Source organism: Phalacrocorax aristotelis, chromosome 1, assembly GCF_949628215.1.
Source record: "Phalacrocorax aristotelis chromosome 1, bGulAri2.1, whole genome shotgun sequence".
In the NCBI taxonomy this organism is placed as follows: domain Eukaryota; kingdom Metazoa; phylum Chordata; class Aves; order Suliformes; family Phalacrocoracidae; genus Phalacrocorax; species Phalacrocorax aristotelis.
Window position 1 is genome coordinate 117,206,466 of NC_134276.1, and position 144,179 is coordinate 117,350,644.

At 45.8% G+C, this 144,179-nt stretch overlaps 2 protein-coding genes across 3 annotated transcripts; both read right to left on the reverse strand.

The window, feature by feature from the left end:
- Positions 1 to 10,811: 10,811 nt before the first annotated feature.
- Positions 10,812 to 27,509, reverse strand: LOC142061584 (immunoglobulin superfamily member 2-like). Of its 2 annotated transcripts, none has more exons than XM_075102888.1 (8): positions 27,374 to 27,509; positions 25,741 to 26,118; positions 24,412 to 24,831; positions 21,323 to 21,706; positions 19,820 to 20,224; positions 15,455 to 15,862; positions 14,236 to 14,601; positions 10,812 to 11,655 (listed from the first exon to the last, which is right to left on the reverse strand). In XM_075102888.1, the coding sequence occupies exons 1-8, from the start codon at positions 27,420 to 27,422 to the stop codon at positions 11,492 to 11,494; spliced, it is 2,574 nt and encodes an 857-aa protein (XP_074958989.1). In that variant the 5' UTR covers positions 27,423 to 27,509; the 3' UTR covers positions 10,812 to 11,491. The 2 variants fall into 2 exon arrangements, with proteins under 2 accessions (XP_074958989.1, XP_074958997.1); XM_075102896.1 differs by having other exon boundaries at positions 11,331 to 11,655; positions 15,455 to 15,718; positions 27,374 to 27,491.
- A 10,705-nt stretch (positions 27,510 to 38,214) lies between these two features.
- Positions 38,215 to 110,673, reverse strand: PTGFRN (prostaglandin F2 receptor inhibitor). The gene is made up of 9 exons (XM_075102906.1): positions 110,468 to 110,673; positions 78,857 to 79,222; positions 77,585 to 78,004; positions 73,804 to 74,187; positions 69,047 to 69,472; positions 61,701 to 62,120; positions 50,152 to 50,259; positions 43,103 to 43,408; positions 38,215 to 41,854 (listed from the first exon to the last, which is right to left on the reverse strand). Exons 1-9 carry the CDS (start codon positions 110,529 to 110,531, stop codon positions 41,688 to 41,690), a joined length of 2,661 nt encoding a protein of 886 aa, XP_074959007.1. The 5' UTR covers positions 110,532 to 110,673; the 3' UTR covers positions 38,215 to 41,687.
- Positions 110,674 to 144,179: the final 33,506 nt, after the last annotated feature.

Here is a 144,179-nt window from a genome sequence, read left to right on the forward strand (position 1 = left end):
CAAATCATTAGCAGAAAACAGAACCAATTATGAAAAAAATAGCCAAGAGTAAAAGATCTCACACTGGATTAAAAATAGATTTTTAAATTTTTTTTATTCATTCTCATGACTTCAATTTGGCATGAAAACAGCAGACTTTGCAAGCTCAGAAGGGAACTGTGCCTGGCTAGAAGACCGGCAGAGATGGCCCACATGGGGATGTACCCCACCGGCTCACGCCTGCAGTGTGGAAGGAGATGTGCCCAGCACCACGGCTTGTTTTGCGGGCCTGGGACACCTCTGAGGGGAGACCTAGACAAGACCAGCTGGGCAGTGGGCAGGTTACCTTCTGCACTGGGTGGTGGTTGCTGCCAGGCACGTGGGATCAGAGGCCCCACTTGGACCAAAAGGGTGACAAAAGCTACTCTTCCCCTGCAAATCTGTTCAACATTTTGTATGCTGACATAGGGCACGGGCCTCCTCAAGGATTTGAAAGCATCCAGGGAGAAAGACTATCAGGGACCTGCAGCTCCCCTCATTGGTCTTGCTGGCGAGAGGTAATTTCCTCTGACAGCATCCTTTCCATAGACCTTGAAAATCTTGGAGCTGAAAACCACCACCAAATGAGAGACGTAACTGCTGCCATCGGAGTGTGTGCTTTTGATGGTAACAAAGTAAAAACTCTGCCCCAAAGTGGGGAGGAGGAGGGGAGGATGCCTGCAAAACTAGTGTGGCTCTCCGCAAGCACTAAGAAACAACTGAATCTCCCTCCAGGAGATGAAACATGTCTTCCATCTCCTTGTCAGAGAACATTTTGAGAAAGAATAGTTTCCAGCTGTAAGGGAAAACCAAAGCCTAGCAGTGCTAAGGGGCAGTTTCGGCTGCTGGTGCCCCTTTGCTAATGACCTGGGCTCCAGCACCAGGTTCGCCGTCGGTGACCATCACCATCCCACTGCATGGAAGAGCCCAGTGCAGTGACAGCATCGGTGGCCTGATGGGTGACAAGCAGAGGAGATTGTTCATATGGCTCAACAGCAAGTCAGCAGCTTCCATGTTGAACATTACATTAAGATGGATTGTTTGAATGCCTTGAGAGTTTATTTTGGCTGGGACAGGCACAGGGGCTCAGGGGAGGGAAGAAGAAAACTAGATAGAATTTCCATGAGGATTATTTGTTCTTCAGCCTCTGAACAGAGTCCCAAAGTGCTGTCATCAGTAGGCTTAAATTCATTATATGGGGCTCTGTAGTGCTGTTGGGAAGTGCTTAGAGGGGGGGTTCTACAAATAGACGCCTCAGCAGATAAAAAGTTGAATGCCAGTGTGAAATAAGAAGGAATAAGAAGATGGAAAGTTTGTGTGTAGAAGAGTAGATGCAGCCTGGCTACACAAAAGCTTTGTCTATTCCAAGTATAGCAAATGGAAATAAAAATGTGAGTCAGACCTTATTTGTCCTATTTGGCTGAGCACAAAGTCACAACAGAGGGAAGAAAAAGATACACAAAACAGCCTTAAATAGCTTAAACTAAACCCAATCATTTGCCAGCCCACAGTCACAACAAAAGCAATTAGCATGCAAGATATTAAGAACCTATCCTGTCTTTAAAATGTCTACGGGCAACAAATAGAGGTGCACAAACGATAGATCAGGAATAAATCTTAACCTCTTATGCCATCAGTTCTGAACGTAATTATCTGATAATCATCATGGCATTCATTTACAGAATAAATATCCCATGTAAATTTAAACCTGCATGTAAATAGAAAAAGAGTTACTTAATGAAACAATAAAGTGCCTAGCAATGTAAACACTGTGCTGTCTCCACTCCCCATTAGCAGGAAGAGTGTGCTGGAACTTTGTGCTGAACTCCCAGACTGAAGCACTGGGGTCTATGCACTGGGGTCTGTATTTTTAGCAGCAAAGCAACATGTGCTGTCATAAAAAATAAGTTGCAAGTTTGTTAGCGGTGAGGAAGCACAAGAAAGCCCAGATCCCAATTCAACACAGCTTGTCCTTATTTATACCTCCATCAAATAAAGCACGTAAGCCTCCATGGAAATCACATGCTTGCATCCTGAGCTGAATAGGGATAAGCAAAGAACATGCTTAAATATTTTTCAGAATTAGATCTGCAATCTTCATTTCGTACTGCAGTAATTCATTTTCAGAAAAACCTGTTTCTATGGAAACTTATTTTGGGTCCAGCAGAGATATTTTTCTCTTTGATTCTCACTTTTGGAGTCAGTCTTTCCTCCTGTCTCCTCCTCTAGAGACGTTCTAAAAAAGCAGATTTCTGACTTCTTTGCCTGTTTCACAGCAAACTACTGTGTCTAAGTTCCCTCATTTGTTAAGCAGAGAAAAATTCTCAACTATGCTATTGTGAGGGTGTGAAGTCCTTGAATAGGAGATGTGGAAAAAGAAAGGATAACCTAAAAACTTCATCTTGCCTAGTGGCCTAAAGATTAATGTGATTTACTCTACTGAAAGAGGATTCTAATGGTTTTGGAAGCATTTTTAGAAAAAAAAATATGCCCTGATAGGCAGTATAAAAGGAAAAGAAAAATATGCCCTTTTTTTCATCTTATACAGTTATATGTACAGCTACAAAGTAAACATAGAATAAGAACATTAAAAAAGACTATATGGTCAGACTCTACCTCCTCACTTTGTCTGAGCAATGGCCAAAAGCACAGACCGAAAGCAGAAGATAAAAGCAGAGCGGTCATATGTGATACTTCCTCAAAACCTCTACCAATCCACAGCTCAGGACTTACCAGGATGGCCACTTCATGGTTAGCAATGCTCAGCAGATTCCCTTCTTCTTTGTTTTCTCCTGGAAAACACAAAATTACAGCACAACATCCCATAAAAAGAGCTTTCCAACTTTCCAACAAGGGCCACAAAAATGACCCGAGGGCTGGAGCACCTCTCCTATGAAGAAAGGCTGAGAGGGTTGGGGTTTTTCATCCTGGAGAAGAGAAGGCTGCAGGGAGACCTTGCTGCAGCCTTTCAGTACTTAAAGGGGGACTATAGGAAAGATGGGGGCAATCTCTTTAGCAAGGCCTGCGGTGACAGGACAAGGGGTAACGGTTTTAAACTAAAGAAGGTAGATTTAGACTGGACATAAGGAAAAAAATTTTCACAATGAGGGTGGTGAAACACTGGAACAGGTTGCCCAGAGAGGTGGTCGATGCCCCATCCCTGGAAACATTCAAGGTCAGGCTGGACGGGGCTCTGAGCAACCTGATCTAGTTGAAGATGTCCCTGCTCACTGCAGGGGGGGTTGGAGTAGATGACCTCTAAACGTCCCTTCCAACCTAACCCATTCTATGATTCTATGATTCAATGAACTTCATGTTGTGTGAAAACCTTGTTCCTTTTCATTCCTTTCATTTTGAGGCTGCTGTGGGCTAGCTTCCTCAGTGTCTCAGTGCTCTCATGCAGGGAGAGGATGAAAGACTGTCAGTCCTTTCCTTGCCATTTGACACCTCTCTCAGCCTGGGGTCATCCACCCTGGCCCAGGTGGTTCAGCTGTTCCCCACCTGGAAGCTGCACCATGGATTTCATCAGTCACTCCAGCCTTCCCTTGCCCTTGCCAGGTCTGCTGTCCTCTCTGGGGGTGGAGGAATGGCACTACACAGAAGGTATGGGCGCACCACAGGTGCACACAGCAGCAAAATTATGTTCTCTGTTTTGGTCTATATTTCTTTCCTCACAACTTTCTGTTTGCTCTTTGGCTGCTCTGAACATCAGGAAGATGTTACATATACCTGGCTACTCTTACATAAAATCTTTCTTCTGAATGATAATGGTCAGCTCAGAGTCCATTGTTTTATATGTGAAGCTGAGAATTATTTTTTTTTTGCCACCATGTCTCACTTTACAGTCACCTACACAAAATGTCATCTGCTGTTCCATTGCCTGGTCACTCAATCTCATAACAGCCTTGTGCATTTCATCAGAGACACAGCCCTTGCTCCTAATGCCTTGACTAACTTAATATTATCTTTCTTCTTTGAGTAGTCATCCTCTTTTTTGGGCCATTTAGGTGTCCATTGAGCATCACAGGTCTCATAACTGGTGACCTCCCTTTTCTGTCAGAACTGTTTACTTTCTTTTCTGCCTTGTATTTTTAACAAATAGTTTATCCATGCAAGGACCTGCCAGTCTTATCCCATCATTACTTAGTTTCTGTAAGATCCTTTGATGATGGACATGAGATTTTTCCCATCCAGATGCTCACTGACTCCTTCAAAGAACCTAAAAGATTTATGAGCACACCTGCCTTTTCCAATAGGCAGATAATTTCTTCCTTGCTTGGTGCAAAGGTCAAGCTTTCCAGCTGTCTTCAGGTCCCCCAGCCTTGCCATGTCTGGCTAGTCTAATGTAGCAGCTTGCAGAGCCATCCAAGTACCCACACGAGATATACAACAAACTCTGGCCTGATTCTAGGGCCCAAGTGACTTTTGTTAGTGAAGAGCGTAATAAATATCCCTTTAGACATTCATTCTTCAAAACAGGTCAGATCTTTGCATGTAACAGAGACTCAGGAAGATGCAGTTGTCCAGTGTGAGCTACCAGGCTCCCAGCTCACTGCTTCTGGCTTGGTGACTCCATTCCCAGGAGCCTCTGGGTCTGCCCCAGCCTCATCACTCGAGTCACAAGTTTTGTCATGCTCAAGCCCAATTAAAGGTCCAAGTGATAGCACAAAATAAACTACTTAGCCTCCCATACCTTTTCTTTACCTGGGGAACACACCAAATTGATGTTCACACTCTGAGACCAAAGAGCAGGATGACCTTGCATTGCCTTTACAGGATGCACAGCTTAAAATATTGATGCCTAATAGCAGGACAGTATGTTCATAGCTTTGTCTCTAGGCACAGAGGGGCTAGGGGCTTAGCCACAGGCATAGCTTCCCAGGGGCAGAAAGCTGGGGACTTTGTGCCACACCAATGGTGGCGAGAGTTGCCGTGTGACATCCCCATCCTTCCTCCCCGGCTCTTTAGACCTTCAGTAATTCCTCTCTGAATTGCCTGCCTCTCCTAACGTTATCAGGCAGAAGTGTACGTCCCACTTCATTAAGCCTGTAAGCCACTGGCTGGATGATATCTGACTTGCATCCGTTTGCAATTTAAAATGGGCATTTGCTTCAGATCAAAGCGGCAGCAGCAGCAGGAACAGAAATTAGCATCTCACGGTCTCTCTCTCTCTCCGGTTTCATTGCCACAGTGTGTCTCCCTCATTACCAGGGAAATGAAATGTCTTTACAGTTCAGGCTGCCTCTGCCTTTTATCCCAACCACTATGTGAGGCATTACTGCCACATTTAACAGCCATTGGTCATGGCCTTTCTCTTTCAAATGGGACAGTGGGCCTCTCCTCCCTATTAGCATCACATGAGGGGGCTGTGAAGTCACAGCCCCTCATGGTTTGCCATACTGCTCCCAGCAATCACCCATTCATTCCCTCATGCTTAAAATAATGATGAAACCAGTATTTCCGCCACCCCTGCCAGTGAATTTTCACACTTAGTCGGCAGTCCCAGAAACATATGGTCCCCCATCCCTACAAGCACCAGGTACAGCACACACAAGGCCACAGACTAGGCCACCCCCTGCTCCACAGCCACCCCCATCATGCTTTGCTTTTGTGATGGTCCGCAAGGAGGGGTCTGACAATGGCACCCATCGTGAGAGCAGTCTCCAGGGACGCCAGCATAACATCTCCCTCCCTCTCCCCTCGCTTTCCCCAGCAGCCCAGGCACAGGACCTGCTCCCAGTGCTTGCATGGAATATGAGCACAGTGTCAATTAAAAGACAAAATACCTCCTGCTCAGATCATTCTTTTTAAGTAAAGCTGCTGATGGAGGCAAGTGGTTTGTAATGGCAGTAGCGAGCTTGCACCCAGACGTCCCTGGAGAGCTCTCTGGCACTGGCTGTAGAAGAGGGCTCAGTTCCCTGCCAGCGTCATTTATAAAGATATAATTCTCCTTAGAAACATACAGGGGAAAAAAAATGTAATGAATGAATGAAAGCAAGAAAGCCCAGATGAGCACATGCTCAAATTTGTTTCCTGTGGTATTCTGTTTCCTGTCCAGATTGCAGAAGCAAGTAAGCCTTGCTTTCCTGTTTGCATTTCTATATCAGAGCTGTTAGAGAAACATGCCTATATTTGGTTTAAATAATGTCCATTAAAGGACATTTTTTTTTTTTTTTTTAAGATTCCCAAGCAGGGAGGCGGCCATTAATCTTGTCAGTCCCACACCACCACAACCAGCCTCTTTGCCGGTGAGTGCAGTTGGCTGAAAGGAGGCTGAGCTGGGCCCTCCTGCTTGCTGCGGTAGCAAAGAGAGCCAGATACCACATTACCACTTTCACATCCTTCCCACGTCAACCCCCACAGTTTATACTGCTTCTGCCTTGGAAAGCACCACTCTAGGGCAAGGGGCTGCCTTTTCCTGCCCTGTGCAACAGGACTATTAAAACAGCAAAGGACTGTTATCAGCTGGAAGAAAAGAGGGAGGAGGCAGAGGATGGGAGGAGAAGGACCAAAGAATCTGCAGTAGGCAGATACAATGCAGCAGTTTCTTAGTGGTTATGGAAGGTTTAGAGTCCTAGGAGCAGTTCTGCTTCGTCTTAGGTGCCAAAGACCAAGGCCAAAGGACACGTGAAACAAGCAAGGCTGATGGAATATAAAATGGTATCAAGTGAGATCAAAGTACATATAAAAACTGCATCTTTTATTTCCATTTTTTAAATCTTTTATCACAGGAAGAAAACTGAATGTCAAATTTCAAAACCAACTCAGAGGTAATAGGAAGGAATGAAGAGATGCTACTTGAGATGGGACATCCCAGGACAACTCCAAGTCATCTGGTTGGAAGCATTTCTTGAAAGTTTGGCATCCTTCCTGAGTAACCTTGCCCTGGCAGTACAGGACAGCATGTTGCTGCTGTGCCCTGTGCTCCCAGCGAAGGCCAGGAAACCCTGAGCCATTGGCTGCCAGAGGATGCAAAGTAACTCCTTGATTGCAAGCCACTTCCCACTACTCCTGCACAGCAACTAACTCATCACGCCCACCCTCCCCCCTCACAGGATAGAGGAGCCCTGCAGTGAAAGGTCCTCAGTGCACCCATCTTCAGGTGAGAGAGTCACTGGTGTGACCCTTTGTCCCACTGCACGACGGGTGAGCCACCCCGGCAGTCACTGAGCACTGGCCTTGCTCCTGCCCAAAGGCAGGTGCCATAAAAGCATTCCAGGAAGGCAATGCAATGCAGGGGTTATATTCCCACCTGTCCCACCTTCACATCATCCATCTTTGGAACAGTGAGGGTCTGCCAAGCTGCAGGGTTGTGCTCGCTTGCCTAGGAGGCAACGCTGCTCTCCCCTTGCCTTACAGTTTCCATACCTTCCTATGGAAAAACAAGAGCACAACACAGCTCTTGTGTTTCTACAGCCCCATGCAGCTGCTTCCCAGTGGATTAATTCCTCTTGAACCCAGCTCTGCTTTGCCCTGTAGCCCCTTCAAGCTACTTTAAAGTCTAGGAAAGGACCCTGGACCTTCCCAGTACATGCTGCCCTCATGCAGGACATTCCCTGGGCAAGGGCGCATCTGGGGGACGGGGTGCAACAGGGGCACTCCTGTGCTGCAGGGTCTGCACTGTTGCACTGTTTTGCCTCACGGGATTATAACAGCTAAATATATATTTTTATCAGCTGTTCTAATCTACATCAGAGGCTGGCCTTGGAAAAAAAGTCATGATGGGGGTGGGTAAAGGTGGCCAAGAGCCCCAGCATCAAAATCAACACCATCCCCTGACCCACCATGCACGCATGTCTCTCTCCCTCTCATACATTTACCTCAGCTGAGTTAAATGTTCTCTTTAAAAATAGGACTGTTTTGAAGCTTTTGCTGTGATAAGTTAAAACTCTTTCTAAGTTCACTCATGGAAAAAAATACATCTTAAAAATATATAGCCGAAAGGTTTGGCAGTGATCCAGAAAAGCCAGAAAAAAATAAAGAGGAAAAAACCCCACCAGTGCAAAACCACACACTCTTCTTGCAGGCCCTTTCATCAAGGCCCTAGACACACTTTACAAACTTAAAACCTCTAAACCTCTGTGAAAAGAAAGCTGATACCTACATAGGCCTCTGGTTAACTGAGTGAAAACAGAACAGAAGAAGAAAGTGCCCCATTGGTGGAGAAACCTCCCTCTCTCTGCCCACCTTCTTCCCCCGGTCCACCAGACACAAAATATCTCATGTTGCAGTAGAACCTGTAGCTTTTTACATGAAGATCAGATGGCAGCAAAGAAACCTCCACAGACCTGCAATGGAGTGCTGAGGTTTCCGAGCAAGGGGCCAGCATGGGCTTGGGGGATGCACCAAACCCAGCCAGGTCACTCATAGGGCTTGCACAGCTTATGGAGATTGACCCACACATGCGACTGCTGCATCAGGGTAGGAGCTGTCCCACGCCACCACCCCAGCAACCTGGTCACGAGTAGCAACCTAAATAAGTTAGATTTTTGAGCAGAAGGCTGGTCCTGATGAGGTTCATCCTAAGATACATGAAGAATGGGCCGTCAAGCTGTCTGTTAGTGGTTTGCTGCGGTAACACCTGAGGAGGTGTGAAAGAACAAGTGGCAAAATTGTTTTTAAAAAGAAGGGGAAACTGAACGCCCGCATATTCTTAAATGCAATGCTCTGTGAGGTACAGGGACAAAGTACTTACAAGCACCTAAAAGAATGCAAGAAAAAAGTAACTTTTTGGGGTTTGTTTTAAACAAGAACAGAGCATATCAGACCTGTCTAATCTCCCCTGCAAGACGGCTGCAAGCATAGTGGGAAGGTGTAAGCAGTAAGCGTCATATATTCTTGACTTTACCAAGGTTTGTGAAGTATGCTCCCAAGGTACTCTCATGGGCAAGCTAAGGAAACAATCCAAATGAAAACACAGAGGGACAACACAAAATCGGCAGATAAACTATGCGTACAGATTAATTGTTAATAGCTTATGGTTAAAAATTGTTCCTTCTTTCCTCTCCCATGCCCTGACACACCTACACCTCCTTCCTGTATCCCCTAATTACGAGCTGGGCACCAGGCAGCCAGCATACGGCTGGCTGTCAGGCAACTCACACTGCAGCCTTCCCTTCGTGGGACAACTCGCCTGACTCCTCTCCTTCATCCAGCTACCACTTTTCTTGAAACTTCTAGGCGTTTAATGTTCTGGGAGCATCTGCTTCTCTGTCAAAACAGACTGAAACTGGTCCATGAGTTAATGCGTTATCAAGACAGGACTAAGACAAACAGACAGCAGGATCCTTCGCAAACTGGTGCGGAAAGCTGTTCAACAGACCCATGCAAACGTTGCTTCAGTTAGATAGGAAAAGTCAACAGCCTGAACGCACAGTGGAGAAACAACTTGCTAGACAGCAAGCCTGCAGGAGAGGAGCCTGCCAATTGCTAGCCAAGTGCAAACAGTGCCATGCTGTCACATGCACACAGACAATCAAACATCCTACTGGGATGTGTAAATGGGACGTAACCTACAAGGCAGAGAAACCTCTGCAGAGCACCCCATGTGCGGCTCTGAGCACTCATGCCATGGGAGAGACAACTGGGGTTCAGGGCAGGAAAGGGAAAAGCTGCATGAGGTCCAGAAAACATAACCTGCAGGCTGAACAAGCTGGAGCCAACCAGTACAGACAGAGGAGGTGGCTGAACAGGGAAACGGGAGCAGTAAGTCTTCAAACTTGCACAAAAAGCACTTCTTCAAGGAGAAAGGGGCTGAAGCACATCCCAGTTCCTTGGGACACAGGGCAGACAGCTTTTTCTAGTTGTAAGGAATGTGAAGGTCTTGAACAGATCATCTAGAGGGACTGTGGTGTCTCCAACCCCTACTCTAATCAAAGGAAGCAGGTCTATAATCTCTGCTGTGATTTCCATATGGCTGCTTTTGTCTGAGGATGGTGCTTCGAGTGTTGCCCTGGCACCTGACCTTACAACTCAATGGAACCATGGAACGCTTTGCACAGTTAGGGGTTGAGTACCTTTCCCCTAAAGCATCAGCCAGCCAGCCTTCAGGTAGCAGAGCTCTTCAGCCTTGAAAAGGTGAGTCAGAGCTGGATCCCAGGGCAGAGAGCAGCTGCCCCACAACATCCACATGGCTTTGCCAGGACAAACAGACCCCTTAGTGCCCTACTGGCTTCTTGTGTCAAATTTCTGGGGCATAGCCTGTGTATGACTCAGTGGCAGCTAGGAGGATGACTCGGGTGGTTTTGCAGCTAGCATAAGGGGCACATGCTCAGGAAGGCCCCTCTCCAAGAGTGAGGGCACAGGGGTTCATCATCCATCCAGCACACAGACCAGTAAGACCTCTATATGCAGGTGAGAGCCTTGGGGATTTACATATTCTCTCCATACTGCCCTAAGACACAGTTGGGAGTCTGCCAGGATGTCTCTCAAGGCAATGGGGGGCTTGGCACCAGCTCTGCAGTGGCTCAGCTCCAGAAGTACCCCTATTACACGCATAACTCTTTACAGATATAGGCTGCCCCTGTGCTGTAAGCTGCTGGTGGCTGATCCCATTTGAATCCCAATACATTACATGGTATAACCTGGAGGTGTCTAATACCAGGTCCCAGCTGTGCAGCTTCCAGACCCACACACAGGGCTGGGTGCTGCCTTCTCCTACAACAGTCCCAGCAAAGGAAGGAACTGGAAGATCTTTGTGCAGGCATCTCCAAGATGGCTTGGTGTCTGCTTCTTCCTTCTGGAATCTAAGACTCCATGTGAGTCCCTTATTGGGTCAATAGGATTCCTTTTTTGTGGATGGTTGTGGTGCTCCTGCTACGGACTTTCTTCAACCCCAGCCAGCCTTACTCAGTCCTCATCTTCCTGTGACAGGTTTTATGATGAAGAACCATTTTCTTTTGGAGAAGGTGCTCTTTGGGTACTGGTGCTCTCAGAATGAGGGGACAGTGTCTGAAAGCTTCCCCAGCAAGGGATGGGGAAAGGCAAATGCAATGCCTTAAATGGGACGCCAACTTTCCATTTCAGACTCTGCCACTGTTTTTTAGCCTGCACACCAAATAGATTTTGTCAAGTCACCTAAAATAAGCAGCAGTTTAATACTTCTGTGTCACAGTGCAAGAAGAGCTGGTGTTTCCCTTAAACCTGTAGGGTAATACCACCACTTCCATCCATACTGGGAGACACATACTGCAAAGACCTCAAATATACTACAATGAACATAGTGTGAATGGGTGGGTACCTAACCTAAGAGACAGGAACATCCGTTTATGAAAACCCTGTTTGGTTAGTATTTAAAGCTGCTTTGTTCCATTGAAGGTAAACACTCAATTTCAAGGATTTATTGCAAGAGCTGCTGCAAAACAATAAAAAGCCCTGCTGCAAGTACTCAGTTCTCCTCAGCCGTCCAGCTCTGCTCCTTCAAGTTACATCTGCCATTATAGACCAGCTAGGTTTTCTTGACCTCTCCAGCCCCTTAAAGTTCCATTGCTTGGTCTCCTGGGATGTTGCCCTTTTTGTGGAATTTTAAGTACCAGCAGAAGCCAGCAAGGGCCAGGAGAAGAAACAAAACCAGTGGTAAGTATAGGATGAAGTTCAGCAGTGATGGGGATGAGCAGATCCTAGAAAAAACAGTTGACTCTGGAGGAAAAAAAGAAAGAAAAAAAAAAGTAAAAAAAGTGAGGCCCCAAGCTAGTTTGAGTTTCTCTTTCCTACTGTTTCTATACATTATCTTCTTATCACTTTTCCCTCAATCCTCAACACCTACCAATTTTTAAGAATTCATACTGGCTACCTGAGGAGCAGGGGGAGAGAAACCAGGTAATTTGCCTCGATTTATTCTTTTGGGAGGTCAGATAGGGCCCCAGCTCATTCAGCTGAAGCATCCCAACAAACAGCATGGCTCTTCAGCTAACCCATTCCAGACTGGGCTCAGCAAGGAGAAGCCATGTACCCTTCACCTCCTGGGTCCTTGCCTGACACCAGTGACAGCAGGGTGAGGCAAAGGTCTGCCAGAGGCTGCACCACAGAACAAGGAGGGACAAGAGGAAAGCAAAGAAACCAGATCAAGGAGGTCCCTGTGTCCACCAGACACCTGCCCTTCCTTGCTTCTGCCACTCTGCTATCCTATTTCAGCGTAGAGCTGCAGGCAGCTGCTGCAGAACAGCTCACCGGTTGAGGTGGAGGCTGCCTGTACTGCTGGCAGACCTTCCGAGTACTGCAAAACACTAGGTTTGGCCAGCTCCATGCTAGCTAAAAAGCTCTTGCTTGCAGCCTCTCCATTTTTGTCCCAGGCTCCTTACAGCCACTGGCCATCAAAATCTCCTCACTTGGCACACAGCTTCAACATCACAGACTGACCTCAGATTCACCTAGCCTGCCATGAAGGGTCATGCCAATTCCTTTGGGACTGTTTTATCCATCTCAAAGCATTGTTCCTCAGTTCTCCTCCTCACCTAACACCCATGCGCAGATGCTTTACACTTGCTCTGCAGAACCATGCTGATCACACAGGTCTGCTGGGTTGAAGTTGTCCACGGGGGACCCACACAGCCTGGTGGGTTAGGTGTGACCCTAGGGGTGAACCACCCTGGGGGCTACTCCTGGCTGTAAGACTGGCTTTTACCTCTTTACCTCTGAAGCTCTGTGCCCCATCCATTAGACGGAAGCAGCATTTACTCTGCCATATAAAAACAAGGTGAAGACTCCACTACATTAATGCCTCTGTAGTACTAGGGAAGTATCCTAAAGGGCAGCATCAGGGATTATAGATTAGATTACTCCTGATTATGGGTACACTTGCACATGGCTGTGTCCTTACCCCTCAGAAAACTCTGAAACGTTGCAACTGTGAACCAGAGGGGCACTTTGAGATACCTGCATCGCATCACTGGAGAAATGCGCGTGCGCACGTGCGCGCGCACACACACACAGACACACACAAAAAGAAAAAACACCCAGCTAATCTCTTGGATTTTGTGAAAACCATGAAAACTACTTGGCCAAAACACTTATACAAAAATTGGAGGAGAAATTTCCAGCAGTTACTAAGCAATTTTAGCAATGGTAACCCCACCAGTACCGGGTAACAAGAAACAGAGGGAGCCAATGAAAGAGAAATCTGAGTGTTAGAGGGAGCTGTGATGAACAACAGCAGGAACATAACAGCACTGTCAGTCCTTCCCTGTGCAATTAAATCCAGATTAGCTCTGCTGTAGGTGCAGAGTCATGTGAGTGGGCTCTGTGAGAGCCTGTGCCAGTGGCAGGCACAAGGGAGGGTACTACAGGGTCCCCCTGAGTTCTTCCAGGTCGGTCAGAACTGGTAATTGCTACAGAAGTTTTAACCATGTGTGGGCACCCAGGCTTTGGGCATGGCAACTCCAGGGCTGAAGGCACGAGAAGAACCGCAGGATCCTCTCAGCTGGGTGCAACATGGCTGATTTCACAGTTCATATTTTTTCTTCCACATTTTTTCATCCAAGCCTCCTATTTCCCCAAAGGGGCAACAAGAGAGTACTTTTTTCTTGCCTGTTACCTCTCTAAAAATACTGTGTATGGCTGACTGAAACCTTTGCTTTTATTTATTTGAAATACTGTATGCAGAACCCACCTCTATTTTTGCATCCAGCATGAACCCCAACTCACCCCAAGAGGACAGAGGCTGTTTCTAGAGACCTCAATGGAGATGGACTTGCCAGAAAAATCATACCAAGAATTTTTTCCCCAAAACAGTTACTATTCTGGCCCTAATGGCATGACTGAGAGCAGGGGTTTGTGCCCATCGTCCCGCAGAGAGCCCACAAGCCAGCGAAGCACTGCAGACATAAGTGCACTCAGTGGTATCCTCTGGGCCACATGCCTCTGTTGGAGTTCTTGGTGTCTCATCTGACCACCACCTCCAATGTTTACTATACCAAGCACCTGGGTTGCAGCCCTGGTAGATCGATGGGACTGGGATCTCACTGCCTTCCCCTGCCAGGCCCATAGCACGTGTCCCTTGAAGGGCTCCCCTCCCTCCCCTGGCTCCCAGGGCAACTCTGGGGTCTCCCCAGCACTGACCCCTGCTGCGATCCCTTAGCAAGTCCTCCCGGTCCTGCTGCATCCTTGCCATTGCAGCCATCTTCACCAGCAGAGAGCTGCCATTACCCCTGCCACACACCCCAGCACAGCTAAAGGGGAACTGGAGCAGGGTGTGCAGCCCCTCGTGCCCAGCAGCATTACCTGGCAGGACGGTGGTGAGCTGAGTGTACCCTGTGTGTGTCGGGGCTTGCAGACCCCAGTCCTTCCCCTCACTCTGCAGCTGACATTCCTGCACCTGGCAGTGGTACACCCCAGCATCGCCTTTCTCCATGCTGCGCAGCATCAGGCTGAAGTTGCCAGAGGTGGAGGTGCAGGCAGTGGTACTCAATGGTGCTGCTGTGGTGCAGGGTGAGCAGGGGCCTGGCGCAGCCGCTCTCCTCCCCCTGAAACCAGGTGGCCAAGAGGTGGGTGGCAGGTGGGCACCCCGCAGCAGGCAGTGCAGTGTCACCTCTTCGCCCTCCCTCGATGAGATGCTGTGGTTCATTTTCTCCAGGTGCAGTTTGTGCTCTAGGGCAGGAGGTAAGCAGAGATGTTGCAGTGTTGTGCTTCCAGAGAAATGCTCCTGTCTGTGCCTGCAGGCCAATGGAAATCTTCCAGAGTGAACCATGGGGGATTGGGATGGCCTCTTGGGAGAGCCTCTGGCAGGACACCCACACCCCCCTTTGCCCCTGTGACATATTATCCCTTGGGTGATTTTCCCCCTCATCATCTCTGTTCATGACCCTCTGCTGTAATACTTCCTTCCCCATCCAAATAAGTGCTAAGGCATCCTTTGGACCAAAAGCTATTCAGGAAGCTGGAATTCTCTGATTCATTTTATTTAGGGCTGCAACCATAAGCCAGGTCATGCTGAGAGAGAGGGAAGAACCGAGCCATGGAGACCAACTGTGCACCCCAGCAGTGCAGTGGACAAGGTGGGGGCAGCTGATCATTCAGCCTTGTTCTCTGTGGCTATGTGCAGCAGCCAAAAGACAAAACTTTGTCTCTTGCTTCAGGATGCTTGGGAGTACCAGGAAAGGACTACTTCTCTATTCACAGCACTGTACAACTGACCAAATCCACCATGTGTTGGAGGGAAAATAAAATACCACGATTCACTTTGTTATGAAGCATTGGACATGATCTGCCAGTGGCAAAAATACCAGCTTGGTTGGTTTGGGAGGATGTGGTAAATCCTCCTAATTCGCTATTTCCCTTTGAGAAGCACTGAGGCCTCCCGCATCCCTAAGTCTCAGATCCAACACTGGAGCCACTGGTTCTCCTAAGCCCTACCAGCTTAGGAGAGGCCTGGCAGGGACCCCATCATGAATAGGCCCAACCTTCTCCAGCAGCACCTATGCGAGAGATAACTGCGGCTCACCTGGAAGTTTGAACTCCAGCGTGGTCATTCCCGATGCTCCCTCTCCGAGTTTGTACCAGCTGTCCACCAGCCAGAGCCATTCCTCTACCACACAGTAGTACCTGCCCTGGTCCCTGGGGTCTGCAGAGAGTATGCGCAGCCAGAAAATGTTGCTGGACACCCTCTGGCTCAGGAACCGGGACTTTTGTGCAGGAGAGCTGAACTCAGCCCCGTATTCCAGTATGCTGCTGTAGTTGGCCCTTACGATTTTCAGGGGGGTTGCATCTGCCGGAGGAGAAGGTAGGAGGTACCAAGTAACTGCGAACTGAGAATTATTCTGGGCAAACATGATGCTGCACTCGATGGCTGTGTCAGCACCGTTGGCAATCTCCACAGAGCTCTCTTTCGTAGATACCTGAAGCTTGCTTTCTAAAATGGAGAAACAAAATAATCACGCGGGCTGCAGCTGCCAATACAGGGATGCTGGCAAGGAGAGGAATAAGGCTGGTCTGAGAGACCCATCAAAAGAGGAGGGAGGAAGAAGGTACGCAGAGGATGAAGACTTGCTAGGGGATGCTGGAGCAGGATCGCTAACGCAGGTGCGGGAAGGAGGGGAAGAGGAAATCCACACACCCTTACTTGAACGGTGGAGGGGAATCTCTGGCGGCTACTGGTCAGGGGAGTAGCAGAGCAGGCACCTGGGGGACCACAGGGCAGGAATGGGGGAATGGAGGCAGCCACTGTGTTGGAGCTTAGAGGCAAAGACTCTGTCTGAAGCAAAACCATCCATCTACCACTACTCCTATTGGCAGGTTCACATAAGTGACAAAAGCAGCCCATGGCTTTGGAGACTGTGAACGAGTGCCTTTTATCTTCAGAGAGACTACAGAGCCTGCATGGGTTTTGCTAACAGTTGCCATCTCAGGTGTTTGCTGTGGTTATTAACTGGAAACCACATAACATGGTCCTGTGATTATACTCGGCAATCGTTCAGTTTAGTGCTGAGCAGCTCAGGAGAGGAGAGCTCCGGTGCTGCCTGCAGTTCTGCTCCCCTGACAGGGTACACAGTCGCTCCTGGCCGATGCACCTGTGCTGCTCCTGGTTTGAGGGACCCCCTTCCTGCCACACTGCACCCATTGCTGGCACCTTTCCTTCTCCTCCAGCAGTGGAATGGCTGCAAACTAGTATCTTTGAAGGGCCTCCGACTGCTTGCGTTTTCCCTCAGCCCTCCCCTCTGTGCTGAGACACCACCTCTGTCAGATGGGGCCAGCAGTCACGTGAAAGGGTACCCACAGGTATCTACCCAAGGGTAGACAGAAATTACTCTACCTGAGACGTCATCAGGGTTTTAAGGGACTGTAGGCAGAGTTTTCATTCTCAGGATTTTCCTTGCGTATGAGCTGAGCAGCGGGATGCCCTGTGCCACGGAGGCTGGGGGCAACCGAGCTCCTTAAGCTCAGCCCCTGGGTGCTGGTTTGGGGACAGGCTGCAGAGGACACGCTGAGATGAGCCCACAGAGTCTCAGACCCATGCCCTCGGCTGCAGGCTCAGCAGGGTGCTGTTCTCCGTGGCACCTCCCCAAGGCATGCGACAGCAGCTCTGCCAAAGGGAAAACTAAAAACACTCCCAGGTATTTTAACTGGATGCTTTGCCCCCATTTCAAAGGCCACAGGAGAGGAGCAGGCCGTACCAGGGGAGGTGGTGGACATCAAGGACGGCCTTCCCATGTCAGACACATGGATGGTCCTTCCCCCGCTCCAGCTGTCGGCGAGAGTGTGCCAGCAGAGCAGCCCCACTGCTCATTGCAAGCAGCTCTGCCACCTCTCCCAGCAAAAGGGAGCTCCAAAAAGTCAGCTATGGGGCCATGCTGGGCCAAAACGTGTGCCTACCTCTAAGTGAACTTCTCCTGGCAGTGCTGCTGTGGTCAGGGGTGGCTGGGTAAAACCCAGGACCTTTTCCCAAATCCAGAGAGGCTGAGAGCACAGAAGCCAGCAAACTGGGGGGGGGCTCTCACTTAGGTACGGCCCAGCTTCACACCCACTGGGGCAGAAAATACTCCAGAGAAGCAAAAACTACTAGAGCTCAGAGAGGAGTCATGGGAACTGCTGCTGTGAGCCCTTGATTTTGATGAGAAAAATTGCTGTTATGCTCTCAGAGAAAATCACCTCAAGAGGAAGCATAGCACTTGCTGCAAAACCCCTTTCTTTCAACTGCAAGTCTCCTCTCATTCCTCTTGCTCACGCTAAAGATCAATTACTGAAAAGGGCAGAGCAGCTGCCTGCCTTTTCCTTTGGCACAGAAAGACGTAGTGCTATTTTCCCTTTCAATTTCAATTTAATTAAGCAAGCCGAGCCTCTCACTGCCCATCTCGCAGTGAACCCTGCCTGAGGATACGGTGCTTTCTGCCCAGCCCAGGAGCGGCAGGACACACAGAAGGGTACGGCTGCTGCAGTGACCTGTGCAGGCCAGCCGGCTGGAGGGGCAGCTGGTGCAAAGGCCCCCACGGCTCACTCTGGAGCCAGGGGAAGCTACTGAACGGTTGTGCTGAGAGGCTGGTGGGAGCATCCCCACTAGGGTTGGGCAGCACCTGCCTGACCAAGGCACTAATCATGTGACCCCACCAAGGGTCGGATGCTGAACTACCTGACATGACAGAGATGGAAAGGACCTGTCCTCTTTCTCCTCCTGTTACGACCTTTCAGGCATGTTGCTCCTATCTAAAGCTACAGGCCAGACCCACAGTGGCATTTAAACTCCCCTAAAGCGTTGACTGATGCCGAATGGTAAATAAAGTGCCAAAGAAAAAGTCAAGAACTGGAGTATCTCTGCAGGCTCCAGCTATGAGATTTTATATGCAAAGAAACACACTGGTGATTTTCATAATTTGCAGCTTTGTTTTCTGCAGCTTCACCTCATCCCATTGCTGCTTGAGTCGGCTTCCTTCCCAGACTTACTCTCTACCTTCCCAAATATCCTTTGCTGGCTCATGCTGCCTTTCTCAGAGACACAGTACTAGAGCCAGCAGCCACCTCCCACTGTGCATCTCCCCCTCCCAGTTCCCACCATCTTTACAACATCACAGTATCCACTAACAGCTGCAATACATTTGGAGCCAAATGTTGTAATATCTTGCTGCTCCGCTGCTACCATCTCCTCTGTGTAGACAATCCACAATTACACCTGCTCATCTTAATGCCATTTATGCTACTAACATATGCTGACAGCCGCTGTTATCACCCCTACCCGGGCTGGCTGTAGCTCAGGTGTGACATGGAGCACCCCAGCACCCAGCTCCGCAGGGGTGAGGAAAGAGCAACAGCGGAGCAGGAGGCAGAGCACCATGGAAACGAGCCCAAATGGGGAAGGGAATGTATCAGCCTGTTTTACAGCAAACCCATCAGTTAAACGCAGAAAATGCATAATTTCAGTTCACTGGGTTGTAATCCCAAAAATCCAAAGATAAGAGAAAGGAGCACTTAATGCATTAAAAAAAGAGCAAGAACTCTCCTTTGCTGGCAGAACAGACACTAGGAAAAAAACCCAAACATATTCTCATGCCTGCCTCCACAGGCTCAGAGGTTTTGGCCATCACAATCCCTTCAATTCCCCCAGAAGCCCCAGCCATGAGCAGGGCAAGCTGACACCGTGCTGCTGCCGGGGTTGGTGGGGAGCAGGCACACAGCAGGCCGGTTGAGGGGCTGTGGAGCATTTGCAACATCTCTCTTCCATAAGAGGATGAGGATCCCTGCACAATGCAGGCGCAGCAGTGGCACAGCCCCTGCCTGCAGAGGTGGCCATAAAAGGGAACTCTGGGCAGGGCCCCTAGCCGCGCAGCCCAACCGTGCCCGAGAGGAGGTACCTCTGCCCACAACTGCAGTTCAGCGCTGGCCCCCAGTCTGGCAGAGTCCTGGTTCTTTCTCAGTACCTCTACTACACAAAGGGAAACTCAGGGGGACACAGACATCTTCCAGCACCAGCTTTGGTGGCCAGTCTCTCTTCACTGCCCTCCAGCCCCCCAGAAGCCCACACCATGGGAGGCACCTCACACCCCTGGCATTCAGCTGGGCTCCTTGGGGGAACTACTTCTTCCTAGAAACAAGGTTTAAAATCCTAGTGGCAAGGCTGATCCCTATATGCTTGGCATAATCTGAAAACAAATAGACATTGCCACTCCCCAACACCAAATTTGCCTCCAAGAGTGTTGTCAGGAGCTGTGGGTGCTGAGGAAGGAACAGGACAGGCAGCACTGTCTCATGAAGCCCTGGGAGATGACCTGGCTGGGGACACCCCAGCCATCAGTGGTCCCAGTTGCCCCGACATATTTGACAGATTTAAAGTTGCATAAGGACAAATCTCTGCTGAAGAAGCGCCCATGGCGCTGCTTACCTGGCAGCACCACCTTTATCCCCACGACATTGGACCTGGTGGTGGCTGCTGACGGCCCCATCGTCAGGGTCTTCTTCCTCCAGACCTCCACCTCACACTGGTACATCCCCTCATTGGCAGCCACAGCATTGTGGATGCGCAGCCTGAAGGAGGTGGCAGCCTTCGTCAGCTGGGCTTTCTCCTGAAAGTGTGGCTGTGCTGCCCCCCAGGCCATGGTGCCGTTGGGAAGAACACGGACCAGCTCATGGTAGTGGCCTGTGGGTGGGCTGGGCCGGAACAGCCACCCCACAGACACTGGCACTTCCTTGAGGGTGTAGCTAGAGCTCACTTGGCAGACGAGTTCAAAACTCTGCCCATATGTGACGGTAGCAATTCGGGTTCTCAGCGTGGCGTGCAGACCGAGACCTGCTTGGGAAGAGAGAGCCCTTGGTGCCGGGACAGAAATCCTGCCCCATGCCACCTCACTGCCACCCTTCCCATGCGACACCGTCCCCACTGCGCCAGCCACCACAGTCCTGCTGTTCCTCTGCCAGTGCTGCTCTCCCCTGAGTCTCACTGTGCTCTGTGCTCTTGCAGCCCCACGCAGTCCCTGGCCTCTCCTACCTCACCCACTGCACAGACACGGGGCTGGTCGCTCCTTGTACCTCGCAAAGGAGGATCAAGGCATCTCCCACCATGACCTGCGGTGTGCTGGTTGGTACAGACAGGCTCATGCAGCTCTCTGCAAACAACAGTCACTGCATGGCAGAAGACAGCGTTGTGCCCCTCAAAGCCAGAGACACTGTGGCATTAAATGGAGAGACTAGCTAAATCTTGACACTGGAAAAGGAAAGGAATTGTCTGAAATCTTCAACTAGCCTTTTCTTATAACTTTGGAGAGGGCTTTTTGAAGTTTTTTTTTTTTTTCTTGTCCTTTAATGTCTTTCCTAGGACATGGATATATAAAGAAATACTTAAGAAATAGAGTCCCAACAGGCAGCTCCTGCTACATCAGAATAGCCACTGCCAAGCTAGGTTTCCACAAGGAAACCAAGAGTCTCCTACACATCTTTCTTAGAGTGGTTTCTCACAAGTCATCTCTCCGAAACAGAGAGAGCACCCTGATGGAAATGGCAATGATCTCTCCCATACAGAAGTACCTGTTCTGCTGGGTCATCCTGTGATCCTCAGGAGTAGCAACAGGCGTTGCTCACTATTTTCTGTACCAAAGACACAGGAGGACCCAACCTCCCCAGAATTCTGCCTGTTTGCCTCAAAACTTTTTGCAAAGAGACTGAGCTAAAGGTTTACACTTTGGTGACAGCTGCTGCATCTGTCATGCTAATGTTTGCCAGAGCAAGTGTTTTTCACATTATTATCTACCAAAATCTATGGCACATTTATGCTTTTACTGCAAAGAGCAGGTGTGGTGCCCCTGCCAAAATAAGGCCAGACTTAAAGCATTCCCCAGTCAGGGATCACTGCAGGTCTTACCCAGAAGAGCAGCCATTGGGATTTACTAACCTATCGGCTTCACGTCAATTTGGATGCCTGACGACAGTTTGGTTTGGATGCTGTGAAAGTCTCCAGGAGTCTTCATCTCCGAAACAGAGCAGTGGTATGTACCATTGTCCTTCAGTCCCACCTCGTAGATGGTGAGGACATAAACCGTGTTGCTTTGTTTGAATGCTCGGAGCTGCCCCAGATTGGCTCTCTCTTCATATTCTTCCTCCCAAATCAGTATCCCATGGGGGTCAACCCTGGCCACTTTCATGCTGTTGAGGAGCCAAAGCACTTGAAATTGCCTGCTGCTGCCCTTCTGGACTCCCACCGTGCAACTCAGCTGCAAGGTATCACCTTCAGAAAGGGAGATTTCAGCAGCAGTAATGTCCACTGAGAGGTCTTCACCTGTGGGCAATCAAAAGCAAAGAGGGTACTGAGTGGCCCTGCCCACACTTCCCTCACACCTGGCAGCATTGACAGCATGCAGAGGGAAAAAGGAGGGAATTATCTATTGAAACATTTTCTTTCATTAGAAAAGTAATCAGAATGGAAAATTTTACCCATGGGGAGATGGTTGCAGCTCCAGGCACTAATCAGCAATTGCAGGTGGAGGAAGCACCAGAGCCTCTTGAGGAGCTGAGCTCCCCACTTTGGGGCAGTTAACCCTCCCAGAGCAGAGCATCCATCAGGACAGCCTTGGGCCACAGCCACCCCCTGCTCAGCTCAGGCATCCAAACCAAGGGCTGCCCTAACCCAGAGGCATCAGCTTTTGTGGGGGGCTGCTCCACCTTGCTTCCTGGAACTGTTCAGCTTCATGTAACAAATATCCCTTAAACAAGAAAAGGGCACAAAGGGGCCTTATCCCTCAGTGGTGTTTTTAACTCTGCTGTTTGTGGTGGAAGAAGGTGCATGGAGGCCTGGAATTCAAGTTGCTTGTCTGAATCTGATGCTACTGGTCCTGCATGCTGCAGCCCTCACTGGCTGCTGCAGGATGTGGGTAAGAGATGCTCTCAAAGTTGGAGAGGTTTTGGGTTAGTTCCTACAGAAAGCAGAAATGTCAAGACTTGTCGCAGCATGGGGAGGTTGGAGGGAAAAGTGGAGGTGGAGGTCATCTCCTGTCCCCTGTCCTGCCCCCCATACTGATGAGCAGCAGGTGCCGAGCTAAGAGGGGGAGCACAAAGACATATTCTCCTTGGCAGACCCACTTGGGCAGTTAGCCACACCTGAGATTAGGACCCTGTCCCTGGGTCCTATGATACAATCCACCTTCCTCACAGGGCATTCAAAGCCTCTGGCACTAATGCTCCCTGGTTCCTGCCTTCAGCCCAGCTGGAGAGCAGCTCCAGGCAGAGACCTGCAGGTTACCCCTAAACCATGCACCGTGATCCCACACAGCAGTGGCATGACTAAAAAACAGGAGGTAGGGCTGAGCCCCGACCCCTGGGAAGGCAGCCTGGCTCATGCTGCTCCATCTCCTTGGGTCACTGTGATGCCCCCAGTGTCTAACAACAAGGGCAAGGCTACATGCTATAGTTTGGAGGTAAAACAGAGCAGCTCCCAGACTGCCATGGGAAGGGCTCAAATAATTTATTGAAAGCAGAGTACTCTGTGAATTTAAACAATGGTTCATAAACAGTTTGTGAACAGGAATCCCAGCTGCTGCAGATATGTTTGGCATTCCCAATATTTGCTGGAGAGTTTATAGAAACCACTGGAGCAGTTGGCCACGATCAGAGTGGTCACTGACTCCTGGTGTGATGGGGTGCTCAGCCCCACAGCCTGGGCTTTCCCACAGGGCGCTGGAGGGAGTCTCCAGCCCCACAGATGTGATGGAGGGCTCGTACATCTGCTACCGTTCACCTCTGGCAACACCAGCGGCTCTAATACAACCACCGTGTTGTCCTCTTATCACCATTGCCTCCCCTCTACCCTTAATGGCCACCACAGTGCAAATATTAAACTGTGACAAAGTTTCTCTATTTCTAAGCAATCGTGTGGCATTGGTACCCGAAGCCACACACTACCGGTCATGATGAACCCTCTTAAATAAGTGGATGCAGGAAAGCGTGCTGACTGCCATTGCTGGCCAGGCAGGAGCAGACATGGAAAGCCATTGCTGCAAACAGTGTGTAATAAGCGGAACAAAGTTTTGCCTGTCAGCCAGGTTTCTAGAACTAGGCTCTGACAGTGGGAAACTCTTCTTCCCTCCCCTGGTACCTTGCCCCCCTGAGCTGCACACCAGCCCTCATGCAGTGATGCACGGCTTAGAGATGCCAGGAGCCATGGGAAGCCAGTGGGTGGAGGGAACAGGAGGTGTCTGGCAGGGATAGAGTGGAGCTGGGGAGGATGGGCAGCACTGGCAAGGGACTGGTTTTCATACTTTCCTGTTTTAATCCATCTCAATCGTGGTAGCAGGTCTAAGTCTCCTCTTTCTAAATACCTAATTCTACGTTTTCCTAGAGCATAAGCCAGGAGCTTGGTGCACTCACTTCAAAGCACAGCCTGACCCATGGTCCCATTACCACCATACATGAACTACTAGGAGGAAACACAGGGATGGTCTGATAAGCAGCAACACCAGTTGCTCTAGAGGCCAACAGACTTGTGACAGCACGGACAGACAAGCCACTTTCAGCAGACACCAGAGCTGTGCAGCACACGCAGTGCATCCCCACATCCTGAGGCACTGCAACAGACAGCTGACTGTTATGTACTTCAGTTTTTGAGGCCGTGAGACCCTCAAGGCAGTCTAACAACACAATTTTCTGCACACGGGAGCTTAATGCTGCCAAGGAGCCAGGCTGCTGCAGGCACATATGGCTTTCTCTGCTAACACCTCACATGGGCTTGTGAGGTTGCACAATCACTGCCAGCATCAGAGACTCAGCTGCATGAACCTTCAAAGCAAGAAGCACCAAGAGCTCCCAAACCAGAGGCTGCCATGGCCCTGAGCCCAGTCTGACGCCTCAGTGCCTGGCAGAGGCAGCCAGACCCACTGGTGGGTCCCTGGGCTGTGGTGGATGCAGGCAAAGTCCACTGAAGGCTGCAGTTATAGAACCTTCAGTGCACAAAGGAGTTAGAGCCGACGTGCAAGTTTGCAAGGGCCTTACCCTGGCTCGTGACTGCCAGCGATGTCCTCCCTGTTTGCTTGCGGGAGATGTCCTTCCATGTCTCATCGGGATCCTCAATCCACTCGGCTGCCTCACAGTACAGCTGCCCCTGGTCAGACAACTCCACTCCCCTGATGGAGAGCTTGTACGTGGTGTTTCCAATCTTATTCAGCTGCACATCCCCTGCCAGAAACCTCTGCATGTACATGGACCCCGGCCTCAAGACAAAGTCCTTGGAGAGGATGAGGACCTCCTCGGCACGGCGCTCTCCTGCTGCTCCCTGAAGACGGTACCAGCCAACAGAGAGATGTGTGTGCTGGGCGGTGGATTTGGACACCTCACAGGTGAGCTCCACTGCATCCCCTTCAGCACAGGTGAGGACCTTGGGCGCCATGAAAGCTGAGAGGGTGTCTGCGATCACTGAACATGGGCGAGAAATGCAGAGAGCAGCTGGTCACAGGAAAAATCATCTATTGACCTCGACGGGCAACCTGCCAGCCACTATGGAACTGTGGCCAGGCCCTAAGGGCTGTGACAGCGTAGAAGTATCTTTTGCATCTGATTAACGTGGCTTCCACCAGCCTATGTCAAGGTGCAAAGTAGTTAAAAGCTCAGCTGGGAAGAAAGCACAGTGAATCTCTCTGCAGTACCCTCTTCAAAGTACTGGCAGTATTAATTAGGCAACCCCAAGGAGATTAACATCCAGCCCCTCGTTATCCCAAGCGCAGGCTAGTACACCACCAAGATAAAGGAGGAAACGGGTGAATAGCAAGTGGAAGTACCATACCACCACACAGACTCGGTGGCTCGCAGTAGGGCCTTTCCCTTTGCCTCTCTGCTCCACTGCCTTCCCTCTCCCAGTGCTCTGCAGGACCTGCCACCTCCCTACATCTGTGGGTATCCAGCTTAGGTCAAGTCCCACACCCTGACACCAACAACTAATGCACAGAGCCTGAAAACTCCTGACCTGTTAAGCACTTAGTTGTGAAAACTGTCGCTGTGTCAAGAGCTGAAGTTAAAAGTTGGGCCATCAGATGGCAGAGGCTTCCTCTCCCTTCCCTTGCCCTGGCTGGGAGACAGCAGCCAAAGCAACCTGCAAGGGGACATCCGGGCATCCCAACCTTGGCCACCTGGGGGTAGGATAGCAATCCCACAGTGTGGAGAGAAGGAAAATTTGTGCCCACCAGTCCAGTTAATCACCCCTTTCCCCAGCTACCCCTCTATCAGAGACCCAGAGACAAGCATTTCTTCCTAGTGCAAAGGTGGGGACTGTAGAAGCCTGCCTGCACCCCCACCCGGCAGGGAGCAAGGCTATCTTCCAGGACCCACCTGAGAGGTTCGTCTTGGCGCTGTAGCTCCCAAAGTACCTCTCGTCGGTGTTGGGTGTGTGGCACTCGTACTCCCCGGCATCCCGGTCCTGCAGCTCGGTGATGTGCAGCAGGACAGCGTCCCCCTGCACCCGCTCCACGTAGATCCCCCGGCTGCGCACGCGCTGGGTGTAGATGGCATAGGTGAAGGAAGAGTCGATGGTGCTGACGATCTGCACCTCCCGCTCAGGGGCCAAGGGCAGGTAGATGGACCACTGGAAGTTCTGCTCCGCCGGGCCCTGGTAGCCGCTCACCTTGCACCACAGCGTGACGTGGGACCCCCTCACACGGTAGAGGGGCCCCTTCTGGACAGTCACCACCCGTTGGCCAGTGCTCAAACCTGCCAGCAAACAGTTGGCACATGCGGCATTTGCAGAGATATACGCTACCTGAGATATACGCTACCTGAGGGCTGCACACCCAAAATGGCAGCAGGTCTGGATGTGCACAGGACCGCAATGTAATACTGAACAGAACTGCTGTGCAGCCTTGTTCTTTGAAGCATGAAGTCCAAGGGATTTTGTGCCCCTTGCAATTATAAGAACAGGTCCTGTAACAACAGACTGCCAAACTTTGTCTCCTAGCACACTGAGGGTCACACAACAGAGACCAGAGCACCATGGCCAGAGAGCTGTCATGCCTGTTCATGGCTGGAGAGCATCTCTCAGCCAGCTGTTCAGAGGGAGCAGCAACCAGGCTGAGATCACTGGAGAAAGCTTGTGGTGTGTTAAGTTTAAGAGGACCGAGCACCCAAGCCCTGCACAAGCTGTGGGGGAAAGGGAACAAAGGCAAGAACTGACCACTCCCAGAGAAGGGGATGCAATGTAGAAGTGAAGGCACATGAGACAGCAGAGGAAGCAGGCAGGCTCGGTGATGCAGAGGTGCTGCGTGGACAGAAACCAGGGAGGGTGGAGGAGAGGGGACCAGGAAGAGCTCCTCCAAAGGCAGGGGGTGCCGAGAGGCATCAAGGGCTCCCTTCATTTCTGCCTGCAGAGGATTTAGGGACATGATGGCCAGTCATGTATCCTCCCCTGCCATAGAGCTCCCAAGTGGTAACTTGCTTTATTCTGGTGCCCAGCATGCGTACCAAGCAATATGCCCGTAGGACATGAGCACTGAGTCAAAACCCAACCGTAGACACCAAGCCACAGAAGAGAGCTAGTAGTGTCACAGACTAAGAAACCCTCAGAAAACCCCTCCCAAGGGAAACGTGAGGTTACCCCCTCTGCACCCCCAGCAGCCATCCAACAGGGGCACACATGTCCCCTCACCAAACGCCTGCCAGAATCTGGGATATTGCTTTGAAGTGAAACTATAGTGCCAAAAAGGAGAACATGCTGCCGCACCTCTTACTACAGCTACCAAGCCAGAGCAGTGCTGGCCACAGCAGGGCTGTCCTCACCCTGCAGCCCCAGTAAGGTGCCTTGCTGAGCCACCTACCTGCAAAGGTCCCATCCACCCGCTTTAGGAAGGCAAAGCGGCCTAGGAGACAGCCTGCACCTCCGATTCATGCAGGTGCTACTCCCAGCCCCAGGTGCTTTATTTCTCCCTTGCCTGCCCCAGGAAAGCCCCTTGCCACCAGGCAGGACACTCACCTAGGAGGAGTAGGAGGAAAGCAGCCACCAGGTACCACGCCAGCCCCATAGGAAACAGTTCTGCTTGGGTCCTCTCCCAGAGGGGTGGTGGAATGCTCTCATGGGCGACAGTGACAGCCACCCCACTATTTTGAAAGTGGCTGGGAGGAAGCTGCCTAGAGGTGGTTTCCTGTGCTTAGAAATGGCCGGGCGAGGTTAGAGAGTGGGGTGCAAAGTGACACGCTTCTGCGAGGTGACAGCCAGCACCCCAGCCCCACACCACCTGGGCAAGGGTGGTGTCCACAGCCCCTCCTGCCATTGTGTGTGTGCCAGGTGCCTGGTGCTACCGTCTGTGGCTTTGCTGTCTGACAGCAGCTCACAGGCTAACCCTCTGCCTCACAACTCCTTGTTGCACCGAGTAGCTTGCTCCCCGCTAACAGAGAGGGCACGAGGGGCTGGACCCCAGGGAGGGATGGGGACAGACTTCTAGGGCTTAAGGTCCCCCCAGCTATTTATTTTCCATAGCTGCAGACAGCAGCATGATGCCTCAGGTACAGGGTGGGTTGGCACAGTGCTCCCTGAGGACGGCTGACTAACCCTTGCCTCAGGGTGCAGTGGGGCACCCCAAGTTGGGTGTTTGTCCCACAGCACCCCCACCAGCCTACAAGTTACACAGGCAGGAGACCCTCCATCATAACAGCAAGCCCAGCCGGCTTATCAGCTCTCAAAGGATCAATACACAGCCAGAAATAGGCCAGGAACACTCTCCTGTAAGCACATCCATGGGCAGGATGTAGTTGTTTTTGTGGGTTTGTTTGTTGCGGGGGATGGGGTTGGGGGGGGTGGTTGGGTTGTTTGAGGAGTTTTTTTCTTGCTTAGTTGTGTTGTGTTTGTGGGGGTGGGTTGGTTTGGGTTTTGGTTTTTTGGGTTGTGTTTCCCACCCACCCCCCTTTCTTTCTTCCCACCACCTTGTAGGAAGGATGGTGGCACAAAGCATTTACCACTGAGCCATGCTGCCAGGGTATCGACTGAACAGCTAAATCAGCTCAGGGACTCGTAAGGAAAAACCAACCATAAAACAAGTCTTTTTGCTTGATCCCACAGGACTCCTAGAAGGAATGAGACTCATGTAACGAACCAAAACAAACATGAGGTCTCTCCTTTCCCCATTTATTAAACTGATTCATATGACAGCTTGCAGGGCCAGGAGATGGGCGCAGAGACTCCTCACTGCAAGGCTCCCACCTCCATTAGCCAGCTTCTTGTTAGCCTCCATGTGCAGCTCCCATAGCACCACACAGGTTGCCAGAGAGCCAAATCCAGGCTGGAAGGATGGGCTATCACAGCAGGCAGAGGTCTCCCTGCAGGATGTCACCTGTCCCCTGCCACCCACCCTCACTGCAATGAAATGGAGCAAAGGAGTAGCACCTGTTTTGGGGGAAGAGGGTGCTATGCAGGGCTGAAACCCATGCACTGGCTCCTCAGAGGAGGTGAGCAGATACAGCAGAGGCTGGCAAGTGGTGGAGTGCCCCAGCACACCTATTGGTGAGGACGACCCATGTCTCATGGCAGTAGGACACGACTGCACACATAGCCATAACTGTGTCATAGGCTTCCATTCCCTGCTGCAGCAGGAAATCCTCCCATCTCAGAAGCAAGGAAAGAAGAGGTTTGCTTTCCAAGAGCAACCTGCTGCCAGCAGTGCCCAGGGAATGATCCTGCTCACAGTAAGCCAACCCCCTTACCACTTTGGAGGAGGGAAAAGCATCTCTGCTACAGCACAGCAACAGAGTAAGTAGAAAGGAAACTTGGAGTTCAACCTCAGTGAGCTTCCAACAGTCAGTGTGCAGATAAATGTACACACGGGGACAGTTTAACTCCAAGCCTGCAACTCTAATGATGCATGAGTCGCTGTTTACATTTGCAATAGAGAATCCGGGGAGAATAGGACTGCCTGGCCCAGCCCTATCAGCAGCAATGATGCTCCTCTGTGGACAAAACCAACAGCTCCCTCTTCCTTGGACTGCACAGTCTAAAAAACTTATTCTCTTCCTCCCTGGGAAATCAGTGCAACCAGACATACAGCAGGGCTATTAACCACACAAGGCCGGGTAAAGGAAGAGGATCAGAGAATCCTTTAAAAAGACAGCATTGCCATTAGAAACCAGATCAGTCTCCTTTACCCACAGCTGCCACTCTCTTTGCTGACTTCCACCCATTGTAGCAAAGGACACAGTATACCCTGCCTCCTGAGGAGTAGCAACAAACCTCAATTTCAAAAGAAATCCAGACCTCAACCCATCTCTTAGGAAAATCTGGCTTTGCACAGGAAGGGTTTTCAGCTGCTGAGGCTGATTCCTCTAAGAGGAAAAAAAAAAACAAACAAAAAAACCCAAACCCCAGCTCCCCCATGAGCTTTTGGCATCACTGTGCAACATCCCAGGTGAAAACAAGCTGTTCCAGGAGGAGTGTGAGCTCTGGGCCCTCTGCTTAGCCCCATAGCTCTGCCACCTCCTCATCCCCACCCAAGCCACCCCTCAGCAGTGACCTGTCCTCCACATCTCTACTGACACAGACGAGCACCCTGGGGCTCCCCAAGCACTGAGGCACAGGTGGTGAGGGAGCTAGAGACTAATTTGAGGCAGCTATGTCCCAGCAGAGGCCTGAGGGAGCAAGGACAACACAGCCCTCTCCTCCTTGCATGACATTCCCTGGAGCAGCATGGATGGGAGCCCTGCTCCCCAAAGGCTTTTTGGGGGGAAAGGCACACAGTGCCTCCTTGGCTATAAACACCTTGGTGCCTTGCAAAGGGCAGTGACAATATGCTCCCTGCATTTCAGGCTGCTCTTGCGATCAAACAGGGAGGGGGAATACAGCGCGGGGGTGCAGGTTATAGGCAAGGTCTCCAAAAACGCCTCCTTTGCTTCACAGATCTCAGCAGAGGTGTCCCTCACCCAGAAATGCCATTGCCACATCCTCACAGTGACTGGGGAGGGGCAGGAGGAGAGAAAGAGAGGGATGGAAGTTGCAGCCTTGAAAGTGAGGGGCTGGCACCAGGCAGGGTGGAGGACGTAGGGAAGAACATAGCATTAGCTGGGATAATCTGGCAATCTTGGGGGACATGCCAGAAGCCTACAGATAATCAGGGGAGCTGGCGCAACAGACTTTGAAGTCTGCTGTCAGATTTTCTCAGCCCAGCTCAGACATCAAAGGCAGCTGGTTACTTCCCCCAATTATGGAGCAGGAGTCAGCCGGCTGCCTGGCTTCCCCAAGGCCAGCCAGCTCAGCCGCAGTCCCCAGGGCATGTTCTTGTGGGCAGAAACCTCCTGACGGAGCACAAATGCCCAAATTCTCCAGCTCCTGCTGGAGCCAGGCTTGCTTCGTTGGGAGCTCGCCTCGCAACTACATGGACTTTCACCTTGGGCTGTTGGAGATGAACAAAATCAGTGGATAAAGATCTCCCCACTGACGTGCTGCGGAACCAAACCACCCGCCAGTCCCAGAGAAACCAGACAGCCACAAAAACAGGGGGAAGTCTAGAAAAGGAGAAGAAAATGGCAACCTTTTGTCATGGTGGTGGGAAGGACTTCTTTGGTTACTCAAGTCCTACGTGTCTTGGGCCCCACAGCAGCACAGAAAGGCTGTTGCAATTCTTTTGCACCAAAACACAAAGTATCATTGCTATAGGAACTGAAACAAACAATTAGAAACAAAAAGGCAACTGAAATCTAAGGCTGGGAAGCAGAGAAGCACCTGTCCTGTGCAATTGCACCTTTCTAGGACTCTGACCACTCTCAATAATGAGCAGCCAGGTCTGGCCTAATAGGAAAATGCCCACAAGCTCTTTTTTGGTGAACTGGTGTTTGCTCTCATTCGCGCCATCATTTCTACTGTAAAAAGTCAAACACAAAAAAGATTGGGCAGAGCACTACAGGAACACCAAAATCCTTCAGGAAAGTGGGATGGGTTATTCCTGCTCCACTGCTGCAGCAGCGGACAAACATGCTTGTTCTGAACCTGCTCTGCCAACAGGACATAAGTAGAACCTGCACCTTAGATATCTTATGCTAATAAAAAGTGCTTTTTAGCCCCTCCCCCCCTTTTCTTTTTAAATCTACCCACCACCCAAAAGGGCTGAAAAGCCTCACTCCTCTATAGCCATAGCTCCATCAGTCTTTGAGATCTGGGCCGACAGTGCATTTCTGACATAGATCTCCTGGACATCTCACGTTTGCTGCAGGTGGCAGAAAGCTCAGGGGCACAATCTGCTGCTGGGAACAAGGCAGAATGCTGCACCAAAGGAGCCAATTCCTCTCCTCCCTGCCAGCTCCTTGCAGCACCCCAGGAACAAGCCAGCACGTGCAACACCTCAGCAAAGAGGCACTGCTCAGCAGCTACCCTTTCCTGCACCACATAGGTCACCCTCCTCTGACTGCGGGGCTCGGCTCCAAGGTGGTACAGCCCACCCTCCATAAATCCTGACAATCCCTGCAGCATACACGGGGCCGATCACATCACCATGCAGTCTGCAAGCGCAGCCCCTCTGCCCGGCACCAGGAGCTGCTATGCACTGCCACAGACCTCTCCACTCTGGCATTCAAAGCAGCATCAGCATCTTTTAAGCAAGCAGCATCATGAAAGATTGAAGTAGAGCAGCAGAAGGTTGCGCCTGGTCGTTTCAGTTCCTGATGGATACAGCGAGGGCAGAGGCCAGGTTGGAGAGGAGAGAGGTTAAGAGAGGGAAAGAGGGAGAGCAATCGCAGTGGGCTGTTGTTCAGTAGGAACTTCTGTGGGGGAATAGAAAACATTATTACATGTTGGGAGAGAAGCTAGGTTTTAATATTAAGCTGCTTATTTAGGTCTCTAAGTTATGGAGAAGCTGTACTTCAAAACTAATTAGATTGACAGGGCTTGGATTCGATTACAGGATTTCCAAAAGCAAGAGGGTTTAAAAAAAAAAAATTAAACAGCTGCCCTGGAAATGTTAGCAAGGGAATTAAACAGCCATTGCTGCAGCCAATTGTTAAATACATCTAAGCTGGGAAAAATGACAACTCCAGCCACAAAAACCCACTGCACCAGTGGCTGCAGCAGGGAGCTGCTCTCCTAACAGGCCTGAATGGAATACGCACAGAATATGTGTTTCCCACTCCTAGAGATTGGCAGAGGGTCTCCAAGGCCCTTCAGGAAGCACGTGCCTCCCTCTGATGGCAGCGTGTGAATCTGAAAGCACATGGATTTTTCCCCTCCCTGTATCAGATGCAGTGAGCGCAGCATCTGGGAGCCATAGGCAGGCAACTGTGGGGCTGGCACTGAAGAGGGAGAGGCTGTAAGTCCCACAGAGGAGCACAAGGGCTATTCAGGGAAACCCCGCCACCTACACAGACAAAGTCCCACCTTACCACCCAGGACACTAAGGGTCTGTCCACACAGGCAGAGTGTGGCCACCCACTCTGGCACAATGAAGAACATGGGAGTGACACATGGCTATGCTCCTGAAGTGATAAAGCAAGGTAGCAATGGCAGAACTACACTTAGAGCTCACCTATCATCAAAGCCTTTGCTCATCTACCCAAATCAACTCCCTCTTTCCCACTCCTCTGAGATCATGGGAAAAGCATCAGTTTCACAACATCTAACCTCAGAGCCAGAGCAGCCTTTTTAAAATCCCAGAACTTCCAACTTCAGTTCTTTTTGAAACACCTAAAGCATCCTTCATCTGTGACTATAAAGCTTCACTCCAAGTAATATATGCAGCTGTACAAAGAAATTCAGCTTGGGGCCTGAGGGGTTGCCAGGGTGGGACCTTGACTCAAAAGTGTAGCATTAACATGCTGCTTCGTGGTCTGGATGTGTTTAGCTGCTAGACAGCTGTACCTGGCCATGCAGTAGATGTTCTGTTCCTGCCAGAACCGCTTCACCCTCCTCAGCATCATTTGGGTAAAGCACTCTGGACAACACCACCCCATGTTGCCCTCATTGCTGCACAAGCATCCCAAGAGCAGATCAGCAGAACACGGTGTACTGATGCTGTTGCTGCTGGTATCCTCCATTCATGCTAAAGGAGAATGTCTTGGCAATAGTCACAGAAAGACTGAGTTATATTTACCCTAAGCCAAACAAATTTTCTTCAAACAAAAGGCAGGAGCTGCAGTGAACCCCAGGGAAAGCCTGTGGGGTGCACAGCCTTGATTAAACAGAGATGTCAGGAAGAGTTGCAAATGTACAAATTAGATTTCACTTCTTTGTGCTCAGATTGTCAGTCTCAGTGTGTAAGCAACTCCTTCAGTGTTGCCACTGAAGGGCTTGATAAAGGATGCACCCAGTACTGTAACACAGAAGCAGTTATCTTACTTTTGCCTGACACCTTCCACCTAAGAGCCTGCGGCACCTTCCATGCAAGACCCCAAGACTTGGAGAACATCTCTCACCACTGAAACATGAGTCTCAGTCAACCTGGGAAGAAGTGACACTCAGACAACATACTGCCACCACCACTGACAGAAGGTAGGGAGGGTCTAAACACAGCAAAGCCATACCCAAGGGTCCTCAGAGCCACATTGTTAACATTGTCTACAATCAGGTTGAGGAAGGGGAATTTAATGAATAGTGACTTACAAAAGACCTTTCTGGATGAATGCAGGAGACTGTGGGAGACAGAAAGGAAGAGAGAGAGAGAAAAAGATAATGGCACCAGGCAAGGACACCTCAGCATGCACCTGAAAGGCCACAGGAAAAGCCATCAGCTTCAAAAGGACCTTAACATCTTATTTCTAAAGAAAATGTATACTTATGCCAGGCTGGGCCCTCAGAGCTCAGCGCCTGAAGGGGCCCTCCCTAAAACACAGATGGACCTTTCTAAGCTAAGAGAAGAGGCTGGGGTGCTGGGGTGAAGAGAGCAGGCAGCAACAGAAAAGAGCTGGGAAGGTCTGTTCCTGTAGAAGGTGGCAAAACACCTGATAAAGTAGAAAGACATATTATCCTTTTCATTGCTGGAAGATTAATTTTATGGCAATGATTTTGCTCTAAATAAATACTTCAAGAAGCCTGGTCACTCACTATTGGTACAGTTACTTAGAAGAGACAGCTTCAGAGGGACTGGACATTCTGGATAACACACCAGGGAGCTCAGCATGAGACTCAGATGACTCCAGTAGTCATACGGCGGGAAAGGTGCATGGCTGAAGACTAGGAGCCTGTACAAGGATATAAACCACAATTAGAGTGGATTAGATCTGTCCTGATAACTGTAATCCAAAGACTATTCTTATGCAAAGGCAGCGATGCTATACAAGTAATAAAATCGAGATTAAAATCCATCCTAGAACCGTTTTCACAAAAAACATAAGTTATGAGAGAATGGCTCTTACAGAGATCTTGAGGGCTCATCATGTGTCTCTTGGTTGAATAATGACTACGGCTATCCGTTGTGGCTTCCTCCCTCCTCCCCTCGCCCATCACTAGAGGGAGCTGCCATTACCTCATTTCTCTCAGCCCCTGCCTGCCTGGCCAATACTTTCACACATTCATGCCTTAGGTGAGCTGTGCTTTTCTTTACAGCTAATAGTAAGAAATGGGTACACCTTCAGGTTCTCCTTATTCTAAAATGCATATCTCAAGTAGGTCAGATAAATTGCATTCTTTAGGTATCTGTTTCTCAAGTCCAGGGTGGCTAGTCTGGGTGCCGAAGATGAATCCCACCATAGTTACACCTTGAGACATGACTTTGCTTCATACTAGGTACAATGCTCAGCACAGTGGTGGCTTGCCTGGAACTCACAGACACTGAGCAGCATTTGTGTTATGATAGCAAGCAGCTGCTCAGGAAAGAGCAGGCCAAACCCATCTTATTTAGAAAGAAAATCTGTTCCTTCTGCTTTGGCAAAAGGAATCTGAATGTCTGTGGAGTCTTTTCCCCATCAGAGATGCTTATTTTCCTTGCATGTTGTCTGGAGTCCTCACGAGGAAAGAGACTACAGAACAGTTGTGTGCATGTGTGCGTGGTGCCAGCCTTGCAGATGATCTGTAGTGGGCACTGGGCTGGAGTTCTGCGGCTTGAGCTCTCAGCAGATGACTCAAGGATGCACCATAACAACATATCCCTGCTCTCCCTCAGAGAGATGAACACAAAAGAGCATGGTGCTTTAGAAATGCAGAGACAAACATCAGTCTAGATGGCAAAGCCAAAAAGACTCCTGAAGGAAAGAATGGGAAATGAAAGAGGGGAGGCAAAGGAAACAAAACATGGAGGAAATGAGCAAACAAGGTTGGGAACAGAAAGAAAGAGGATGCACCTCAACACCAAAGGGGAGGTTAGTACTGCTGTACTTGCATTCAGAATCTGCATCTGGCTGTAGCCACATACAGCTTTCATATATCCAGGCAGGTGCTAAGCAGTATGGCTATTGTCCCTGTTTACCATACCCCTAACATCCCAGCCACTGCACACCATGCCCAAGACCTTTGTAGAGCTGAAGTTGGCACAGGGACAATAAGAGCCACAAAGGCAACACCACTCCTGCCCTCTCAAACATCTCTGTGGGTTCTTGGATGCCCAATAACTGGTATGTTCATATTGCTAGCTCTGCTGGAGGAGCTCTGGAAGCATCCTCCCTTCTCTCTCTATCCCCACCCTTTAAGAAACTTTTGGGAACTTAGTATCTTTGAGACTCCTTGCCATGTGTTCACTATGCAAATCATTGGCAGGATCATACAAAAAAGGAACTAGAAGGCACGATCCAGGTTAAGTTCGCAACAAGAGATAGAACTTCACGTCCATCTAACTGAAGTGTCATTATTCACTTTTAAAGCCAGCAGAGGTGCACTGAGCCTAAGCCTGTGGTCTAGACTAAGGCTCCAGTACATGCTGGAGTTTATAAAATCCCACATGAACAAAGTATGCTATAATACTAACTTGCTTTCACAAAGTCTGCTTTGGAAAGTCCTGCCTTTCTACACCCTTGGCAGAGGTGGAAGCAGACATGCACTTACATTTCTGGTACTTTGTGGAATGCAATTTGGCTGCCAGGGAGAGAAGAACAGCCTGTCTTTGTGGCAGCTCTTCTGAGGGACCTGGAAATCCACAGAACCTGGCTTCCTCAATAACTCAGGCATTCCCCTGGAGCTCCCAGTTTCAATCATCTGGCTATGGCCTAATGCCATTTTCCTCAGTAATAACCAAGTGATAGAAGTGATAGAATAATAAAGTGATAGAAGGCTCTATGCTGTATTTAAGGTGTAATTACCTTGCACACGAATGAGCAGTAGCTTTTTGTTCAGTTAGCACATCCCACAGCTTGGATCTTGCTAAAGGTTCTTTCTTGAAACACCATCTCTCCTGATACCTGCTGTGCAGAGCTCAGCCCCCTGCAATCATAGAAATGTAGAAAGTCCCACTGAAAAGGCAAAAGCCACACATTTCCTTGGAAGATTTGCATTACCAGCTTCACCTTCACATGACTAAAAGGAGGCAGGTCTTCTCATTCATGTCACTTGACCCCAGTCAGCTTCAGCCCAGTGGAGGTTTTAGGACTGGTCTGGGCTCTGCTGTGGACCAAGTACAGCCAAGCACGTTGCCTGAACCCGATGCTACAGAAGCAACGAAACACCCAGGTTCTGGCACAGAAGTGGTTTTTAGGCTATCTCTTATGACACTAGGCAGCCAGGTACCTCTATAGGCAGGCAGCTGAACTGAACCTACAGCAGATACAAGGTGACACTGGACACTTGGTAACTCACATCATTTGCTGCAACGCTCAGGCAGTTACTTGCAAGTATGCCCCCTTGATCTTCAGACTTCAAGTTTTGGCTCTCTTATGATAAAATCCTAGCATGCTTTCAAGAACTGTATTAAGATCCAGGTCACCCCAGGGGGTGGGGGAGGCAAGAGGACTTCATAAAGCTAATCCAAACTTACCAGTACACTGTAACCTGCACAGCTAGAGCCCAACAGCTGCTGTCCCACAAGAGTGCCACTCATTACTCACGGGTATGTATGTGTTAAACATCTGCAGCTGACAAAGGCTCTGCTGAGGGATCAGAAACAATGAATGATATTTCTCTATCTCAGCTGATGGTCTCTGTCACTCCTTAAGAACTTACAGCTTGGTGCTACCTCACAGCCTCCTGCAAGTGCACCCTACCATGCCAGCTGCAACACCACCATCTTGAAAGAAGCCAAAGGTACACAGTTAGCTGTCAACTGGCCTGCACTGCAGCCATCTCTGACAGAGTATGTACCAGTTTGAATGCAAACCAACCTTGCCAAAGCCTGTCTTGGCCTCCCAAAACCACTTCAACCTCAAGCAACTTTGTGTTAGAAAGCAAGTCACCTCCTTACAGTACTATCGTGGTGTCCTTACATTGTAGCTGGCGGGGGTGGGGGTGGGGGTGGGGATCCTAAATTCAGCCATTGGCAAAGTAAGCAGGAAGTTTACTTCCAACACTACTGATTTTCCTCCTGGTACCTTGGAATGAGAAGCCTCAGGAAGGGTTCAAAGACTACTCAACATCTATTGCACAGGTTTTACAGCAGATATTGAACACACACTCCTAACTATGACTCCTAGCCCTAGGAAATCAAAAGGAAACTCCACCAACAAAAAGGTTGACTAACAGTGGGGTAGAAAGAGGATAGATTTGAAAAACAATTACATTCCCCAATTCATCACACAAATCTAGGCAAATATTTAAAACTCACTGTAAAATAGTGCTCATGATTATTTTACAGGATAAGTAGCACTGGAAACAGGACTGTAAGGTTTACATTTGACACCCTTGCCTCAATGATAGTGTCTGTATACGTGCAAGGTACAAGGAAAGAACTGCCCATAGCTCAAACATCCAGACCCACAGCACAGACATAATCAAAAAGGCTCGCTTTTTATTTCAAACATAAAAAGAAACATTTTACACAGCATTGTTAGAACTATTCGGTACCTGCATTCCAGAATCGTGCCAAACACTTTATTTTGTAACTCTGAAATTAAAACAAAAGAAAATATCTTGCCCTTCTGCTATTTGATGTTCAAGCTTGTCCTGGATCAAATTGCAAGTGCCTGGAGGAATTCACCAGCTTAACCAGGAGATGTGGCAATGCAAACAGAGGAAGATCAGCATGAGCCCTTAGGATACTTTGACAATACCACAGGTTGCAACAAGGAGCATATGGATGCTTGCACTGCATCTCAGGCAGCTTACTCTCCTGATACTCTGCAGCAGGTTTAATGCACAACCAGATGCACACACACCTCCACTCACACAAACCCTGGTCACAGAGGAAATAATAATAATAAAAAACATGAAAAGCGACCTAGGGTGTTTTTTTTTTCCATTAGAGATAAGATTCCCACTCTATTTTAAAAAAAGGGGATAATACAAAATTGGCACAGTAGAAGGAAACCTGGGGGGTAAGTCTAGCCCCTCAGCTTCTAGCCTTCCAACTACAGCAAATACAGGGTGGAAGGGGATGCAGCATTGCCTTCCAAGGGGCTGGCAGCAGTATGAGCTAGCAGCAAATTTGCTTCACTTGGAATGACAAAGATGGTTTGTTATGGGCCATGAAGGAAGGTCAGCATTAGCTAAGGACATGGGGACCTTTCACCAGAGCAGAGAGCTCTGACCAAAATAACCCTGAGTTTTTTTTCCAGCAGGGAGAAAGTGTGCTATGTTGTGTGCTTGGGAAGAGCTGGCGGTTCCCTGCTCATTCATTCCCTATTTATTGCATTACAGTCATGATCCTCTCTCCCTAAAACTTAACCAAGAGCACATAAACAAGGAGTCAGTCTGCAAGGACAGAAAGTGACTGATGCTGTGCTTCAAACTTCACCACCGCTACCACCCCCTCCCAAGATGCCCCAATGCCACAGGCCTTCCTTGAAGAAAGCGGATGTTAATGCAGGAAAGAAGCTGCTAGATCAGTGTGGGAAGGACAGCCAGCACCCCAAACATCAGAAAGGTGTTTCATAACATCCAAAGAAAAAGCAAGGTTTCACTACGGCAGACAGACAGAAGAGGAAGAAAAATTCTTGCTGTCCAAGTAATATCTGAGTGAGTCCCTTCCTCAACTCCCTTCCTTTGGAAAGCATCGCTATAAATTTCTGGGCTTTCACAGCAGAAGCTAGAGACTGCTACTGCCCTGTTCCTCAGAAGAGGCAGTCACATCTGCCTGCAACATAGGCCTTTTCAGAGCTCTTCCAGAAAGGAACACATCAGGTCAGAAAGAAAAGCTGCTACAAATGTTCAGGACGAAGTCTTCCAGAGGTGTATAGGTTTCAGGTGTCCCAGTTTTGGAACACTACAGGAAATGTCTTAGAGTCAAATAACAAGTTGCAAGGCCCAGCTCTGCAAATCAAGTCCATTTTGAAGATGTCTCATATTCAGCTTCCAAAAATCATTGGACATCTCTATGCATATGTTTGTATACATATGTGACTGCATGTATGTTCACATGCAGGAAGCAGAGCAGCCTTCTAGAAAAAAATCCTCATGTCAGCCTCAGAACAAAGGTCACACTGGAAGACAGGAAAAGAAAAAAAAAAACATGCAAAGAAAATTTACTACAAAAACAATCCTGATTTTGGAATAGCGATAGTGTTGAGTGCAAGGTTCCACAAACACTAATGCAACATGAAGCCTTCATAGCACAAATACTAGACCTGCAGCTCCCCTGGAATATGCAGTGGGATGAGCTATTAATGAAGCAGACCAAATACATAACAAATGTCTAGATTAGCAACAGCACACCACAGCCGCTACCTTCCATGGATGCGCTTTCCTTTAGCTTCTTTTATCTTAAAAAAATCTGGAAAGGATTGAGCCCTGGCCTCAGCTCTACGTTTCTCACCCTTCTTGATGCAAGCCAAACCCTGGCCATGATGTCAGGTTGCAGTACAGTCTTACTTCCTTGTTTGTTTATACACAGTATCCTTAATTCTGACTTTTATTGCTTAAAACACCAGCTGTGCTGGGAAGACAGAACTGCCTGGAGAAGGAGCTGCTCCCACTCAGGAGCCAGGTCAGTGTATGTGGAAGACCAAAGCAGGACTTCTATACTATAGCACCTAGGAATAGGTCTCAAACCCATGGGGAAAGCCCTGGTGCAGGCCCATGCACAGGACCAGAATCACTGGAACCTGAAGGATTCTTGCTGCCCTCTTGGACTTGCTCCTGTTCCTACCCTGAGCTGCACTTCAGCTACTGCAGATCTCAGACTCTGCCTACACATTCAAGGGTTATCACTGAGTGACTGGCAGAAGCAGCATTGGAGTCTGGCCTGTGCATTTGGTAATACATAGTTTGCAAGTGTTCTCTAAACATGATCAATTGGCCAACTGCATACAAAGATCCACCTCATTCCCCCCCTCACCCAGGTCACACCATCACCAGTGGAGCAAGGTCTCCCACCTCTCTGCCAAGGCCAGCAGAAGGCTGGGCCTTGCCCCTGGACACCATGTGCCCCCTGCCACAAGCAGAACAGGGTCTCAGGCACAATGTGAGCAGCTGTAGTGGGGAGAAAAGAAGATGGAAGGGTGGGGGAGAAGGTGGCCATAAGCAGACATTCAACAAATGCTTGCCTGAGGATTGACTACTCAGGGTTGCCAAGTTAGCCCCTATTCTCCACAGCTAAGAGCTTTGAGCACTGAAAAGAAAATAAAAAGAAGTTTTTAAAAAGTGTCTCAAAGACACCCAGACAAGTTCTGTTTTGGGGTTAACTGCAAACCTTTTGAAAGCCAAGGAAGAGAAGGCATGCTGACAACCATAAACCAATCCTTTTCTGGAATAGTCTCACGAGGCACCAGCAGAGGAACCTTCTCCAGCCTTCAGTCCAACACAGAGAAGTCTGTGAGATACTGAGGTGGACAGAGAAAGGGAGCAGGATGGCGTGATGGGGGTAGAGGGGACAAGTAGATTGGTTAATACAATGAAAGTCTAACCCTTCTACCAGTCCCTTGCCCACCCATCACCCTGCCCATCATGCTTTCAAACAGGGATATTTTTAAAAAAACAGGAGGGGGACCCCCCTCCCCTCCAACCACCCCCAAAAAAACCTTAGTGAATTTTGTCGCAGGGCCCTGCTGAAAGAATGCTCAACAGTTTGCACATTAAAAGGACATGATCCCTATGCAGAAAGTGCTGCTGGAAAAGTAGAACTCCAAGTTGCTAAATACGGCCTGAACGCTCTCAGGACATGACATTTAACAAGGAGAAGCTTGAGGTCCAGGCTGAAATCAGAGGGGAAATGCACTGTCTTGTCTGGGTCTGTGAGCGAGTGTCTCAGCACAGTCCAAGAGCCCTGTGAGTCTCTCCTGAAATGCAAGTGTATCTGGCTCCACACTCAGTCCATCTCCATCGACATTAGCCGGCGACGCTCTCGTCTTGTTTCCTGCACTTCCTTCTTGCAGCACCAACGGGAGCTGCAGTAGCCAATGAGGCAGGATAAGAGTCCAATGACAGTGGCCAGACCAATGCCAATCAACAGGGGATACTTGAAAGCATTCAGAACTGAAAGAGGAAGGCAAAGTCATTAGATATCACAGAGAAATTCAGATGTTCCCCTTTATTTGTTCTTGCCTAAAAAAGGAGAAAGATCCCACATTATTCAGTCATGGGCAATTAATTATTTCAGAAGGAAATTACACTAATTTTTCTTCTTGATTTCTGCCTTTTGAGGTTTGGAAAATTAGTCTCTTACTGGACTCCCTTTACCCTAATTCTTCCTCCACCATTTCAAAGCCTCAGGGAGGCTGGAAGGACCAGAGGAACCTTGGAGTGAGACAGCAAAGCAGAGAGTTCCAAGTGGTATTCTGTTACCTGTTCCTCCAAACAAAAGCCTTGCAAAGTTTCCCCATCAGAGGCAGACTGTGGCTGCACTCTTTGTAACATACTTCCAAATGGCCAGGATTGGTCTCCTTTACGCTTTGCTTGATTAGAACTACTCATACAGTATATTCACTGCCACTTGACAACCCTGTCTAATCAACCTCCAAAGTTGGTACCTAGCAAGAAATTTGATTTGTAGGAACTTACTGCTCAGTTAAAAGGCAGAGTCAGAAACTGTAAGGAGTTTGGAAAGTACAGTTATAGTTATTTGCACAGTAGGGAGAACAAAAACTTCTGATTCCTTTCAAGTTCATGGAACTTCCCAATATGACCTTTCCTGGAAATACTGAGAAGAAAGCAACATTCAAAACCCCTCCTGCATTAATTTTCCTCCTTAGATACGTGCTGAATGCACCGTCTAGGGTGCAACTTCCTCTCATGAAGTCTAGCAACACTGGCAACTCAGACTGGAAAGCAGACAAGGCATTAAGTGCAGGGAGCAGCACGTCTTGTGGTTAGGAGAGGGAGGAAGGAGTCAGAGCTCTGACTTTCTGTTCTCAGCTTTAATATTAACCACAAAGTGACTCTACTTCAGCATGCCTCATCTGCAAAACGAGGCTTCCTCCTGCAGGCAACAGAAGGGTTAACACTTGGAGAGAATACTATGCCTTAGTTGAAAGATACACCAGTTATGCAAAACATCACCCAGAGATGATCAGGAAAGAGAACACTCTAGTCTTGAGTATAATCTGTTCAGGCCTACCCAGTCTACAGAATCTCAAATCAGAAGTGGCAAACAATGGAAAAGGATAACAAAATCTAATGAGATGATCAGAGGCACCTTTCTTTAAAAAAAGCCATGGGGAATATTTGTCACAGAAAGACATAGCAAGGTGTTAAAATATTGCATAACATGTTGCAATCTCTTACCATCCATTTTCACAGAGAGAAAGATGGGTTTAGCTTTGATGTCTGGCTCCCGCTGCCACACACCAGTGGCAGATCGCACCCATGGGGTCACTACGCAGTAGTGGTTCCCAAAGTCGTGGTCCTCACAGCCATGCACGCGGAGCCGGAATTCCAGTGGGCTGATTCTCTCCAGGCTGAGATCACTGCTCCCATTTCTCCTGCTCTGCGTGACAATCCCTCTCCGGTCCAGTGAGGCCAGCAAGACAGGCTCTCTGTCCAATGCAAAGGAGCGCACAGCAAACCAGGAGACATCAAAGGACATATCGTCTGTGTTTGTAGACAAAGAATAATTTGGACATGTTGGTGAGCTCCAAAGAGCATTCATAGTGCCACTTCTCAGCAAAAATGTTAATCTGCAAGCAGCATCGCCAACACTGGTCTGACAGTGGAAGAAAAAAAGGAAAAAAAAAAAAAGGAAGAAAAGGGTGCCCTGAACACGTCCTTTCTAGGAGGATTCAAGCAGTGAACTGCAATGAAATGTACTGGCATGAAGAAAGTAGCTGCACAGAAAGGGTGACTTACTACAGGGATGTCAAAGAGGAGATTTCTTGCTTTCCTGCATGCCATTCTAAAATTTGTATTTCATCTCTGATTTAAGTTTTCACCAAGAAGGCCTAGTTATATAACTTTGCTGAACCTACACTGAAAAGAGATTGGAAGTGCTAGGAATTTACTAGCAGAGAGTGATTTGAAATCACTGTCTTCATGCAGGGCCTACACAACCAAAGTCTTTCCTGAAGATTCTTTCCTTACATTTCATCTGCCTAAAGGAATACAGAGATCCTACAAAGAGTAGAAAAAAAAAAAGCCTACAAAAACACAAAGCATTCAGGAGTAAAGTCTGACCACAATGCTCGTACTTCCCCACCACACACCCCCACACCCCCCAAGTTGTGGGTTACTGTCACGCACCGTCAGGCATCAAGCCTTGTACAAGTTTTACCACCCAAGGAGATAGTCTATAAAACGCATTTACGATACCTTTGACATTTAACATAGCTGACAGGTAGTCAGAGTTCATCAACACATTTAGTTCTTTCTGTGTTCATGCAAGATCCTATTGATCCCATTAGCAGATCTCAGTCTTAACCCTATTAGGCTGATGCAGCTGAGTATCTACTTTAAAAATCACTGCTATTCTTTGCTAATGTGAGCCCAGGAACACCTGTCAAGAGTCTGAAACTTGGCATGACCTAGAGTATAGATAGGAAAGCCTCCTCACTTGTTTCAACTACTGATCTTCCTTCCTGGCACATGAACAAACTGATGGGCCCAAACTGGAAGCAGATGTTACTATTTCTATCCTGAGTTTTGGGTACTGGTAGAATGTGTACACAGGGCTTACTTAACCTTTTCACACCTAAGATAGTCCCAGTGATTTTGGTGAGATAGCAAACCTCCATTTGCTACTACTGAGATCTCTGAAAAATACAGTATTAGCAACCTGAAATTTAAAACTGATCTTTCATCTGAGTTTGCGCTTCTCTAAACTCCAGGCTAATGATAAAATTAAAGCCATAAACCTGCTGCTGTACTCAAATTCTTTGCAGATATAAGTGAATAAATTTTTAAGCCTCTATCAGGCAAGCTAACACTTCAGGAAGGAAGGGAACCTTAAAATAATATTTTGAAGTCAGCTGGCCAGGTGGAACACTCGCCCTCTTACTGCAGACAAAAACCAGCCACTGTCTGGGGTATAATTAGCTCCCTTATAAGGTGCACTGGTTTTACACACATCTTAAAAAAACGCCACAAAGATGAGAAAGCAGATGTTACAACCAGAGATGCTGGCTGATCAAACCATTTTGAGACACCAGCCAGTTTCCTGCCCTGCCTGCCATGGCCAGCTGCTCCGGGTGGTGGCACAGAACCTCAAGAGAGCACCTTGCTTGTTTTGCAGCCCTACAGCAGGAATGGGTTTCCCAGTCCTACATGGGGTCAGCATAGGTCATATGGACCAGCAGCCCTCACAACAATCACTCTTGCCTATCATACTACAAATACTACTATTAGTTACTGAGCACAGCACTCGGACCACTTCTCTTGAAAGCAAAAATTAATAAAAATTGCCATAAACACATGTTCAGTTAATGGGACCAAACTTTGACCTCTGCTTTGTGTACTCATCCAACTGTCTGTGGGAAAGAGGGCCTCTGCTGAAGGGAGCTCTGTTTCTATAAACTACTCTTCGTCTCTGCTGCCTGTTTATGCCAAATACGGTAATAGCACCAGTCCACAAGCAGTCATGCTGAGAACGACTGATTCCTTCCAAAGATCATCAAGACTGCCATTAGTTCTTGTGTTTCCAGGTACTGTAGGAGCATATGGACACCTTCCTGGCTATGTCCAACTACACTCAACACACCATTGCACTTGCTAAAAAAGGTTTACACAATAAATTTAGATATTGAAAAAAAAAATCTAGCCTTCAGATTCCCAGGCATTTTGCTACCTTTGAAGAATTTCTTTTCAGTCTCAGTTAATTTGAGGTTCCCTTCCTTCCACATACATAGATGAGTGCAGGCACTTGCTGTCATTTTGAAATAGCTGAATCTATCTTCTGTAATTACAACATGGGACAACAGTATTATGCCAACATATTTTATTAGTCAGTATACACAGTGTGCAATTAGTGACTCACTACAGACAGTCAGAGGGAAGATTTGGCTCTGGGTACTCTTTGTCACTATCCTCCTTGAAATAGCTTAATACAGCAAATTGATCCGATTCATTTCTATGTATCTCTGGTTTTCATGCAATAAAAACACAGGAAAATTTAGCAAAACCAGGACATAAATCAGGTGCTCTCTAAAGATCAGTGATGAACATGCCTAGCAGCTCCCAAGTGCTAATAAATATGTAGTTTTACTAACATAGAACAGGTAACACACTAGGCTTCCCCAAAGCATCTGTATCATTCCACACACACCTTGCATCAGTGTTGACAAGTCACACTCAATTTTTGTCCCCAATCTACAAAAAACAAACCCAACCACAAGAACAACGCTCACACTTAACACAACAAAGGTTTCTTCCACCAGTTACTTCCATTCTCCACAATATTGCAAGTAGTTTGGGACATGTGGACAAGGTGCCCCACGTTAGAGAAAAGCATAACAGCCTAGTGCCAAGCTCAGAAGGCCATCAAGGACCTCAGTGCCCCTGGGTCACGCAACTCAACTGCTTTCATAAAGGAACACAAAGCACTAGGAGCTGGACGCTTCAGAGCTCTGTGAGCAGGGTAATAGTGGTGTTATGCTTCCTCCCCTCCTCAGTGAGAACCGTCAACATGTAAAGCACATCTTTATGCACATTTCAATTTGACACACAAGACTAAGCTGTCTGGGTCTTAACTGCTTCCCTGGCCAATCACTCCTCACAACTGGGAATCCTATTTCTAGACCAGCTCTTAGGAACCATACACTTCCACTGCTTAGAATGGAGCTCTCAGCATCTTGTTACAGTGCTGAATCACAATTTTGAGACCCTTTTTGTTTACTACATTTAAATGAGGTTGAATAGGGCTTCCTAGAGAGCTGAGCAAACCACTTCAAGCCATACAAGAGGTAAACAAGCTGGTTTTGTTAAATCCTCCAGAGTGCCCACTGGGTCTGTCTGGAGCAGATAAAAAACATCTCCTTTCAGGCACAGTAAGTAATACTTTTAAATCCCTAAGCACATAGCCCAAGAAAGGGTGTTCTGGGAAGACTAGAGAGATCATTTGTGAAAATGTGTATTCAACAGCAATATCAGAAGCAGCTTTTATATCTTCAGGGCACAGAAGAACTACTATTCCCTCGACACACATATACTCCCCTCATATCAATTCAAAACACCAACCACAGCTGCCAAGCCAAAGGAGCACTTTTTTAGATGGAGCAGTTGCTCCCATGTACTGAGCTTAGTAACACACACTCCATTTCAGCAAGGTCTCAAAGAAGCAGAGGAGATTAAAGCATGCAGCAGTCACGCCAAAACCTTTTCCACCCTTTTGAAAATTTCCCACAGGGTGGGTACACACAAACACACACAGAGTATTGTGAATTGCCTCTACCACATAAGGGTACAACCCATAAGTAATGCTTCTAGAAAAAAAAGACTGGTCTAACTGTAACAAAGAAGGGCAGTGACAAACATCATTGGTCATTTAATTTTTCTCAGCTCCTTGGAAGTACTTTATTTTTCTGATTGTGCATACAGAGAGTGAGAAGAGGTGGCACCCAACACCTCAACTTATTACAGTAAGCGTACATACTAATCCACGTGCATGCTTGCAAAGCTCAGTGCCTATAAGTATAAGAGCAGAACTGGCTGGCATATCAAGTACGTTCAAAGCGTTTTGGATGCGCATTTAACAAGATATCCTATGAAACTCCCTGATCTTCCTTTGCTTATGAGACAGCCCAAAACACAGCCCTGCAAGTCTGACACCAGAAGGGTCGATGGCTTTTGAAAGCCATCATGCTCCTCAGAATAGAGTCAAATGTAATTGCTCTGCTCTCTTCTCTCATCACGTTCCCAAATGGAAAGACCATATTTGCACTGCTGTCATCTGTTTTCTTCTAGGAGATGCTGGCAACTCTTGCCCTGTTTATCCGATTACCTGGTGTAGTCTTTCTCTAACAACGTGCTTCATTTCCCTATTCTGATGACACAGCCCTGTTACTTTCAGTCTGTCTAACATTTGGCACTCATTTAAAACCCAAGTTCTCCATTCCAGTTATCAGTTGTGATACTGATTCAGCATAGAGACACATCAGCGATGGGACACAGGGGAATAAGGTTAGTACTGAGGGACTACATCTGTTTGTTATCATATGAGCCCTTAAGGCCCTTCTTCACCTAACCTGCTGCATTACCCCAGGGCTCTTGTCCCCTCCGTCTCTCAAGGCCAACAAGGCAGACTGACAGGGGAAGCCTGCATACCCAACAGCTGTAGCACAGATTCCAGCTGTTCCCTGCAGCTTTTCTGCAGGTCTTATCCAGAGGACCAGCAAGGACTGGACAGGGACAAGCTTCTCAGGCTCATATGAAAGGCCCAGATAGGGTTTCTCCACACAGCATAGCTGGTTAGGCTGCAAATCCCGCTCATTCAGCAACTGGAGGCTCAGAGCATGGACTGAAAGGTTCTCTCAAAACCTGCTGCAAAGCCACACTTTACTCCTTTCTAGGCGTACCTGTTGCCTGTGCCTCATCTGCCCCATTGCAGACAAAAAAAAAAGCCACAAACCCCCCAAAAAAACCCACCCACCCAAACGAATCAAAACAAACAAAAAATCCACAGAGGCAGAAATCTACCATGTTCAAGATGAAATTACCCAGCTATGGAACAGATTACAGCGCTGACATTTAAAACACTGCACTGGCTGCTCAGGGCCACTGGAAACAGCATAATTGCCAACTGCATGCGTGATCTATCAATTCAACAGACATCCATGAACCTTTATGAAGTTGCCCAGTTAAAACTTAATTGTGCTGATGAGCAGCTCCTCAAAGATGACACCTTTATATTTCGATCCCTTTGATTATCCTTGTCAGTGCTTCACAGTCTCCAGCTACCAAATACACAAAAAACCTCCATGAACCCAACTGCAGCAGAGCACTGACAGGGGAGCCCCACTGTTACTAAGTGGCCTCTTTTCAAGTTTTAAGTGAGTCAGGTATGCTGAGGCCTCTTTCCAAGGCAACCCCAAGCTTATTTTAGCTGTCAAACACCAGCAGAAGCAGCAGCTGCTCCCTGCCAGCAATTACGGCTTTGCAAAGGAAGCCAGCTGCTTTGGGTACTGCCTCGCAACAATACCGGTAAGAGCTTGGGCACACCTCAACTTGGAAGAGGCCTCCTGCTGAGCAGAAACTGCAGGACAGACTGATGTATACGTACAGATATACGTCTCTGCTTACTGTGTCCAATACCCCATGCTATGAATCTTCTGACAGCAATAAAGTTTACTCAGCTTTTCCTCGCTACCAAGCATTTCAATAATACAATCTACAGACTTCTATCATTTTTTCACAGGCAGCACACAACTGTAATCTAGCAAATTGCTTCCCTGCCACACTCATATTTAGTGCGGAAAAGACATCTTGGAATTTCAATGTGATGGGCCTTTACTAAGCTTGGTACTTCATCTCATCAGCTACTACATTATAAGTAATATTTTCTGCTCAACACCTTTTGTGGTGGCTTATGCATAGATTTTTAAGTTTCATATGAATCACGACATCTTTATATTTAGGTATATACATTTATATATTTGTATTTACACACATATTTATAGATTTTAAATACATTTTATATTCACATATATGTATAAAATTACTTCAAAAAAGTAAACTCATTCTAAACCCAAATTTTGATATAATAACCAGAGTTATTCTCACAGCATTTTGATGAAAAGCAGCTCAGGCAATGCTTGGCAAATAGCTAGGTTTTGAGCAATTCTCTGAACTTTTCAGCTCTTCATAAAAATTTGCCCTTAAAGTGCCCACTATCCTTTTCACAGCAATTTTTGACATTTAGGCTGCACTAGTCAATTATTGTGATTTTTAGATTTACATTAAGCCTTAAATTCACTCTGAAGTATGAAGCTGACTGACCAGGTGACTTCAAGATTTGTTTACAGATGACTATTTTCTCTTAAGAGATTTTGCCAATAGTCTTCCTTTCCAACTAAAGGAAACAAGAATAGTTTTCATGGCCCATCTAGTGGTTGTAGGCTGAGATTGCCAGCAGTGGGGTCAGTTGGTACAGACAGCACAGTGGGGTTTAGCAGTAAGAACACTTTTTTTCCCCCCCCCTACCCTTAGAAAGTGAAACAAAAAAACTTGTTTTAAGTTGGGTTGTTGAAAACAAACATGTTTTCCTACTAGATTTATCTAGCTGTATAGGATTTTCAGTGCTAGTTTTTAATTCTCCAGCCTCATTCAAAGGACATAGGGTTGTAACTGCCAGTATTATTCTGCCCAGGGAAGGCAAATGAGTTATGAGTAAAATAATTGTGCCACAATACCTGGCTCAAGTGTCATTCCTTCCGTTGTGATGATACACAGCAGATCTGCCAGTTCACCCTGGTAAATTGTTGGGTTGTCAGAATGCACCGAGACATTAAACACAGGACCTAGAAAAGAATAACCACAATTATTCATGGCAGGCTTTTCTTCAGTGTCCAAAACCTTTCTCGCATACTTTTGAAGTATTGTCTGCTAGTTTGTGGAGACAGAGCTCTGAAGTAGGCATAAGCAATCATGTAAAGTTTTGCAAAATAGTTATCCTTTTTTAACGATTAATTTCTGTACTAAGACAAAGCACCCAAACTGCCGGACCTGTCCCCCAACACACAGGCTGCTGTCCAAGTCTGCCTTCTGCTGTCCTGCACAAAAGAAGCCAGTCTTCCACTGGTGACTCCTCTAACAGCACAAGTGTTCAGGTCTTCAGGCTAATCCATGGACCATTTTGGCTGAGGCTGTCAATAGGAATTCAAGTTGGAACAAACCAGTATTTTAACAATACAGATGGTTCTGCTATGGAACTGAAACACAGACAATGGAAGTGCATCTGATAACACTTTTCTGTGGGTTTTCCTTCAGGCTCTGCCACAGATAGTTTACTCTGTAGGAGATGTCTCAAAGCCCAAGGGTACAGTAACTCCTTCAGCTGCACACTGGTGATGATATTGATGAAAACCATTAGGGTGTTATGAAATGCTCAAGACACCATGACAACATGGTGTCTGACATCTGAGGTACATAGGTTAAAAAACAAAACTTCCCCAAATTTTTACAACAACTACGTCTCTGATGCAAAATTAACAAACCCACAATTCCTCAGATATGCCAACATTGCTAGTACCCTATTTCACAGGGCAGAAACTGAAGAATGTGTCAAAATATCCTTAGTCATTTCTCTATTAAACAAGGCAAAGGAGATAAGTAAGAGGAAAGCTGATGCTACTGGTGGCCTCCAGGATGGCTTTAGGGAAAGGGACCAGGGAGCCCAAGAAGGAACTTGGGACTCAGATTAAGTAACAACCCTTTTTAGCCTCCCTGGACTCCATCAGCTCCTATCATTACCTGGCTCAGCTACATCTGGGACAGCAACAGCAACAAGCAGCATAGAAAGGCAGTTCGGGAGAAAAGAAAAGCTGTTGGAAGATTCACCCTCCTCCACTCTTACATGCTACTGTTTAATACAGGAACCGTAAGTTTCAAATCCACTGAAGATCAGTGGCAAACAATGCTTTTGGCAGAATACATTCAAGAAATCATTCAAGACAACCCACTTGTCCCTTACCTTCCCAACAGATTTCTGTGGAAGGCTATGCTGATAACACACTACACAGACTTATCACATCACTTCCAAACTGAGGTTCTGGAAAGCAACTTGGATGGGGCATGAAGCTAGAGCTGTCATTCTGGTGAAGCTATTCTAGACGACGAGGGCCTGACTTGTTTTGGTCAGCATAGATTACACAGCACACTAAAATGAATTCCAATTACAGCGCAATAATTACTTCTGTGGCTTCCAAAAGTCCCCCCACAATTTCCACTGGGCACAATGTGGTGCTTTTTGTTATACCATAACTTTCTTACAGCCCTCTTCTCTGCCCAGAAGCAGTTGTACTTTGTACACAAGGGCAGTATGTAGACATATAATCCCAGAGGTTTGTACCCTTTTTGACACTAGAAGTCCTCTCTATTAAAAACAGACCCTGCCAAGCAAGGATAAAAGGCTGGTAGAAATGCAATAGAGGTTACACATGGACTCCCAGCTGAGACTCCTACATGCTTATGCTAGAACATATTTAAGGAAATAAGAGACCAAGAACGCTTTGAAGTTCAGCTGTTCAGGTAGCAACTTCATGAGTATGCTGCAGCCCTAACCTAAGTTCAGCATGAGCTTTGGGACATGGTTTAGGAGGCATGGTGGTCTTGCATTGATGGTTGGACTTGATGATCTTAGAGATCTTTTCCAACCTTAATGATTCTATGATGGGATCCTTTTCTGGGGAAATGGAGAAAGATTAATCTGATTGCTTCTTCAGACTCTATCCAAACTCTTTCTATGTGAACTCAATTTGTTTCCTGACATTTACACACGCAACCCCCACCCATATTCCCCTTGCAGCCTATTTGATAGCTCTTTTTCAGATAAGACATTTTCCATCATTTTCTTCAGTGTTGTGCAGATGGAAGTTCAAGGTCCTAGGGGACTAAAGGCAGCATAGATCAGGGCACTCCAGCCAACTTTAATGAGAAAAGTCTCAAGCTGTGTGGGAACTGTCACCGCAACATAAACAAAGAGACTGTCAAAATCTGCCAGGAATATCCCTGCATTCCCAGCACATACCCTCTGCTACACTGATCAAAGGTAAAACAGCACCACAGTAATCCCGGTACTGTCTATAGCTCATGGTCTATCCAAAGTCCCAGCAGTGAGTGAGATGACATCATGCCAGGAATATGGGACATGCTCTACTCCAGCAAGCAGGCTCTGTCCCAGCTAGATACCGACAGGGATTGAGCAAGGGAGATGAACTGCATGATCGCAACTTTGTCAGGCTAAGGATGGGCTGCCTTACCCTTGCCCTGGCAGGGTAAACAAGGAAAGACGGAGGGTACATGTAGACAGGACTTTTCAGGCCTTGTTTCTAGGTTGAAAGTCCAGGCATCTACAGCATTCAGCAGACACAGGCTTCAAACCCTGGCACGCCAACAAACCACTAATGCAGAGTGGAGTCTAGGCATTCCTGACCATTGAATGTCACACGGGTAAAAGCTAAGTTTGTTTGGTTACTCAGCCAGGAAAGGCCATGTATCATGGTAATACAGCACTCCCTACATACTCTTCAGTTCTGGGTCACCAAGCACATCTCTACCCTGCCTCCCACATGAAGAGTTAAAGCTTCCTGGGGAGTAAGAAGGCTGCTAGGCAGCAGCTGCTGTGTCGTTTCATGATCATACTTCCCCTTGGTAAGCCACAAACAGTTATTTCCCTTTGGTTATTTCCCTGCTAGTGTACATCTGCAAATTACCATCTGTACCTCCAGGGAGAAATCACTGTCCTGTGTTAGAAGAACTGGACTTCAACAGCGAGCTATGTGTCCAGCTGAAGAGGGAAAAAAGGTTTTGTTTATTTCAGGTTTTGTCTGTTTGGTTTTTTTTTTTAAACCTAAGCAAGCTTCATTACAGTGAAAGCTTCTTAGTTCAGTCTTGAAAACTGTGTAGTTGCAACTTCCTAGGAGAAGCATCTTTCTTCTTTGGAAGTCTCTTAGGCCTTCTGCCCACATGCCCCATGACCTGGGCTTCAGGCTGCCCTCAGGCATGAAAGGACAGAATAAAGCATCTTCATAGATTCCCCCCTGCCCCCAAGAAACTGAAAAGGCAGGATGCTGTTTTCAACAGAGACCCATTAGCCCTGAGCTGGACCGCAAGGACCATTTAATCCCCTTACCCTCCACCATAAGGTACACTTGAGTCAGAGTTGTAGTCACTAAACAGCCTAGGAAAGATTCACAGAAGCTGATGACATGGCTTTAATACCTCAGTTAAAAGTATTCTGCACACTGCCCCTCTCTATAGAAGGGTTTTGGTCTTGGTTTTGTTTGGTTTTAATCTAAAACCCCTGAACTGACCAATGCTTTTAACTTGATTATAACTTGCCTGATCTACATCCCCAGCTTAAACAATTTACTCTGGCTTCAGCTGAACCCGTCTGGCAACATGGTAAGAGAAGCAGGAACAAGCTGCATGCCAATCTCAAACAAAAGCAGCAGCAAACCAGTGTTTGTTAGTGGGTTATAAGCAAAACCATCACCTTATGTAACTGGACATCTGCTTTACGGCAGGCTCAAGAAAAGCACCTGGCTCAAAAAACAGCACCAGATCAAACACAGGATGCTTCCAGACACATTTTCAAGACTCCTGAGGACCTCCCAAAAGGTCACAAATGTGCCACAAAAACCATCTGCAAGGTGTGGATCCTGTTGGGGTTTTTTCTGCCATAGTAGCCGTCACACCACAGTATTCATAAGGGCCTGGATCTAGACTCCACCAAGCAGGGCTTGGCACATAAAACCCAAGTGCTTTTCTTAAGTTCTTGCCCTCCAAGACAAAAAAAAACAATAAACCCCTCAACCCAAGCTTACAGATGCAGGCAACACGCATCTGTAAAGTAACAGGCAACTCCCAGTTGACACTGATGATACCGACTACCAGGTTCTCAGCATCACAGTGCTCAAGCACTTGCAGCATCACAGGAGAGGTTGTGGAGGTGACACAAACTCTTTTTCAATGAGATCTGAGTTTATGCTGCATTAACACTAAGAAAAATGGAACTCAACAGGTAACAGATGATGTAGCTTTGCTCACCATGCCACTTGTATTTAACAGTTTGAAATACCATTATTGGCACCTACTGGTCACTAGGGAGAATGAACAAAACAGAATTTAGTTTGAAACGCAGGCTGACAGATCAAGCATGACCTGTAAAGCTCATCAAGAGCAAAGCAAATTTAAATGTAGGAAAGCTGCTCAGGAGTTCGAAAGCTGGGAAATAATTGGATATTAATAAATTCAGGTTTGAAGATAAGTGTCATGCCCTCAGCTAATTTGGAAACTAAAGACCACAGATATACAAAACAATCCAGCATCCCCAATTCTAGGGGCTAAGCATCAACCTTCTCCTAAATTGCCATCTTCTGCTGAGACCTTTGACTTAAACTAAGCCAAAAATATCTGTTCCTCAATATAGTAAGGCTATATGTAAGCTTAGATACAACCCCCAAAAGAAGTCCTTTTCTTTAATAAAGTAGTAACAATTTCATATTAAAAAGCATCTGCAGTAAAGATAGGAATAAAGTTTTCTGAACATTTCTTGACTTCTGAATGCTTGAAAAACACTATATAATTTTAAACAGAAGGGGAAGAAACTGAGGTTAGAAGTTGACTACTACAAAGAGAAACCAGGTTCCAGGATCAGGACCTGTTTGGAGTGATTTCTTCCGAATGTCCCCTTTTATGGCAGATCTCATTGCTCAAACTGTTGATTTCACACAACTCAGGAAGGAAAACTCCAGGATACAAGTCCTAGAGTGATACAGTTTTCAGCCAGAAAGTGCACTGCAAATCCCTCCATATATGTAAATTAAAGGAAAAAGTGTTTATAAGCTGCACCAAATTTGGTTTATTACTTTGTGCTCAATCAGATAGATTCACATTGAAAAGGCTGCAGGGTTAAAAGGAGGAATTCAAGTTTGAGTTAATCTAACTCAGCTTAAAGATTTACATACTGGAGAAAAATAAAAAATCCTGAGCCCTATCTACCTGATGTCACCCCATTCTCCCTGCTTTCCTTCCCTGCTCAGTAATCCAAACACCTTACATCTGCAGCAAAAAGAGGAAAATGAGGGAGATTAATCAAAAGCCAGTTAACATCTAGATTTACAACAGAAGAGATCCTAATTACCTAGGTCCTAGGTGACATTTTGGCCTTCTCTACATTATTTTAGTCAGTACTTCTCTGCAAAAATAAGGTAGAGTCTCCCCACAGACATGAGTTACCTTTATTTTCCAGACACGTAAAGTAGAGCAGAGAAAGGCCAAGTAACCTGACTGACAACAGAGATCCAGAGCAGGCTGATCCACCCAAGAAGCCTGTGCCCAGTCCATTACGCAGCAGGGAGGCCGCAATCACTGCATGCAGCTTCCCTACTTGCAATCAGCCAGCACCACAGACCACAATGGGGGAAAAAAAAAAACCTGATGCAACCCACAAGTTCTCTGCCTTCCAAAATATTACTCATGTCTGCCCTGGCACCAAATCGTTTACTCGAACTGAGAATCCCATGACCTGCCTTTCTCCACATAATGAGCTCCTTCACCCACACTATTCCAGCCCCCTGCCCTCTCCTTGCTTCTTCATGGAGCTGTTCCAACAAGCTTTACCCCAAGCATCATAATAGCTGTTACTGGAAGAAGCCCCCAGTAGCTTAGTCTGCGGTTTCTACTTCCAGCTACAAATTAATGCACACAGCCACAAAGGCACACAATGACAAAGCACGTTCCTGCCCATTAACAGTGGCTAGAAAATACCAGCTTTTCTTGCCAAAGAGTTTCTGCTGTATTGCTCTTCATTCATTTCCATGATTAAGGTTTCTTTCCTTTAAGAATCCTTCTATTCTCCTTTCTTGAAACTGAGTATCTCTCAGGGTCATTGCAGGGCATCATTTAATTTTAACTGCAAGTTCAACATCAATACTCAGCTCATATTTCAGCAGCTCTCGGTTTATCTCAGCTTCTTCCAAAGTGAATGATAATACATTGCTGTGTAATGAGCTTGCATGCAGATGTAATCCAGAGTTGAAGATTTCATCGAGACGCTTCCCTTAAAGTTCTCTTATTTTTGCCTCTCAGAGCTTTCTGCCCTCTGCTGAATGGCACAGGGGGAAGCCAGCTCAGAGCACAGCCAAGCTCTAAATGGTTCTCCCACATAACATACTTCTCAATACAAGATTAAAAGTGTCCTCCCTGCTCCCCTATGGGGAAAGGAAAATAAGTCACTTCTGTGGAAAGCCCTGTGAGTGTATAGTAGGCAGACACTCTAAACACTAACCTGGATTGCCAGGTTCAGTGTAAAAAGGATAAAAAATTAAAGGACAAATGCCAAAGAAGAATTTATGATGCCAGGATAAACCAGGTGGATTTCACACAGACCAGGTGCCTCAGCATTAAAAAACAAAACAAAACAGCTGGAGTCATTGGAACCAGATACCAGTACACAGATCTGCATCAGATAAGCACTCTGACCTCAAGCAAGTTCCCCGCTATTTGACTCTCACCTTTGCTGGCCAGCTCAGCTAAGGTTGTGGGCAAAGGGGAGCAGTAAAAAAAGATAGCCTCTCTCATCCACTGCTCAGCCCTTGCAGTGCAAAGGCATTGCCGCTGGAGCAACACCTCCAGGTTACCAGAAGGTAAGTGAGAGATTTCAGACTGGGTGGGTAGGATCACAAGACATACTAGAAGCCGTCTTGATACACTGGCTTCAAAACAGCAAGGAACAGAAGACAGGTGAGTTCCAGGCTGAAAGGCAGGCTGTGTACATACATCATCCAATAGCTCAGGAGGAGAGGGGATGCATTTGAGTTTCAGCAGAAATGATGCAATGAAATTAATAGAAAATTTCAAGACAAGCACTGTCAGCTAGCTGTTCTTGTCCCTCGCACTGCTGGGCAACCTTTGAAAAAGAGATGGCAGAACTTCTGTTCTAGACTGGGAAAACTAAAAAGAAGCACTGAAGAATATTGAAGTCTTCATATGGGACAGCCTCCCCTTGCCCCCAGATAAGCTTAGTTTGCTTACAGCTACTGGACATACAGCAGGCATTCATTTTATGAAATTAATCTAGTGTTCCATGTTATTCATAAAGCCAGTCCAAAGGATCCTGCAGAGAACAATCTGCCATTGATGGAATATTTGAAAACTAATGACCTACTAGGCTCCTCCTCACCACCCCCACCCCTCAACTTCCAGTTTATATAACTCAGTGGACAAAATCCACATTTCATTTTTTAGTTCAGGAAGTTTAAAACAAATGCCTTTACATTAACATTTCAGGTCATTAACCAAATGGAATAAATATGTCCCTCTGCAACAGCAAGTGGAGAAAAGAAGTGAGGAGGTCTCTGCTTGCAGCCAGCAAGTTCTGCCTTGAATGGAAAGAATCTGAGCAAGACATTTTCCACAGATGTTCATGGAAAAACATTTCAGAGCACTGCCACATTTCAAGCCTATTGTGGCAGGAAACACTGAAGTTTCATGTGCACAGTCCCCAGCTCATATATAAAAAGCTTCCAGGCCTTGTGCTGTTCAGATAGATCACATTGCACAGTGCATGTGCACACTAAAAACCTCTCCTTGAAACATCACTCAACTCAGAGATCTGGGAAGGAGTCAAATTGGAAGAAAGGATTTCCAATCCTAGCAAGCTTCCCCACACCCTATCAAAAAGGAATCAATAAAAACCACCAAGAAAGAAATTCCTCCTGTGACTAAAAGCTTCATGTCAAACCCTTTAAGGGCTTCCTCCTGCTGAAAAAGCTGCTTCTGTATTGATCACCTCCCTGCTTCATCCATCCCAGTGCAAGCTGAAAAATGCTGTCAGAGTCCAAGCCTTCAAAGTAAGATGGAGACAGGAATACCTTCTATTTTTCAAAGTTGCACTGCCTTCTTACATCCCTGCCTGCAACAGTCACAGTTAAAATGCCTTTCTGTTCTACTTTGAGAACCCCAAAAAGTCAGGAAAACTGTTAACGTGTCAATTGCACTATTAGGGACAAGCACACTCTTAAACTACTCATCACCCATTTAACTCAGGATTTAGCAGAGTAGTGCCCTCCAGCTCCAGTTACCTAGAGAGCTGCATGCCCTTCTGCTTTTTCTGACCCTTTCCTGTGAGTATCTTCCCTCCAATTTTGGGGAGCCTGTCATTCTCCCTAGAAACCACTAGCTACCACAGCAGTTCTGCCTTTCACCACTCCCATTAGGGAAAGATCTGGCACCAGCTTCTTTCTCTGAAGAACAAATTTGACAGCTGCCTGTAGCACAGGATGCGAGACAAGGCCGTGATATCCGAGCTGTGCTTTTATAGCTGCTCCACAACTTTGCCATTTACCTCTAACTCCCTGACTCAGTCACAGTTTGCATCAAAGACAGTACACCTCAGCAAACAAAACCAAAGTAACACACCCACAAAACATCATCTGTCTCGTATACCTGATTCTAAACAATTTTCCAAATAATAATGCCAGTTAGGTCATTCTAACTGTGCTCATCACCTGTCCTCCTCATGCCCAGAGAGGACATACCAGTAACAACTGAAGGACACAAAGTTCATCCACCAATTGAAGAAAGGGAGGTATTTCGAGCCAGATTTTGCTACATGCCAAGATTATTTTGGGAAATAGCTCTCCAGTAAATTCTGCCTGGGATCTCATTTCTCTCTTCATTCTTTTGTAAAGACTGAAAGGCTGACAGGGCTTCAGGACCATCCCTCCCCCTGCTCCAGCCTTGCTACTGGAATTCACACATTCCCAGTGCTCTCTTTCTTCACTCGATGCTCCAGAAATCCTATCTGCATGAAGAGGCTGGGAATAGAGAGTGACAGCAAAAAAGTCAAGACTGCAACATGCACACTTTCCTCCCTTGCATACCTCACAGGTTTCCCTCTGAACCATGGATATTAATAGCATACTGCCAAACTTTCTGGATGGGAGTTCAAAGTGACATAATGCAAGCAATGTTGGGAGAGTCACCAACCACCACTTTTGTGCAGGAAAGCCTCCACATAAGAGCTTAGGAGGGGAGGGGGTTGGGACAGATTTCATTCTTGCTAGTTTCTTGCATCACCCCCTTGCAAATGCTGCTCTCCCACTGTGTCTGATCCAGATATCAAGAGTAATAAGGCTAAAACCGTAGCCCATTAAGCCACCTTGAGAAGACAACTAATCTACAGCAATATTCAACTGTGACAATGCTGCTCTAAGAGGCATTGGGAACACAGGCAACTAAGATTACTTTCAGAACAGTGACTTACCATAAAACTAAACAAAAAACCAACCATAAATTACCTAGGACTGAGAGAAGCATTGAGCTGAGTCAATGTCCTCTCTCTGGCCAGCTTAGGTCAGGCTGCATCTTCATTAGGGTTTGTATCTGGATGCTACATTTCAAAGCTTCTTAGAAAGTGGTGTCTTCATTGCTAGGCTGTCCCTCTACGCTCAGCCCTTGTCCCTTCTCCAGTGTGTCTAGTATAAGGAAGTTCAGTTCTTAGAAATCACCTTGTAGAAAACAATTACCTTAGTTACAGATGCAGCCAGAAGTCAGGCTGCTCTTGCCTAGTCATAGACACATCTTCTAAAAACCCTACAGCCCCACTATTATCTCACATGAATAACTCACATGAAGAACAAGGGATGTGAGGAGACACCTTCTCCCAACCTGTGCCTGCAAATAGGAATGGGGGAGTGCAGAAGATTTGAGATAAAGCAGCTAACTAGAGAGCTCCAACACAGCATTGCACCTTCGGGCTACACCGACAGCTCTTCAAAACTGCTCAAGAAGTCACCAGCTTGGTTTATCAAATCATGAGATTAGCCACTCACTCAAGTGCACCACCATTATAAAAACAACTCTGCAGTACTTCCCAGCCATGCAACATGTGATAGAAAGTCAGGGTTAACATACACCTCTAATGATCCAAACCAACCCTGCCCCCGCCCTCCCCCCAACAACATACCAGGACAGGCAGGCTTCTCTAGAAAAATCTCAACAGGCAGACTATGTTACAGCTGAAGGTGAGGGATTCAGCAAGGATGCGAGGAACAGGATGCACTTCTGATACTGAAATCCCTCCCAATTTGTGGAGCTTTGTATTCCAGCCACAAGGGGCCTTTAAGGTCTTGTCCTGGTTTTGTCTGGGATGGAGTTAATTTTCCTCCCAGTAGCTGGTACGGTGCTGTGGTTTGGATTTAGAATGAGAATAATGTTGATAACACACTGATGCTTTATTTGTTGCTAAGTAGTGTTTATACTAGTCAAGGACTTTTCAGCTTCCCATGCTCTGCTGGGTGCACAAGAAGCCAGGAAGGGAGGCGGCACAGCTGACCCCAACTGGCCAAAGGGATACTCCATACCATATGACGTCATGCTCAGTACATAAACTGGGGGGAGGAGGGAGAGTTGGCCAGGGGGTAGTGATTGCTGCTTGGGGACTGGCTGGGCATCAGTCAGTGGGTGGTAAGCAGCTGCATCACTTGATTTTTTTTTTCCCTGGGTTCCATTTCTCTCTCTCTCTCATTATTTTCCTTTTCATTACAATTTATTATTATTTTTATTATTAATTTATTTTAATTATTAAACTGTTCTTATCTCAATCCACAAGTTTTCTTACTTTTGCCCTTCTCGTTCTCTCCTCCACCTCACTTCGAGGGGGGCAGTGAGCAAGCAGCTGTGTGGTTTAAACCCTGCCGGATTAAACCACAACAGGTCTTCCAGTGGCAGGATACACTTGCTGAGATGGCTGAAATGTTACCATTACCTTGACCTGACCATTTTCTGCAATTACATTAACAGAAAGGTGTGCTCAGGCAATTTAATGCTATGCTAATCGGGTCTGTTTTGGAACAGAAATCTAGTTTATATTAATGTTCTTCCAGAGCAGCCACTACCTAACAGCAATCTAGTGATAAAGCTGGCAAATGTGGCAGCAGTTATTCTATACTGAGGACCAGCTCTGAGCCTGCAGGACCATAAAAGCTGCATTAGTAAAGAAAAACACAGAGGTTATGATTCCAGCCAATTCATTAAACGTCTTTCTGTAATCAAAAGCACAAAGGACACAAGTACCACCAAATGAGACAAAACTCTCAACCATCATACCATTTGGAGACCCCTTCCACGTTCCAAAGAACAGGTGTTTCCTAGAGGCAGGGAAACCACAGGGAGAGCATCAAAGAACTCTCTCCCTTTCTGGCCTAGACACACAGCTGCCAGATTCTATACCAACCTGATGTCTGGAAGTCTATCTGGATAGGGTTGGATAAGCCGTTCACTGCTTCACGCCACATGCCACCACCACCTGGAGACCAGGCAGTCACCACACAGCGATACAGCCCAGCATCAGAAATCTGGGTCTGATACATCCTGTAGCGGAACTCATTCTCCTGGACCTTCTCCAGAACCACGCCATCCACACGAGTCTGGTCCGTCCAGTCTTCCAGTCGCACTACTGAATCCTGGTTCAAGGAGATTATGCGAGTGGTTCCATTGGGATTTGACTGATCTGTTAGTGGCTTCTCAGCTGTAATTAGGACAGAATAGCGTGGCGTCTTGATGTTTTTTGAAGACACTTTGCATGTCATCTCAAAGGTGTGGCCTGCTACAAAGAATGGCTTCAATTTCACCGCCTCCACTGTAAGCGTGTAATCTGAAGAGGGAAGGAAATAAGCAGCAAGACAGGGGTTAATAAGTAGATGCAGATATTTCTGCAGCACCTTTCAATCTAGAAGATTACAAATAAGCAAAGTACTTTTTCTGGAGAGACAAATCCCAGCACATTTATCAACACATATGGACATCCCAGAATGCTACTCAACAGCACACAACAGTTTAGGTCAAGATGCAAGGATTCAAATCAACACAAGACACTGAACAGATAATGCAATACACAGGTCATGGCATGACAGGACCTCCAGGATTTTTTATTCAGGAGTAAAGATATTAGTCAGACGAGACTCAAGAGTCCCAGTTTTACATTGGATACGGAAGAGCACCCTCAGTGACAGGATACAAGGACACTGCTGAAGTACTCATCACTACTGACAAAAGCTGCCACTAACTGAATCAGCAGCACTTAGTGTAGCTTCTTTATTTCCCTTGAAAATCCACTTGAACAGCAATCCAGACATGTTCAGCTGAACTCCCAAGATTAGCTGAAATTTCATGACAAAAAAGTTGGCAGTAATGGGAGAAGTCTCCATCCCCAGCACACCCGTACAAACATGTCTGTGTTGGAAGAGTTCGGTATACTTCTGCATCCATAAGTGTTCTTTTCCCTTGCTCCTCATGCATTCACCTGAGTACTAGTCTACCAGAAGCCTTGACATTTCCTAACAGCCCATCTGGCATGCAGAACGCCAGCAACACTTACTGTTCAGTTTCCTTTCTTCAGCATTATCCAAGTCTGCCCACTCCTCAGTCCCAATAATCCCTTAATTACAGGGTTTGGGGAAAAATTATACATCTAGAAGCACAGCCCCAAGACACAAAAAAAACCTAAGATCACAATAAGAAATTGAGAAAATGAGGAGTGACTGAAATCAGAACCAGATAAAAGGAAAGGGAGTTGCTAGTTTCCTGGCACTATGATAAAGAGAGGAAAGGGTGCTGGGGCAAAATACACAGCTTACAGCTACTTCCCAAAGTAGCAGTATTGCAAGAATTCCACCAGTCCAACTTTCTGGACTTATTTTGCTGCAAGATATTCTCTTTTACCCCCTTATTAAAAAAAATGGGCGTAGACACATTTAAAAAAAACCCTATATCACATTTATACAAGGTGAAACTTCATAGGAAAAGAGAAATAAGCAATGGTGAGATTGTTACACATTCCCCAAAACTGAACTAAATGCAGTAATATTTATGCCCTCCCCACAAGAGCAACAAGATACTTGTCAAGATTACATTTTGCAGTGTTTTGCCTTCAAGCAGCAGTTTTCACAATGAGAAAACACAGCCCACAAGATGAGAAACCCCGTATGACAACTTTATATCAGTACAGTATAAAGCAGATCACAGTACAAAGCTATATAAAGGAACAGCAGGAGTGGGGAAGGCTAAGCCTTTTCTAGTGGTCTAGCTGAGCATAGAATTACTTAATGCTCCACACCACCACCCCAACACACACACTTTCACCCACTAAGCAAGTGGGAATACAAGAGTTACACATTCAGGCACTCAGGGTACAATCACAACTGAAGTTGCACACAGAGTCATCCTCCGCTCCCCTGATTGAGAACTCATCATGCATCTGATTCTAGCTTCAAATCCATTTTTTCCTCATTCTGTGTCCATGAGATTCTGATGTCACCCTCTTCTTAAGGTTGCGGCATTTAGGAGCCCAGCACAGACTAGCTTACCACATATTTTAGGAATCTAGTAGACAATTATATTTTTGCCCCAAAGGCAAAAGCACGAACAGCTAGCTGTACTTCTCTGCCACATTTTGCTGCTTTACCTCTAGAGGAGGCTCTGAGCAAAAACCCCTCCTGATGCAAACAGTCTTTGTGCTGTTGATTTTCATGTCAGAGCGCTGGGTCCTAGACACCAAAAAAGAAATCGTGCATTTGGTTCTCATTCATGTACTTAAGACAAATACCTTCACATGATCATAGCAGTACAGATGTAGCTGAAAAGAGACAACTCTCCCTACTATCTGGGCTCCGAATGCATTACTTCAACTATTCCCCAAGCCACAGGTAAGGCAGCAGTACAGAAGGGAGTGCCTTGTCCCCAGTAAGGATGGACCAGACTTTGTTCCTAGACATCCTTTCTTGACTGTCCATTTAAGGGCAACAGAAAATGCTGCTTTCACCAATTATTTTTACTAAAGAGCAGGAGAAAGTAGTGGTGGTAGCATGGGACAGCAGCAGAAATGCCGCCTGCAGAGTTTGTGGAAAAGAACATCTGAGGCCCAGACATACAGCTGGAGAACAGTGGTAGAATTCAAAAACGCTAGAAATTAGGATGCTGAACAGAGAACAGGGAGATATATTCTTATTAAAGTCCTTTCAAAGGATTTTTCTACCTTTTAAAAAGCAAAATTTCCTTTTTTTGGATGAATACAGAAGGCAGAGGAACATCCTCTTATGCAAGACCATAAGAAATGCAGACCAGAATAGAGACACACACAGAAAAACAGCACATACAGGTGCTGAATGTTTCTTGTGGCAAGAAAGTCAAAAAAGATCAAAGGAACATTTCTTGATCTGCAATAATATTAGAAACATGTGTATATAGTGAAGTAAGACAAACAAAGAAGCCCCAATCCCTATCAGCTAGAAAGCCTGGATCACCATTCTTAACAGTATGGTTCTGTGCCAAAATTGTTCTCCTTCAGTAGCAGCAGATGAAACGTAATCAGCACTCCATCACCCCCACCTAGAAAAGCACGTAGTTGCCTCTGCATGTAACAGTGCACATTATGGGAAAGAGGAGAAACCAGAGCTTTGGCACTTAGGTTAGAAATAACAGTAAATCTGCAAGAAAAGTTAGGTGGGAAAAGAAAGTTTCTTCATGTTTCCTATCTTAACAGAATCTACTTATCAGATCTCGTAGCATAAGATGGGCCAGAGAGGTCATTTTCTTCCAAGAACTGCATCCTAAGATCTAATCTTCCAAGAATTGCTAAGGAGTAGCATCTTGACTACTACCCTGCATGCTTGCCTCTCCACACATGCCCCTACAATCCCCTGCAAGAGCCTCACCTCCTTCTTGAAAGCTCCATGAATGAGAAGTACGATAAAACACATCCTGGTCAGTCATATACAGGAGGCTGCAATCAGCAGAGTTTATGTTGGAAAGCAGTAGGGGAAGAGATCCTAAGTAAACCATACCCAAAGCTTATAACCAGTTTGGGCACTACTCCAAGACAGAGGGCTAGCAGACAAATCCTAGCCAAATGATTCAGACAAACTTTGAGTAATAAACTGTACTATGGAGCCTGGCAGTGCATGCTTCTGCCTTCCAACACTGGCCACTCCAGGTGGTTAAGCCACACAATAATTCTCTTGCTCTCTGCCACAAAGTGTGTGCTCAGATTCAAGAGTACTTCCTCAGTAGTGACCAAAAAGAGTTTTCACCTAATGTAAGCCAGTCAAACTGCTAGAGAAGCCTAACAGCTACAAGGACAGGAGACAGCAGACACCTTCTCTGCACTCCACCAACTTCCGTCAGAGAAGCAGCACAATGGCTGCGGCTAACAGTAACCTCAGAGCCTAACATCTCCTCAGCAGTCTCACATAACGTCATCTCAATATTCATAAAGGCTTCTTCATCCCCAAGTGCACTAGCTAGATTGCAAGTACAGGGAATGCAACAGGCATTAAGGTAGTGACAGCTTTGCCTTCATAGAATGAGACTACACAACACCCTGAGGTACAATTGTAGCCCCAGCAGCTCTGATACCAAGAGCTCTGAAAATACAGCAGGCACACTACAGCCCACACTACAGTCTGAACATGTATATGCAACGCAACGGCTCTCCACACACACACAGAACCAAGACCACCATCACTGGTCTGCTCCCCAGCCAAGCAAAGAGCATGAATACTTCACCCTCACGCAGCCATGAGCATGAGGAAGGAGCCCAGCCACCCTTGACTGGGGCCTGTACACCTAATTTAATGCACCTTCTTGTTCCTACAGCCAAACTGGCACGTACGCTTGGCAGCTTGGTGCCATGGGTACAGGAATTTCTTTGCTCAAGAGGACCTCCATGTCTGTACTATGCAGTGTCTGTTATACACTGGCAATGGTAAAGACAAGTGGGTGGCAGAAATATCACCTCTTCTCTATTTGCAGGACTCTCTGAAAGATTAAGATGTCCTTGCTCCCATTTAAACGTGATGGGAGGGCCTGAGCAATCTTTTAGGACACATAACACTATGTTAAATACAATAATTTTGTAAATTAAAGACAGAAGTATTAACAGAACCTCAAATAATGGTACCTTTGGGATTTGGAATTTCAATTAAAAGATAACATTCTCTTTTGCAAAGAACTCCGTGCAGATCCAGAGTTGACAACACTAGTTTAGGAAACAAGCACCAATTCTACATTCCACTGCAGACAGCAGCTGTGTTTTAAATACAGGCAGTACGCACACTCTAATTAATAAATAAAATTATCTCTTAAACTATCACACTTTTTTCTGGGTTGAAAAATCATCTACAGAGCCTGTCAAAAAAGTTTGCCTCCATTCCTTCACCCCTTTTTACGGACTGGAATTTGTACTCTAAATAAGCAAAAAATAATATAATTAATGCTTTTCATTTTTGAGGTGAGATAAAGGTGTTTGCTTTGTCACCTTGGCAGGGAAGAGGGTAGAAGAAAGAGGGGAAGAAGTAAATCAGGCAGACCATGTCAGAAAGAACGGTGATCTATGATAACCATTGGCCGCATCTGCAAAGCTAAGTAAGCAGAAAGACCCGTGAGCATTATTTGTCCCAACAGAAAAATATAAAACCCCCTCAAGTTGAAATGGGCAAACACACAACTTATTATACAATGCACACACAAAGGACTTCAACATCTTCACATGGTGTTTACATTTCAAGCAAAGGCTTCCTTATCCTGAACAGCCAGCCCTCTGCTGACTGACCCATAGACGCAACATAAAGCCATTTCTCCTTTCTCAAAAACTCAGAACAACCTTTTCCAAACTGGGATTTCTTCAAAGTCCTACCTGCCCCGAGCACCACCCTAAAGTTAACTCAGATGATGCATATAATGAAATAGTTGGAAGAAAAGTGTCTAAGCAGGCACAAGCTATCCCAGGAAGAGGCAAATTTCTGTTGTCTACTTAAGCAAACATGTGGGAGCCTGGCTGCTCACTTTCATAAGCACTGGGAGCAGTTAGGGACTCAAATCACCAGAGATACTTGTCAAAACAACAGTCAGAGCAGAGGCAGCAGCAGATTAACTCCTTCACAGTTGCTAGCTACAGCACTGGGTTCACATGAATAGGATATGTCAGGGGACAGGGCACGCAGAGAAAGGCATCTGGGGCTAGACTGCTGAAAGAGGGTGAGGGTGCGTTGCATGACGGGTGGAAGGCAAGAAGGGGAAATCAAACCTATGTATTGCCCCCTTCTCCTTATATACATATAACATGCTTTTTCAGGAGATGGTGTTTGTAGGAGAGCTCACTTTCACATTGTAAATTCCCCAACTCCAAGTTTCACCAACAAACATACTTTTCAGCATGGGGACTATAACATTTACATTTGTGTTGCAAAATTAGCAGAGTTTCTGGAATAAAACCAGAAACAAGGGAATGTTCACACCTGTCAGAGTTTGCTTTCCCTCAGAAATGTCAACACAAGCTGAGACTTTTCAACTCCAGCTGGTCTCTCTAGCTGCTCCGAAGGCAATGATCCATTACGCATGCATGCACGTAGACACACTCCGTGTTGTGGCATAACAACTGAACTAATTGTGACCAGAATTCAGCATTAATGAGAGATCTCATTCCTGATGGAGAATCCAGCTTCAGTGGAAAAAAAATGACCTTTTCATGGACTGTGCTTGGTCTGGGGAGGAAGGGAGTACTGAGCAAGCAGCCTACCATTTCTCTTTCCACTGAAGCAGAATCACAGCAAAAGCTCTGCAATTTGCTCTTTAAGGATTATCCCAAAACAACTTTAAACTGATTTCAAACTACTTGTCTCTGAAATATAGTTCTCTGCCTGTGGCTGCCTGAACTAGACTGTTAAACAAATCTATCAGGATAAATGCAGCTTAGCTAAGCGCAGTTTTTTTGCCAAAGATGTTACATCCTAGGTTATCCTATTCCTTCTCTCCCTATCCAACACACACCCTCTTGCATGACCTCACACCTAAGCCAAAACAGTATCACTCTACAGGACATCCAGGATACATACATCCATTTTAAACCAGTGTTAAGTGATTCAGGTAACTCTATTTAGCTTCTAAGAAATCCTTCCAGAGTCAGTTTAAATACTGACCAGAGCTAATTCACGTCTGCCTAGAAAAGGCCCAGATCCAAGCAAACCACTGAATGACTTTGCCACAAACTTAGTTTTTGATACTCTGACACTGCTATGCCTGTGAACTTCCTCAGAAGTGCCTTCTAAACATGGGCTTGTAGAAGAAGACAAAAAAAAGCTCTCAAACTGAGAGACAGAGAAGACAAAGTGAGGGACACTCCTTTTTTCACCTCAAGACAACCCTGTCGCTAGCAGCAAGATGCATCTGAGGGAGACCGAAACACTCCAAATCATGAAACGGGGCAATGAAACCACCATCACTACTGGATGCCACCCCTGCCAAAATGACAGCCCAGCTCCTGGAATTCTCAGCGCAGCTTGATTGATGTATCTCTGCTTTGCACTTCCACTCCAAGCTGTTGCGTAAAACTGGTAAGTGCTGCTAAGTAGTTACTTTCCTCCACAAATAAGAGGCCTTTACAGAAGCTAACAGTGGTTTTCCCTCTTCATAGTACAGAACCACATTTCCAAAGCCCATTAGCAGGCCTTCTGGCTGACAGGTCTACTCAAGAGAAAACTATCTCAGCTATCCGGGTCTTTCAGCAAACAGGTCCAAGGTTCCTACCTTGTGTAGCCCAGAAAATGCTGACAGATGCAGAAGTCACTTCTTTGCTCTTTACCCAGCTGTTGTTGCGGTGCCTAGCCCACGCAGAGATGACACAGAAATAATCTCCTCTGTCACTTTCTGAAGTCCACTGGATTCGTAAACTGAAGGTGTCAACAGCCCTTTTAGAGAAGATTATTTCCCCATTCTGAGTCCGCTCTCTGCTCCTGTCCCCAAGCAGCAGAGTCCAGTCTGCATCCATTGTGGCCAGGAGTTCTTCTGTCACCACATCATCACTGGGCAGGTGCTGCCTGTAGTACCAGGAAACTGTGAAGCGGATGTTTGCTTCAGTGTCCTGTGCATTTGTGATCCTGCAGTTGAGCTCTGTGGGGTCATCTGAAAACTTGGGTGTTTGAGAGGCATTCAGAAACACCTCATAGTCTGGCTCTGCAGAAGAGGAAATCCAGAAGAAAGGGGTTAGAAGCTACAAGCAGAAGTGAGAAAGCACCACAGCTTATTAAGAGATACTGCTAGCTTCCAACATGCGGTCTGTGAAAGCACCTGAGCTAGAATCCAAGTGCCAGAATATGCATTTTTCTTACAAGACCTGGGGACTGAGAACTTGGACTCCACCTCTCAGACCGGCACCAGTATGACATAGCACCCCTAAGGCTGCATTTCCAAACAAAATCTTCATTTCCTATGTCTAGTCAGACGATTTCAGAAGAGTCAGGACTAAGATCTTGTCAAGCAAAATCATTCCCTTCTTTAATCCTGGCCCCGAGCACCCACCACGTGCGTTCTGTTTCAGCCCAGCCAGTCACCTTTTGCACCTGTTCAAATGCCTGGGGCAGCCTGCAGCAACATGAGACTGGTTATTCTCTAGCTTTGGACTGACCAGAGACATCCCATTTCCCCAATTTCTTTCCAGGATAAGGGGCCATCTCCCACCCTGAAATGCCTTCTTTTCCACACTTAACCATCCCATCACGTCTCTACAATATGGTTCAAGAATGTTAGAGAACAACAGAAAACTCAAACACCTCACCCAGCCACCAAAACCAGGGAGGCAGGCTACCACCATTGGCACTGGCCACAGGCAGCACCAATAGTGGTGCACAGTAAATTTCAGCAGGCAGCATAATAAATACTAAGTAGGTTAAGAGTCAAGGATGCGTAGATCAGAAGAGCTTCACAGTCTGAATAGAGAAGTACGTGCTGTACAGCTGTGAGGCTGGAATACCTCAAGCTTGAAAAGGAGTGCCTGAGATTCATGGGTTAAGAATGGGGCTGTTCTATTTAAATCTGAAATAGCTGGCTGCCCGAAGCCTAAAGGCGATAAGGCAGCCGCATGACTATTTTTTCTCAGTCTACAGAGACAGTAAAGGAAGAAGATCATAGCAAGAACCTCACGCCACAAAGGAAATACATATTTATTTACTAGTGTTAGAATATTTTTCTGTCTTGCTGTCTACTGTAATTCAGAAAAAGACTAGCTTTCCAACTGTTCGGCCAATACTCATCACATGGCTTTACATAGTAAGTATATTCAGTGCTCTGTATTTATTTCTTGCTTTATGTTTTATTTGGCATCTTGCCCTCCTAGAAACAATTAACCGAAGCTATAATTGGGACAGAGAAGGCAATCCAAGGCTAAACGTAGGCTTAGCTCACCAATGAGCCAAAGTAATAAAGCATCTTAATAGAACTGCTGCGCAAACTGTGTACACATGCACTTTTAGACTTCAGATGCAAAGGATAAAAACAATTGTATCAAGCAAGCTGCTGCTATGTCAGCTTGCAGAAAAGATCTCTCACCATTACGTGTTATGCATGCGGTGTCCTTCCATCTAGCAAGAACAAGGGCATTAATACACACCAGACACTAAAGTACCTAGTGATAACTGATGGTGAGTTTCTGCAGTGTTAGGTAACACACAAGCATAGAAATACTGTTTACATAAGTCCATAGTAGCTACTACCAGTGAACATAAGTGCAGATTTCTGTGCATTTTCAGTATAATTAAGGCAAAATACAAAGAAAACACACAGGATTTCTCTGCTGCAACCGAGGCATAGATTATTAATGGTGACCAAAACCCACTTTTGGTGTAAGTCGCCTAGATTCTACAGCTACACCACTCTTCCTGACTCACTCACAAAAGACTAGTCTTCTTCAGGGCTTCCTGGTATATTGCTTATATTCTGCAGTTTTATTATCATTCCCCCTCCCCCCCCCAAAAAAAAAAAGGCATTCAAGACCAATGAATATTTTCACAACAACAAAGACTATGAAAGTAGAAACCTCTACACAGGAACACAAGAAGGAAAAAGCTGCAAGAAACACGAGTTCTTAGGAAATCCCTTCAGGTTTGTTTTATTTGTGGGCAGGGGAAGGACCGCTAAGAAGAGAGTTTTGGCTTTGACAGCACCACTCCAGATAGGCTCTTCACTCTGACACACACTCAAACAGAGGATTTAGAAAGAAAAGGCTGGCTGGATAAACCTCATTCCTCCACTCTGTCAGCTGTCAAAGAACAGCCTCACTGACAGTTCAATGACTTAATACTTCAGCAGCTCTTAACTTCCATTAAGGAGGAGGAGTTGGTGAATTCTGGATGCAGTTGAAAACCTCAAATGCTGAAAATTTCTTCTTCTTTCCCTTGCCTTAGCAATGAAGCATGTGCTGAAGAGCTGATTTTATTCTCTCCTTCTTCCCAAATAATGCCAAATAGGAATGGAAGGAGTAAGGAACAGTCCTACAGGTACAGGCACTATAAGATAGTACATGGGCATGCAGTTAACCTGTTCATGCATATGCACACAAGCTGGGGAAGGAGGGAACACTCATGAGTTGAATATGCAATTTGAATGGTTGAATGAGGACAGGAAATGAAGACATTCATCACTTGCACACTTCCAGCACACATTACGAGTATACTTGGAAACGGCCACGGCTCAACTGCTCTGTACAATGCTAAAATGCAAAATTTAAAGTCACTGTTGCTGGGATTTAACCTTGTGACACAGCTATTTATTTCAGAAAACCAGGCTTCAGAGCAGGCTCTCTATATGCTGGCCTCATTCAGTACTTACGTTGGAGGAGTTTTGCCTTTGTAACTGGACAGTACCACCAGTTTCTAATGACAAGAGGCTCTGAATGGGTACATTGAGAGGGTTTAGGCCCAGATATTTGCATCCAGTCAAAGCTGAGAATAAACACCAGTTACCACAACTCTGCTAGTTCGCCCCCCAGCTCACATCTAGGTTCATTCATGCTTCCAACACAACCAGTACTTTGAATTTTAGCAGGTGCAGATACCTTACCTACCACAACCTGCAACACCATCCTGAGTTTCATTGATTCTAAACTGAAGCTACTGTCTCCCCAAGATTAAACGAGGAGACAGGCCGGGTAGACTGACATGACTAGACCTATCCCTAAAATGACAGGCTTTTTAGAATTTTTGCTGGAGTTTCATTTTTAGTATTTGTCCCAAGTAACTTTACTTCTAAGGATATTTGCATAAAGAGAAATCTCCAGAGCTTAAGAGTTCAGCTGGGATAATGCAAAGCAAAAGCTTTACAATCTGCAGCATACATATGAGAGAGTGGATCTCCAAAACAGATTTGTCTTGGGAAAGATACTGTCAGCCTGCTCTTGTAGGCCAGGCAGATCTCATAAGCCTGCTGAATCTCTTATCTACAGCTTCTGTTCCTCATTCAGACAACAAGTTTTAAATGAACAACTGTTAAACACAGCTGCTTCTAACCAGCCCCTTGCAAAAAAAAAAAAATGTGGAAACGGACAGTATTGGAGCTGTAAGAAGGGAAAACCACCAAGAAAAACTGGAGGACAAAAGGAGGAGAGAATAGAGAGATCAAGTTTCTGTTTAAGTAGACTTCCCCCCCCCCCCCCACGGGTGAATTCCCCCCACTGCTGGAGAAATGCTGAAGTAACACATGGAAGCCATAACTTCAAGTGCACAAATAATCCTTTGCTTGTCCAAAAGGCTAAAAATCCACTCATGTCTATGACTGATGAAAAATGCACCACCCTGAGTCGGATGTTAAATACTGCAAGAAAATCTGTTTTAGTGGCCACTATGCTAACCAACACTGCTAGCATTGTTAGCCACAAGCCAGGTCTCTCAGTTACACTACTCAACAGCTGTGTCATGGTCTCGTAAAATGGACTTGTGTGTTGAGGGAGGAGAATAAAGCAATACAAAGTCATGTTCCAGTCTAAATCCGTCAGTAGGATGTAGTGTCTCTCTAGTGATTAAAACAACAAAACAAAACCCCACCAACTTTGAAAGCTAGAGTTCATTATGAAGTTTCCATTATAAATAATTTTTATGGTATATAACTCAAATATCAGGGGAAGCATCTGATATCACTGTGTTCAGAGCTCAGAGAGAATGCCTGTTGCTGCATCAGAGCCCTGCTAATGGTACAAAGGAGGTGAAAGGGGACAACATGATGACTGGGGCAGCCTCAGCCCCTAGAAAACAAGGCAGGCTTTTAAGTTCTATTTCCCAATTGTAGACTGTTCAGTAAGATCAGGAAGTGGAGTGCATGGGTGGGACATGTGCTAAGAAATCCTAAAACCCCATAGGATATATCAGTATTTTTGTATATAAGAGAGAGATACCCTACACATAGATACAAACAAGCAACTCACACAGAAGAGATTCTACAAGATCCTCTCCCTTTTCTGATGGGACCAAGGAATGAGTGGTACATTACCCATGAAGCCTGAACACAAAATTACTCACCTAATGCTGTCACCACCACAGAGACTGGTGCAGATGTCCTCTCCACCACCTTATGCCAGCTCCCGTAGTGCAGTGGTACCCAGACAGCTGCTTGGCAGAAGTAGTAGCCAGAGTCTTCCACATCCACATCACGCACCAACAGGTGATAAGAGTTCCTATCTACATGGCTCAGGCTGATGAGAGTTGAATCGCTGACAACAGAATCAAGGTCCATGCTCAGCAAAACCTGAGCATCTGACAAGGTGTCATCAGGTGATGCAGAATAATACCATATGACCTCCGGTTGGAAAATACCACTCCTGTCTGTTGTGATGTTGCATGTGAGATCCAGGGAGTCTCTTTCAGTCACAGACACATTGCTTGTTGAGATGACCACATCTAGAGCTTAGAAATGAAGAGACAAAAATTGAAACAATGTTTTGGATTTTTTTAGGCTCCATTAAGTTATCCACGGCTTCACATTCTATTACAGAAGCTTCTGAAGGAGCTCTGTAAGCCCTACCTTCAAACGCCTGTTGGATATTTTGCTGCATGACCTATTAGAAGGTGAGTATATATTATCAGTCAAGCAAGGGACATGTGATGAGGGCAGGGGGAGGAAGGGAGGGAGGGAGAACAGGGTTTTCATAACTCAACAGCAACTGGTCCATGAAGACTTTGTCCCAGTCACAGACCACATGTCACCTGCGCAAATCAGGAAAACGTGTACAGGATTTTCCATTCTCACAGCAGGGTCAAGGTGTTTTGGGACTATCTCTTAGAAGGGAAAGTGTCACTGAAATCACTAGGAAGTACATTAGAACTCAGCTTGGTTTCTGCTGAAATGGTTTTGAGCTCCTCTAACAGAACAGATTTAGATAAGAAGCAGCCCTGGCCACATGTTGGAGTCCTGACTGATGTCAGGTGTGTTACAGAAACATGAAATGGAAGTTAACAGAAGGGAGCAATAACACCTTATACTGCTGACTCCTCCACTTATTACTCTGACCAACACACACTGGGGACTTTAAAGCAATGCCAATAGCCACTTAAAACACATTTAACAAACTCCTCCACCAGCCAGTGAATATTTTTAATATGCATAGCACATATGGTCACAGCCAGCATATAAACAGGACCTTCTGCATTCTATAGGTTACCAGGCTGGCCACAGCTTTGTTAGAAGACCAGGAGTAAAAAAGCTGGCCTTACTCACTGGTAAGAGGTGAACCAGGGGTGCTGTGCATGCTGTTTTTAAACCTCAGTGCAGATCATTCACTAAGTTCCCTGGCCACCGCATGTCTTCACTTGCTCATTGCCTAAAGATTAGATTTGGATCTCAGTGCAGCATTGTTCCCACAGTGTGTAATGCAGCTGCTCTTAAAGTCTCAGCTGAGGCCAGTAGACAGGGCTGCTACAGCAGTGGCTCTTCTCAGCAGATCTATAACCCAGACCACAAGCAAGAATACAGATTCCTGCCTTAAACAGGCAGCGATGTCTCTAGTGCAGATTAGTGACTTCTGTGTAAAGCCATGTTCTACTACATAATAGGTACTCATTTGTAAAAGCTTTCTAGGATTATCATCAGAATGAGAGATGACATATAAAGGCAGAGCCCAACTGAGCAGCCACAACTATTGCCAATAAAACCAAGCAATACTCATCTCACTGCTCACCACCTGATAGCACAGAGCAGTCAAACTGGACAGAGGGTAGCAAACCCCACCCAACTGGTAAAGCAAAGTCCACTGATGAGTATTTCATTGGGATTTCCCTCACTGTGTTATCATGGGATTGGAATCAGTAGGAAAGCCTAGTTAATTTAACAGACTAATACCAGAATACAAAATAAGACTCAGCTGCAAGGTTAATAGCAGCATTTCTCCAAGGAACACTTCTGCCTTTGTGAAATAGTGACGGGCATTCAGAATCCGGCAGTATATGCATACAGAGGGACTCTAAGAGAGTTTACCCATATGTATATTCTCAATGCTCCTTTTTTGATTACAGACATGTCTGAAGGCCTCACTTAGGGTTATACACCTCGTGTGCAAGGTACTATTGAAAAAAAGACATAAGTCAGGCCCAAAGATGTCACAATATTAGGAGATGAAAGTGATGGGCAAGTATACAGAAGAGCAACAACAGAAAAAATCCCAGTTATGCAAGTAATCTGTGCATGACTTTTTTCATTAGATATGATAATTCATATTTTGGTTTGTTTGTTTGTTGGGGTTTTTGGTTTTTTTAATTTTTTTTCTACAAATTCAACCCCACAGTTTACAGCAAGTCAGAATGAGGGAAGTGCAGCAACCAGGCATTTACAACTCAAGTTCATTTTAGCATGCAAGTGCAAGGTTTTGGATGTCAGCACAAGATGCTCCTCAAACCCTACTACAGGATGTGTGGGTAAAATTTCCACAACATTTTGCTGGAGAATAACCTATCCCATTTAGCATAACTTAAAAAAAAAAAGCCTTCATGACCCTGACAAAGTGCCAGCGCTGCCAATGACTGAGCTAAGAGTGAAGGCAAAAAAACCCTAAACAAAACAAACAAACAAAACCACACACCCAAACCACATTAAAGAACTTTACTACTACTTGTCCTGGCCATCCTCACCCTGTTTTCAGCTGCTGATTAAACCCCACCCACTTAAACCAAACTCTCTGTAAGTGCGACAAAATGGAGAATTACAGCTCTTAAGCAAGCCCTGCCTCAGCAGAGAACACCTGCAAGCTTTACTCTGTAACAGACACCCTGAAAAAGAGGGGGCAGATTGATCCTGTCAAATTTCACAGGCTAAGTATCACCAGGATACTAAAACTACATCCAAATGAGCTAGCCAAAAAAACCCCAGCAGCTCTGGGTTCTCCCTATAGTGATTAAAGGATTACAAAAATGAAAAGATACCCTTACTGTCTGAACACTTCTGAAACGTCGTCATAATCTCACATTCCTGAGGGATCATCATTGCCTGGTTTTCCACCTATTGAGTGACAAGATGCATCACCCTTGCTTTCCCTCCTCCAACTAGCAGTGGTAATGCTAATGCAATTAAGTGCTCAGTCCATCTACTCCTGAAATCTATATGGACAGGGATATCTGGATACCCTCAGCACAGCTCTACAAGTACTTTTGTCTCCTTAGTCAAGCATGCAATGATGTATTTAACAGAACCATTACTGTCCTAGACCCCTGTCAACACGGTGGAGCAATCAGACCAGTGAACCAGTACCAGTGATAAAAATCACTGGATAATTTCTCCTGTTAAATTATCACTACCCTCCTGCTCTCTCTTGATTATTTATTAAATAAGATACAGGAATAACATACAGAAAAGCTTTACATCTGTCACTGAATCACAAGCCACTTTTACAGGGGAAGTGCAGTTGTTTAGTGCTATGGGATAACCCTACGTTAATGAGAGAGCAGAGGGAAGGTTTGGGGTGCTCAGGGGTTAAATACAATGTTTATTTAAGAAATATAAAAACCAGAAGTAATCTGAAATGAACTAAGGATGAGATAAAAATCTAGGCCTAGGCAGCTAAGAGGTTGCAGTCACTCCTTCCATGCCATCATCCCCCTTCTCCCCAAAATAAGCACTAGAGAAATTATGCCAAGCGCTTTCTATTGACTCAGATGTAAACAGGCCAGCTATCCAAACAGCGCTCTAGGTTCTCCTGGAATGTATCCTCATTTAGTTCAGCTTACCCAATTTTTACTCTCGAAGTATCTCAGCCTGTAGCTATACCAGTGCTATAGCTACAAGCTGTGATGCCAGCCCATCAGTAACACTCACCAGTCTGCTGGATTGCCACACTTGCTACCTCCACGCTCTTCTCCTGAATCTTCTGCCATGAGCTATCTGCCCCTCTCACCCACTCGCTCACAAGACACCTGTAGGCACCCCCATCCACCGACGAGGCCTGGGGTACAGATAACCGGTATGTGTCATTCGCTCCTGTGTCCAAGCGGATCTCTCCATTACTGTAGCGCTCTTCATAGCCAGGACCTGGCTGGAATTTGCCCTCATGAGTCAAAGATAGGATGTCCTGCCAAGTCGATCCACTTTTGATCTGCCAAGTCACATGCAGGTGAGTGTGCTCTGGTGAGGTGGTAATTGCTGAGCAGCGCAACTTGAAGGAGTCACCCTCAGACAGTCTGAGAGGCATTGAGGAGCGTGCTTTTGAACCACTCACTGATAAGCCATCGGAAATCACTATTTAAAAAAAAACAAAAGACCAAGACACAAGCATCATAAAATGGAAACAGGAAGAGAACACTCACACTGACCTCTTCAGATATGATGCAGTAGAACTACTACAGAGCAACACCTGGTGAATCATTATTCCTTCTTCCACACACAAATATATTCCAGGAACAAGGAAATTCAGCTCAAAAATCTGTTAAAGGAAGTGCTCCACTTTAAACAAGCCAAGACAACCATTCAAATTCATTTATCCTTCCCCTTGCTTTAGTTTCTCAACCAAACATCATCATTCTGACTACTCCCATCCAGAACCATCTTGATTTTCATGGGAGTAAAGGATAAGACACTTGGAAAATATTTATAGTCTCCCAAGCTATTACTAAAGAACGCTAAATGAGGGAGCAAAGCTAGGGCATGACTGCAGTATCAACATGTGAAATGGGAAGATTACCCTCTTTGTATAGAAAGATCCCTAGATGACACTAAGTAAGAGAGAAAAGACAGGCTGTTTTTTACCTGAAGTTAGCCTCTCTACTCAGAGGCTTAGGGACATTAAATATTTGCAGACATCTTCAGAAAACCCTCTACTTAGTTTTCACATTTTTATTTACATTTTTACTAGACAGAAAAAAAGAAAGCTGTGTTTATAGTGAACAGCCTCTCTTTGCTTCTTTACCTCACTTGCCTTTGCTATCATACTTCCCAATTTGCAATTTTGGCTTTAGGAGAATTAAACAGGAACAGAGAGAAGGAGAAGAAAATCTCAATGCTCATAAGCAACAGAAATTCAACATTCTTAAGGTTACATCTGTAATCAATATCAAAAACAAGTTTAGAGCACACCTCACTCTTCAGAAATACCTTTCACTTGGACCTCTGCATCATAATTTCCCTGAACGGTGGCATCAGTGCTGGGCGTGGAGCATTTGTATCTCCCTTGGTCAGTTGGCTGGATGTTTCTAATCACAAGTTCCACAGCATCGTTGCTGCTCCGTCTCAGTTTGATATCCCCGTGGCCCACACGTTTTTGGTATTCCTCAGAGGTGAATGTAGAATCCCAGGTACTCACTATCCGCACGAAGTCAGTCTCCCGGGAGAACTCCCAGTCAAAGTTCTGTTCACTAGGTCCATCGTAGTCACTAACACTGCAAGGGATCACCACCTCCGTGCCCACAACTCGAATAAGAGGACCTTTGGGCACCCTCACAACACGCCCTCTGCACAAAGCTAGGCAGGAAGATAGAGAGAAGGAGAACACACAGTTAACAAAGGAATTACCAGGATAGACTTTGACCAAAAAAAAAAAAAAAAAGAAAGAAATAGAATAAGGTTGGGCACCCCACTCTGCAGAAAGCTAGAACTAGTAAAAGCAATATTTCCCATTAACATTTAATATTGCTGGAGCAGGAGCCCCTAAACACACCATTTTTAGTGTGGACAATCTTCTGTTTCATTGCTTATTTAGTAACCTGTTAGGTAATGAAATACTGAGGGAAAGAAATTTGTAAGGAGGATAAAAAAAACCAAGGGAGAGAACTAGCCATAGATCCAATGGGTAGCAATTTCTCTACTACAAGCCAAGTGCTATGTAAGCTATTTAATCAACATTAACAAGTGGGTTTTGTTACTACAGTGAGGGTATAATCTAATCAGGCATTTTTATGTGTCTTCTGGTGACATCAGTAGAGGGTTCAAAGTAGGAAACTAACTTTCCCCTAGCTTGAGGGCCATACAATGGTAAGTTGACTCTCCCCAAAAACAAGCATAGTCACTTCTGCCCTGAGGGGTCATGGCTTCTCTAACACAGGTGAACTTCCTTTCCTTCCTAATTGATTTAAAAGGAAGAACTGATTTCAGACACAGTTTGCTTGAACACATTTCTGCAACCACACCTGTTTCTAGCACATATTTCCACTTTGGTGGAAGTCCCAGAACATGGGAGCATGAGCACAGCAGGCTCCCTCCAGAGCAGAGGAACACAGAGTGTTCAGACCATGTTTTCTAGGATTGTCTCGCTAGAAGGATAGAACAACAGCAGTGCTCTGCAGAAGGCTGGCAAAGCAGTGTGTTATGCTCCAGGCATAAGTGTGAACCACTTATACTAGCCAGAGTACCTGGCAAAGACACAGCAAGAGACTTTTCTGGTTGATTTGGCTCTGTAGCCCAAATAACAACTCCAGCAGCTGCACATGGATTTTGGCAGGTTCTTACTTCCCAAAAGAGCAAACTGCATTGATTCACAGCTCCAATCAGAGAAACCTTTTCAGAAAGAGAGGGGTACTACCTAAACTCAAGTGTCCAAACACAAACAGCCCACTGCATGCCACCAGCTCCATAACCATAGCAAAAAATTTTAGCAGCCAGGTAGAATAGGAGAAGCCAGAACACTGAAGGACAGTGCTTGCTAAAACAAGATCTTGCAGAAACCAGGTAAATAAATGGCTGTAACAACATCAAAAGCAGTTGGACCAAAAGGTTGACCTGAGACACCACAGAGGCAAAGCCAAATTTAAACAGCCACCCCCCAACCCTGCAACACCCAAGTCCAGCAACTCGCAACTGCTCTAATTCACCAGCTACACTGGGAAGTCACCAGCTAGTGACATGAACACCAATATACTTGCTGAGCCTTCCCCTATCACTGTATGTTTCTTGCTGTAGATTAAGACCCCACTCACTGGCTCAGAACCACCATGCCAATAGGTATCCAGATGTGGGCAAAGTAGTTAAATCTCACAGACAGAAACCACCCAGTGGGGAATCTGTTATAAACTGCAGCTTGTCCCCTCCAGAGCAGCATGGAGAAGGGTGTGTTAAAGAATCAAGATTTCTGTAGGCATTTAAAAACTACACAAGCAGCTGTCCACACTGAGCATAACTACAAGATAAAAAGCATATTTTTATCCCCAGTTTCAGTTCAGCAAACAGTTGAACCAAGGACTGACACTGTCTTTACCGCCCCAGTTCATAACTCACAGCATGTTCTTTGCTTTGTAGGCTGTTCACATGTACAGACACAGTCATAATAGTCCAATTTCTTCATTGTCATGACCTTCTGTATTCAACATTAGTACTTCATTAGACTTATTTGTAATGCAGACTGGGGTTAATCTCTTACCCTTGTATCTCTCCGAGAAGATGCTTATTATGTACCTGATCAAGTGATTGACTAGTCCTAAAAAAGAAGCTGGACTTCTCTACACCATTCACACATGAATCAGAGAGAAAAACCTCTACTGCTAATGTTTTGTTCCATAACCAGATGTCTTTAAGGACACAAGGACTATATTGTAAAATCATTGATACAGAAAAATAGCCAACAAAAAATAAGAAAGCTGCAGGGCTCCAATATATTTCCTCACTAGGTCTTAAATTGCAGCCCTGTCCAATCCTTCCACTTATCCTCTTATAGAAAGCTGTAACAGCAGCAGGTAAGCTTTAAAGCACTGTCTGACAGCCAAACCAGCTTCCAGCAGACCACTGTGTGAAGTCAGCTCAGGATCCCGACTGAGAGCACTCCTAAAACACTGACATCTCTCTAGAAGAAACTCCCATGACACTAAAACAGGGAAACACTATTCTGCATGTGTCTTCAGCTGTAGACCCACATACCACACACTGCACTAATCCCATCTGGAGGTGACAAACGCATGATTAATGTGGCAAGGGCTGCACGCTTGTGTTTGAGATTAGCACCCACAGCTCAGTTCCTCTTCTTCCAAGGTCACTGAAGACCCTTTGACACTAAATGAAGTTAGTGGGTGATTAGCACCTTCATAAGAGAAGGCAGGCCAGAGGGAAAGATAGGGGTACAGGGTTGCCTCAGCAGATCTGTTCAGAGTCTGTGCCCTATTGTTGTAAAGCAATGTTTATCCCCCTCCTCACAGCAGAGTCACACAAGCGATTCCAGTTTAACACCAAGTTGGAAGAAGGGTAGTGGAACAGGCTGCAGGAGAGAAGAGGGACCACCTGTAATAGTTATAATGTTATACTTTACAAAAATAACATTTGTAACTGCTAAGATAAATTAGGATTCTCATAAGGCAGGAGCACACACAGACAGCATCACAAGATAAGAGAATGAGAACTTACTGCACAACATCTGCTGTGCTCTGCCCACAGGTAAAGGAAGAACGTGCACAGGGCAGGCACTCCAAGGGTGAGCTGAATTTCTAGATGACTCAGGAGGCTCAGTATGCAGTTAGCTGTGAATTCAAGGTTCTGCCTTTTGTCCTGCAGCAGTCAACAGCAAGAGTATCCCTAGCTACTAAACAAGGTGTTACGTTCTTTGCTGTGCGTTAGGGATTAACATTTCATGTAGCTGTAGCAGAAGGCACAGAGCTACAGACACTGATCTTGGCAAGAGGTGAGCTCAGCTCCACTTTACTCTAGCAGATGAATGAGGAGCTTTTACAAATATTTTATTCTTGCAGTGCCCTGTGTTACTCGCATACACCCCCCTCCATCTTCCGAGAGCAATCAAATCTGAATTTTTGTGAAACTTTTCTTTTTTACGACACCTGATAGATTTTGCTGTTAATATAAGGTGGCACGTTCTTAGTGAATTCACATGAATCTCACTTAACTGTAGAAACAGATGGAGCAGGACAGAACAGTATATACACTAGTGACAGAAAACAACAGAATTTTGACAATTCAGTATTACACCAAAAAAGTAGGACGACCAGAGAGCCTTCATAGCTGCTTGTCTAGAACTTGGTTAGAGGATTCTCCCAAGGGAACACATGAAATACTCCACCAGCAATATAGGCAAAGTGTGGCCCAAAGTACAGTAATAAACTGGCGCCTGCCATATTAGTAGTACAGAGGCAAGATAGCTCAGACACAGCCCAGGCAGTTTTGAGCTAGTGTTTGTTCTCTAGCAATGGTCCATGAAGTACTTAAATTAATTCCTCCTATCACCTAGATGCACCATCTCATTGCTGTCATTAAAAGAAATCCTTTCAAAGAGAACAAGGAAAGTAAATGGCAGAATAGATAGGTTGTGAAGTCAATCCAAGTACATTAAGTAGCAACCTGTCATTTTTAGGATAACCAAGAAAATAAGGCAGCAAAATTATGCAGGATCTACAGAACAGGTGGTCTGTTTAAACACCCAAGAAGCTACACAACTCCACACGGAAAGGGCTGGTGAGGATTTCCTCTGCGTTAGGGACATTGCTATAGATGAGGAAAGTCTTCTAGGAGCTTCATCTTCACACAGGTTTTGCATCTACGTATGATTTACGAAAGAACAAGACGAGAAGTAATCTGTGGAGTTGCCCACAAGGCTGAGGAGGTATTATCATTGCAAAGAACACACTTCAGCTTCAGCACTCTCACACAAGGTGCTTCTTCCAGCCTGTGCTAGACAGCTCGCTCTAATAAGAAAACATGTTCTCTTAGCAGCCCAGAGAAGGAGGTTGACTCTTTACGTCCACCAGACAAAGGAAAATGCAGTGTGACATGCAGTAGGAAGCCAATTAAAGCCAAAAAAGTAAGAGCTGAAGAAAGAGTAAATTGGCTCAGACTAAGCACTCCAGCCTCTGCATCACAAAGACTTAGAACACACAGTCCAACTCCTCCACCAAGGCAGTCACGGGAGACACGGCGATGACTTTGCTGATGCCTTTCTTCTCAAAAGAGCTTTCCAAACTTGTTGTTGGCAGTTTCATCTGCCAACTAAACATTACCACGTCTGGGAAGGAAATACAGCAGCCTTTTGAAATTCACAACAGTTTATGACCGGGAAAAAAAAAATACTGCAGCCAACTTTGCAAATGGTGGTAACGATTTTCCCTCCCTGAACTTCTCCATTTATTTTCAATCCAGGCACCACTTCACTGCAGCACTGCGTAAATGAGAGGGTTGTACAGGGACAACCCTTCTTGTGCCACGCTGGAGACTAAGCAATGTATTACCCACCATTGAAGTTGTGCACTCTTCTAGCAAAATCCCAAATCTCCAGCTTCTGTATTGTACTGCTTAATGACAGTGCTTGTGATGCATGAAGCCATTTTACAAAATGGAGGGGAAAAAAAAGGTTTGATTTTTGCATCTTTTTTTGTCCCAAAGAGACACATCCACACGAATCCTCTTCCCCCCTTTTGGAAGAGAACTGATCAGGCTCCTGCTGGGAGGCATTCAGCGACTTTCCCCAGCAAGCAGGCGGGTGAAGGGACATACAGCATGCCACACATTCACAGGCTCTTCTCTGGGGAAGGAGAACTAAAGCATATGAGTATGGGAGATTATAACCTTTATCTCCAATCTTTCTCTCTTCCCCTTGCCTCTCCTCCCAGCTTCAATCATCATCAGGCAGCTACACATCAAGAATGTAATCTTTGACTATCTGGGAGAGAAAGAACAAGTTACAAGTATGCCTACAATGTTTGAAAACTTTTCAATACTGTTAACACTTTTTTTTTTTTAAATATATAACATGATTTTCCTAGAAGTTGCACATTTACACAACCAACATGTTGCTTTGGGATTTCCCCCTTTTTAAATGCAATCAATTAAATTTTCTATCCTACACAGTGTATGCATGAGCGGGAAAGTCAGAGATTAAGCAGAATAAAAGGAATTTCTTTAATTACCAGAAATGCAGCTAACTACTGAGATTTCTTTACTGGTATCAAAAAGAAAAAAATCTAAATAAGTGAGATCTCTTACCATTCCTGCTTAACACACAACAGCATCATATGCTTTTTTCCAGTGCAGACAAACACACAGTAGGAGTTGGGATCCATGCTAAATAAAGTGGTAGGCTTTTGCTACTCTCTACGAATTACAAAAATTAGATCACCCTCACCAACAGAAGCAACCTGCACCTTACAACCAGACAGCCTGCAGAGGGAGGGAACAAGGGGCTCCTTGAAAAGAGACCAAATTTGATTCCTTATCTTGAAGCTGTAATCACCATAGCAGACCAGAATTATCTGAAGCACACAGGGCTCCCTCCATACCTTGCAAGCCAACAGTACTGTTACACCTCCCTCACTGCAATACTCCCTACCTAAAAAAAGACTGATTGATAGATTTTTGTGGCTTGAAAGATCTGCAGCATATCTGAAGATATCAGAGAAGAGCAAATGAAAGAGTCCATAAGAGAGACATTTACATTGTTCTTTCCCAGGCGGCTAGGATTCTTTTTTTAGATAATGTAGAGCTCTTATCAAAAGGAATTAGCCTGGGTGTAATTGCTTAAAACCCATTATCTCTATCAGGATGAAGAAACGCATACTGCATCTTAAGTGAAGCCTCAGAAATGCTATCAAACTGCAAGGCTGCTGGATTGCTCTAATCTCCATGCCATCTGAGACATCTCAGAAAGGTAACATCTCCAGCACCAGGTGAAAAAGTACCTCCCCAGCTGGACTCTCTCTACGCCACGTGGATTAAGATTCACATGAAAGGATTAGAACAACATATTTTGCAGCACAGTAACGACCTGCTGTCTTCCCCACTCACCCCCCCTTACCCACCACCCCCAAGAAAAGGGATTCCAAACGCACCTAAGCAAACCACAAGGCTTTTACTAAGACACAGTTCTCAGTCATCATAGAACCACAGAATGGTTTGGGTTGGAAGAGACCTTTAAAGGTTATCTAGTTCCAACCCCCTGGAGTGGGCAGGGACATCCTCCACTAGATCAGGTTGCTCAAAGCTTCAGCCAATCTGACCTTGAACACTTCCAGTGATGAGGCATCCACAAGTTCTCTGGGCAACTTGTTCCAGTGTGTCACCACCCTCATAGTAAATAATTTCTTCCTTATGTCCAATCTAAACTTACCCGCTTTCAATTTAAGATCATTGCCCCTTGTCCTGTCACCCAGGCCTTGTTAAAAAGTCTCTCTCCACCTTTCTTATAAGCTCCCTTTAAGTACTGAAAGGCCGTGATAAAGTCTTCCTGGAGCCTTCTCTTCCCCAGGCTGAACAACCGCAACTCTCTCAGCCTTTCTCCATAGGAGAGGTGCTCCAGCCCTCCGATTGTTTTTGTGGCCCTCCTCTGGACCTGCTCTAACAGGTCCACGTCTTTCTTGTGCTGGGGGCCCCAAAGCTGGGTGCAGCACTCCAGGTGGGGTCTCACCAGAGCAGAGGTGCAGAATCACCTCCCTCAACCTGCTGGCCAAGCTTCTTTTGATGCAGCCCAGGATATGGGTAGATTTCTGGGCTACAAGCGCACATTGCTGGGTCACATCCAATTTTTTGTCCACCAGTATCCTCAGTCCTTCTCTGCAGGGCTGCTTTCAATCCATTCATCTCTCAGCCTGTACTGATATTTGGGATTGCCCCAACTCAGGTGTAGGACCTTGCACTTGGTCTTGTTTAACCTCATGAGGCTCACATGGGCCCACTCCTCAAGCCTGTCAAGGTCCCTCTGGATGGCACCCCTTCTCTCTGATGAATCAGCTGCATCACTCCACTTGGTGTTGCCCACAGTCTTGCTGAGGGTGCACCCAGTCCCACTGTCTGTGTCATTAATGAAGATATTGAACAGTAGCAGTCTTAATAAAGATCTTTGAGGGACATCACTTTTACTCATCTCCATTTGGCCACTGAGCTGTTGACTGTAACTCTTCGGATGCAGCCATCTCCTTATCCATTGAACAGTCCATTCATCAAACCCATCTCTCTCCAGTTTAGAGACAAGGATGTTGTGTGGGACTGTGTCAAAGGCCTTATAGAAGTCAAGGTAGGTGACATCAGTTGCTCTTTCCTTATCCACCAGTTGTTCCGTCATAGAAGGCCACCAGATTAGTCATGCAGTTAAGTTACCCTATGGGGCATCTTTCCACTTCCAGGAATCTTCTGCATAGGTCTAAGATGTTTGATGCCTTACATGCCTGATATGGCTGCTTACTTAAGCTCTATCTGTCATCAATGGAGAGAAGCTCTCTGAAAAACTTTCTCCCATTGCTGTTTATAGTTAGAGCCTAGGGAGGCAACCACCTGAGCTCAGCAGAAAAACTAAACAGATTTTCTATGCTTCTCCCACACTGCTTTAAAAAAAAAAAAAAACTAGCACAGCCTCACCACCACCACCCCTCTAAATACACAAAATACACCAGCACCATGAGCCACATGAACACCCAGCGAGTCAGACCTGATTTGTTCTACCCAACACAAGTGTTTGGATGACGTTCCCTTAGATAAACACATAGTAACTGGCAAGTTCAGATCTGGAAACAGCAGTCAGAAGGCCTTGTTATCTAAAAGGACAGGGACAATAAAAGGTCAACACTTCACCATATGACATACACTGTATCACTGCAGATAGCCAGCAGATCATCTGATCGCTGCCCCAAAAGAGCTATTTTGGAAAAACTTCACTGAACTGTCTCACAAGAAGGAAAGCCTCCTTCCTCTGCCATGTCTCTCTGCTAAGGCAACTGCAACAGGCAGAACTGCCTCTCTTGCTATGTCTGTGGCTATCAGGAATAAAGCACTGTTCACCTGTTCAGCTCCACCCTGTTGAAGACCAGCTGTCTTGGCATCTCTTTCACCCAAGCACACAACCCATTTCAATTCTCTGCCAAAACGAGCCACGGGAATTTGCCCTAAGTGCTTCTGTGGATTATTCCTGCTACAACACAAGAAGAGACCAGTAAACTACAGTGGAAGCTTGTAAGGCAGAAACCAGGCTACATATGCAGTACTAATTAGAGTTTAAAACACTATCGATGGCTGCTGACAGCACGGACCCCACTGTGCACCACTGCCTCCCAGTCATGGGGAGAGGTATGCTACTGGAAGGTACAGCAGGGCATACAGCAGGTAGAGGGGAAAGGAGAAGCCATATAAACCTTTCCCAGCTGTGCAAAGCAGAAGGCTAGCTTGTCAAACAGAACAGCCTTTGGCAGGCAGAAAACTCTGTCACCACCGGTCCAAACAGAACAAACGTCTATCAGGCAGAGATAATACTAAGTACTGTGTTTTAGATTCCTCTGGATGTCAAACAACTCTATCACATATGATCTTTATTTCCTTTCCCTACCACTGACTGACAGTTGAAGATAAAAGGCTGTATCTAAAGAATTACTTTTTTTAAGTCTCCAAAATACAGCTGGGAGCAAAAAGGGAAGGAGAAAAAAAAACCCAATGAAATGCAAGAGTCAACATGCCAGTTTTTCCTGGGTCTCACCTGAAATACCTGTCCCTGCTAACGACCTTCATTTACTTTCCTCCAAATAGTCTCACAAAACTCCATTTTTACCCTACTCTGCCAGAGCAGCCCGTTTAGGGTACCTGGTGACATCTGACCCAAAAAATCCAGGGACCCTGGAAGTGGTATTTAGACTGCCACGCAAGACAAGTGATTTTTTCTGTTATTCTGCCCCAGAAGCAATTTGTATTGCCAGAGGAGAGGTTCAATATGTTATATTCTAAGGAAAACAGTTGACAAAGCAGTAAAGCCACAACTCAAAGCCGAAGAGCTAGCACAGTTGGAAGAAGGGCTGCAAATATTTGCAGAAACACTGTATTTTCACATTTTCTTTAGCAGAGAGAAAGGACACAGGTTAAAACCTGTAATACTAATTCCAACTCAAGAGGAGTGCATACATTTACCATTATTTAAAAGAAGCTCTCAAACTGGAATATACACAATTATCAGTGCTGTTCTACAACATCATGAATTTGCACTTATCTGTTATCTTAAATCTTTCCCAAAGCAGTTGGAACTGAGCAGGGCAGTCGAAATCCATTCGCTCTATACTGCAATTTCCTCCAGTCAGAGACCAACCATTTTCTTTGCTCTACGTAGAGCGCTGCACACCACTAAGATTAAACTGAACGTTCTTTGGATTTAACTGGAGAAAAGAATCAGACTAGAATAGATCATTTCTAAATCTGCATCTACATTAACTAAAATCATACACTGAGTGTGAAAATCCAAGAAGAGACAAAAAAATCCAAATCACTGACAAGATCATGTTAAACTATAAAAGCTAATCCATTTTTCAGCTAGCATAATTTTAAACGGGACATAGCACGTACCAGAGGTGAGAAAGCCAGAAAGCTAGGGAAAAAGTACTTTTGTCAAAAGACTTTTTGAAAGACGTCCATATAGCAATATCCACGTGTTTCACAAATTATACATTTAAAAAAAGGAACTCCTGGAACACTCCTTCCTCCCCTCCCCCAAAAATAATTTCCATTATCATCATCACTCCCTTTTCCTCCAAGAGCAGAAGGTATTGATTTTTATTGGTGTTAAGTAATCATTTGTTTTCCAAGTTATCTTTAATGTTAGGTAATATCAAAAAAACATTCAAAATGCTTTCAGATATAAGAAGTGAGGAATGCAATATAAGGTCTTTTACTTTTCTTTGACAGTTCTACCGAAACAAAAAAGCAAAACAAAAAAGAAGCCCCAAACAACTGTTGATGTTGGGGGTTTTGTGTGTGGTGTTGGGTTTTGGGTGGTTGTTTTGCTTCAATTTTTGGTGGGGATTTTTGGTTAGGAGTTTTTTGTGTGTGTGTTTGGGTTTGCAGGAGGTTTGGGGGGGTTATTGAGTTTTTTTGTTGTTGTCGTTGTTTTGGTTAGTTTTGGTTGTTTTATTGTTGTGGGGTTTTTGTTGGGTTTTTTTGTGTGTGTTTGTTGATTTGTTTTTTACGTGCTTAAATTTGGTATCACTTATCCACCACAATTTAACCCATCCATACCAGACAACGTCCTGTCTAAAGCCAAGTTAAGTCTAAAGGGGATCAGAGGATGAGATTAAAAAAAGCCACACTCTCATAATTCAGACATCATTAATCTCCACTTCCCCAAAAATTGTTTTTGGGGATCATTTCAAACCTCAGTACACAGAGACTAGTTTCCCAGCAATCATTCCACTGGGTGAGCAAAGGCATCATGTAGGCTTCAGCAAAAACTGGGCTTTGCTCTGTTCTAATTACAGAAGTCAGCAGCCACAACGCTGAACAACCCAACACACGTCAGGCTCTCAGACTCTCCAGTTGGGATCCTGAAGGGCAGCTTCACTCTGTTTGCATCTGCTGTTGTGAGAGACTATGGAAGGAGGTGGCTGGGCAATAAGGCTGCTGGAACTGCTGAACAAAGCAGCATATGGCACTGGCCCACCTTGGCTCCACACTTGACAAATGAAGTGTACCCATAGAAGCCAGTGGACGGATGGATCTCAATTGTTTATACAGTAATCCTTTTCATCTGTAATTTAATTATCTAACCATCCCATCTTCACCATAAATAATCTCCAAGCAAGCAGCCACATTAAAAATGCCAACAGATGCACACAGAATGGGTGTTACGGCATGGGAATGAGTGCCTGTGCCTCGTCAGCACACGCAGGTAAGTGCAGTAGCACAGCTACTGCCAGCTCTTTTGCTGCAGATGATGTACTTGGACAGAATAACTGACTAGACCAAACTCTTACGGTAGAACAGGAGCAGTTAGAAATAGATCACAGGCATTCCTGGTTTCAGGCTTAGTGCTCATTTCACTGTATCACACTGTTTCTACTACATAAAGATGAAAACAAAAAGATACATACAGCTAGACAATGAAGACATAAGCAAGTGCAAAGCAGACAGTTAGCTTGTGCTCTATCAACTGGTGCCCCCATAGCTCAGGAGCCCCCTGAGGACTTCATTTGAGTACCTACACCACCACCATACCCATACTGCTGTCTGCAACCTGGAAAACCAGAGACCAATGTTTTCCAACCCCTTCTCTCAGAGCCCATAGATCCAATTAGCACTCAAAAGCCAATTTCAGGTCATGCAGAGCAATACTGTTTAGTATGCTAATCTCTGTGAAGCCTGCATGTTAGGAGCACAGATATTTTTCTCCTACACAAAAATGAATTGTACGCATGCGTGCACACACAGAGTATGATTTAAGAGACATCAGGGCTCTTCCTCCTTTAATACAAGATTTACATAACTAATTCTTTAATTGAGAACAGGACTGCAAGGTATTTACAGTACTTGTTGCTGCTGAGCTTTTATTATCTGCTATGGCACTGACGATGAGAAACTCTCTCGCCCCAGAAAAGGCAGCTAGTCTGGTCTCTGGAACAAAAAAAAAATTTACCCATTTCAGAAAGAGACATTTTTCAATACAGTATTATTTCCCTCTTGCAAAGGAGAGGGTCAGTGGTTTGGAGAAGGCAAGAGGAGGAAAGAGGTCCATGTAAGAAAAAGGTGAGAGGTCAGGGACATAAAAACATCTAGAAGGCACACAGGGATTCCAGTCAAGTTCTTTAAGAGGCTCTGTGTAACCCACACACAACCATTAAATAAAGTTACCCCCAGATGGATCTGCAAAACAGCTGGCTTTAAAAACAGGCATGCCACAGCACTCATTATTTGAGAGAGACAAATACCAACACAGACAGTTCTGGAAACACAGAAAAAAAGCTTCACAAGCAACACTCAAATCAATCTTGTTGACTTTATTAAGATTCCTGAAAATTGAGAATAAGGTATTAGATCAGTAGATGGAACTCAAGATGGCGTGCTTATTTACTTCACTAATATTTAAAAAGCAAAAACGCTTATCCCCTATCACATAGAAATTTAAGACTAGCACAATTGTCTATGTTAGCACCTGGCAGAGTCCACAAGGAGAAAAGGCTGTAGAGAGCAGTTGGTGCTGAGGCCAAGAAAAACACTATGGATGTTTGGGGGTTTGCATTGAACCAGGTTCAGTGCCATAGGCCAAAGACCCAAGAGCACCTGAAGCACAGCAGATAGACTCCTAGAGTGACACTTCTGGTTCAGTTATATCCAGAGGAATCCTAATTGCACACTCAGATTGCTTCCCAACAAAAAGCAACGTGCAGAAACTGGGACAGTGAGGAGATTCACCTCAGAAATTCAATCCTTACCTCAACTAAAATGGTAATGAAGACGCAGCCTGCATGCTCCTAAAGGATAGTTAAAGGACTGTTCACATTTCACTTGAACTTCCGTGTGGAAATAGGAACTCTTCCCTAAATCACAAATGCGAGCTAAGCCATGAACAAATGTATGGCTAGGAGATTAAATGCACCAACATTTCGCAGTGTTGTTTATCCTTGCCCAACAAATTTAACAGCCAAAATTTTCAAAAAAGCATGCAAGAGTCAAAAATTTGTCGGCATTCACTGCCTCTGAGAGCTTGAAGGCAAATTAGCTGTGTAATTAGCTGTCTGTGCCCCTGAATTTTACCTCTAGACAGTTGTTCTCACACGCAAAAGGAGATGGTATTGTATTTTACTAGAAGATTATTTTACTGGACAAAAAGAGACTTTCTGGAATGGGTAGGCAGGTGGGTGCAAGAGGGCAACACAGGAGAGATACAGAAACCAGAAGAGAGCTGAACTACTTCATGCAAGACACACCTGGTAGAACTTGACTCCATGTTACCCCAGCCCTGAAGAGAAACAAACTCCTTTGTACTTATGCATTCTAGAGCAAGCAGGGAAAAAACCACTCCACTCTTGTGACCAAAGTTAGCTTGTTCAAGAAATTAAGAGGTTTAAATTTCAAAAAAAACAAACACTGAGCATTAACCTTCTGGGGAACCAGGTCTCTAAAGTTTCATGCTCACAGTCTCAAGCCTTCCATCACCTCTAAAAACCTGGCCCTGTATTCAGCACAGGTATTTTGTTATCTCCAGTAGCAGAATAGCAAGGTTCATCAATTCACTACCTGGCTGAAGAAGTCCAGCATTCTTCTCATGCTCCCCATCGCAAATTGAAAGTCTTTTCTCCCTTTAGATTACACGCCAGCAAGTTTTCACTGTTACCTGCTTTGATTAACAGTGTTTGCAGTAGTATCAACTGTTACCTCTATAACCAAGACTGAATAGCCTCCCTGGCACTACAGAACATCACACATATTTAAGCTTTTGGGGAGAATTTTATGCCATTAGGCATTTGAGGAAAATGCACATGTAGACATGTAATAAAAGACTGCATCACAACATACAACTGCTTGGAGTCTTGGTAAAGTTTGGTATTCAGCCATTAGCTACTCATTTTCAGATAAGAATGCTTCATGGAGCAGATCATCTTGAATGCCATTACACAGCACATGCAGAACAATCAGGGGATCGGGATCGGGCTCAGCCAGCATGGGTTTATGAAAGGGAGGTCCTGCCTCACTAACCTGGTCTCCTTCTATGATAAGGTGACCCGCTTAGTGGATGAGGGGAAGGCTGTGGACATTGTCTGCTTGGACTTTAGTAAGGCCTTTGACACTGTCTCCCACAGCATTCTCCTGGAGAAGCTGGCTGCTCACGGCTTGGAAAAGTGCACTCTGCACTGGGTTAAAAACTGGCTGGGCGGCCGAGCCCAGAGAGTGGTGGTGAATGGAGTCAAATCCAGTTGGTGACCGGTCACGAGTGGTGTTCCCCAGGGTTCAGTGTTGGGGCCAGTCCTGTTCAATAGCTTCACTGATGATCTGGATGAGGAGATTGAGTGCACCCTCAGTAAATCTGCAGGTGACACCAAGCTGGGTAGAAGTGTCAATCTGCTGGAGGACAGGAAGGCCCTACAGAGGAACCTGGACAGGCTGGATCGTTGGGCCGGATCCAACCGTATAAGATTCAACAAGGCCAAGTGCCGGGTCCTGCACTTGGGTCACAACAACCCCGCGCAACGCTACAGGCTTGGGGAGGAATGGCTGGAGAGCACCTGCAGGAAAAGGACCTGGGGGTGTTGGTTAACAGCTGCCTGAACATGAGCCAGCAGTGTGCTCAGGAGGCCAAGAAAGCCAATGATATCCTGGCTTGTATCATGAATAGCGTGGCCAGCAGGAGAAGGTAAGTGATCATGCCCCTGTACTCGGCACTGGTGAGGCTACACCTCAAGTACTGTGTGCAGTTTTGGGCCCCTCACTACAAGAAGGACATCGAGGTGCTGGAGCGTGTCCAGAGAAGGGCAACAAAGCTGGTGAAGGGTCTACAGAACAAGTCTTATGAGGAACGGCTGAGGGAGCTGGGGTTGTTTAGTCTGGAGAAGAAGAGGCTGAGGGGAGACCTTATCGCTCTCTACAACTACCTGAAAGGAGGTTGTAGCAAGGTGGGGGTCAGACTTTTCTCCCTAGTAACAAGCGATAGGATGAGAGGAAATGGCCTCAAGCTGTGTCAGGGGAAGTTTAGTTTGGACATTAGAAAAAACTTCTTCACCGGAATGGTTGTCAAGCATTGGAACAGGCTGCCCAGGGAAGTGGCCGAGTCTCCATCCCTGGAGCTATTTAAAAGAAGGGTAGATGTGGTGCTTGAGGATATGGTTTAGTGGTGGACTTGACAGTGACAGTTTAGCAGTTGGACTGGATGATCTTAAGGGTCTTTTCCAACCTTAACGATTCTATGATTTTATGAAATACACATCTTAAAATGTTTCCTTTTATTCCCACTTCTAAGAAATGTATCTCAGAAGTATCTACTTTGCTGCTGTCATTGGCATGCTGTGTATAGGAAGGTCAACACCACAGATAATAGAAGAGGAAGGGAAACTTAACACAGTCAGAGATCAGCTAATATGCATCATCACCCAGAACATTTCAGAAAAATGAAACTTCAGAGGTAGCCAAATGCAACACCCATAAGCCAGCAAACTCTTGGAGAACATATCCAAAGTTAAACACGAAGATACCACCTCTAACTTAGGAAGCCTCCATGCTGCAGATCATCATGAGATGATACACTAGGATAGTAATAGGTCACTCGTCCCTAGGCATCTGCTCTTGGCCACTGTCAGAGGTAAGAGACAAGGCTGAATGGCTCTTTGGTGTCAGCCTTCCCCCTCTTTCTACAGCTTTAGGAAGTAAGAGCTTGGAGGAAATACCCTTTTACTACTGCTGCTCCTCAGTGGCACCCAGTCTGATGACTAGGCTATGCCCAGCAGTGAGAAAAGAGACAAAAAAGGGAAGGAAAGGACACAGAATTTTCAAGGAACTCTCGAAAATCAGAAGAGAGGGAACCCTTTTGAGCACGAAACAAGATAAAGGTGGGTAGAGAACCAACATGACATGAAAATAGCAGGAGGAGAATACAGTTTTTGAAAGACACCCAGAGGAAAAATGCTTAATTGTTTTTCTGCTCCAGTCTCATTGCAGAGCTGTTCTAGGTTACGCTATTTAATAAGACAACCTACATACAAAATAAGTAACTGTTAATATTCGGGTGAAGCTTGGATATCCTGAAATTATTCAGTAACTAACACTTATAATCAGCTTACATTGAAACAGACAACAGATTGCATTCACCCTAGACCTCTTCATGTTTGTTACATTGGGAAGAACAGTTATGTCCCATAGTACATTGTTCAACAGAACAAAAGACACTGCAACTAAACTTCATCCCAAAAGAGAGCATGCCAACCATTTTCTGGATCCTGAACTGGTACACATATATAGCATAAGAACTAAAGACAACATTGCAAGTTCCAAAAACCCACTGCAAAAGCAATAGTGCACTGCAGACTAAGTCTCAGAAGTCTCTACCAGCCACAGTATTAAAGCAAAGAAACTATTTTAACATCAACTAAACAGAAATTTTGTCTGGTGCAAACACAGCAGCTAACACCACACAATATAGAGACACACAAGAACAGAAGTGAAAAGTACACCAACAATTTAGAAAGTCAAGGGTGTTAAAATTCCCCTGGAAAGCTGTAGATGGACTTGGCCACAGACACTAGAATTAGCAGTTCGCACTTCTAAAATATGAGAGAAGATTCTTAGTAGAACCTTTTAAGCACCTTTGAGATTTCTAGCTAACAGGTGTCTCCCTGAACTGCCCCCTTCACTCAAGGGCAAAGGGCCCTCAGGTAACAATGGAGATGTATGTACTCAATGCCCAAGAAGAACTAATATTCCACAGATTTACTTCTGATTAGGCCCACAAAGTTGGAGCATGAAACATTGCTGTCCAGTGTGCAGAAGAAGCCCAGATCCCTGATCTGAGCGTATCCTGGAATCCACGTCAAGTCAAGGAGACCTGTTCACACAGCCTTAGCACCAGAGACAATATGAACTGACATATCCTTCAGAATACAAATGCAAAACACAAAACCATATGCAAGAAAACAGGAGGAAAACAGAAATGTGAAATACATTTGTACCACACCAACCTATACCCAAGAGGTGCTCATCTCGCACTTCGGTCTGAACTCAGGCTGCAAAAAAGTGAACTGAAAGCCTGATCTCACAAACCTTTTAACAAAAAAGGATAAGCAAGACAGACACTGAATGCTGGGCAGTATCAGGAAATTCCCCTGGCTCTCATGCTTCATGCTAACATCTGAAAAGATAGCATTGCTTGAAAAAGCCAGTGTTATATCTAAGCCCCAGTGGGCTAAAGAAAAGGAGTTATGCCTTCATTAATACTCAGAAAGAGACGCAGTACACATGTAGTCAGACTTCTCTGACTGGTTGGCTTAAAAATAAAGGATCCTCTTCCCAGCTCTGCATCTAGCCATGTCCAATGTCAGCAATACACAACAATTTAAGAACCATAACAAAAAGGCTGACAAGCCCTTCGTACATAAATACAACAAAATTGTTCATTTCTCTTAATTTCTTCATTGTTTGTAAATTTGTACTTTAAAGCTTCAAAGGACTATTCATACTCCCTACTCGCTTTTCATTTTACTACATCTCAAAATCAATTGCGTTTAGCTCTCTTGTTGGATGGCAGGCATAACTCATGTTAACAGCACTATCCTATAACAAAGTTTGTTTATCATTAGAGAGCAAACAGCATTACTACCGTTATAAAAAATTAACAAAGTACCTAGAAGGCACTCCTGCTGCTAGTAAAGACCAAAATAGACGAAGGTACATGCAGCATTTACGGAGCTCTAGTTAACTGTTCAACTTTCCTCTCACCTCAACTACTGACTCCCTACTTAATTTCTCAGAAATAAGAACAGGTTTTTAGAGATTAATGATCTGAAAAGCATTTCCCAGGAGCTTAAACCAGTTAAAATCCACAACATCAAATTAAGACATTTCAAAGAATTCAAGCAGAAGAGCACCCGCTGTAATGCAATGCAAGAGCAGCCTACAAATGCCTCCACTGTTTGTAGTTTTATAGCCTAAGCCTACCAAGAGTCAAAATGCAGGGTACAAAGCACACAACTAGATCAAGTTTTGCCTTTCCCCATACAAAACACATTATTTCAAGATCTTTGTCTCTTTCACAAGGAACAAGCAAGCCTTGGACAAGAGATTGCTAGGAAGTCTTAAAGTACAAAAGTCAAGTCTGTCCCTAGATTGAAAAGAAGCACTCTTTGCCTTTATCATAAAAGGACATCCTCTTTGCTGAAGAGAGCTGATTTTTTTTTTTTTAAATCAGTTTAACACTTGAGTAATTATCTTCCCTGGGCAGTTTGTTTTAAGGTATTTGGGTCTTTGCCTGCCCTGTTCACGCTACTGTACTTTCACCTATTAGCAGTTCCATCAAGAAACTCACTGCCTGTTCATCACCTACAGTTGCTCAGTAAAACCAGTGAGATCTCCCAGAATTCTCAGAGATCCTATTGAAAAAATCTCGCTACTGATGAAAAGAACCATCTTCATTAATCTGCCTGGCGGATGTATTCTTCCCTTCTAGTCATTATGGGAGTTTACAATTCTAATAAAGCTGTACTCACATCACGTTATTCAGATTACAAAGTCTCTGGAAAAAGAACGCTCTCAGGCATGGTGCTGTAAATCATCAAACACACTTCTTATTCCTAGCTGATAAGCACTTTAAGAAAGGGTACGTACATTGCTGACTACTAGGGAAGAGTCACAGGCATGGTCAGTCAATTGGTCATCACTGAAACTATCATCTTTTAAAAGCAGCAGAACTGAACTGAGATTATAATCAGAATCCTATTTTCTATAAGAAGGATATATATTTTGCACTGTTTAGCCCAAACTCTGAGTGAAACTCACCCAAGCAGATGTATTGTAAGCCAAGACTATAAATTATCTGCAGAGTGCCTGAAACAACAGCAGAGGTAAAAGCTGCGTCCTTGAATGTCAACACTGGAAGCTAATAATAAATTTAGCATTACTATTGTGGACTGTTTCAGCATTTTTATATTTTTTTGGAAATGAGCAACAGTTGAATGTTGAATTGCAGACATCAAAGCCAGACTAAGACCATAAGACAGTACTGGAGTTACAAGAAACATCCTGCAGAAAAAGTTCAAAATGGGACTTCTTAAATTCTGTCTGTAAAAGGGAAGAAAAAAGGACAGACTTCCAAAGCCTACCTTCACAAGCTACTGCTAAGCCTGGATGTCACTCGGTTAAATGTTTGTCCCTATTTCCTCCTTAAATGCCAGAAATGTCAAAGGACAGAGAAAGAAAACACTAACTCATTCCAATTAGTTTCTATCTCAACATAAAAAATCCTTGTACAACACTCAGATGATGCTGTGGGGGTGGAAATCCAGAAATGGACAGTGGAATTTCTATATGACTATCGTCATAAATTCAAAGAATGGTCTGCCAACTATTTAATTTTTAGAGCTTACTTGGTGTTAAAGTCCAGTTTTGATATTACTTAGGACTTGTGACAGGACCTCTATGCAATGCATAATTCAGCATGCACGTGGCAGAAATCATCATCAGAATTATAGCTTCAAGTCACAGAATAACTGTATAATCTAGTAGCAGTATTTATGTAACCACAGTGGTCTAAGGCAATATTCTTTAGAGGCTTTCATTATACCAGCTGATACAGTCAGAATAGATGGCCTACAGGTCCTTCTCCTGGGACAGATGCAGCAAGGAACCTCTGTAAAGTTTCACATGCAGAGTCATACCTTTGCTATCATCCTGCATCAATGAGTTCAAACTCAGCTCAAGTCCCACGGCCTCTCAATGCTTCTACCCATAATCACTTTCCTGCAGAACAAAACACCCAAGATGACCGGACAAAATCCTTGCTATCATTCATCTTTCTGATATTGCAGAGAAAAGTGTTTAGGTAGAAGTGGATTCAAATGGAAGAAAAAGAACAGGCAAAAGATTACTTCATGCACAGAAACAGATGGTCTGAAAGACGGCGAGAGAGATTCCACTCTCCCAAAAATGCCAACAGTATATACCACCAGATAAGCACAATATTGTCTAAATGAGTGCTGTTCAAGTTTTCCAGCAGGTATCACTGCCCCTTATCTACTTCAACACAAAGCAAGCATGCCATCTTTTTCAAGAAAAAGAACCACCTCAGTACAGGCAGGCTAGGTAGAAGACTGTCCCTGGCTCCTGCAGCAGAGGACTGCAGATCCCTGCAAGCTCTGACCAATCATCCAAGCTACACTCAGGGTATGAACCTGCCATCTCTGAAGAATGCCACAGTAGAACAAGAACACAGGTAGCCATACTTGCTCCATTTTGCACATCATTAGAGATTAAGCATCCAAACCCAGCATGACTTATCCATACACCCTACTGCCACTGAGGAAGTCCTAGAGATCTGTTTTAAACAGGATAAATGTAACACTCAGGAGCAAATTTTATATCAAATTACAAATGAGTGGGTACATGCAATTGCCTGTGAGAAATTCAGGAACAATCATCAGGATATTTCGTGTCATAATCTGGTAGCACACATCTAAGACTACATGGAGGTCTTAAAGGTAGGGCATTAATGACCACAAGCTAAAAAAACCTCCTTGACTGTATGTGTAGAAAGCAATCATCAATTCATGAGCCTTTCACATTTATAATGCGTGTAAAAACAAAAAATGATGGGGAGGTACCAAGAGAAGTGATGATGTTACATAGCACTGAGAAGCACTCAAATAACTTTGAAGGCCAAAGTTCTTTGCTCACCCACACTAACAAAACAGTCAAGAACAGGGCAAACAGGGCTGTCCCCTCGGCAGCATCCATGTGCATGCGTCAGCTACAGTCGACACGCATCTGGTTGTTTTGCATCAGAAACTGGGTACCAAGCTCACTCAAGCCTTGTTCAGGGAGCGACTACGTTGACTAGAATGCCACCGAGTACCTTATGCTATTTTGCTCAGGCCTCAGGCCAGCAGACGTGTTCATTCAATTGAAGCAAAACCAGTAATTCATTTTACACAGGCCCAGCAAAAGGTAGACACAAGGCTGGATTCATACCCACACTAAAAAGTGGAAAGCTCTAGCTTCACATTACCAAACTCCCTGAGACTAGCTGTCCTCCACTACCAATTCACAAAATGGGCCCTTATATCAGGTATCTTTGTCCTCCAACGTTCAGCGCAAGGCTTCAAGCCCAGAGCTGTCCATCACATTAACCCTGTCAACATGAGAGTTTGACACCAAAGCAAGGAGGTAGGGGAAAAAGAATACCTAATTAGTCTTTTTAACAGGCCTTTAATATATTTAATGCACAGAGGTCCTAAGGAAAGGGTCCTAAGGGGGTCCAGCATGTGTCATTGCTAGATCTTCTATGAGGCCATGGCCCCTCTCTTCACACCCAGGTACCCCAGGCAGCATTTTCTCTTTTTATCCCCCCTCCTGTGTACCCAAGGTCAAAAAAAGACCTTATGCCACCAGACTAAGCTGAAAAAAAATCATCAGCAGGAAGTGCTCTTCATCACTATGCCATTCACAGAATCTGCAGCTTGGTCCCTTGCCTCCTCCCTGCCAAAACCTCCCAACATCTTCCCACACCCATGCCTGCTTTTCTTCAAGGTTCACCCTGTAGCCCAACCACTGATCACCTCCCCAGCACACAGCTTCTCTGAACACATTGTTTCAGCCCAAGTGGCAGTCATAGTAAGACTCGCCTTAGCAGCCTCCCCTGAGGTGGAAACCTCAGTTGCAGGGCTTTAATTCCAAGAAACATCTGTGTACTTATGACAGTCACTTGACCAAAGTCCCACTTTGGACTGCAAGCAAGATCCTACAGCAACAAGGCAACCCTGACACTGGAGGATTACTGCTGACCCCAGACTGTCACTCATGTGAAAACAGTATTCACTCTGGACTTTGGCCAAACCCATATATGCAAAGCGAGTTCTCACCCAATGCACCAATACTAGAAGTGTGACAAAACAGTAAACAGAGAAGCCAGCAAGTTACTTTGATGTCATATGCATGTTCCATAGAAGCGCTGTAAGGGGACTAGTTTCTTATTCTTGGCAGGAATTGTTAAAGCAAGGAAAGGACCCACCTTACAAGTCTGGGTACAGAAGTGCCCAGGGCATCTGCTCTGCATCCATCTGTACATTACTAGCCTTTGCCCAGATGCACAAAGAGATAACTGTCTCTCTACGGCTTCAGACTGGGAGAAATATCTCTCTATATGCATACAGACCAAAAGCTGACGGCTCACACCAAGAGGAGGGTCAGTGAGAAATACTTTAAATCACCTTTAACAGTTCCTTTTTAATTAGCTTTGGCCTGTCTCCATTGATCCTTATAGGTTCATGAGGCAAAGGCTGGAACAGGCACACTCACAGAATCACTCCCCGCACCCTCTGGTCATGAGCAGGAACAAGGGTACCATCTGAAGTCTCATTTGTTCTTCGGCTATTTTGGAAGGACATCCCCACCCAGTAACTCTATTCAGAGTACTGCAGCCTCCCCCCACACTCTCCCTTTCAGACTCAAAAGGCAGACACCAGCATCAATTCAGATGCCACAGCACACCCTGCAGCCACATGCATCAAGCTTCAGTCCTTGTTTTAAACTCTGCAGGAGTCTGCAGTTAGATATTCCATTTACCTGCCAGTGGTGAGCAAAAACTTTGCTTATAAAACCAGGGTATTTCAAGATTTGCTTGTAGGGCCTTTGAGAAACTTGTGGTTTTTACCAAGGCTGGTTTTTAGTGATAATTGCCCAACACCACCATCTCATACAGATACACCTTTAATTCATTCTTCCATTTTAAACAGGCTATTCCCCTACTTCCCGTTGTCTCTGGGAAGTATGTCCTGCTCCAGTGCTCTCTCCTCACCTTCCTTCCCTCAGCTCTAATTTCTAGCAACAGCCACACTTCTGTGCCCATTGACTCCTGGCTATATATGCTATTTTCTCAACTTTTTTTTTTTAATAAATAAGAAAACCCACAAACCTAGGGACGTCAGCAGCTTTACAACTATCGACAGGTGCTTATCAATACAGTTGCGAGCAACCAGGGCTTTTTCAATAACTTCATCACAAAGCAGGGTTGAATGCACACTAGACACAAAAGACCCAGGCTTACCTTGCTCCCTCCCACCTCTGGACCAACACGGAGTGGGGTTTTTTTGTCTCCAATAAGCTGTCATGCTCTTTATTTTCTCACCAATGAAGCCTGCTCCAAGCACTTAAGCTCTCTAAGCTAAGAGTTACAGCATGTCTTGTCTAGAACCAAACCCTGAGATCAAAAGGAACCAAGGTTGATGCAATAGACTTATTACTCCACATTAATTTAAATCTCCGTATGAACTGAATAAGAACAAGCACACTCTACGTACAACATAAAGGCTCTTTACATAGACATAAATTCCATCCACTGACACCACCTCCCAATACACAGTACGCCACTGGGCTTCTAAAGAACATCATGTTTCTTTTGGGAGATGGTGGAGGTTGTAACATCTGGGTAAATATTACAGGTAGTGCTCTGAAAGCACAAAATATGTTGTGGCAATGGCAAAAGGCAAAGGAAGATGCATCACCTCTTCCAGCCACCCTATAGCACTCGGAAGAGGATTAGAGCATGGATGGAAAGACTAACCCTTCACTGCCTTTGTTAACAGTTTCCATTAACAAATAATTGCCTATTTTCATCTCAGTATTACTTGCTGTATTCAAGCACAAATGAATACATGTACTGATTAGACACATGTTTCTGGAAAAAAGGGTACTTAAATTATTATTCACAAATAATGTGAATTCTGAATTTTTCTCAAAATTATGATGTTTCTTACCCTGAAAAGTTCAGAAGCATCCTCTATTATTTCAGCATCTGTTTTGTATTTAGAAGCTATTCTTTGCAAACGCAGGGGTCACAGTGCTTTTAAAAGCAGCTCCTGCCAATTCTCTTTTGCAGGGCAGATTTAATAGCAAATTCCACTGCCACAGGACTCACTGTGTAATAATGAAGGGTAGTGTGTCAATAGATGAAACTGAACACATCAATAAGAAGCTGGCAGAGGTCCCTGTGGATGCCTCTCTTGCAACAATCATTTTAATGCGTGTAGGAGAACAATGCTGTTACAGCCTGCTCAAAGATTCCCCGTAGCCACACTGCATCAAAGACCGACTGAAACACAACATTAAATCTCTGCAGTTGGAGCCAACAGTGGAACATGCATGGAAACAAAGTCCTTTACATTGGCAATTATTCTTTTTAAGACTGTCAAACCTAAGCAGAGCTAGCTTTTGTCAGAACTGGACTCTTGCTAACCAACATGACCCCCAGTAATGGTTCCACCAAACTCTTTTTAACAGCTACTGATATGCCAAGAAAAGAGTGACTCAAAAAGCATGAAAGCATGCAAATTGCAGTCATGAAGCAAGCACTAAGCAGCATAGCTAAACCACATCTTTAAGAAAGTCGGCAGAAAGGCAAGTCCAGACTAATCATGCCTGTTAAACAGAAAGAGTGGCATAAGTTCTTTACTGGTGGGGGTTTTTTTGTTTGGTTTTTGCAGGAGCAGTTTTACAGCCAGCATGAAGTAAAGGACAATGGGGGACACCTGGGAAAAAGCCTGAGAGAAGAACTGAAGCCAGAGAACAAAAGTTAAAAACCACACATAAAGTTTACATTGATTTTTTTTTTAAAGCCACATATAAGAAAGATGATATATATACTGTGTACTACAAGCAGCAGACTTTCACAGCAGATATGATCAGTGATCCAGTACAGACCAGCACATTGTTCCAGCACTGGCCAATTTGGCAGAAAGGCGAAGAAAAAAAAGGAGAGGGAAAAAAAAAAGAGAAAAGGACTTCACAACACATTTACGGAAGTCTGAAACCGGAACAAAAAGGAGGCTTCCACTTCTCCATCCCCAATTCCAGCTGTAATCCTTTGACACCTTAAAAGCAATGACAGAATGCTTTCTCTAGGGACCTGAGACTAATTCCCTAACGAGCATTTACAAACTGATGCTTTTGCAAGTCTTACAATGTGGCCAAATTTGGACATTTTTCAGAAGAACAGCAAAAGCCACATTCTTGATGAAGTTAACCCTCCAAACTTCCAGCTCTTGCTCTAAAGCACAGAGGTGCTAGAACTTCAGCTTAGCAGCTGAGATTAGTATTTGTTCAAGAGTGAGGAGGGAGAATTGGCCAGAACACGCGAGAATTAAAAAGGAAAAAATAAAAAAGCTGCTTCTACCTGCTCCCTCCCCCAGTGTAACAGTTGGAAATACTGGAGCTTTTCTGCGGATCTGTGGGGGTGTACTTCCTAGGAAAAAAGTCAACCTGCGGTAGACACCCAGCCCAGAAAATTTCAGCATGAATGCCTAAGTCTTGCAGAATAACAAACAATTTAAGAGATGGCCCTCATAACAAAAAGTATCAAGCAGATATACTACAGGCATTGCTGGCAGCCGTGCCTATCAGCAGCTGTGACAGCTTGCCTGGGAGCTCCAGTCTTTAATTAGCTCTCATTCCTGAAGTTCACAAGTCAATTAATTCAAAAAACCATCCTCAGATCCTTTTTAAAGGAAATCCTGTCTAGGACTCGGTGTCTTACTTACCTATTCTTCCCATAGCTAAGAGTTCAGATCCTTTAGAGCATCCACGCAAATTCCATCTGGCCATAGAGATTATCACTAGTCAAATACTTTAGCTTGCTTCAGCAATTCTTCATATTTCTGCAGCAGTATTTTGCCATTGCAGCGTACAAAAGATATTGTTCTCCAGGCTGCTTCGTCAGACCCTGTCACATAAGACTTTCCCTGCAACTTGCCTCATCTAGTGTAATGAAGAGCAGCACTGACTACAACACTCTACAACAAGTTTCAAGTAGTCCCCCACAGCAATTATATCAACTCATATCTACCAGCATTACCATACTGCTTTATAACTTTACAAGACTCAAAGGCATTTAGTGACACTGGTTCTACCTTCTACCTAGCTTGTCTTAAACTTAGTCAGAATGCCATAGTTAAAGTTGATAATGGTTTCCACTGAAAACCCAGCTTTGAAACCTCTTCCAGCTCCAGAAGAAAACACATCCTTTTTTTGTCTCAGACTTCAGTTAGAAGAAATCAGTTATGCTTTACAATTATGAAAGCTTACATGTAAATGAATAAGCCAGTTTCTGATATGAAACTCAAAAGACTAAGAAACTTTTTAAAGTTCCATAACTTCTGTCTTTCTTATCTTATTTTAGATACACTGATGATCTAGAAAGACATTATTCAATGTTTTTGGCATCGGAGCAGCTATTTTTCAGATCATCCTATCCCATAAGCAGTTTGGTCTGAATCTGATTTTATTCCTTTGCCCCTTACAAAACCTAAAGCATAAGGTATATTAAGAGTTTATCTCATTATTTTTAAATCCCTTCTCAACATGTATTCAAGCCTTGGAAGAAAGCTACAATTTTAGGTTTTCTAAAGCATCAACTGCCAAAAAAACTGGACAATTGGAGAACTTAGTATCATATTGATACAAGCTCATTCCTTCTTTAGGGCAGGAGATACTAACAACCCAGACAAAAACTGCTTGTTACAGTCTCTCCCTCTCTTGTTTGATCTAGTTTAGGGGTACCTTGTTAAGGTTAGGAACTAGGGTCATGCAGGATACTGCTTATTATTCTCAGGCAGAAATTGAAACATTAGTATCCCTAGACAATTTTGCCTTACAAGTCTAGAAAACAGATTTTATCACTTTCCACTGCAGATCTAAGAAAGCAGGATGCCTAGCAGGGGCCTGGGAAGTAACTGCAACATCTCCAATAGAATCCAAAAGCAAAGTATTAAAAGGTATTTTTCTTTGTATTATGACATAGATTCTTACCTTATATTCCACCTAATACCTTTCTTTCAAAACTGCTAGAGACCTTGAGAGACACCGACATAACACCTACTTTGACTCAGCTCATGTTAGTAATGTTTTCCTCAAGTTCTTTCCAACTTAACTTTCAGGTGATTGATCTCTATACATAATCAGAAAGAATTCACATTTTCAGACAATGTGTCCATTCCCTTGCCTTCTAAAACTCAACACTCCACACAGTAAAAATATATCAGTGAAAGGCATAAACACAGACAATTAAAATGTTCACTTTCTAAAAGTATCTGACTGAGATATGTAACCATTTCCCTACTAAAAAATTACACATGTCTGTTTTGCAGGTAAGAGTTTGACAAGGATTATGGAGACCAGAGGGGGGAAAAAAAAAACAACAACAAAAACAACTACAAAAACAAAGCAACTAGTAAATTTATTAGATGTGAAAGCTGAAATCTCAAATGTCCCTGAATGTTTATACAGCTAGACGATGGATATATATTATTTAAGTGCATTCCCCTCTAATCAAGCATGCGACTCCATTTTTAAATGACCCCTACTGCTTACTTCAAATCTTGTTCAGGCAGGTTTACACCTTAGTTCAGGGATTAGAGCCAAACACAACAGAGGCTACCTAAAGAGAGCAAGCTGTTGCTATGTTGAAATGTGGCAATTGAGAAACCTGGAGAACAAGGTCAAAGAATTTCAGAAAAAGCACCCAGACTTCCTAAAAAGGAGCCCTGGACGGGAACCTACAAAGATGCAATAGAGCCCAAAAAGGTGACTAAGCTATCATTTGCCCACCCAAAAGAACACAGGATGTAAAGGAAAAAAACACTCGCTACAGTGTTTGCCCTTTGATTCCCACATATTCCCACAGCCTATACACTAAGAAAATAAATCAGCATGGCAAAAACCACAAGGAAAGTGCTTCCTCCTCCGTGACACCACCTGCCCTTCAGTGCCTCACCAGCCCAGTTCCAGTGCTCACTGTGTGCATCTACTGCCTTAGCAGTCTGCAGCTGCTAAGACTAGGACAGGTTTGTTGCTATTTCACCTTTGGGAACCTTTTCAACCGTCCCTAAAGTTATAGAGATAGGCAGGTCTAGCTGTCAGCTCCTCCAAGCACCACTGAGGATCTGAGCCTGCCTTTTTCCAAGAGAAGGCAAAGGCCACCAGCACCAGCCGGGAGCTCACCAGCCTGTGAGCAGGCACCAGCAAGGGAACAGGAAGCAGATTCCACTCTAACACACCTTGAATGCTCCGTGGACAATCATCCTTACATCATCTACCTGCCCTAAACCTTGAGGCTCTCCCATTTTCTAATGCTTTCACTTTAGCTGCAAATGCAGGGAAAGATTAAAGCACACTTCTCCTTGAAGTCCATGATCACAATAACTTATACTAATTACCAAAAGCTTTCTATCGCTAAGCTTGAATTAAACCTTGATTTAAATGACTAATTGTTGTAGCTTCTGAAGAAAAGACAAAAAAATACAATAAAGAATTTCAGATATGAGTTATAGGAAACAACTCTATTTGTGTATAGACAAGGCTCCTGGGGATCTGGCATGCTGGAACTGACTTTCATCATAGCAAACAGCGAGTGTCACACAGGTCTAAATGTTAGTAAGAAACAGGCCATCTCTGGGAAACCCATCATCAATGGTTTTCCCCCAGGATCTACTGAGTGCCTGCTCTCCTCAAGCCCCATAGTACTTAAAACAAAAAACAGCTTTTTTCAGATACACTGAAATTCTTACCTTGAAACTCAAATAAGAACCGGCGGGGGGGGTGAGGAGCAGGGAGAGAAATACATGAGCTGCAAGGCTTACTGTTTATTTTGCAGTCTGAGCCCTGGTAACCACCAGATACCTGTTTTGTTTTTTGGATGTCTTGTCCTAGGAGGGATGTTTTGGTTTCCAGAGCATTTCACAGGTTGATGGGCAGATTGACTGCAGAATGAAAACACACATAAAACAGGCAACAGCAGTGCAAAATGCCCTCATGCTGCCCTCTCTTCTCAGGATCTAACCACACCAAAGGAGGGAAAAAAAGAGAGAGACTAGATTAAACCTTAATTAATATCAGGATCCACAATCTCCTTACTAAACAGATTATAACTGCGCTGGATCCAGGAGAAAACATTCTTAAAACATCAGAAAACATTCTTATTTGTCACAGCCAAATACTTCAGCCATTTGCATCCTTTTGCTGGATTATCTCATAAAGATCTGAACAAAACGATCAAGTCTAAGTACACACAAGGGATGAACTCTTCTATGCTTCAACTCCTTCCCTCCACTTCCCTTATACAAGAATTCCTCAACACTTGCAGCACATCAGTTAACAAAAAGCCCCAACCCGTCTCTCTATTGCAGAGCTGCTAGGAAACACATGGTCACAGAATCATACTTTTGCTGTTCAGAGTGCGAGGAACAGCGTATTCCCAACCTCTTAACATTTTGAGGATTTCATAGAAGCTACCAAGTAATTGTATCAGAAGATAACCCCACCGCAACACATCCTACAAGTAAGACTGAAAAAGTTAGGGTTTTTTTTTTTTTTAAGCTCACAAAAGCACTTTCAATTTTAACAGCACTATTCCAATTAAAAAAACAAAAAATCCCCAAAAGGCAACTCAGAACATCCAGACAAACCATATCATGAACAGTAGTGGCCAGATATCTGTGCAGGCACATTTTAAGTTCTCGCAACTGTTTTGTCTGGAATTAAGCAGGAAAAAAGTTTCCTGTTGCATATCACCCTTAATAGCTTTTACTGTTGTAAAACTAGTTGTACTGTTTGCTGCATGACCTTGAGTATCTGGGAGTCCTGATTTTCCACCTGTCCTACTAAACCATTCTCTTGAAAAATTTTATTCCCTTTCTGTTCCTAAACACGAACTACTGAGGGTTTTCTCTCAAGTTCTTCACTGCTTCCCCAGCTGGCAGAATGCCTATATTGTACAGATAAACGCAGTTACTAACCTCAGCTACAAGTAAGAGAAAGTAGAGTAGACACCTTTATGTGGTAGGATTTTGACTTGTAGATAGACACCCCTCTGCCCTGATTGCCTCACTGTCTGCAAGGAGCCTCAGGAAACAGACTGGGATGAGCCCAGGTTTAGGAAGCTGACTTTTCAACTGTAACTATCTACTCTGCAGACCTGGCTATGAAAGATTCAACAGCCAAACCATAAGGAAAGTGCTCTGGCAGACTTTAAAAAAAGAATTAGTCATAGGAATGTCAAAAATACAAGCACAAACTAAGTCAGCAAATAAGAGTTTTGTTTAAAGAAAAGCGTTGCACCATGGTGTTGGGGCACCGTTTACTCACTCCTTCCACCCCAAATCTGGGAAAGGCTCCCGGTCACTACCTGCGATTAGTCAAGTGTTCTCAACCAAGAACTGCATGCGGTAATTTGTGGGGCATGCTCGCCCGCCAGCACCTAAAGTACTTCTGGCTGCACAGAGATGAGACAGAACTGCTTAAATACTACATATAACCATCTTACCTAAACCATCTTCTTGTTCTCCAGTTAAACTCACTACTACTTCAGGGGCACTATTGCTAACAGTGTTACAAGAGATGTATTTGAAGAAAGTGTTAAAAAAAAAAAAGGTGGGCAAAACCCCAAAGCCTACCACCCACCCTTTTCCCTTTTGTGTAGCTCTTGCTACAGTCTTTTATTTCTGCACGCTGCTTGGCCGGCATTGACACCGGTAAGGAACAATGCCCCACGTTAAGCTAACGACAGCTACACAATTACGTGAGCGCGGCGTAAAGCATCACCTCCACAATTACTCATTATCCCTTAGCAGGAGCAGGACTCCAGGGCAGAGGCGGCATCGCTCCCCCCACAGTGCCCGCCCGCCCGCCGGACCCGGGTTCCCGCTGTCGGCACGCGGGGCGTGGGGCCCTCCCGCAGCCTCCCTCCGGGGGCAAACGGGAGAGGTATCACCCCCTCGGCCCCGAAAGGCGTCACTTCACGCCCTGCGAGGTGAAATTTCACCGCCCTCACCTCGGAGCGGCCACAGCCCACGCACCAAGAGCCACTACGGCCAGCGACACCGTCACGTTACCCCGGCCGCCCGTGGGAACCCCTCTCACCGGGGAACCACGCCAGGCATCACCCCCCGCGCGCCACCCACATTCTGAGGGGGCCCCTTAAAGTTTCCGGGCGGCAATCCGCGCCCCGGCCCTCGGAGGGAGCAGCGGGGGGGGCTGCGTGGCCGTTAGGGCTGCGGCAGCCGTTAACGCCCCCGGGCGGGCCGGGAGAAAGCGAAGGCGGCGGCAGCCCCGGCCCGGCCAGCCGCGGGGGCGGCAGAGCCCGGCGGGCAGGCGGCGCTGCCCGGCCCGCCGCCGTCCCTTGGCGGGCAGCGTCCCGGCGGGGCTCCTCCGCGCCTCGGGCGGGCGCGGCACGGCACGGCACGGCGGGCTGTTCCTCCCCGCCGAGGGACCCGCCCTCACTCGCTACCTGCGGGCGAGGTGGCCGAGCCCGGCCCCGCCAGCCGCCCTCCCCGCTGCCCCCGGTCGCGCACCCCCCGGGCTCACCGAGCAGCAGCAGCAGCAGGAGAAGGAGAGGCAGGCGGGACGCCCTCTCCCCGCGGTGCCCCATACTGGCAGGGCTGCGCGGGTGCCTCTCCCTACGCGAGGAGGCGGGGGAATGGCCGGCGCACACGCTCGACCTCGCCCGGGGATCGGCGGCAGCACGATCCTCGGCCGGCCGCTCGCCTCCCCGCTGCCCTGCGAGCACACGGAGCCGCCCGCCCGCCCCGACCGGCCGCGCCGCGCGGCGCAGCCAACCACAGAGACAAACTTTCCCCAGCGCCCGCCCCCGCGCGTCCCCGCCCGCAGGTAGCGGGGGCGGTGCGGGGGTCCGGCCCAGCCCGGCCCCCACCGCCTTAAAGGGGAGGTAGAGCGGGGTGGGAGCCCCCCGCCTAACCGGGCCGCTCGTAGGGCAGTGCTGGCCCGCCGCTCCCGGCGTCACGGGGCCGGCCCGCACACGTGGCCTGGGAAAGCCCCGGTGCCCCGGCGGGAGGAGGGCTCGCCGCGCCGCGGGGCCGCCATAGAGTCAGTCCTGCCCCGGCTGTGGGGCCATCCGTGATCCGCCACGGTGCGGTGGGGTCTACTCGCGTCCGTGTCCTCACACACGCGGTTACGCCCGGCGTGGGGGTCCGCTGATGCCCCCGTTCCTCACAGACACCCCGCCCCAGCGCAGGGTCCCCGCACGTAGAACCGACACGCAGAGACGTGGACGTGGGGGGGATCACTCTGTCCCACCCCACATACCCCAGCCGGGGGCTGCTTGCTGGTCCACACACACACCCCCAGCACGGAGGCTCCCTCACACCTGGTCACGCAGCCCTAACTGCAGGGTCCACTCACGTACCCATCCATGCACGCATAGTTTCACTGCTGGGTGGGCCCACTCGTGTCCCTTGCCCTTCCATGGGCACAGGTGGCAGCAGTGGGGTCAGGAGTCAGACCGAGACTCTGGCCTGGGTCAGGAGAGGGAGAACAGGGGCAGTGCCCAGCCAGGGGAGATGTGGCAGACACCCTCTGCCCCAGGTGGTGTGTGGATGGGGCCTCTCCTCCCACCCATGCTAAGCAGCCACACCACAAACAGCGCTGCCCTATTTTGGGACTGGGTTTCTTTTCCCCTGCCTGTGTTCCCACTTAATAAGGGGCTGCTCCCGCACGGGAGTCATGCTGCTGCTTGCTGCCTTTCTTCCCAGCCTGCTCACAGAGATTTTTGTTTGCTCGGGGATTTAATTTCCTGTTTGTGTAAACAAAGAACTGAGGCGCAGGCCTGCTGTCTAGTAACTTGGACAGTTATCCGCTCTTTCAATCCCCTTGCCACCCTAACTGCATAAACCGGTGCTCTCCTTGTGTGCATTTTACTGTCTGCTGCCCAGGCTCCCTTTGGGCTACCTGGTTTTCTGCTGTTTGGTGGAGCCAGATCCATGCTACGCGTTTCTCTGTGTGGTGAATCTCCACAGCTTATGCACAGTTTTGGGCTGCTGCTCCTGCACAAAATGGCTGATTTAGGCTTTATTCTAGCATCTGCAGCGCACCTTGGTCTTGAGCATGCCTTGGCTTGGGCGAGGTTGTTTGCTCCCGCTAGCAGGAAGTGCATGCCGTGTTCGTAACTGAACATGGTAATCAGGCTGGATTTTAGGTTGGACTTTGTTATTAATTCTGTAATGCTTTATGGGAGAGAGGGTGTTGCCTGATAGGAATGAAATGAGACCCTCCTAAAACTGATGAGAACTTTCATCCTGCAATGACAATTACCTGAGCTCCTGCACACACTAGATCTCTTTGCAGAGCTGCAGCTGCAAGGCACCTGGGGGACACTTAGTCCTTTCCACACTGAAGTTCTCCAAGCTCCCAAACGGCAAATGAGGCTGAATTCACAAGCGTGACTGAGAAAGGGCTGCCCAAACAAAACAAGACTGTCTTCATCTATGTTTACAATACCCTCATATGCCTGTTTGTTCTTGCTACCTGTTTCCGATCATTCTGCTCTACCTCCTGCTTTGGCCAGCATTCAAACACATTTTTTATCCTCAGTGGAAAACTTCACTTCTGCAAACAAAGACGTGTCCCTTACACCAAATTCAGAAAACAGGTTAGAAGATCTCTCACTCTTACTGGTCAGCTTCTGTCATGCTGGTTAAACTGCTGATCATTCATCAAACTCTAGTCCTGAAAATATATTCCCTTGTGCCTCTTAAGCCTTGCACGCAGTAATCCTGATACGTATGCATGGATGTTGTCATGGATGCAAAGGTCACTGTATGCACAAGGCCACTGATTTTGCAGCAGCCCCAGTCCCCGTTTGCTCTGTGCTTCCTATTTCCTGTGCTCTGTTGCTACTTGAGGATCACCAATCCATGACCTAAATTACAGTGCTGAAAAGTTACAGCAGTGACTTCATGATTTTCATTATGTCCTTGGAAAGATTTTCCTTATGACTGTCCAATTTGGAACTCCCTATTGCCCTTACTGTAACTGCCAGCCACCAGCATCTACTTTACCACTGCTATGCACTGTTGGTTACACTGGTAAAAAGAATAAGTAAACCCCTGCTGTCCTAACTTATGGTATGTGGTATTCTCAACAAGTGTCACCTCATCCTTTTACTTTGTATTTAGTAAGAACCACTTTCCCTCACATATAGTCAGACTTCCAGACAGAAGGAAGCACTGTAACCCATTAATCTGACCCATATACACAAGCCATAGATTTTTTTCCCCAGCAGCTGGATCAAAGTAAGTTTAAAAGGTAACACATCTTGTCTTAAAGACTCCAAATAATGGCAAGTGCCTTACTCCACCTACTAATTCATTCCAATGTTTAATTATCGTTACTGCTAGGAAATTGCTTCTTTCAAGGTTGAATTTGTCTAGCTTCAACTTTGAGACATCAGAACTTGTTATGCCTTTGTCTACAAAACTGCACATCCATCCCATTTTCATGGATAAGTAACATACATGGTGCTCCTGTCACCTCTCCTTGCTAAACTGAATAGATTGTTTTCTTTGAAGCCTCACGTTGTAAGATTCAGTTTCAGCTACTGCAGCATTTTTCAGACTCTCCAATGTTTCTAAGTGCTTTTTCACTCACAGCACCCACCCTGGATACAATGTCATTGTGGTCTATACACACATACTGAGCACAGAGTAAAAATCATTTCTCAGTCGTTGTTTGGTTTTCCCCTTCTCACATATCTAAAAATGGAATTAGACCATTAACTGCCTTCACCGCACAAAAAGCATGTGGAGTCCATTACCCACGTTGAATCCCCAAGCCTCTTTCTGCATCTGTATTTTCCAAGAAAGCATCTTTATCCTGCCGTTCATCACTGATGTTCTTCCTTCTTCACTATATTGCCTTACAGCAGGGTGTGTTAAAATATGTTTCGTAATGTTGTGACAATTTAAGCAGGTGTTTGAGATCCCTCATTCAATGTGAGAAACGTTTCTCTGAGGCTGATAAATCGCCAGCATAGATGACAGAAAGAGCAGGCCTGAAGTTGACCGCTGAGTTAGTCTACCTTCTCCTTCAAAGCCTATTTTCTTCTCTTTTTTGTGTGTCCTACTTTCAATGGATTGTTACATATATGTGATTATGTCATTTTTCCCCCTTGCCAATTCCATTTTGTATAGTTCAGCTATGAAAGCCAGGCTGAGCCAAAAGCTTTCTCCAAGTATAAAGTCGAGACAAATATCTTCCTCTGTTTTTGTGCTTTCTACATGTTTATTTATGAGATGCAGAGTAAATATGTGGTCAGTTGTTTGTTGGAAGGCATTCTGTTTGACTTTCAGTGTTTAGCATGTTGTTGTTGTTGTTGGGTAGATACCACATATAATTCATTTATTGATGATGTTGCAGAAATGTTTGCCTACATTTCTGCATACCTAGATTTCTGCATAATGCATAGGCTGAAGGCATCTCTCATTTTGGGGGAACTAGATTAGTCAACAGAATCTCAGGGAAGGATTGAGATTGAAGGATTATATTAAATAAAATGCATGCACATATGTGCATGAACATGAACATGAGCACACACTGATCCTAAAGAAAGCCACGTGCAACCACTCCCTACTTGTGCCACGCCTCCAACATATACTTGCTGGCTTTTGCAAAGTTTCTCTCATGACAAACATGGATAAACAACTCTTGTTCTACCAACATGGATAAACAACTTTTGTTCTCCTCACCTTGTTGCCTGAGCAGCAGAGAACAAAGTCAAGTCAACTGCATAGTGGGCCCACATACAGTGTGGAGTGTAGGGGCAAACAGCATTCAAAAGTCCCATACACCTCCAACCAACAGCAGAAGGACCCACCCTGACAAGGACCCAGCACGCTGTTTAATGGCAGAGGCTGCAAAAGTGCTGCTCACGTGCAGTGCAGATTGCTGGCTGCAAACCTTAAGCACTGGAGAAATCTTTTGGTCCCACTGCATGAGCTATGTGAGGCCCCTTGCTGCTGTTGTTTGGCAGCCATAAGTTCTCCATAGGCAGGCAGGCAGGTAAGGCCATGCTCAACGGCTCCGTCAGCAATACAACAGCCACTAAGGGCAGGCAGGGGACTGTGGCTTCCAAACTGCTTGCATGAGAACCCCAAGGAAAGGGAACCACAGCGTGAATGTTGTCCTGGAGGCATCTCCATGGGGATGTGCCATCTTGATTCTTGGCTGCTCACTAAAGACCCTTTTTTCAAGAACTAGGGAAGTTATCCCCAGCCTGCTGGCCAAATTCCACCTTGCTTGATTTCATTCTGCCTCTAGGTTCCCTTTGTGTTTCAGAGCAGGCACAATACTCATCTTCATTTCCTCGCCTCAAGTCTTGTTAAATTTCCCCTTGCTTTATTAAATAGCTTGCATGTTCCAGCCAAGGGGCTGCCCCTTCATGGTTGTGGCTGACATGAGCCCTACACCCTCAAAGCTGTACGTTTGGTTTTGTGAAATGCTTCCGAGCATACCTGGATGGAAAATATATGCCCTTCTGTCATTCCTCTCTCAGTAGTTGAACAGAAATATGGGCAATAGCAGAAAGCTCACAAAGAACTGTGAAAAACTCAGTTTACCCATTATGTATTACGCATTAAAACCTGTCTCTATTGAGCTGTCCAAGATAAAGTCCTACTGGCATTTGATCAAAAGAGTAGCAAATTACCTTGATTTGTCCAGGCTAGAGCTGGCTGCCTCATGTAAAAAGTATTTGTGAATAAATTATTTGCAGATTGATAGGGGGAAAGTGAGTAATTTATTTGATGAATATTGTTCAGCTGGCTATTGAGCTAACCAAATCATGAGGAAAAAATATTGGTGAATGATTTATTTGAAAATCCAGTTGAAATCTGACAGGAGAAAATGGTCAAACTATTTGCCTCTATTATTCAAATTCCAGTAGACCTGGATAGTGTTCATGCACTCGTAAAGCACACCTTGATGCTTCAAGCCATGGCCCTAAGACGGGTATTGAAATATGAATTCAAATCTTCAAATCTACACTCACCTTCTCCTTTAAGGAGATCCTCCTCCACCACAGCCCAAAAGATACTTATTAATGAGCACAGAAAGATTCTACATTTGCAGTTATTTATTCTTTTTCATTATGAAGACAGTCTGGAAACTATCTTGACCAATATAATAGCAATGAAAATTGAGTACCTTTTACTCCTCTACTGCCTCCCTTCAGTGGATCTCTAAGCACTTTACAAATTTCAATGGGTTTAATGTTACAGCTGTTCTGTGAGGCAGGAAGGCATAATGAAATCCAGGAAAAGTAGGAAGCACACACCGCATGCTACAGGTTTCTTTACATCATAAACTCTCAGCCTTCATGAGCGTTTTTAGACTAGACTCCTTTCAATAGAGCACTCATTCAAAGACTGACTAAATTTTTCAAATCTCTCTGCCTGACGTTTGGTTCCTAACTACTTAAACACTCATAAACAGCTGCTTTATATTACATGCTGAGTTCTTGTTGAATTTGATGGAATTTTTGAGCACTAAACATATGAGGAGAAAAACCCATGTATCGTGACATTTCCATGCAAACGTACAGATTTAGCAGCATATCTCTAGATATTGCCTGAATGATGGTTAGAGCCATGATAAGCGGGAAACAGGCAGGTTGCAGAGACCTGGCTGTGGCTGTGGGTTGCACATCCATGTCACTGATGCCACATGCAAAAATGTTATCCAACCTGTTATGCAATAAATGAGACATCCTCCTACTTCATGCCTCTCTTTTGCACTTCCAGCAGCAGGGCTGCAGTAGTCCCTCCCTTGTTTTTTCGTTGAAATTGTGAATGCTTACTATCCAATATGAGGGGCTGCGCTTCAAAGCACTAGAGGGGTATTAAAGATTTGGCGCTAGATGTCATGGCAGCTCCCACTATGGCATGAGCAGTAAGGATAAAATCAACACCCTGTTCAAACTATTGGACATTTTCTTGTCAACTTCAGTGCAAACAGGATTTGATCTCTAGGACCAAACTGAGCATCAGCAACTAAAGAATTAGTGAACTGAGAGGACATCCTAAGGCAGTATATGACAAAATTATCCCCCAACAACTTGCTGTCTGAACTCCTACAGAAGTGAATAATTAAAGAACTGATCTAAAAGACACACATTTTTAGGTAAGAAAGACCAAATATTGAACTAAAGATCTGCTGTCAGCTTAAACACAAAGAAACTATAAAACTGGAAATAAATAGTTGTATGATTGCTGTTGATCATTAGAGGCAGTTTAAAATCCAGATTTACTCGGTATGATTTTTGTTCTCTTTCCCACTGGCATGTCTCCTCTCTTGAACTAGGAAAAATCAAAAGGAGTCAATTTTGCTTTCAGGTTTTCTCTCTTCTGCGTCGTGACTGCAAAAATCATAGGGGAGGATATTGCTCTGTTTTAAAGGAACAGTTTTCATTAGAAACAGAGAAGGAAAACAATAGAGCATTTCTGTTGGCATTTGTTTGTCTTTATATGGATTCTCCTAGGCAAAATTGAAGTCATGAGGGAGGGGAGAGCCTCTGCTTATAGTATGAGCAGGTACAATTCTCGCCCTACTCCATATTCACTCTTTTGATACAGTCCATTTACGCTCCATTTTGGGGCTTGCATTTTTTTCACTAAAGTCAATCTGAGGTTAGCTCTTCTTTGTGTTTTTTACCTGTGGGACTTCTGTCTTCCCACATCAAAACCAGGCTCAAATCCTCTTCTGACCTTGATTGCAATGAGTAGGACATCCATGTGATGAGGATAAATCAGATTAAATCAGAAGTAGTAACAGTGCGTTTCTCTGGCAGGTCCCAGAACCTCATATACTGTTGCCTTCTACTACACAAGGTGCGTAACCCAACCTTGACTTTAGGCTATTCTGAGACACGGAAATTACAGAAACTAGAAGCCAGGAGGTCTATGTCTGTGCAAGGCTGAAATGCTACACATAACATACACTGAGCTGTCACCTATTATCCTGAGTTGATTTAAAATAATCTATAATCCAGGGATAAGAAGTGAGCACCATAGGATGTGGCAAATCCTTCTCATACAGCAAGACAGTGTTGTCACTATACCGAACCATGAAAGATGAAACACGCTGTCTCTTCAAGAGAGGACTTCTAATTTCTTTAACACTGTGGCTAAAATAATCTTTTTGACTGCATTTATATTAACATAAGTTAATTAAGAGATTAGGCTGGGGCTGGTGATCATGACCCCATTTGACTATCTGGGCATACTCTTTATTAACGAGAGCCTAGAAACAGGAAAGAGGCATGGTATAAGCTAGTGCAGTAACTGTGTCCCAAGGGCAGAGATCTCAGACCAAAGGACGATCCAGAAGTCAGTCTTCTGGGGGTCTTCCCTCCCCCGATGGGACTGGCAGAGGTGATACAAAGAAAGCTTTGGGTTCTCAGACAAAAATCAGGGAAAGTCAGTGAAGTTTCGATGTGGGTTTTTCAGGTTCGTTTCTAACTTCCAATGCCAAGCAAAGAGATTAGAGATGCAAAATACATGCAAAATAAAACTAACATAAAAGTTCGGTGACAGCTGGCAAACTGAAACCTCTGCTTTTAACAGAGTTCCAGAAACAAAATCTGAGAGCTTGATGCACAAATAATAAAGGAGAGCAAAGCGACCTGTGTACTTATTTTACTTCCAGTCCCTTTGGCATCCTAATAGTCCAGCATCTCCTGCCTATTGCAATTTGCTATCTTCTTCCCTCTGTTTTGTCTTCACATCAGATGACCAGTTAACTAGCTATTGAGCCAGCAGAGGGAAGAAAAAAAAAAAAAAAGGGTTAAAAACTGCAGATGTCTCAGTGTTTGTGCCCAGGGGACATCAGATAACAAGCTGTTACAGTCTGCCTGCAAATCCACTGGTTGGCTTGTTTTTCTTGAGCGTCTACATAAGGCCTCATTGATTCTAGTTTGGCACTTTGCTCCTGACCCTGCAGTGTTTTGGATCATCAGCTCATCCAGCACTTCTCTGAGCCTTGGATAATGGTCAGGGAAGCAACTCAGATGCTAACTTCTCAGAGAAGCTGTATGTCACCCCAGACCTTCAGGTGAACCATCAGTGGGGGCTCTGCAGTTTGCTAGTACGCTCCTCCATACTTCTGCGCCTTTGCAAATCTTGCATCCTTGAGGATGTTCACTCTTAGAAGGTGTTCCTATACTGGCAACACAGGGAATGTGTCTGCTGATCCTGTGGTTCACCAGGACAGCTGAAAGAAGCCATCACAAAGTAAACTACAGCACAAACTCCCCTTGCCTACTCTCTGACTGCAGGGAACTGCAAGCAAGGAAACACATTCAGATTCAAATCACGGTTTATAAAAGTCTCACTAATTTAGACCCAAGAGACTTCAGAAGAGGGCAGATTTTTGCTCTCTGTGAGAAAGCAGTGTCTGCATATAAGGCCACTGGAAAACGTCCAAAAAGGCTACATATACTGTGTCCCTCAAAATAAACTTCCATGAATGGGGAGTACTGGCTATTATTCATTAATTGCCTGTCTTATAGCAGAATAAGAAGGTTTGGTAAAAACAGCATGATCAAATAGTATTACTATTGTTTTAAAGAGACCTCCGATCCAGCCTTTGCACAGATGAGCGAGCAAAATCAGGCAAGGCAGGCCTGCATGGGGGCTTTGGCTATTTTCTTGTATCCCCGAGGAAATCAGCATTTCTTCATTGGTGGAAGGGGTGCGTTCCCCACCAGTGAGACTTCCCATGGGCTTTCAGACCAGCTCTTCACCCGCCACCATAGTAGCAATGCTGTGGAGCAGTGTCTCCTGCAAGCAAGATGACCCAAGAGCGAGGGGGCTTGAAGAGCGAGGAAGAACTAGTGCAAAAGGATGTATCGTGGCATTTCCAGAGCTTGTCATGGAGGATCAGGGCAGCCGGGTAGCCTTGGAGACAGAAATCGAAGGTGTGTTGCGGGGATTTACATGCTGGTTTTGGAAGCCCTGTTTCAATTTAACATGATTAGCAATATCTGTGAAGGCCCTCAGAAAACTGACTCCTTTACTTCTTTTTAAAGGCATCAGACAAGGCATAGCCCCTTTCTTTTAGCAGGAATTCCCTAGCCAGTGGCTGGAGAAATGCATTGCTTTTCTCCTTGCTGAGACTAGGCAGCTGCTGTGCTTGTTAGATTATAACCCAGGCTGCATGGGAAGATTTGATTTAAGGCAAGCCTGGCTGATGACTCTCTGAATGTAAAACTTCCAAACAAGGAGGAGGGAGCAGCTGCAATTACAGTTTTCAATTGGGAAGTGAGAAAATAGAGATAATTTCCGTTTCTACAGCAATGTGAATAATTATGAAAAAGAAAATGGTTGACTGGCAGCTAGAAGCCTTGCTCCTACTACCTAGAGCAATGGGCCAGCATCACAGATGAAATGCCCGCATGGAGGGGTCCACTTCTGAATGTTAAATCTCCTTTCCCCATTCTCATGTTTTTTTGTTTTCCGTTCACACCTGGAATTTACATTTTTTTCCTCCAGGAAACACTTTTTTACAAGGTTTGCATGTGGATATCTCTTCTGTGATTCCATGTTGCCTCTGCATACGTCTCAATAGCCAATTGAACAAGACTGCAAACCACTCCAGCACTAAGCCTCTATAAAACCTGCGTCCATTTCTAGATTAAAAGCAACAATGTTCATTCTCAAGAACATTTGAAAACCAGCCATATTTAGCAGGTGATGGGCACTCCCTATGAAGTTGCTTTCATACAGAGCTAGTTTTCTGGTGCTGCCTCAGACAGGGACTCCTAGCAAATTTCATATATCTGGAGACTGACAAATCCATGGCAATAGCCTTCTGATGTGCTAATAAAATGCCAAGCCAATTCTGGAATCATCTTCTGGCATACAAATCTGGACTTATTGATCTGAATGTTGCCAACACTTCTGCTGCCATTAAAAAGAAGGTGGTGCCCCACGTGACAAATACCAGCTCACCTGAACTACCTGAACACTCCAGAACAAGAAGTCCAGTGGTGCTCAGCTGGTCGCCACTGAAAATCCACTGAAATCCACTTAGCTGCCAACACTGAAAATTGACAGGATCTGAATTAGAATGATCAAGCACTCTAAAACATCAGTACAATCTGCTACTGAGCCGATGGGCCCTCAGAAATAATGAGCATTAAAGAAAAAAAACACCCTTCAGAAAGGAAGGTCTCACTGATACCTTACATAGCAGGTAATGCCTTCTGCATTTCTTGTTGAGCTTCTGTAGCAGGTCTTCTCTGACTGCTCCCATCAGCACATGTTGGAGCACATCTCATGCCTATTCAAACAAACAAAAGAGGATGCCTCCTCTTTCACTTGCTCCTTCCTGCATACTGCAGGGAATTACTGCTCTTCTCTACTCCATTCTGCTTCTCATGTGGAGAGAGTAATTTTTAATTTTTTATTGCAGTAAAAATAATACAAAGCTTCATGAATGAAGCTGGCAAAATACAGAATAGGGCTTTACTCTTCGTGCACAAAGATAAAATGGTAACATAATATTTAATCAGGGAGTGAAAGAAAGAGAAGTGAGTTCATTAACTTTTCCCTTGAGTGAAAACTCCTGTTTTCATTCTTCTTTTATTTTTATTCAAATAATTTGTAAGAGAACACCATCCGTATGCAAATGCGTATGTGTTCTCAGAATACAGCTTTCTTTTATATAGAAAATCATGAACTCACTCCAATAAAGGGAAAGAGTCAGGATTTTTCCATAGAAATAATTGGCCAGGCACCCAGCAGTAAAAGCTATATTAACCTCCAATTATCTCTTCCACATTCCTGAGAGCTCGTATACTTCAGTGGACAGCACTTTACAGCACTGGACATCACAGATCCAAACTGCTTTTACCGAGGTTTAATTTTTTTCCCCCTACCTGCTAGTGACAGCAGAAGAGGAAGAAGCAGCTTTTGCATTTAATACTCCCTGCAGCAAGATTCATGGTCTTACAAGCTTTGGAGGCTCCATGTTGGCTCTGTGAAGATCCATGGCTTCACTGCTGGATGCCAACAGGAGCTCTGGATTTTGCCTGGAGTGTGCTCAGATGCAGGGCTGCCCGTGACATAGAAGGACGGGGGAAGGGCAAACAGGCTTTGATTTTGAATGATGGGCAAACATCATTCAAAAGATGACGTATGAATTGTGCCCTCATGCACCAGAGACCTGGAAATGGGAATACAATTCGTTTTACAACCAGGAGCCAACAGCAGGGGAAAGGCTTAGGGTGACAGCTACCAGCCACGGTTTTGGGGAACTCTGAGCCTTGACACAATTGCTCATCTCTACCTCCCTGGCCTGTTTAACAACCACCAGTTACCAGTTTTCTGACTTGGATCAGGCATCATCTCTGACTCTCATTAGGCATCCTCATTATGGGGAGAAATGCTCTTGACGAGCAGGCACCCCAGTTAAAAGAAGGCGTGCACAAGAAAGAACAGCGAAGCTTAGCAATAGGAGTGCCTGTTCAGAAGCACTGATCTGGACCGTCCCACTGAGCTCCACCCCAACAGCTTCCCCAGCCGGACTCTGATGGCAGCACACTCCAGCCCCAAAGAACAGAGCAGAATGACAGCACCAAAATAACTCCAGAGTTAATATGTCCCAAAGGTATGCTAAAAGTCCACTTTTAGAGAAGCCTGTGTTGTGTCGCTTCTAAATGACCCCTCTTATGGGTGTTGCCTCCAGATACACCCACTTGGAAAGCAGTTTGGTTGAGCAAATGTTTTTAAAGAGATGCAAAACCAGCCATTAAAATAACCTAAGCAATTTCCACACCCCCTATGAGACATGAAAAATGTACTTGTCTCCCATTACCTGGACATGTTATTTCTGGATTCTTCCCGCTGTTGTATCCTTTTAGATAGCCACATTATCAGAAGCCACTAATTTATGAGAAGCAGATGAAAAACAGGAGAGTCAGGCCCTTCCTTGAAGACGTTACTTCTGTCAGGTTAGTATGTGACAAACAACCAGGAACTTCTCAATGAATCTTTCTGGAATATTTCCTAAGCAGCTGCTGATTCTTTCTGAGTAATAACAGAAAAGAAATCTGAGAGGAGAAACTGCAGCTGCTGCCACAACAGAGAGAGCTTATTATGAGACATTGTGCTCTTTTGTTTTTTCACTTCGTTTGTTTGGGTGTTGTTGGGGTTTTTATTTTTGCCGGAGTGATACATTACTACGGAAAATCCACACCAGGAAATTGATTTATACCTCTACTGACAGGCAGGTTCCCATACAACCACGGATGATGTCAGCTGTTTTCGTTAGTAACGATTTTGTCCCCTGTGGCATTTCCACTCCCTTGCTACAGGACTCAAATTCTGTGTTGGAAGCACCGAACTGGGATCTGAGCGATTTGCCACCAGTGCCTGCCTCCTTCCAACACATGCTGGCTCAAGTTACCTCCATTTACAGTGCCACAGTGCACCATAACCATAGGTACCTTCTTATCTGCCTCCACGATTATATGTGTTTCAATACTAAACTTTTCCAAGAAAGGCTTATATGTGCATTGAATTTTTAGGCCCTATTATAATACAATAACTGATAACAGGGAACACTGTCTGCAGTAGAATACAATTCCCAAGGCTGCACTTAAGGCAACCTTTCAGTCCTTAATTACCCAACACAGAATCAGGGAGGAAAGAAAGACAGCCCAGGGAAAAATGGAGCTCCAAGCATCTGCTCCCACAGTCCCTGAGGAGGAAACCCAAGCTGCCAGCCTTGGGACTCCACCACCGTGCAGCGCTCCTGCTCAGAAAGCACGGGGGTCTTATGCTTGTCTTATACCCGTGGCCAGTAGGAACCAAGAGATTATGAAATGTGATGTTCCCTGGGCAGACCTAGCCTAGCACTGCCAAGAAACAAAAGTCAGAAAACCTCAGCTTTTTGAAAAGAATTACCAAAGCTTTTTGAGTTCCACAAAAATGCTACTTTACATTCCCATTGCAAAGCCATGTGATGCTGAGGCCGAGAAGCAAAATGAGGGGGAATGCCGTATATTGTAATATAGATGGACTTCAGGTGGCTATGGGCATGCTATATGAAAGTGAAGAAACTTCTAGTCACCAGCAAGCTTTGCAGAAGTACCTCTGACGTCCTCCAACCTCCTCCTTCACTGCCAAGCACCTAAATAAAATAAAATAAGTGCTACTGTTGAGCAAGTATGGTTTTTAACCCCTTAGATATTCCATGCCCTCCTCTGGAGGCTGCACACTCTTTTCTCCATCACAGTTCACTTGCTGTGCAAGTTCATTTAGGCTTTTGTCAGGTCCTTTCCAAATCTGGAAACACTGATGTGTCACGGAAATATTTCTTTGTTCAGGGGTTAATGGGTGGATTAATTGCAGTAGCTCCTCAAAGGACAATTTAATCTGCATTAGCAACTCACCTGCTTCTCAGAGCAGCTACTATGCATGCGTTGGGAAGGATGGAAGGGAAATTAGGAGGTTGAAATAATTTTCACTCTTCATGTCTCAAGCAACTTGCCTAAATGGCTGGCAAGCATTTGCCACAGTGTAGTTAAACGTATTATTAAAGCGAGTCAACAGAGAACCTCAGGCTGGTTTGGGGATCTTTTTTAAAACTTTCTCAGGGAATCAGCTAGACCATATCCTCCTAAGCAGCTGAGTCCCTAAATTATTCACCAATTTAAAAAAAAATGTACTTTTAACCAGCAACGTGACTTTGCAAACAGTCCATTGTATGTCTTGGAATCAAAACTGCTCTGTGACAGAGACATGTTTCATTATTGATTCAACAAGTTTCAATTCCATATGGCTTCAGTTACAGAGAAACTAACTGGAACCTTTCCTTTCTTGCACAAAAGCATCGTCAGCTAAACTCCAATAACAGAAGCTTTATTTCAGGCATGTGCAAGGAGTGGAAAGAGCCTAATTGGATCTGATTTGATAGCTTTGCCAGTTTTAAAAATTAGTGTGGATTGCCATTTCTTCTAGATGAAGGGGAAAAAAAAAAAAGAAAAGAGGCCAGATTCTGAACTGGTGCCTGAATTGAGGACCCGGTCCCATTTTACAACTAGGAAAATAGTAGTCCTAGAAGGGTGACTCCCTAGGAATGCAACAGGATGGTGTGTGGATAAGTGATGAGAGTTATGGACCAGCATGCAACTCCTCTACAGATCAGAAGTGAATGGGAACATGGCGGCACAGGGTTTTTGATAAATCCGTGCTCCTGATTTTGGCAGCCATGGACTCTCAGTTCTGCTGGCTCTGACACCAAAGATCTTCTCATGGACGCAAAGCCATCCCTTACTAGAGTACTGTATGGGATCACAGTGATTCAGTCTTCCTCCTGCAGCTTGCACTCCTCAGCCAATGCCCACTCAAGTCAACAAGAATAGTTTTGTTGACTTCAAAGCACTCTGACTAGGTGTCATGGTTTTAGCTGGGATAGAGTTAATTTTCTTCACTGCAGCTGGCACAGTGCTGTGCTTTGGGCTTAGTATGAAAACAATGTTGATAAAACACTGATGTTTTGGTTGTTGCTGGGTAGTGCTTGTACTAGTCAAGGACATTTCCAGCTTCCCATGCTCTGCCGGGTGCACAAGAAACCGGGAGAGGAGGGGGCACAGCTGAGAGAGCAGATTCAAACTGGCCAAAGGGATATTCCATACCACGTAACGTCATGCCCAGTATGTTAAATGGGGGGAGCTGGCCAGGGGAGGGAGGCAGCAATTGCGGCTTGGGGACCGGCAGTGTCGGTCGGCGGGTGGTGAGCGGCTGTATCATTTGTGGTTCTGGTTTTTTTCCCTTTTTGCCTTTTCCTTTTTATTATGTTATCATTATTCTTATTATTATCATAATCATTATTAATATCATTTTTATTTTATTTTAATTATTAAACTGTTCTTACCTCAACCCACAAGTTTGTTTTGCTTTTGCTCTTCTGATTCTTTCCTCCATCCCACAGGGAGGAGTGAGCGAGCGGCTGCATGGTGTTTAGTTGCCGACTGGGGCTGAACCACGACACTAGGCCCTAATTTGTCATTAGATCCTTTGAGTGTAATTAAAGCCATATTGTGTAGAAATGGAGGGTGGACACTATTCCTCAGACGATGCATTTTTCTGTCATTGCTTGGTTAGTAGGACTGATGATGATAATAATACCAGTAACAGAAACACACATTTTGCTTGTGCTGTGAGCCTGCCAGTGGCTTCCAGGTGTTGGGTGATTTAAGGAATCATGGCCTTGCCTCAGTCCCAGCTTTACAAAGATTCACAAGGAGAGAAGTCTAAACCTTCCCTGCCTTTGGCATCCCTTCACTTAATTGCACTGTCCCCTTCTTTTCACCAGATTGTTTCACTGTTGCTTGAGCCTTGGCTGTAAAGTAGGACATTTCAAAAAGCTTGGTGCTAGAAGCCACTCCTTTGCCGAGATGTGACATCATTTTTCAGGGAAGCAGTGAGGTCCTGAGTAAGGGAACTGGGACCCAGGTCACTCTGAGAGTCAAACAAAACCTTTCTGTTGGGGGAAACAAGGTCTGAGGCACTCCCTGCCTACAAGCCCAGTGTCTGCAAGGTTTCACTCCAGCTCTTTTCCTGATTATCCTTACTGCTTTCAATGATTCACCAGGCAATCATAGATCAAAATCACAAGCATAGCCCCAACTCCAGGTGGCAGTGCCCTAATTAAGACTGGCAGCAGCTGATTTTCAAACTAGCAAAAAGGTGTAAGAACACCACCAACATATTGCTAGGAGGAATGGGGCTGTGCCTGCAGCTCTGGCCAGACATGAAGCATCACAGCTGTACTGCATGCAGAGCCAAGTGTGGAGAGACTCATGGCCAAGTCCTGCTTTCAGGTCCTCCTCCAGTACAGAGGAAGCACTGTGGCAGCTCCTGTCTTCTAACCAAGAGGAAGTGTCATTATCCTGCTTTTCTGAATCAGCCTGCAGGATGGGGTGACAGCAAATCTACGCATCTTGCCTCTTGCTGTCTCGTAGCAGAGGCTGCAAGATGTTATTCCCACTCCTGGGGACTGATCTGGGCGCCCATTCCCTTGGAAGAACTTCTAATGGGTCCTGTGCTGCACTATGTTGATTGCAGGGACTAAATGGTTAGTTACCTCACAGTGTGTACACATTCAGAGACAAGCTAAACATGGACAGGATGAGTTTTCTGCATCTTTTTTAGCTACAACTGCCTGGGTACAGTAAAATGCGATAGGCTGTTGCAGTTACTCAAATTTGTATCTGCGTTTAATCAGCCCAGGTGCCCAGCTGTCTGCTAAAGGAAATCCTTCTGGAAGCCACCAAGATGGCCTTTTCTTTATGAAATCTCATTACTGCGATAGGTGGTAGCAGTGTCTATTATGCAGGTTGGCATTATATTCAGTTTCTTCTAATGCTGCCTGACTTTAACTGGCTGGGCTGACATCTTCTGTGAAAGGTCTTGCCTCGGGCTGATGGATTCCTCAGCCTTTGGTACTACATGCTATTCAAATCCAGTTACCCTGGCCCTATTAATTTCCTCCTAGGTTCTTCTATAACACCATTATAATGCTGAAGTGCTTACAGCAACTCCTGCATTTATCATCACCAGCTCACCGCTTGATGGGAAGAGTCAGTCAATTCTGATACCCTTGTTGAGCTGCCTAGGGTCTGCCTACCCAGGGACCAGCATGTTAGCATAGTAGTCAAGATTCAGGGCAGGGCTCTCACTGATCTCCATCACTGCAGAGATCAGCACTTCTAGGATTTCAAGACAGGCGCTAGGAAACAAGAGCACACAAAGGCAGTGAATACCTGTGAACAACTGGTTGAAGTGATGTCCGTGATATCGCACAGGCACGTGGCAGCAGAGGCAGGGAGAAAGTCCACCTCTCTGGGACAGCACTCCGATGTCTTGCCAATGAGACAGTCTCTTCCTTCAGCCTCCACCTCAGTGACTGCATGCCTTCCAGCTTCTCCAACAAAAGGCATATAGGTCAACTGGCAATAACCTTCTCTGTCCTCGTGTTTTGCTGTACAGCCCCTCCGCAGCTGCAGTCTGTGCACTAAGAGAGGCAAGGCTCCAGGGGCTAAAATACCAGGCGAGTTAAACACTCATAGAGCCCAAAATAAGATTGCACAAGGCAACCATTATTCTGGCTCTCCTCCATTGCCTTCCTACTTGTGGAGGGCTTGCTTTCGCAATCCTTAGCGTTGTTCTTTTAGCATTGTTGTGCTGGGGCATGTGTGCAAAAGATGTCTAAAAGAAGCTGGCCATCTTTTGTAAAGAATTCTCAGTGGTAGCTCTGGGACAGGTGCCAGGGTAAAGCCCAGGAGACAGTTACCAGCATCCTTGGGAGGCCTGTCCCTCCTTGGAAAACCAGGGTGATGGAAAGCTCAGCTCTGCTTCCTGTGAAACTCCAGCTGAGATCAAGCTGCCAGACCCCAGGCCCCCAGGAGAAGTGCTCATATTTTAGAGTTGCCTGGAGAGTGCCTTGGGTGTGTGCCATGGCTCTCCTCAGGGTTGTGGCCATGTGGATGAGCACCCACTCAGAACAACCACGGCTCTCACCTGGAGCCAGCATGTCCTCCTGCATGGAAATCAGGTGTAGGGAGGTGAGAACCATTAATCTCTCTATACTGAAAAGCTGAGACATGGCCAGGATGGGCACTTAATTTCAGGTGCCAAAAAGACCTTAGGCTGAGATAACACAGATGTAGCTTCAGGTACCAGAGGTCACATGCCCAAGAGCATTACTATTTATCCATCCTGGCATTGGGTCACACTGGTTTTAGTACTTAAAACAATGTTTAAAGCCTAAATTCTTCATGTAGCCATGAAATAGCATAAATGGAGGCTCCCAGCTGACATGCAATCTCTTCCTCCTCCTTCTACTTGTGTCATGACTTGTCCTACTTTATCAAGCCTAGCACCTTCGCCTTCCACTCAGAAATGCCAGTCGAGGTTTTACACTTATAAAAAGGCATCAAAGCAGATCTCACAGTCTATCAGAGCATGTGGTGCTCTTTATCCTATGAGCCCATCTTCACTGCTGCACTGAACAAAATGGGCAATTCTCCTTCTGCAAGCCAGCTATTCAAATCTCAAACGGTTTTTGGTTGGGTTTTTGGTTTTTTTTCTCCTCCTGAGATGCAGTTATTACAAGCTCTGTCTTTTACGGGCGTGTTGTGCTGGATCAGAAAGAGTGATGCATGGCCACTGAAGGTTGAGCCCTGTGTTTTGCTAACACTTTGGAAGACTATGCCATCTGCGACATGATTCAGATCAGTGGTTTAGTGAAATTCTGTTGGCAGGGAGTTAGTCACCAGATTAACATTTCAGAAGTTCTCATGCTTCCAAAATGATGCTTTGCCTTCCCTCTCCCTCTGCTATTTTCTTTCACGTCTCCGTAGGTAGGCCCTGTCAGATGTCAAGGCTGCCTCATTAGCATGTCTGGACGAGGCAGAAAATGCAGTCTTTGCTGGCAAAAATCCATGATGCACAGTTTGAAAGGGTGCACAGAGGTCCTGCCCCTCTGATGCAGGGCACTGAGGTGCCACCAACGTCCTTATCACAGGCACACTGCGAGCATCCTCCCCTCAGACACCCCATCGCCACAGCATCCCAACACAGAGGGGATCCTCAGAGCATATACAGAACACAGGGTGAAAAGAAAATTTGGTTCTTTCATGAGAACAGAATTTCGTCCATCTGAAGACCACCATGGCAAACTGTCATGTGCCCCTGGCATGTGCCCCATTTGCACAAGTGAGAAGAAATTGAAACCATACCATGTCAGTACTACAGCTCCCTACACACATCGTCCTTTTCTGGTTTACAAGCAGCCAAAGTAACCTTGATACTCATTTGCAGAGATGGACTTTGCACAGGTCCCCTCAGGGCAGGAAGTCCCATTGCTTTAGGTGCTGCTCAAACTGGCTACAAAGCCAGTAAATAGCTCACAGCCCTATGAAACACCTCACAAATGCATACCAGACAATTTAGACATGGGAAATAAAATTCTACAGTACTGTTGTGTGTACCTCTCCCCAGCTGTTTCCTGAGATACATTTTTCCATAAAACAGCTCTTGCAGTGGCAATTTTCCTCAGCGCGCAAAGGTGTCTCCTTACAAAGAACCAGCAGTGTCAGATACTCTTCAGAGCTGCCACAGCATCTTAAGGACATGGGGTTTGTTTTGAGTTGTATCAGACCTTCTCTGGGTAAAACCATCTCCATACAGCATTATTTGTAATTGAGAAAGAGGTTAGAATAAATTAATTCTCATCATCATCGCAGATCATCTTCATCTGCCCACTGCCACAGTAAATGAGCACAACAATTAAGCAATAAAGGCAGTTGTTTCGGAAGTACTTTGAACATCATAAAAATAGTTTTAATGGTTAAAAACAAAGTGCTGAGAGCCATCACTGTGACAGCTCTGCAGACGAGAGCTGCGTCCCAGCAGCGAGACACAGTAAATTCACTCACAGCGATGGTGGATCACTTTGGAAAAAATAGTTAGGTAAAACAGAACATTTTCATACCTGTACATTTCTGGTTTGCTGTTGATTGGACAGTGTGTCTGATCATTTTGTGCAGCAGAGTGACAAATAACCTCAAAAATTATTTCCTTAAAACAGTTTGGAAATATACCTGGTTTTGCCATATATTTCATCTGGGAGGCAATTTTCCCCTGCCCTTCTCCACATCAGCCTGGAGTTTCTGTTAGAAAGATGTGGTAATATAGAGAGACATCAGCATCATTCACTGAATGAAAATACTGAAACAGCAAACAGTTTCTAAAAATAAAAATATAGCGAATATGTCTTTAGGTCTCTAAGGCATTATACGGTGACTAATCAGAGCAGTTTTCCTACGGAAAAGGGACAGAAGCAATAGAGATGGAATCAAATTTAATAGTACAAAATGCGAGGTTGTGCCCTGAGGGAGTAATAACGAGAATTTCTGCTACCAGCTGGGAGCTCATCAGTTGGAAGTGACAGAGGAGAAAGACCTGAGCGCAGTAGCCGATCAAATGACTGTAAGCTGGCAATAGCATGCAGATGTGAGAAAGACAAATGTGAACCTAAGACATGTCAGATGAGGGATTTCTAATAGAACTAGGAAGATTTTAATGCCATAGCAGAAGTACAGAATATTGCATGTCCATATAAAAGATGAATTAATTTAAAATTGCCTTTTCTGCACCTTTCTTTTTTAGGGTGACTGGGGAGGAGGCAGCTTTCTTCTACAAGAAGAGACTAAATGAGCTTGGTTTCTTGAGTCTAGCAAAATGCAGGCTGGGAAAAGATATATTTGTTGCTTACAAATACCCTGGAGGGAAGTACCAGGAAGAGAGAAGAGCTATTTGAGTGAAAGGGCAGCACTGGCACAAGAACAAGTCCCTATAAATTTGCCAGGAATACATTTCAGCTGGAAATGAGAAGAAGTCAAAGAAGTGCATTTCTGGGATTGCCTTCCAGGAGCTTTTATCAGGACAAAAATCCCAACTTCTTTTTAACGCCTAGGTGAGGCAGTTCTTTACAGATACCATTGCTACCCCTAACAGCAGGGGATTGGGCAATATGATACAGAAGTTCCCTTTCGGTCCTATTTTCCACCATCCTCACGTGCTATCTCGTTTGACAACCTAAGATTTCACACCAGTGGTATTCAGTTACCTTTGAGGTGTCAAAGCTATCTGGTTTTCCTTGTTTTGCTGACTAGAAGAACTCACAGCCAAGGCCTGGTACTGTCCCCTGGCTACTTTCCGGCCCGTTTTGTTGTGGAAATTGGTGAGGACAATCCCAAGCCTGTTTCTAATGGACGCATGCCATGTGAGTCAGACCATGTCTATGGGGGAATGGACCAAAGGCTCCAAGCTCCCTGCTGCACTGAGATCAGCTCTGCTTCTGCCCAGGGTGGAAGGAGATAATTAATTATCTGACCATTGCTGCTGTTGCACATAAAGACGTTGCTCCTGCAGTGTGAGGTGCTACACAAGCACATCATAAACGACCCTCTGTGTTGAAGAGCTAGAGATGAAGCCTGGGACAAAGGCATGGAGAAGGGTGGAAAACTGTGATTTGCAAGCCCCAGGTAGATGGTGAGCAGCAGCTCAGGGCAGCTTGCTTGCCACCTGCCCAGCACTCCATGCAGCCCTCACTCTTGTAAATTTGTCTGAAATCCCGAAGAAACCCAGCCCAGAAGCAAAAATTAAGGTGAACAGGTATAGCAGAGGATCAGGTGGTAGGGGCTGGGTGAGATTAGGCACATGGCGTTAGAGTGCTCACTTGAGACAATTTAAATTGTACTGTTGGTATAATTGAAAGCTGAGGATCTCAGCCTCAGTCCCATGGAGATTTGCTAGATGGCTCTTAAGATCAGTATGCTCTGGCTACCCCTGAGATGCAAGGAAGTTTGTCCTTCCCCTGCTTTTAACAGAAGACTCTGGGAATCAACAGATGATCTCGGAAAGTGTCCAGATGCAAAACATTAGATAAGGAAACCTTTTAAGCATGTTTCTTCTTAATATATCAGCTTTGACCTTTGTTTTCTTTAACCTTCTTCTCCCTGGCGTATCACGGCCATCGGGTTGCAATACCATTATGGTGGTTGTTCTTTTCATGTAGCACTGTAACATTATGCAGCAATTTGTCACTGCAGATAAAACATCTTTGCTGTCCCAGGCGGCATGCAAGCTGAAACAGGCATGGCATGTAAATTCAACTGAAAGTTAAGAGTTCAAGTGTGTGGAGGAGAGGAAGGAAGGGGGGAGTGCTTCAGGAGGACAGTTTTGCAGAGGACTGCCAAGGAAGAGGAATACTGCATACACAGGCCAGAGCAGGGAGGGCTGTCCAGGCACAAGAAACACAGCACAGAAGGGTGAAAGTGGGACCAAGGGTTGCAAGGAGAGATATGGAGAAAGCCTAGAGAAATGCAGGGGAAGGAGGTTGGAGGAGGAAGTTAGAGAGAGCTAACAACACTGTGTGTGCACTGCAGGACTCTGAAAGGAGGAGAAGGTGCCCAAGGGCACTGTAGATAAACACAGAATGGCAGCTGTATCCCACCCCAACGCCTCCCCTTCGTTGCTGGGCAAATGATCATATATACACACACAGATCTACAAAGCATTTGGAGATGCTTCAAGGTGAAAAGCACTTATACGATGACTTATTATTCTTGACATTAAGAAGCTGTGGACGTCTTTACTCGGAAATGCACCTGGGTTTTGTCTTTTCCCAGCACAGATGTTATTCAACTACAAATCTGCACAGGATTTTCTTAAGTGCATGTCTTTCTATTTAATTTGGCCCGTTGGTTTGGGCCTGCAGCAGCAGAGTCCTTCCTGTGTATTGGCCAGTACACACATAAAGCCCTTACTCTTAGCGCAGCAACTGAGTGTATCTGTTTAGTTCGGTTTTATACTCCAAGCACTGAGCAAACCCTCAACAAATGCTGTCTTCAAATCTTGGCTGTGCACCCACGCCAGTCAAACTTTCCATGGAGTCAGAACCTCAGAAATCCCTCACCAAGAAGGAAACGTGGGCCCGGTCTGAATTCATTTAAGGAGACAACGGAAGAAAGAAAACACATTCATCAAGTTTTGTCTAGTCTAATGATACTGGCCTGAAACTCACCCGTCTACTTTTGTTAGATTTTATACCTTTTCTGACCAGCTACATCTTACTCCAAAGGTCTACATGGAAGAAAACTTGGAAGTAAGACTAAAAGAAATTATACTCTTACTCCATCTTTATGGGTACAAATGCATCCTCCTGCAGTGAGCTCCCTGTGCTCAGTGTCCCTGAGGAACTGGGGTCTCCAGGAGACCTGGTTTGTGAAACAAACAGAGATGGGGCAGCCCTTCTTCTCAGCAGGGCCTCAGGTAGCGCAGAGCATCTCCCTCCCTCTCCTCCCATGGGAAGGGAATTCATCAGAGAAGTTGTGTCACTTTGCAGCAGGGCAGGTGATGAAGAGAGAGAGGCAGGTAGAGTGTGCTGAGCAAGGCACACTCAGGAGATGGGGGCAGGAGCAGGGAGGGAGCCACAGGGCAGCAGTGCAAGCAGGTAGCTGGCCACGCACAGCTCCTTGCACCCAACAAGCCGTGAGAGTCTCCACAACTGAGTACCCAGGGATAGCCCAATGAGCACAGCAGGATCTTGTGCTGCTCCATCCCTCTACTGCTCTGTGACTCCAGGCTGATTGGGAGACAGTTAAAGTTACCTTTAGGCTGGGGATAGGAGGAGAGAACCGTTCCAAAGCCTTGTTGTTGATGCTATCCAATGGAGAGCCCACTGTTCCCCTGGAGAAGCCTCAGCTCTCCAGGGAAGGCAGGCTTTTGCTGCAAAGGGGCTGTGTCAGGGGACAGAGCAGGGCTTCGTTTTCAGGCAGGCTACATTTGAATGATGCAGCGCAGAGCAGATGTCCAAGAGACAGCCAAGAGGTGGGACTGAGGCAAGGCATGGAGAATGAGTCACCCACAACTGAAGCCAAGCAAGGGCTGAACATTGAAACAAATCGTATAAGGAGAGAACAGGGCCAGAGCAGAGTGGGAAAGAGAAGGCATCCTAGCAGGGAAACAACGGGAGGGACAGAAGGAGGGTGAACAAAATCAGAAAACTGCAGGAGAGCAGGACCACGCTTCACCAGACTTGTGGGCATCCCACTTGGTACACTGTCTGCACCAGTGGCCAGGAGCAGACGTTTAATGAAAAAGTGCAGAAAGGGCAGCATAGGAGTAGAGTGTGACTTTCCCCAGAGGACCCTCCCAGCCTCTGGCAGTGCACAGCATAGCAACTCCTCAAGCCAGGGGCTGCGCCTGCAACTTTAATAGCCTTCAGGGACCTTTTCTCCTCTGAACCTAATTGCTTTGCAAACCCCTCTGTGCTTTTGGCCTCCATCCTAACTGGCAGCAGTGAGCTCCACAGCCTGAGGGTGTGCAGGGGGAAGGCACTGGGGAGGGAGGGATGGAGGAAAGCTGCTGAGAAGTGAGGGAGGATGGAGGAGATCCTTCTGGGAAAGGATCCATTGCATCAGCCAGTCCAGCTGTTGGCACAGCACTCCTAAAATGGCAAATCAAGGTCACATCACTGGGGTACACTCCCATGCTCTCATGCCAGCCCCATGGAGGGTCCAAGACATCAGCAGTGCATTCAAGTGGACTGCCCCAAGCATAACTCTGTCAAAAGGGAAGCTATTTCTGAGAAAGAAAATGCCAGAACCAATGACTTTCAGCACCAAGAAGTTTCTTTCTCCTCCGGAGGCACGAGGAGCCCACAGTCCTCACAAGACCAGTCCCTCTCCAAGAAAAGAGCTCCAGGCACTTGAGCATCATGCACTGGAGCTCCTTTCTGGTCACCCCTGTGCTAATCAGTGTTGGAGAGGCATAAGCCTGCCCTGGGAGCAGCAAGAGGAGAGGAGAAAGGCTTTTTTTTCCTCAAATGGTAGAGCATTTCTTTTTTCCTCCAAGAAAGGGGCAGCAAACAAAGGTATTCTGCCCATTAAAAGAGATAGGGAGAAAGAAGGGGGCAGGATTTGAGTTACAAAAGAAACTGGCACATTACAGCAAGGGAGGCTTCAAGGTACAAGGCCACAGCGTAAAAGAAAAAAAAAATAAAGGCATTCAAAGCCTTTACAGCATACATCAAAGCGATAACATTATTGCATGGTACGTTTATAGCTCCCTTGCAGCCGTGGCAGCAGCTTTTCAGTGGGGCTGGTCTTAAAACTAGACCAGAGCCAGTTTTGTGCTGCTCCGGCACCAGCAGACAGGCCTTGTTTTCCCTCGTGCATGGACATTTCCCAGCCCCTAGCAGTGACTCTGAAATTCATTTCACCCTTTAATTGGATTTCATGGAGGAGAATGAGGCGCAGAGCAGGGATGGTTGGGACTGTAGGGATCCCTGGTGCCCATCAGGGTAGCAGCAGATAAGGAGGGTTGGGATAGTGTTGCTGTGGCAGCGTGCTACCTTGTGCTCCCACCAACCCCCACACACACGCACCGTGGGCTCCGTGGCTCCTCTGGCCGGGAGAGCAGCAAATACCCTATTCCTGGTGTCAAATTTCAGCAAGCGCAAGTCGCTTCCATTTCATCACACTTAAAAACGGCTGGGCTTAACTAGGTCACATTTCCTAGCCATATCGGAGGCGAAGGCTTGTCTTGCTTGAGTGATTTAACCACTCCAGAAGAATTTTACGACACAGTGCAGCGAGCGCCTGTGATGAGCAATGTATCCCCTTGCTTTGCTCTGGAGGAGTGAAAAAGACCTGTGCAAGGGACCGAACGCTGTTTACAGCCCCACTGCTTTAAGATCCTAGGTGATAAACAGCTCCTTGTCGATGTTACGAATATATGCATCTCTGAGAGGAGCCATTTCCAACTCACATTTTCCCCATTAGCTGCCAAGGCCCAACCTTCACATGTTGCATTTATCCTGCAGCTGCCTGCACCAGGCAGCGAAAGTCCCAGGTGAAGAAATGCTGCATCCTGCTGTAGGGAGAAGACTGAACTTCAGTCCTGGGAGCTGACAGGTAGGTGGAGAGGCAAGGATTAGCAGGCGTTTTGATGTAAACCCCAATCTTCTCTGCCTCTTTCCCCCAGCTATGTTGGTGACACAGTCCTCTTCTGTGAAGAAGTCAGAGGTGGTGATGGCTCCCACATGCTGGCTGATGACCTCGTGCCACTGTGGGGAGGCACTCACCTGCCCTCCCAGCTCAGCATCACCTTCACACTGTGACCGCTCGCGTGCCTCAGGGAAGGGCTGCAGGGAGGCTCGAGGGCAACTCTTAGGAGCTGCACCCCAGTAGCTGCCATGCCAGCTCCTAACCCTGACATGAAATGTGGGCGTCCTTGTGATTCACCTGCACCTCCAGTCCTATCCTGATTCACACTGGACTCTTTGTGTGCATGGTGCATCTTGCGCCATCCCATCCCCCAGGCTGACGACGCACTGCTTAAAAGTGTCCATCACCTTGCCCACATTAGCTATGTTGTCCATCGGAGTCAACTGATGTCTCTTTGGTTGCAGCTTATTTAGGAGGATAAACCGATTTGTCTTTATTTTTCAAACACTTCACCATGATCCTCCTCATACAAATGGGAAAAAGACAGGCGCTATTTTCAGTTTCTCTGCCCATTTTTGCTCCCCGTTCTTCATTTACATTACTCGTGCAACAAGAGGATGACTCTAGCCCATAATTCACCTGCTCTGCTTAGACAGCAGAAAGGTGGTATTTTCAGCATGGGCTTTATTTATCCTGTTCTTTATATAGCCAGCCATTTTGTTCTCTTTTGAGACGGCTGTTGCAGGCTGAGCAGATGTTCCCACTGAACTGTGTGCGGTGACACCCTGCCTCCCCCCGCCGTCACCCAAGCGGCTGCATTCAATTGAGAACCCAGCAAGGCAGCGGCACGGAGGCAGCCTTCTCCGTGTTTGTCAACAGTAAGGTTCGCCTGCCCCTTTGCCTACCTCAGGTAAGTCCCACGGGGTGCCTGCACAGTCTTCTCTAACCTAAATAATTTCAAACCATCTGCAGAACTTGCTGCTTCGCTGCTTCCCCAACTTTTACAAGTCATTAATAAATATTAAGCACCGGCAGCAGGCTCACAGCTCACGGCCCAGCCTGCTCTCCCCCAGCCCTGGAGGGAGAGCGCATCCCCACCTCCCTCACTCCCACCAGCGTGACCCTCAGCACCACCTCCCGTTGGCCCCCACATCCCCACCTCGCTGGGGGGGCTCCAGCCTGCACACTGTGGCTTTGCTGGGCTGGAGAGGTGTTTTGGCCCCCCAGTCAGCCAGCGTTTCTAAAAGTGGAGAGCAGGTTGCTTGACCTCAGCTGGCTTACTCAGCAAAGCACTCAATAATTCACAACACTAAATGGCCCCTTTGGTTCAGACCAAGCTTCCCATCCCATGGGATGCCAAACACGGCTCCGCCAGCTCCTGTTACCAGTCCTGTGCTCCAGCCAGACCAGGACTGCAGTGTGCAACAGGGGCCTCCAAACTGAGCTCCCACAGGTCTTGAGGTGCTACCCAGACCTCTGAGGATGCTGCTGCCCTTCCCATGGGGGAAGAAGCAGTGGGCTATGGAGGGAAACTGTGGTCAAGTGGTCCACAGTGGTGAAGGAGCCCACCCTGGCTCTCAGGGGACACCAGTGGGGCATCCACCTCCACTCCACACACTGGTATGCCTCTGCGTACAGCCCAAGAGCAGGACAGGTTTATTTCTTGCCCCTCCTCTCCAGCCTCACCCTGTTTCTTCTTATCCCCCCTTGCAGCACCCAGAAACCCCCATGTTGGGCTTGAGCCCTTTCCCCCCCTTGCCTGGGGGGCTGGCAATGGCCACGTGCATGAAGCTGCTGTCTATGGGGGTCCGGCAGCCCATGGGGCGCTTGAGGGCTAATGGATTTAATGCCTATGCAGATGCTGACACACCAGTGTTCGCACAGAGACAGGGGTGGCTCAGGCACTGCACCCTGTGGGGTGAGAGGGGACAGCACAGGGGAGATGGGCATGTGAGAGCAAGGTGCTTGGGGGCAGCCTCAGCCCAGCAGTATGTCATGGCTCAGGCAAGTCACTCATACCTTACGGCTGTCACCCCACCTGCCCCAGCTAGAAATCCTGCCTCCCATCCCGGAGAAGGCAGCCATTCCCCTTGGTGTCCATTTCTACAGTTTTCCCCAGTTCCTGAGGAAAGGAAGGCTTGTTTTAGTTTTTGTCTTTAAAGAATAACAGAAGGAAAATAGGAGTTTCATTCTGCAGGTCTCTGAAGCACTGCTGCTGACCAGAGGTAGCTGTGGACATCATATCTGTTTGCCCAAAGACCAGAATATCCCACATGCTTTCCCACCTCCCAGTGCTTTGGTGTTTATATGTCTTATCCACCTCATTTTTCTGAAAGGTCTAGAAGTCCTCCAGGACCGCTAGCAGCTGCAGGGCTCCTAAAGCCGTAGGGGAGGTCATATTTCCCGGCTGTCCTGCCAGCCATTTCAGCAGCAAGGAGCTGCGCTACAGGGTCTCCTGCCCCTCTCCAAGCTTTGTAGGGGGTCAGACCAGGGCTCTGCATGCATTTTGCACAGCCCACGATACATTTAACCAGACTTGTCACTGTGCTGGGAAATCAGCCACTCATGCAGACCGCAAAGCCTTGTTCGGCTGCTCATTTTGAGAGCTTAGTCACACAAAAAAGTACCATGTACACACAGTACATGACTTTAAAGCAATCAAAATGTCCTCAAAAGAAAGCCAACTTTGCAGGCATAAGCTGAAAGAGCTCTTCATTGCAGAGGGTGCTTCCCTGCCTTTCATTCTCCCAGGTTTGGGCCAAAAGGCTGCTAAGAACATCTCTACTTTCTTCCTAATAATCGGTCAAATCCCATGTCTTCATGTTTTCCAGAAAATGCAACCTTTCTGCACAGACCCAGACTGGAACAGTGACCATTGCTTGAAAGATGAACATTTTGAGCAACGACGGAGCAGAGTGTTAGAGAGAAAACGAGTGCCCTGGCTTCCCCCGAGCACCCTCTGCTGCCATGCCCTCACAGCCTGCCTGTCATGCAGCAGGGCAAGCAGCAAGCCACTTGCAGGGGACATATCTCTCCTTGAAAGAAGGAGTGAGGATGCAAGCAATGGTAAAGCCTGTTTTCTTAAACACAGAAGGGAAACAAAGGAGAGATTTCTCATTCACTGTTTCAGGCTCGTTTCCCCTAAAACTCTCTGAAGTGGTGCTACGAGCCCTTTGATGCTTCCTTACATCCTCCTTTATCTGCTTCTGTAATATTTTTGTGGCTTTTCTGCACAACGTGATACAGCTCCCTCCCTCGCTCCACGCTGGCCTCCTGTGCCTACACTCAGTTACCCTCCTCTCTGGTCACACCTCTCCTCCCATAGCTCAAATACCCGACCCACCTTTTGTACCACTAGCAACTTGGATAGCAGCTCCTATAATTTCAGCTATATATTTCATAAAGGGAATGTGTTTGGGGTTTTTTTATATGTATCTTGAAAGAGAGAGACTATTGAAAACAGCTCTTGCTGACCTCCCTGCTGCATCTAATTCATTCTTAAATAGCACAACTAGCAGGATTAAAATCTATATAAGAATATTGCATGCTACTCATTCCTGAACATTTTTGTCTAAGGTTTTCTATCGCTTTGAGGTTTTTTCTAAGGTAGACTCAGGTATGGAAGAAGAGCTTCTGAGAGAGGCTTTATAGATATTGTGTTATTTGCATTATACCTACAAATCAAACAGGAGAGAGAGAATGAGTGAAAACTCCTTTTTTTTTTTTTCCCAAATAAATTTGTAGTGCAAAAGCATTCATTATTTCAGGATAATCCTACTATTAGACCTCACTATCAAACTTTTCCCAGACACATTCCTCCTCCATTGGTTGGTGTTTATCAGATTATCACAGTCTTCATGGCTGCAACTCCTTGGAGAGAGTCATGCCCCCATCCCATGCCCCCCACCCCCCCCCCCCCCGCCTTTTCTACTGGTAACAGGCTGATGCTGCACCTGAAATCAACTGGCAATGCTTTTTCCAACAGAGATTCAGATCTGATAGCACCAAAATCTTCATGGACTCATCACAGCCTGCATAGCTGTTCATACAAAAAACAAGAGTGACCAACCAGCTCTTCAGGCAGCCAAAAGGTTTCATTTCAGTACCGTCAAAATGAGGCATTTGGAACAATTTTTCATTCCTTTCTAAGCCAAAAAGTCTCAAATCCTCATAAATGGAATAAAGAAAACGAAATACATGGCTTTTCCTATTTGCTTTGCCATGTTTTAAGTTAGTTCATGTTTTCTTAATTTATTGTCCTGCCAGGGGGTTGCCAGGAACTGCCAGTTGCAGCAGACTGCTGACTTTCCAGAGCGAAGGAACGATGCTCTCACAACTTCCCATCCTGTGGTCTCTGCTGCAGTCCACACTGCCCCATCCAGGCAGCCGCCCAGCTTTCTACAAGTGCTTCTGCCCAAAAAGTGCCAGTTTTAATTTTCCACGGATGCTCTCTGCATGACCAAGATCCGGCCCATGCACGGGGAAGCCCTTCAGCCTGTGCTGCGCTACACGGAAAGCTTTTTCCTGGGCAAGGGCCTGAGTAACGCAGACTTCTGTCCTGCACTTTACCAACAGGTTATTTCCACCAGAATGCTAATCTAACTTAGCAGCTTTGCTGGCCTTTTCCTCTAGAAACGACTAGCAGTTTGTCAAGATGGAGCTGGCCCTGGGATGCCTGAAGTGCACAGCTTTGTAGGTGCTGCCCGCAGACACATCATCCCTTACCCACTGCAGCAGCGTTGTCCTCTGCCCTTTCTGTAGCCCATAATCATGGAGTGCTGCTGCCAGCATCTGAATTGCAAGTTTACAGCCCGGCTAAATTGCCGTCCGCTCCCCACAGATCTCATTCAGCATTTCTGCTATTACCCTCTCACTGGATATCTGTTTCAGATTAATTGGCCCAAAGATGGGGCAGCCTTCATTTGTCTGGATTATTTCCTGCCCAAGATGCTAACCTCGATAGATATCATTTTTTTAAAGGGAACATGTTGGCAGAGCATCAGAAAGGAAAACTCCCTGACGGTGCAATTATAGTTTAATGTGTAATAGCCATCCAGGAGGCACCGGGAAAGCCCAGGCACTTTGGGTGTACAAAATGCAACTCACTGCTACATGCGGAACAAAATGAAAAACCCACTGGAGAGGACTTTGCAGAACAGCCAGAGGTGAGTGGACTCTGTGAACCAACAGTTCATCTCCATCTCTGCCTTTGATCCCATGGGCAGGAAAAGTGGGGATACCTGTGGGCAGGGAGAGCTGTTTCTCTTGGCAATGGGCTAAGCGGGGAAATAACACCAACTTGCCCTGATCTTCGGTTCAGTGACACTGATGGAAGGATTAATTCTAACTGATTGACCACAACTTTACACTTCACATTGCTTTCACATACGATTAAAGCTGATCAAATTGCTCACTGCAGATAAATCCTCCGGCAAACGCAGCCCCGTTATCTGTCCCCGAATTATCAGCCAGCAGCCTGTCTACTTACAGATGGGATTGCTTTTTGGATGGCTGTGTCAAGCAGTTTGTGTGAAGGCATTTTAACATATGGCTTAGTTGAGACCCTGTTGCTGAAAATATCCTACTCCTCACTCACTGTTTACATTATGCCATTGGCCGTGTAAGTCATTCTGTATCACTTCTAGCTAGGCGCCATGCTTCATAGGCGGGAGAAACATCCTCGCCTCGTCGTGAGTTATTTGCAATCATGCCGAATTGTTCCATGAGCCTATTATGCAACGGATAGGGCTCTTCAAAACGGCTTTGAGAATAACACCAGCCTGAGCATTCAATTATACTTATTCACATTACTCTAAAAGATAGCTTGCTTTCATGAACATCTTTGTGGGCAGAAAATTTTTTGCAACAGAGTGTTTAGGAACAAAATGGGTCACAATCGCTAAGGAAGACAGTCTGCATGTTTTATTCACAAGCACTTTTTGTGAATGTTTATTGCTACACATGCCCAGCTCTAGTGAAGATGGACATTCCTAGTTTTCCTTCTCATTTGCCCTCCCTTGGTTCTTATTTTTGCCTCCACATATTAACTGCAACCTATTGACATTTTCAGCTCTCAGCCAGAGAGGGGAAAAAATAAAAGTGTTTCTGGGAAACTATGCAAAAGAAAAAGTTTCTTCCATCCTAAGCCTTTTCCTTAAATTCAATTATATTGCTCTCATCCACAACAGGCTAATGGCCATTTACAGAGTCTATATCAGATGCAGCCGCACAGTTTCTGCTGAGGGAAAATTTCTCTGGAAAAATGCCACTTCATTTACTGGCGAGTTGGTTTGCTCAGTGCATCTCAGCTTTGACAGATTTTCACCAGCTACCGTGCAGGATAGCCTGGATGAATCCCTGGCCCAGCATTGGTGCCAGCCCCATCCCTGCCTCAGGGGAAGCTGTCAGGGACCTTCTTTGGCACTGTTGGCCCCAGGAGCGCTGCCAGCATTTGGTTTCCCCAGCCACGTAGCAGCAGCTGGGGTCTTACGGACAATTTCTTTGCGCTGCGTGCTCACACTTCCAGGTTTCAGGCCATACTGAAACGTTGGGAGACACAGTGTCGCCCCGACCAAAGGCAAACACCACTGGCCTCAGTGCATCTCAGCCACCCTGCTTCTCAGGTGACTTTGGGCACGAGGAGGAGCCCCTACAGCCCCTGCCAGAGAAGACTGGAGAGGACCTCCTGTGTTACAGGGGCGCAGGTTTTCACTCTTGAAAGGTCTTAAGCCTCAAGCTCGTCACATCAGTGTGTTGGGCTCAGTGGGAGGAAAACAGACCAAGAAAATATCAACCAGCTCTGTGTGTGTGTGTTTGTGAGAGCCTGTCAGTCAGGAAACAGAATGGAGCCAGTCTCCTCCTCCCACAGAAACCAATGCTAAGAGCGAGGGATGGAGGGACCGAGGATGCGCTGCCCTGGATGAGGAGGAGGAAGAGGAGGGGTTTCTGCCTTACCCAGCTCTCTTGTCTAAAGGCTGGTACTTTCATCTGGTTCAGAAAGGTCAGTATGGAAAAGGAAAATGATTTTTTTAAAAACAACTCTAAGATAAAGGTAAGTACTGCTTTCCTTGAAGGCAAAATAAAAAGCCTCACTTTAAAAAAAAAAAAAAAAAGAGGTGGAGGAGCAAAAAATAAATAGTCCCTTGACTTTTACTTTTTGTTACCGTCAGGGGAAATATTCTTTTCTGTGGGGACTTCTTCCAATAATGCTGCTCTTAGAGTCAGCATTTGATGTAGAGCACGTGTGCAAGGACGGCTGCATAGAAGAATACCGTTTTTCCACGCAAGCAGTGAGAAACAGATCCAGACAGTTATGGGCAACAGGGCCAGAGAAACTGTTCGACACTGCCTGAGTGGGGCTGATCTAACTTCAGGTACTGTTGCCACAAGGGCTGCAGGGTGGGCATCGCACAGATGGACACAGGCAGGTAACTCCACAGCTGTCCAGTACAGGGGGACCCCCAGAGGTCCCTGAGTGGTCAGTGGCCACCGAGCATGCTGAACACCCCATGCACCACGGCCTGTCCCTCAGACAGGCCACCCAGCATCTCCCTCCATCAGGTTGCAAGGGAAGGAGACAGACCACCAATGCTCCTGCAATTAAAACCGTAACACCCTCCTCTCACCCCTTCTGGATGAAGGTCTGCGAGTATTTCACAAACCTTAATTTGTTAAGCAAGGCCCACAACTCTTCTTTGAGGTACT

Bases quoted from the DNA above. Each gene is read 5' to 3' on its own strand.
- LOC142061584 (XM_075102888.1), bottom strand. From the start codon at position 27,422: ATGGGGCTGGCGTGGTACCTGGTGGCTGCTTTCCTCCTACTCCTCCTA. The intron at 26,119-27,373 runs GTGAGTGTCCTG...GTTTGCTGGCAG, and splicing joins TTTCCTCCTACTCCTCCTAG to GTTTGAGCACTGGCCAACGG. The intron at 15,863-19,819 runs GTAAGCAGCGCC...TCTCCATTTTAG, and splicing joins GATAAAGGTGGTGCTGCCAG to AAAGCAAGCTTCAGGTATCT.
- PTGFRN (XM_075102906.1), bottom strand. From the start codon at position 110,531: ATGGGGCACCGCGGGGAGAGGGCGTCCCGCCTGCCTCTCCTTCTCCTG. The intron at 62,121-69,046 runs GTAGGAACCTTG...TTCCCTCTTCAG, and splicing joins CATTTTCTGGGCTACACAAG to ATTACACGCTTACAGTGGAG. The intron at 43,409-50,151 runs GTATTGTGGCAC...CTACAAACACAG, and splicing joins AGGAATGACACTTGAGCCAG to ACGATATGTCCTTTGATGTC.